The 138,154-nt window shown below is 36.9% G+C and overlaps 3 protein-coding genes and 3 long non-coding RNA genes across 16 annotated transcripts; 4 read left to right on the forward strand and 2 right to left on the reverse strand.

Moving 5' to 3' along the window:
• Positions 1–6,590: 6,590 nt before the first annotated feature.
• LOC118681715 (uncharacterized) lies at positions 6,591–45,275 on the reverse strand. The gene is made up of 5 exons (XR_004977405.2): positions 45,188–45,275; positions 43,775–43,851; positions 43,372–43,703; positions 36,220–43,300; positions 6,591–7,085 (listed from the first exon to the last, which is right to left on the reverse strand). It is a non-coding gene; the product is annotated as an uncharacterized lncRNA (long non-coding RNA).
• On the forward strand, positions 8,105–40,453 carry Actbeta (inhibin subunit beta). 5 transcript variants are annotated; one of them, XM_036367323.2, is made up of 6 exons: positions 8,105–8,564; positions 10,872–14,545; positions 14,727–15,050; positions 15,271–15,678; positions 38,225–38,448; positions 39,306–40,453. In XM_036367323.2, exons 2-6 carry the CDS (start codon positions 11,011–11,013, stop codon positions 40,311–40,313), a joined length of 5,499 nt encoding a protein of 1,832 aa, XP_036223216.2. In that variant the 5' UTR covers positions 8,105–8,564; positions 10,872–11,010; the 3' UTR covers positions 40,314–40,453. The 5 variants fall into 5 exon arrangements, with proteins under 5 accessions (XP_036223216.2, XP_069968862.1, XP_036223218.2 ...); XM_070112761.1 differs by having other exon boundaries at positions 10,900–14,545; XM_036367325.2 differs by having other exon boundaries at positions 10,922–14,545.
• Positions 45,276–52,798: 7,523 nt separating the features above from the next.
• Positions 52,799–55,929, reverse strand: LOC138858028 (uncharacterized). Of its 2 annotated transcripts, none has more exons than XR_011397312.1 (5): positions 55,691–55,929; positions 54,468–54,734; positions 53,318–53,384; positions 53,083–53,223; positions 52,799–53,006 (listed from the first exon to the last, which is right to left on the reverse strand). It is a non-coding gene; the product is annotated as an uncharacterized lncRNA (long non-coding RNA). The 2 variants fall into 2 exon arrangements; XR_011397311.1 differs by having other exon boundaries at positions 53,083–53,241.
• apolpp (retinoid- and fatty-acid binding glycoprotein apolipophorin) lies at positions 54,473–75,872 on the forward strand. 2 transcript variants are annotated; one of them, XM_070112485.1, is made up of 11 exons: positions 54,473–54,593; positions 55,008–55,090; positions 57,695–57,724; positions 57,834–64,978; positions 65,055–65,275; positions 65,337–67,455; positions 67,527–67,647; positions 68,048–70,333; positions 70,405–70,525; positions 75,347–75,575; positions 75,653–75,872. In XM_070112485.1, exons 2-8 carry the CDS (start codon positions 55,018–55,020, stop codon positions 68,368–68,370), a joined length of 10,032 nt encoding a protein of 3,343 aa, XP_069968586.1. In that variant the 5' UTR covers positions 54,473–54,593; positions 55,008–55,017; the 3' UTR covers positions 68,371–70,333; positions 70,405–70,525; positions 75,347–75,575; positions 75,653–75,872. The 2 variants fall into 2 exon arrangements, with proteins under 2 accessions (XP_069968586.1, XP_069968587.1); XM_070112486.1 differs by having other exon boundaries at positions 57,698–57,724.
• Positions 75,873–76,855: 983 nt separating this feature from the next.
• On the forward strand, positions 76,856–93,375 carry LOC118682189 (uncharacterized). Of its 5 annotated transcripts, none has more exons than XR_011397309.1 (10): positions 76,856–77,652; positions 77,724–78,925; positions 83,825–84,053; positions 84,113–84,332; positions 84,393–86,110; positions 86,182–87,225; positions 92,112–92,340; positions 92,400–92,619; positions 92,680–93,188; positions 93,258–93,375. It is a non-coding gene; the product is annotated as an uncharacterized lncRNA (long non-coding RNA). The 5 variants fall into 5 exon arrangements; XR_011397308.1 differs by having other exon boundaries at positions 84,393–84,901; positions 84,971–86,110; positions 92,680–93,375; XR_011397310.1 differs by having other exon boundaries at positions 76,856–77,390; positions 77,476–77,652; positions 92,680–93,375.
• A 15,607-nt stretch (positions 93,376–108,982) lies between these two features.
• LOC138858054 (apolipophorins-like) lies at positions 108,983–111,614 on the forward strand. Its single transcript, XM_070112524.1, has 4 exons — positions 108,983–109,220; positions 109,292–110,422; positions 110,493–110,613; positions 111,189–111,614. The coding sequence occupies exons 1-4, from the start codon at positions 109,173–109,175 to the stop codon at positions 111,242–111,244; spliced, it is 1,356 nt and encodes a 451-aa protein (XP_069968625.1). The 5' UTR covers positions 108,983–109,172; the 3' UTR covers positions 111,245–111,614.
• Positions 111,615–138,154: the final 26,540 nt, after the last annotated feature.

A 138,154-nucleotide genomic window follows, 5' to 3' on the forward strand; every position in this document is an offset into this window, starting at 1 on the left:
GATAATAATTCGCTGAAAATCTTGAGCGTTTTTATGTACGAATATTTGTCCATTAATTTTTGCAACGTCCCCATTGAGTACGTATTTAAATATGTATACGCCATTTTAGAATTAGCAGCATTAAGTCCGGTTGGAGAGTGGGTCCCGTACATAAAATGTCATTTAGGGAATTCCCCGAGTTTGTCGATTTTGAGGCATTGAAAAAAACTCTTACTTTTGTTGTTTTTTTTGTCAGGTTTTACTACTGCATGATGTGGCAGAAAAAATAGTTAGTATTTACCTTTGATGAGGTATTCTTCTAAGACCCTATCATATTCTCGTTTCAGCTCGTCTTTTTAAGTAGGTTTTTTTCCATACTTAAAAACTGCTGCATTGCAGAGGAGCGGGAATGACCTAAGACGAGAATGTGGGGAAATTCTGCCTTTAATGGTAGTCATACGACGTACCGGCCGTTATCTGATCGAATTATTGTGGCCTTACAGTCTTCACAATACTGATCTTCTGGGTTGGAGTTGAATCGGGTTCGAGCTCTTCTGACTCCCAAAATTTCCTTAATTGTGAATTAAGCTAGTTGTTTGAAATCTTCTCAACTTAAGTTGTTAATATGGAAACTGTTTCAGTAACTTGGCCACTTAGTATCCTACCCAAAATAGTATTTTGTACCAGAAGTGTGTGTGAAATTTTCTCAACATCTTCGAGTATTTTCTATGATATGAGATCGCTGCCTAATAGAATATCTATTTGAGTGGGAGTGTTGCAGTTGGGATCTGCTAGCTTTAGGGTTCAAATTTTTTGCCAATGTTTGTTTTTTATATGATAGCTAGGAAGCATATTTGTTAGTTAGGTAGGTAGGACTATAGCTTCTGCTTTGATTCTCTTATCCGCTTGTAGCATATTTTGTGCCTTGGACGCTATAAATGATCTTTGTTCTCTTCGGTGTTCGATGGGGACGACTGCTGTCGGTAGTACATAGTACTCTACTTCGAATTTCGCTGTGTAGCGTTTGAGTTTTTAATGCCTTTGAGCAGCATTGTACTTCTTGGCAATTTTAAGGATTTGCTGTTGCAACTAAACAAGTGGCTATTTTCATATTTGCGCTGTTTGGGGGTGAGCTGGAAAAATGTGTAATATGTAACAGTGAATGATGTCGTTTATGACCATAAACGCGACTGAATTTGCTTTCGTAATTTTCAAACCTATGCGCATATATGTGAAAGCAGTATGTACAAAGACTTTGTTTTTACCAAATTGTTTCGATCGGTATTATTTATTCTTTGAATCTCTCACAAGATTTGAGCTTTTGCCCTCCTGTATATATGTATTTCGCTTGACGTTTGTTTATACTGTTCGGATGTAAACGTTTAATTTTTTAAAAAACTTTTATTTAAGTTGTTGTTGCCCCCAAGCTAGTAGGGGTCTTTTGAAGCTTCTATTGAGGTCGTGGTGAACGTTTTTTGTTCTGACTTTTTTACTGTCTACCCTTTCTGCAATTTCGTATTGATTATTTAGAAAGTATTTCATTTGTTGCCACGTTGGGCAGTTTTTTCTAAACTTTAGGCAAGTTCATTAGTATCGTTACAATATTTTCATATTCTATTAATTTCTTTGAGAGCTTTCCAAGCAAAACTGAAATTATCGTCATTTAGTGCGAACTATTTATTACGCCTGCACCTAAAGGTCGTGCATGTCGTTATGGTCGTTTTATATCTGAGGTAATTTTTGCGCTGTTGATAATTTTGCATGGGTTATGTAAACGACTGTAAACATGTCCCGAAGGACGGCCATTGTTCATAGCCACCATGAAATATTTCTGTGTCACATGCGGTCTCCTTGAGATGAATGACTGAACTTGCTTCTTGACTTTGTATTTGCTTTAATTATAATTGAATGAGAAATAATTGTTTTTGTTTTTTCGTAATTGACTTTCTGTTTTGTAGCATCTTGCTTTGATCGTGTAGCTTCTGCAGGTGTGCATAGACTTTTTTCGTCAGAAATCTTCTTTAATTACAATACACTTATTCCAATGATCCACTAATAATTTTATGCCGTCCCTATAATAACTTTTCAGAAGCTCTGCAAAATACCCGTCTACGGTGTTAATAGCTTCTTCGACTAAAAACGATTTCCACAAAGGAATTGTTTCAGGTTTCTGAAGAGGTAGTAGTCGCTTGGAGCTAAATCTGTTGAATACGGTGGATGGTTAACCAATTCACACTTTAATCCGTTGAATTTTGTCATTGTTAAAACACCTTTGTGAGCAGGTGCACTGTCTTGATGAAAAATTATTTTTTGTGCTGCAAACCAAGTCTTTTCTCACGAATTTTTTCATCTAGCTGATCCAAAACGCTGCAATAATATTCAGAGTTAATTGTTTTACCTTTCTGCAGATAATCAATCAACAAAATTAGTTTCGTATCCCAAAAAACTGATGCCATCACCTTCTTTGCTGATCGTTGTGACTTCACCTGCTTTGGAGCTGAACAACCAGCTTCAGCCAACTGTAAACGTTCTTGTTCCAATTTGGGATCAAGATGGTAGATCTAAGTTTCATCTATAGTTTGGCAAACGCTCTAAATTATGCTGAGAAATTTGTTTTCGATTCAATTTTTGTTGAATTGTTAACTTGTGCGGCACCAACTTTCCAAAAAGTTTTTTCATTCGTAATTCTCCTTGTAAAATATGAAATATTCGTTCGTCTGAGATGCATTAGCAATTTCACGCTTAGTCAAACTTGGATCTTTACTAACAATATTAAGAACTTGATTTATGGTTGGTTGCGGTTTTTGGTCGTCCTTCGCGTGGTACGCCTTCGCTTAATACGACCACGTTTAAATTCATCAGCCCAAATCTCAACGGTGAGTTTTGAAGATGAGGACTCCTATACACTTCTAACAATCTTTTATAAATTTCATAAATTTTGGAGCTAGCAGTGCTATTTCTTTGTGAAAATATAAACTTTGTATGTATTTTTGAACGAATAAAATTAATTTTACTTTGAATAAAATTAATAAGATTTCCGTATATACTAGTATGTATAACCGAAAACTCTTTTAAGTTAATAAAAGTTTTTAAGTGGAATTATATAATGAAAAAAAAAATATATTTTTGTAGCTCCTCAGTCTTTTATTTCATTTTCATACGAAGATCTTACAAATTAATTATTAAAAAATTGTTTTAAAATAATTTATTCAAAAACTTTTTGACTTATAATAATATATTGCATACAATGGCCAGATATACCTATTACTCATTAAGGCATTAATTTTCATTTCAAGACCTAGCATTTCTTTTTTTAATTCTAGTCTTCCACGTTCTTGTTTCAATTTTGGTTGATCCGTTATTTATTTAGGTAGAAAATTTTCCCAATGAAGTTAAACAAATTTTTTTCCGAATTATTCCGTATTTTAATTGATTGAAAAATGTTTTTTAAATTTAAATTTATATCGTTCAATCTTTTAACCGCGCTGTTATGGAATACAATTTGTATTTCGATTTGTCGTTCAAGGTTGGTACGAGTATACTGCTATTTGCGCAGTGTGTATTTCACATTTGAACTTAGCGTAGTTTATTGTCCTGTGTATTTGGTTCGGTAGGTTCTGCATTTAAGATAAAACCTCCCAAGTATACCTGAATTTTTTCAATGGTCGAGCTTTTCTCGTACATCGATTTTTACTCGATTTTTCGAAATTCTACATTCTTCGAGAGTTATTGTTATTAATATCTTTTGCACGCTCTTGTAAAATATTTTTTGTCTTTTAACAGATCAGATCGATTTCGCTTATATGCATTACAATTATGAGTGCAAATGTCCTCTTTAATTTAATATTATTTAAAGAAAATATTGTTTGTAAAAAGTAGAAACAATTTGTTTAAACAAATTCAATTAAAGTAAACTTCTCAATCGCTTTAAACAAATTTTTGGTAAATGTATAGTTTAGGTCACCCAACTAAGGAGGCCTCAAAACTAAATATTTTTTTTAAATCGTCTTATTTTTACGCGTTGATTACCAATCCGTGAGCGGAAAGTGAATTTCTTCAATAATTTATGTATATTTTTTAAAATTAATTTAACACATTTTGCACATATCACATATTTAAGGTTCCCAGTTCCCGAAATATCTTATTTTTATGTCGCATTTTCGCCTTTAAGTAGGTATTATAGTCTGTCCAAACCTTAAAATTAATTAATGTAATCACATATACATATTGTATTATTTATAAATGTTGTTTTTTCATCCCGCAATGTCACGCATTGGTGGCCCAGCGGCATTTAATTGGTAAATTACCTTGTTTTACAAATTGCATCCGATATTGTAAGCAGTCCTTTAAAGAAATCGGGATGCGCTCTCTAAAAATATATATAACTAATAAAAAATATTTAATATACATGCCTATTTAGTAGCATGTGTGTTAGCATTAATTAAAACATGTACTTTTTATTTAAAACTTTTATTTTGTAACGATGCGACTGCTTTTCACTTGTTGCACGAAAATTGCAAATGACTTGCATGTTCGACATCTGCTTTAGCAAAGCAGAGTGTTGCCAATGTGAAAGGGAAAATCTAAATACGAAAATATCAAAAGCCATTGTCGACTGTCGAATTATAAAGGCATCATTGCAAATGCGCACATTTTCTTATTCGTATCGCATTACAGAGTAACCCTCCAAGATGATATACGCATGTCAAAAACTTACAAGAATGTTGATTTAAATCATTGAATTATTTAAACTTCAATTATATTACTAACTTCATCTTTGCGTTGTATCTCACAGTTAATTAATGTAACTAATATTTTATGGTAACTAAAAATTGTAAACAATTCAAATTTGTTTTCAATGTATCTAGTAAAAACTGCATCGATCGTAGGACCATATCTTGTGATTGGTATATTTCTATCTTTTCTCAATTCAATACTTAGAACTTCTCTCAAGAATTCTTTCTTAAAATCTGTATAGAAATCATCAGATCAAATAACTGTCATTTGCGAGTATATTTCTTTAGATTCTTTAACAAACCAACAATGACAGTCTTCAAAATATTATTACTATAATTTTTTTTTTGATTTATGTTGTCGATTCAAATGAAATTGTTTTTATCACTATTTTCCTCGTCGTTCTCAAGTTTTAGGAAATGATTTATATGTACATATGTATATAGATTTATACCATCAGTAAAGTAATATGCATTGCTTTTTCAATTATATTCAGTACATACTACTGCTTAAGTACAACATTTCGTATAGGCAACACAGAATGTATAGCATAAGGTATTGTATTAATGATCAGTACATTTGTGCTTTTTAGTTTCAATTTTCTATATAAGCATTAGCTATACCTACATTTCACAAACTTAGGTGCATTGTTGGAATTAAAGGTAGTCAAAATCAAAAGGCGGAATTAGAGTTTTCACTAAAAGATAAAATAATTTAATATGATATTTGATTTTATCTTGCTCTAGATCTCATACACTGAATACATTAATTTCGCTTCTCTGGTCTGGTCATGTCTTAGTATCTCTTTTTAGATTTAAACTTTCGAATTTTCTGGTCTACTTTATGCTATATATATCGGTCATTATATAAAAAATACCTTTATAAATTTATGGCAGACCGTGTTGCTTGCACAATAATTCATTTATTTTCTTCACTTTTCTTACTAATTTCATTTGTTTTACGTGCGGTAGTATCCAATGCTCAGTTCCGCCCGTACTTAGAGCTGCCTAACTTGTTTCAATCTGTATACTTACGCAATATCTTTTAAAAGAATTTAATAACTTTGTTCGTCTATAAGTAGTTTTTACCAGATTAATATAAATATGAATAAATAATAACTAAAATGAAACAATACACAATCTCAAGATATACTTATGATGGCTCGTCAGCGCAGCTAATATTCGTACCATAAGCTAAAATCTACTTTTTTGGACAAATGTATTTTCATTTCTGGATTACGTTGCCGAACCGCTCATTCGGCATTAAAATTGCCATTAAACTTTCAACGGTTCAAGAATAAACATGTACTACTCCGTTTACATGGGGACTCTTTTGTCGCTCATTATCGGCAAGTTCTCTTTTGGAGTCCAGCAACTCGAATCGAGTTTTTCTGTCATTTCTTTTCATAAAACTTTCGCAAATGTTTGTACGCTTCGGCTACGCGAAACTTAGAGTGTGTTGCATATTTCAGTTGTATGTTGGCATAGTGGTCTCACGTTTTGCTTGCAAGGAATTACCATGAATTGTGGTAGAACAATGTGCATAATACCCGCTTAATAGTTTCAAAGAAATACTTAAGTCGGGAATTTCCTAATGCACCAGAATGTATTGAATACCCGCTACTAATATTTTCAAGACCAAATTTATAACAGCAATTTCCTAATCTTTTGGAAAGTGGTAAAAATCCATAACTTGTTTACTTCATATTTTTTTCTATTTATTATAAAACATCCTAAAATTAATTACAATTCTTGTGTAGTAAAATGATATTCGATCCTTTGCGGTTAAAAGAAATAAATATGAAAACATCTTAATATTTTATGTAAATATAAAAAAAGTAAAACTATTTGTATTAGAATTTATTATGTATACTCGTGTATTATTACATTTAATACCGCTGAATTTAAATTGAATATTTTTGAGTATTACAATTTTCTCCTTATTCACAACTTTTCAAAGTTATTATTCTATGCATACATATTTGCATATATAAAAAAAGGCTGAATTGCGTAGTTACGATACAATATACAGGTTTGGGTTACAAAAAAGTATGTGTATGAACTGGCACTAACATAGCGAAACATTCAGCAATGACCAAAGTTTTGATAGCAAGCAACATCATTATCTGTTACGAATGCATAAAGTCACATAAATGTCGGTTAAAAGCTACTATGAATGATCTGCTTTATGACGTATTACACTTTGGTGCATTCATTTAACTCTCAGGCGATTTCTGGTTAACACTACCAGTAATAACACTATCGTCAGCTGCAATTAAAATTCATGCTTGCCACATATCGTCGCCATGCGAGTTGCATAGCGAAATGATCCATTTGCCGAAGTGTTCTCCAATCAACAGCTAGCTTTTTTTACTGAAAATTAGAGTTTTTTTCGATTTTAAGTGAAATATTTGAAATAAAAATAAAAAAAAAATACAGTGTATTTAGGACACAAGAAGGTATGTTTACACCAAATTTCGTGAAAAAAATAAATTTTTTGCTCCAGATAAAAGTAAAAAACTGGGGTATTTGAAATTGAGGTTATGTGAGAAGGGTATTAATACAAAAGTTGTAGATCTTTTCATTATCTACAAATTTTGAGTATTCAGTTCATGACTAAATTTCATTAAAATAAATGTAAATTAGTACTTTAATTTTTATCAATAAATCTTTGGCATTAGCCATCTATTACACTGGTGGTAAATTTTAAAAATCATCTTCTTTGGACCAAACGAAATGAAGATCAGCGGCTTCAAACATGATCACCGTCCAACGTTAATTTGAATACGAAAATATATGTCATTTGGTCAATGTAGTAAGACTGTAAAGAAATTCGAATTAATATTTAACCTTGTGCAAACAAAAAAAAACATCTTAAACCAATTAAAGCCGGGTAACGCCCAGGTTTTAAAGAAAATTTAAGCTCCAAATTGTTCGGATCCTAATACATAAATTTTATAACTGTATCACGATTAGTATTAGGTCTTAAAAACAATCTTAAGGTGAACAAAATTATTATACTCTGTGGCAACCTGTTGCGAGTGGATAAAAAGTTAGGTGAGAAATGTACACTTTGATATACCTAATCATTATTCTCATCCCGTGGGGATATGAGGTACCTTAATAAAATATGGGTTTTAGTGGAGAAAATCTTAGAAAAATACTGAATTCGTCGTCTTGTTTAGATAACTTTCCTCTTCTTACAATATTTCCCTTACTTGAATCTCTTCCAAGAATTGCCCTCTTTCAGGTCTTAGTAATTACAAGAGAATTTATCGTTTGGTTCATAGACTTCCTTACTTGTTATATACAAAAATATGTGTGTGCTATGGTGTTTGAAGCCAGAAGATTTGTTTGCAGTGTCTGAGAATCTTCTTACCGATTGGTTATATTGTTAGTTTCACACATTTTGTTTCATTTCCAAAACGTTGCGGGATAATTATATGTTTTACAGCATTCCAATTTATGTTGTTCGTTATATTAAATGCTATTGAGCCGCTTATCTTCCACTGATGTCGCTGTGTTCGTAAACTTGGCAGCCTATCTGGCGCTTGTTGTTCCTACCACCATTTTTCGCAAGTTGCTTTGGTTTGACTGCTTAGCAAAACTGGTCAAATCAAATGAAACATAACGGTCACAACACGCCACACGAGCATAACTATAATGCCAACGTTAGCTTTCGTCATACATTTATAGTACTTCGGTTATTTTGCTTATTGTAGATATACGTTGCATTCCAATAAATTTAAAAATACTGCATTTTATTTAATTGAATTTATCCAAATTTAAAATCGTGAAAAAGGAAAAAATACAGACAACTGAATGTTGCGAGTTTCTAAGTGCGAGTACCGGGTAAACTTGATTGAAACTTTCAGTGTGAAATTACGAATCGTATTTTCGCTTTGAACAATATATTGAATTTGTTCAAAATAATTAATAATCCAATGATTTCTTGCATTTTAAGAGTGGTTGTGTAACTAAAACATATTATTATATACTACGAATAATTCACGTTTTGATATAGGGTGGCCTGTTCAACAAAATGTTGTATATCAAAATAAAACGTATTCTAATTTTGAATATTCTAAAATTTATTTCCGAAATAATGTTTGCAATATAGGAAAAACTTACAAATAAATATTTATATATGTATATATATACGACAAAGGAAATAACCAGCACGTGCTTAACAATTTTTATACATGTACATGCATACATAAGTACAAATTAAAAGCACATTATAATAATAATATTGTTTTTAAGATAGAACTTTAAATTTAAACAATGATCTGATTTTTAAATATGGAATAGTTTACTAAAAATCAAATAAAAATAGCAAATCTGCTAGTCAAAACGAGCACAGTCGATACTTACGTAGTCAGTTGTGTAAAATGTTAAAATGTAAATTTATAATTAATTTCGAAGTATTTGCAAATTATGGTGATTTGTTTTGATTATATTTATTTATTGCAAGTAGGTCTTTTTCAATAATCATTGTTAATAAAATGGGGGGTTATGTATGTCAATCATGAGTACAAATGTACTACATTATAATTTGTGATTAACCGTTTGTGTAATATAGTCTGTGTATTTCCAAATTAAAAATTACTTTGAATGTAATTAATCATTTACAATATTACCGACTTTAAGTCGTATTACTGATCCGACTTTTCTTAAAAATTATTTCAAAATAAATTTTTAACCAGCATTTAATTGCTGGGTGCAATTTGAATATAATCCCTATATGGAAATATTTTGATTATAATCTCTATTAGTTTATATCAAAAGAAATAAATAAATATAAGTCGATTTAATTAACAGTTATTTCCATAGAGCTTTTAATTTTCTACATTTTTTGTAGATTTTGAACAAACTTTCATACATGTAGTCTTGCAAAAACATTGAGCTTTAACAACATAGACGACACAGTGTCGCCGTTTGCCAATTGTAGTATGTCTGGTAAACGTTTGCTTTGTTGTTGATATCGTCGTCGTAGTCGGTACTACCATTTGCGAATAGTTTACTTTGTACATTTCCTTCATTTCACTTGTTTCGAGCCCCATGACTCGTAGTATTTCTTTAAAGACAAGAAGGAGGGTAAATCATCCCCAGTCTTGCCACACAAAATAGTCGTACTTAATGTTCTTACTATATGCATAGAATTACGAACACAGCCCTATAAATGTCCGTTTATGTTCGTACGAAAATAATCAGCGAACACATTTCGCATTTTGTATGAATGTCCTAATAATTCAAAAATCTATCCAACGTGTTTAGCAACAAAGGATTCAAAGGTTGGCTTCAGGTTCAGTTGAAAATATTTACATACTAATTATTGTACGTTCGATTCAATATATCGCTATTCTGAACGAATGCCCTTCCCAGCAGGGTACGTCCACACATACTTATAAATATACGTGCTTACCCCAATGCAAATGACATATTGAGTAAATAGATATCCCCATTTACATGAAAGGAATTGTGTTGTGTTTCTTTGTGAATATGAATATCATATGCATTTTATAGGCACATATAAACATTTTTGCAACGTCACCGTTGTAGTCAAACTACTGGCACTAAGGGGATATTTTTTTGTCTCCAATGCAGTCGATTAAAGTCACACTTATTGCTCGGACATTGTATTGAAATCAAGGCAACTGAATGAACAAATATACATACATGCATCCTTACATTGAAACAATGAAGCATAGAAGTTACTAAGATAGTATATTTCGAAGTTTCAAATTTTTTAACGTGCACGGTTGAGCATTTTTATACAAAAGGGAATATTATCCATGATAATTATTTTGCTGAGTGTTACCTCTTATTACCTTGTTTTGGTTGACTGTATAATTAAAAGAATGCAGCTATTAATGATTGATCTTTTAGTAAATTCTCAAATCGATTCCTTTTCCTTCCATGGTCCATGCTAAGTCAACCCACGGTTTTGGAGGGTATGTGGGAAAACCCTTAAGTTTGGTATTTATTTCTTGGGGCATTACTTTCACGTGGGTTTGAATAATTTGATGTGGAGAGTATAAATAATCGACTTTCAGATAATCTTGAAGACAAAATGCTTGTTACGACAGGTTTAAAGTAATCACTTACAAAGTTTATGCAGGGAAACTGCGCTGTCATTATCTCAATTATTATTCTCAGTTGATAAATACCCAAACATGGGAAATAGAATTTGAGTGTATTTGAAAAAGGTTGCGCCATATAGACTTGCGGCGAAAAAAACTTTATAAACGAAGATAATATATAAATGTGTAAAGATGACCAATAAGTTTTGTAATCAATGAACACGGAATCAGTGAGAAAATACAAATCAAATGTGGTTATGCAAGTAATAAAAGTAACTAAATTTTGTATGGTTTGCTGTTTGAAGCCGTTTTATTTCGCTTTTTTTCTTCTGCCACTAATCAGTGCAGAAATCCTAAACAACGGAACCAGTGCCACGAGCGTCTATCGACCATGGAAAACAGTATCATCAAGAGTTCCAATATTAGACATCATGAAAAATATATGCCCCGAATATATCACTCCACCTGTAGAAACAGATACAATTGTTACCCCATTCAATGCGTATTTCTTTCTCTGCGTCCATCAACATCTTCGTCGAAGTTTTTACTACATCCTCAAAAATTTTGAAAATTTCAACAAAATTCATTATACCGCCCATTATATTCAACGCCTGAACAATAGCAGAAATTACAAAGAAAAGGAAGACAACCATGAAGATAATATTGGAAAATGCAATGATTTTAGATGGAGCGTGAAGCAATATTGGAAGCGAAAAGAAATAACATTAAAAAGTGGACAAGATATTCCTGGAGTTAAAAACCAACTTTACCGCGATGATATACTCGAGATAGTATTATGCATGACACTTGCAATTTTTATAGAGGTTATTCCGATTACTATGCGATATGTTTGCAAGAAAACTGCACTTTGTTGGCGAAGGCTGCAACTGTTCTGCTGTTTCTACCATCGAAACTATACGAAAACGCCATATTCACGGCAAGATTTACATCAGCGTAGTGCTGTCATTAACTGTGTGTGTGATGTTTTGAAATTCAGCACAATAAAATTTAAGAGAAGATCGGATCAACAACAAAAACATTTCTGTATACTTCATCAGAAGCATTTAACCGTTTTTGCAGTAATAACCGGGAAAATATTTGCACTTTTTATTCAGGGAGCAACTACTGAGTCACCCGATATAAGCGTTCCAGCTATTGCCGACAGTTTGTATACCACAGGAGAAAAATTAATATTTTTTCCTGGACTGCCAACAATGGTGGCAACCACAGCTATTATTGCACAGAACTGTAAAAAGTCTTGCCAGCATTATTTATTAAAAGCAGGTATAATAAACCCTGTTACATTTTCATCTTATGCGCAAATTGTAGCAGATCATGGACAATATATTATAATGCCTCAAGAAAATCAACTGCTTCCAAAACAAATAACTTGTTTGGTATTGGAAATTGAACAGATAACAGAGCTTGACATTTCTGGCTATTATAGATATTTCGTTTGTGGCGGAAAGATAAAAGAAAATAAATTTTTAATTTCCGCTAACGAGAGCAAGGACTACTATCGCATAAGTAGCGGATCACTTTCACAACACCAGCCACTATATCACAATCTCAGAAGTTTTGCAATACTTCCACTATTGTTTGACTACTTTGATATTGTCAATGCAAGCCATGACAATAATTACGCAAAATCTCAAATCAATTGGTACTTTAATCTCTTTGAAGAGCAGCTATTGAAAATATCTAGAGACGGTGGAATATTATCTACACAGATGCATAATTTTATAATTTGGTTTCCGAAAAATTTTAAGTATGGTCGTGATATTTCCGTCATACGTACAAATTCAATATTTAAAGAACAACAATCAGGTGCAAAGCTTAAATCTAAGCCAAATTCTGGAAAACATATGAAGCCAATAAAACTACCTGAGGCATCACCATATTGGAATGTACCACTTCGCTCGACAGAGGCATTCACATGTCAACGCATACAGGATAATAGTACCAATAGGAATGATTGCCTGCAGGCTATAATTGAATTCGACCTTTGCTGTTGTTGTTGGTGTTTTTATTGCTTTCGTCGCAGCAATAGTACCTCTGAAAGAGTTTCGAACGGTTTTTGTAACAATTGGTATAAGTGCTACTCCTGGCATCGGAGGCAATATGCTTATAAATTTCCGCACTGCATATATTGCTACTATTATTTACATTGTTATTATTTCTTTAATCAATGTTGTTGTTACTGTTGCTACTTAAAATTTCGTACAACATCTGTAATCTATTCATGCAGCTGCTTAAGTAATAAATTCAATCTTCACATCCCAAAGTACCGCCTTAAAACCCAGCGAAATGAAAATAAAACTAAGGCGCAGAGAGTTTCGCAACAATTGAAGTGCTTTCAGAATTTTTTTCGACCATATGATCCGAAAAATATGAACTGCATAAGTAGCACGCTTTCTGCATTGTATTCCTGTCCTACAATTTATCGGTTTCAAAGTACGCAACACTGTTGTTCACACATCACCAAGGCTAACACATTGGTTAACACTCTGAATTTGGTAAAAACTGCTTGTGCCGAGACAATATCAAATAAAAAAACTGATTTTATCAATTTCATCCAATGTACCGCTATATATTTAGGCCAATGTTTGTACTATGAACTAACTAAGTTAGAAGATTACATACGTAGACACATAGTTATAGTACTTCAGACTAAAATATCAATACCCCGATCGACTGCCCTCGTAATTAAGGCAACAAGAGATCAACAACAACAGCAACAACAACAACAAATGGTCAACATTGCACACGATCAGCAATTAAAAATGAATAATTTATGCAAAATTTTTTGCAACAATTGGAAGAGGCACCGACGGAGGAGACGGCGGCGCCGTCGTCGACGTATGAATAAACAAGATCAGCAGCAACATCAATCCGTCCAACTACAGCAGCAACACATAAACAATGAAAAAGAAACATTATTAAGTGACATCAACAATTCTCGTTTGCATATATTGGATTTTAATGCGTGCAAAGCTATCGCCACAAAAGTCCCCGTTCACATGATATTATCAAAAGCACCAACTCTAACAATGTTGGCCGCAATGCGTTTAGCAAATACCAAAACTGCCTTTACCGATAGAAACCGAAAAAATGTAATAAGCCCACCTCAAACACCTGCACTGATTTCTACACCACCATTAACAACTACAGCCAATACAACGAGATTGAACCGAAGCCGCAGCAGGCCGAATCTTGTCTGGCTTTTTATTGGACTGGTCTGGTTTGAAGGTCCAAAATATGTCAACTGTGGTATACATAGTAGTAGCCAATCTTCACAATCTAATCCTCAGTCTCAATCGCAAACCCAAACAGTAACACATACAGCACAAACAACACTTGAACCACTCCGAACGTCGACCCTACTTTCCCAACTACAACAACATAAAATGCAACCACCACGGATAACGTCGAACTTACTTTTATTGACTCCAAACTATAAACAAATATTCAAAGGATCGATGTCATTTATACAAAAGGGGTCAACTGCCGCCATTGCCGACACCGCTAAGTATAAAATTAAGCAAGGGGTAAGGAGTAGTCTTTATGGCAAAGGAATGCATATTGGCAAATGTTTGTCTTCGCGAAGTCGCGCTTCCATAATAACTACAAAAACAAACGGCAAGCATGCCCGGTCCTACGACAACGATCCCATCGTGATAACCAATCGCAAACAATACGACTGGCTCGCACCAGGGGTGAAAGTGAAGGCAGATTTCTTGGATGAAGAAGGTGAGTTAAATGAAGCGGAATTGAAGAACATACTATAACTGATAAAATATTTATTACATTAGAATGAGTACACAAATTTTTTTGCCTTACTACTTATGTGGGAATATGCAAACGTGTGTCACTCAATTTCACTCATGTTATTTTTATATAGTACAAACAATTATTTTTAAATTATTCGCAGCACATAGTGCACATAGCGATCACGCTCGTCTGGAGTCCATTAAGAGGCAGATATTGACAAAACTTGGCTTAAAACAAAAACCCAACGTATCTCATCCTCTGCCCAAGCAATTTATATGGGACACCATATATCGTGCAGACGGTATACGCAGTGTTGTCAGTGATTTCGATTTCAGTGAAAATGGATCGCATCAATGGAAATTAATGTCGGAAGTAGATAACACAAAAGAAGCAGGACGAGCGCATTCAGCAAAGGCAAATGATATTACAAAACTTTTACTTAACATCCCAGACTTTCAAAATGGTGAATTCGCTAATACGCTTGGTAAGAAAAAAAATGTTCAAAAATTTCTAAGTAAAAATAATTATACAATAAGATAGAAATTAAGAAAAATTTGCCGAAAATTAAGTATTTACATTCATATCAAAAGCATATATGTAAGGTCGATAATACTGGTACATAGTATGTATCACAGAACTAAAATTTTCTTTACAATTTCTTCAAGCCAACGACAAAAAAATAAATACAATTTCTCTTAATCCAGGTTCAGATGCTGAAAAAGTTCTCAATGTAAGTTATAACGATTATTTGCATCATGCCCGGTTTGACGAGTCTAAGATATTAAACGATAGCAAAATAGCGAATAATTTCACATATCTTATGCATATTAGTAAGCCAAAGTCAAATAAAGACTTCCTAGGAGTTGATGAACCGGGATATAGTGATATAATTTATTATCATAAAGATGATTTAATCGAAATAGAGACTGATGAATTAAATCACCAAGTGAATCGTGGTATTCATAATGTTGGTGATTCCTATACGCATGCTGAAAACAGAGATGGGTATAGTTTACACCATCGGAAATATGATCTGTCAACAGATCAAACTAAATACGAAGGGGATGATTTTCTAGGCGATACACAGGAGTTCATCACATTTGCAGAGAAAGGTAAGAATGAAAAAAACTAGAACACAAGAACACTTAAATAATTTTAAGTTAGAATTAGGATAAATTCGTTTATTTGTTATAGCATTATTTAATGGGATATAGCAAGAATACATGCAAATCCGTCCGCATATGTCGAGGTGTTATTGTAGAGTTCAAAATAAGTACACTTATTTCTGTATGTAGGTATAATGGTAACTGCCATTGGTAGTCCTATGTATGCATACACATAAATACAGTGTAAATATGTATGTATATAAATGCAGACATGCTCGTGCGTACACATTTCATCATGTGATTATCTTAACTTGTCTAAATTGTAAGTCTTTACTGTACTATATATATTACTACTTATAGAGTATTCCAAAGCTAAAAGCTCTTCAATGCTCTTACATAAGTATAATCATATGTTACAAGTATTTTAACATGTCTGGATATCTACATATGTAATAAATTGTGTACTTGTCCGTCTGATAGCTGTCTGCTGATTTCATACTTGGTTGCATGTTTGCCTACCTGCATTAAGCACGTAGCTAAGCTGTCTGTTTGTCTACACTGTCGTCTAGCCTATTATTCATTTCTCCTTTGTTGAGGTGTAGAAAAGAGCCTCTTAATAACATATAAGAGTATGCACATCAATGGTGTTTTAATTTGGTGTTAATGTGTGCACGCAGCCTAAAGACGAAGTGAAATTTAAGTCTATGTCGAAGATGCCTGACAATTTATTGATGAAAGTTAGATAGCTATCGATCTGAACACGCGATATGTGTCTACTTATGTTATATTCAACCTATTTTTGCAGTTTTTAGCTTAATTCATCCGGTTGTATAAGTCAATGATCTGAAATAATTGGAAAATACAAACGTATATGCATTTAATTGCGCAACATTTCCTACACATTTTATGATTATTTAATATTTAAACTAACTTTATCGTAACTTTTTTAAATAAGATAGCTATTAACTCCATACTTATCAGACCAATGATTATAACAACATTAACAGCACGCATCCATGTTATTAGTTTGTTAAAACTATATTACAGGTTTAGGATGTGCTTATTTCGTAGTTATACATAGTACGCAAAATTATATTGTCTTCAACTGTTTTAGCTCGTCAGCTTAAGAGGAGACTGGCAAGCAAGTGCAAGGGTGATATCCTCATCTCATTTATTGTACATACTCGTACATACATATGTACATATATGTATTTAAAACAAGTTAGGACGGCTAAAATTCGGGTGTATAAATTTAAACTGTTGTAATTGGTAAAGATCAAAGGTAAGAAAATATCTATTTATTAACAAGTAAGGAAGTACATAGTTCGAGTTAAATCTAAGATTTTGTACTCTATAAATTTGTAGGGATTGAATATGGGGAATTATTTTTAGATATTAGCGAAACTTTAGACAAACCACAAGAAAAGAAAGCAATTCCCACAACAGCCTGTTCAGGTCTTAAGACACATAGGGCGTGGACCACGAGTTACGTGGCCCCATGCTGTCAACGCAATACTGCGACATGTGCCTCAATGGCTGTGCAACCTGCACCATTTTCCAGTACTGCGCCGCCATTCCAGTCGAGTTGCCAAGATAGGACCTCCACGGCCCTAAGGAGCTCACACAGACAGCATGACTCCCAGTCTGACCAATGACCGATAACTCTCTTTTTCCCAGTAGTGAAGACACTTGAGGCCTGGTTACTCCCGACGTTCACTCACCACCTTAGTCTAGCAGAACATCAGCATGGCTTCCGGAAAGTGCACAGCACCACCACAGCACTTAGCGTCATAAACGCCTAGATAGTTCATGGCCAAACCAGAAGCCACCCTGCGAGAGAACGATCCTCGTAGCATGACTTGTCGAAAGCCTTCGACACAGTCAACCACACAACGCTACTTGAGGACATCGAACAATCTACGCTCCCTCCAGGGCTGAAGCGGTGGATCATGAACTACCTGAGCGGTCCGCATTCATCCGTACTGTTTCGAGGTCAAAACTCTAAACTGGGAAGAATCAAACAGGGGGTTCCGCAGGTTGGTGTCCTCTCCCTTTTACTGTTTAACTTCTACATCTCGAAACTCCTTCAACCACCAGAGGGAATTCCCGTGACCTCGTACGCTGATGACTGTACAATATTGACGTCGGGCAATGGAATCGATGGCATGTGCTCGAAAGTAAACGGCTATCTCTCTGATCTTTCTCGCTTCTTCTCTGCAAGGAGTCTAACACTCTCCCCCACTAAATCCCCAGCGACCATATTTACGAACTGGGCGAAGGAGTACAGACTGTATCTAAACATTTCAGTCGATGGCACCAAAATTCCGACGGTAAACAACCCTAAAATTTAAGGCGTTACATTAGACAGTCTTTGCTCCTTCACTCCTCACACGACCGCGATACAGAGCCGCAACAAAATCCTCAAATCGCTTGCTGGCAGCTCTTGGGGAAAAGACAAAGAAACGTTACTGGCGACATACAATGCAATCGGCCGGCCGGTCCTAAATTATGCAGCCCCAATATGGTCGCTTGGATGTAGTGCCACGCAGACGAAGAAGCTCCAGACCTGTCAGAACACTGCACTCCGGACTATCACGGGATGCCTCTTGATGTCCCCAATCGAACACCTACACAGTGGGCCCGTATGCTTCCGGTTAAGGAACATAACGAGCTCCTCTCCAAGCAGTTTCTGCTGGGATTTTTTCGTAGAAACCACCCCTGCGGCTGCACCGAAGCTATAATACCATCACAAGGGAATTTTTTATAGCATAAAGGGGTATAAAAAGATATTTATCTAGATTTTGATCGGCCAGTTTGAATGACAGCTATGTGCTATAGTTGTCCAATCTGAACAATTTCTTTTTGTAGCGATGCTTTAAGTAACAATATATGCCAAATTTCGTAAAGATACCTCGAAAAAAAAAAAGTTTTCTATACAAGGATTTGAGTTTGATCGGTCAGTTTGTATAACAAGTTAATAAAATAACACTTCACCATTTTGGTTGAACTCCAAATTGAGTCTGTCTTTATTTTACATATTCATTCTTAGCTTAACCGACGCTGTTAATTGCTGCTGTCGCCGAAGATGCTGCTGCGGATGAGTTCGTGACTTTAATGTAAACAAAATGGAGGTGTTCCAAAGCAGTTGCATTTCTTAACTCCCCCCTTGTTAGATGAATCGTCCCGATTCAAAGAAGAAATGTAATTGATTCTTCCCATCATTTGATCAATGGTCATCGCTGGTTTTTGCATTGGAATTTGTTCCACATTAATTATATTCTTGCAACATGTTGCTATATGATCAGGATGAAGAGGCGAGTTGAAATCCGGGTGACTGTTTGTTCGTCCGTCCGTGCAAGCTGTACTTTGAGTAAAATTGAGATATCTTTATGAAACTCCGTACACATATTTCTTGGTACCGTAAGACGGTTGGTATTGCAGATGTGCGTAATCGGACCACTACCACGCCCACAAAACGCCTTTTATCAAAAGCAAATAAATCGCCATAACAAAGCTCCGCAATAAAATACAATACTGTTGGTATACAGGATCACACAAGAGAGGGGCATCTGCAGTTTAAAATCTTTTTAAAAAGTGGTCCCGCCCCTAATAGATTTAATGTGCACATCTCCTAAACCACGAAAGTTATAGTAACAAAATTCACTAAAAACGAACGTTTTTAGCACTTCTACCGACAGTGTGAAAATAGGTGTAATCGAGTGATAACCCCGCCCACACCCCATATAACGGTACTGTTAAAAACAACTAAAAGCGCGATAAATCAAGCACTAAACTCGCCAGAAACATTAACCATCTCTGAGATGGTATAAGCTGACTTTATAGGAACCGCTTTCAAAATTAGACAGTGGGCGTGGCACCACCCACTTTTAGGTGAAAACCCATATCTTGGGATCTGCTTAACCGATTTCAACCAAATTCGGTGCGTAACGTTCTTTTCATGTTTCTATGTCATAGTGCGGGGACGAAATCGGACTACAACCACGCTTACTTCCCATGTAACACCATTTTCAATTCCATCTGATTCTTTCACTTTCCACTATGCAAATCAGGTAACAATGATTATATCGGGGTAAAACTTTGCGTGAATAATGCAATTAAAGTATGCCACATTGTGACCAAAAATTGTCTAAATCCAACCAAAACTCTTCAAGCCCCTAGGTACTGAATATGTGGACTCCAGTGCCTATAGTTGACTTTTTACTGAAAATATCGGTCAATGTGTAATATATATATATAATTGAAATTCATATAATAAAATAAATAAATGAAACTCGATAATAGTATGTTTTGTGTCAAAAATGGGTTGAATCGGATCAATAATTCCTTTAATATTGTATAATATAAAATTTTGTCAACACCTGAAGTAATTTCCCGGCTTTGATCCTTGCAAGTTGCGACAGTACAAAATGTTCGGTTACACCCGAACTTGGAACTTGTTTTAATATGGGTTTTCTTCCTTTAGCGATATTTGCGAATAATTAGTATTATTATTATTACACTTATAATGGCTAATAAACTATAATTCATTACATTGCCTTTCATATCTGAGTTCTGTAATTTGTTAAATATTTTCAATATTTCTAAAATTTATCTCCTCCATGCTTAGATTTTTCATGATAGTTACATTAATTAATTTTACTGGATTTGGTAACATTTGAATTGTGAGAGGGTTACGGTGTTAATAGGTGGTCTTATCGATTTCAATATTGCAATCTTCATATGGTAAGGTTATTGGGACTACAGTTATGGTAAATAGTTTGATTCCTTGCATTAATTACATAGATATGGTTTGTATTCATTTCAATGACATTTGATTGGTCATTTATCCTATAATTACAAGGCATCTTGTTCTTAAACAAATTTTCAACACATCCGTCTTTATATACTTCCAACTCGTTATTGATGTAGGTCTTCTTAAATGCTATATCGTTTAGCGATACGATTTTATTTTCTTGTATACCTATACATTTCTGTTTCATTAATGTTGGTTATAAGTTGAATATATATTAATTTAAATGTTTCTTTAGTAAAACATGGAATCCTAACTTATGTTACAATGTTTCCGTTTTCAGTGACAATTACCACTTTGATTTTATTTAATTTTTTAAGGTAATATTAAAATTTAAACTATCTTCTTCTTTTATTATATCTCTACTTAAAAGATTATTTTGGATTGTCATTAATACTTCTTTAATTCTAATAATATTAGCGTCAATGTACATTAGATTTTCTAGCAGTTTGTTATTTCACTTTTCTTTTAATAATGTATTCAACTCTGTTTAATATTTTGAAATATAATAATTCTTTATAAAGTTGGTTTAGGTTTGCAGTAATGGTTTGAATTTCGTAATTAAATTTCTCGTTGATATTCTTCTGGGTTTACTTCTTATTTTCCTTTTATTTCTTGACGATCTTCATCGTCCATTATTCCATAAGTAAACTTCAATCCTGTTCCGAAAAAGTTAAACAAACTACTTTTCTGAATTCTATGATGTGGAGTAAGTGTGTCTATCTGGTTGCGAATATGCTTTATTTTAACGATCATAGATAAGGTTCCTTTTCCTTAAGTACTAGTGTTCCTTAGTTGCCAACTTGTTCATACAGTGTTGTGTTAATTAAATAAGTAAGTCTATCGTATCTTTCGACTAGTTTTATTTTATCTAGCTTTAGAAGTGAAAATCATTGTATGATCCTATAAATAACAAAAGAATCAGCTGTTTTCCTTTGAGTGTAACACAGCTGAGATCACCTGAACGAAATCTGCCTTTTCTGACGCAGAGATGTAATGATAACTTTTAAAAACATTTTCGAAACAAAAGTTTATTACATATTTTTTGTTTTTCCTTATCACCTCTGAGGATGCAATGTAGGCACATTACCGATCTTCTATAGGTGTTCGGTTCTACAGGAGGCCTATATTCACCCATATAATATATACAGTTATAAATCAATCTATGCTTCATTACATATGTAATTTAAACAAATAGGGAAGGGCTAAGTTCGGATGTAACCGAACATTTTATACTCTCGCAAAGTCAAGTTTGAGATTTCTTTATATATTTTAATAACTAGAAGTAGGAACTGCCGCCTCAGTTATTTACATTCACAGTGAAATTAATTAAAGCAATTTGTAAACTAAATTTACACAAATCATGAGAAATCGTTGTATAGGCTTATAATTTTTATATAGAATGCATTACAACTGTATTGAGGAGTATGAAAAGAAATCGTTTTTGGACAATGAATAACATTTTTTATTTATTATATCGATATTATTATACATGTTTCGTTTAAAAATAATAAATATTAACAATTTCAAAAATTATATTATTATATTAATTTGTATATAATATTTACAATATCAAACATAAATTTTTATAGAGATTCTTATACATATATCCATAATATATTTCTTTTCTCCTTATACTATTTAATTTCTCTCATATATTTATATATAATATTACAATAATGTCTTATATAATAACAAATTATATATATAACTTAAATTTTCTTAATTGGATTATTTACATATTTTTCTAAAAATTGTCTTAAAAACTACTGTCAAAATTTCTATATCATTCCAATTCGATTATATTTGGAAAAAAAAATTAAGAACTATTCCACTAAGTCTGAAAACTTTAATTCGAAATAGAGACACAAATACTATCATGATAGCTGTGTACTGTTTCAAAAGTAATTGCATTAACATGGGAAGGATCCATGTTTGAAAATGCCCAATCAATTTGTGTACCGGCAGGTGTATTGAATATTCTGCACCAAGCAGGGAGCTAAAAATTTTTTCTTGGAGCAGATTTCTTATTGTAGTCCCTGTAGACATTAAACAAATGTTAAAATCACCAACAATTAGCACATTTTGATTGCATAACTCAGAAGTAAGGACTTCCTGAAGTTCTACAATTAAATGTCTGACAGAGAAAGCTGAATTTCTATACAGAACCAGAATATTAATATTGAAACATTTAAACAAAACCGCTTCTAAAACTTTGCGTCCTGAATAAATTTTCTTTACATCCTTTGATTCTATAGAGCTAGCAATACTATAATTTGCATTATAATGCCCCGTTTATTTCTGTTGCTTGTTTCCGTGCTATTTATCCTCAGTTCGATAATTGGAGTAAATCCTGGTATATAAAAATTTCGCAAGGATAACTCCGAGTTTCTACAAAACATAAAATATCTGAAGATAGCATCAAACAGTCGCTTTTTATATCATTAATGTGAGCGTGAAAACTCTGAACATTATGGAATAAAATTTGATGTCCTGATGTTCGGGAAATCATAAAATTGAAACTTGTTGTTAGAGCTTTATTTGTGTTCAATTCCCTCAGTTCCCTAAATACAGGATCCGATTCAGAAAATTTGTTAGAAAGAATAAAATTTCCTATGATGAATAGACCTTCTGCAGAAGTAGCTCGACAACAAGCGACATATATTGAAGCTCTAGGCATTCTGGGTCGAGTATGAACTACAACTTTATTTTATGTGGCACCCTGACTTTTATGAATAGTTATTCCCTTAGCCGGAACAACTGGAAACTGATTTCTTTCAATTGAAATTTGTTCATTTCTTATATATTGAAAAGATTTTATAACTTTTTCAATTGGCGTCCAAGAACTTTCTAGAGGATGAGGCTTTTTTGATCGTGCTATCAAACCAACAGAAGGTTTCAAAAATTTTATCCACAGAATTTTTGGAAAAGAATAATGGAAATCAATTTGCATAAGTTGTCCAGCTGCCCCATTAACCAAGCCATCACTCGTGTTTATATTCACTGTAATCATATATTTGGCGAAGGTTTTTAGTGTCAATTCATAGGGCAGTCCCTGCGTTTCAGAAGTTTTGAAAAGTTTAACTCATTCCAAAATATTCTCATTTTCACTTATACCAATTCCTTTAACTGAGTCTTTTGCAGTTGAGAGGATAGCTTCTGTTGGGATTCGACTGAGCTTAAGGGCATTGAAATTAGTTGTCTCTTCATAGGACCAAAATAAATGTATGGCATCATCGGGATCTTCTTCGAAATTAACTACTCGAGTTTCAATGAGTGATATGTCCTCATTTTCTAGAACATTTTCAAGTTCTCTTTGCTCAAAAACATCATATTTTCTTTGATTTTCCTCAATTAGAATACGATGTGCTATGCAAGTCTGCTCATTATCGTTTTCAATGAGATCTTGCTCATTCCGCCAAAGATAGTAAAGCATTACCATTTCGCGGAAATACTCAACTCTGGCCAAATCTGGGTTAAACCTTCTATGCCGAATTATACAAGGTTTGGTACGTTTTTCAACAAAACTACTACCGTTTTTAAGAGGCATGACAACCCCGCTTTCTGGTAAATTATCGTCTTCCCTCTCTTCTTCTTCATGATCACTGTCTTGTGCTCTTCTACTAGATTTAAAATATTTAAACCTGGAAGCAAAATCAGCTAAACAAAGAGTTTCTAACTGATCGGATCTTTGAACATACCGGTCTAAAATACCGGCTACGAATATTTCAGTCGAACCTGAAGGAAGGTTCTGAAGTTCTGGTCTAGGTTTTACCATTCGAACACGTTCCTCAGGTCGAGAGGTATTTATAAATATCTCTGCATTACTTTCTTTCGAAAGATGGAGCCCAATGCAGCAATATACTGCTTCTTGTGCAGATATTTCTGTGCCTGATATTAATTTGTGACCCATATGTTTAAGTTTTTGCTTAACAGTATAATTTCCAGCATTTACCTCTGATATAGCTTCATTTAAGAGCCTAGAAATTCTCCTGTTAGACTTGTTAATATAATTAATTATATATGAACAGCAAGCATATGCATCCAGTATATATTGGATATCCATATTTGCTCTATGGAGTTCCAAAATCAGAGGATTACAAGCGTTTATAAAACGATCCTGTAATTTTCTTTTTAGAAAAATTTTGGGTTTTGTTAAACTTGATGTAAGGGCAACAAATAGTCATCAAAAGACATATTTATTCTACTATCAGACAGGAAATGTTCAAAATTGTTTTAATTAGAAATGTCTTCTGTAGTCATATTTGAATTTAAAACGTTTTGAATTTTGAAAAAGTTTTCCTTGTGTCTTTCTGAATTTTGACTTGTTTCTGTAAGAGGTAACAGTATTTGCGTTGAAGGCATTGGTGGATATGGTATACCAAAACGACAAAACTGTTGTCCTCTTATGTCCCTAGTACAAGACCGACAGTGGTTATGCTTTTGAGAATCCAAATAATTTTCTATGTGGCTGACCGAACCATCTGTAGACATATAATTGCCAATTAAACTAATGGCAACAGTGAATGTCTAAGGGTCTTGAAGGTTGATCCTGGGAGCATTATTAAGCCAATACATGCCGTGTACATGCGGGGAACCTCTCTGTTGAAACTCCACTCTCCAGTAGAAATTTGTGACAAAATGCTCTCCAAAAATGCCGGCGTTATCTTTAAAAAGCTTAAGAATTTGTCGATAGCGGTAGTCAAAATATCTAGCACAAGTAACCGCGTCTGACTGAATTAATATCCGATATCTATCTTGGATTGTTAAACTAGTGGCTTCCTCGTCTGAAATATCTTTAGAATCAATAGTTTTAGAGAGGATGACTTAAAGCTTAACCCACTGAGATTCTGCAGCCGATAAAATGAGGATCTAACGCCTTTCAAAACCTTGTAACCATCATCGTGTTGAATCATGTTTTGAACAAAGTTTTCGTTTAATAGATTTTGGGCCATAACTCGGTTGCGACCTGAAAACTTTCTAAGGCAAATGGATGTACTATTCTTAATTTGTAGCAGTTCTAATTTTTTGTAATCATAGAACAACTTTGGAATGGTACACGCTCTTCTGTCAAAACGGCGAATTTCAGAAAGTATTATCTTACTATATGTTTCAGAGCATGTACGTTTCTGCCCAACGTATATTGTTCCAAATGACAACTCTTCTGAATTATTATCTTGATGAATAAGTTTTCTACAGGAATATTGTCCAAAAGAGTTTCTTGACCACCTGAATTTAGCTCTGAAAGTAAAAGACCCGTGGGGATATTATTACCTGAGAGATTATCATGATAAGTTTGTGCCGCATGAAAAGATTGTACCAATCGGGAATCCTCTGCAGATGTAACAAACGGAACTTCTTCTTGGTTATTAAATTCTGAATTCCAGTTCTCATAAATATGTATATTGTGCTCACGATACAGAGGGGTATTCACTAAGAATTGCAAAGCTTCCATAATCTTTGCGGGGCTATGGTATCGATCATCCAATCACGATTTTATTCCAAAGGACCTTGGTAGCGATGTCATAATATTGTTAACAGAAATTGGTATATTAACAACAGCACCTTTGAGCAAACTCTGACCTTGATATCCTAACGGACGGATTGTCATAAAAGGCAATCTATGCATTTCATGGTATTTCAGGAAAGTGTAGACCGTTGGAAAAACATATTTTTGGAACGTGCTTTTTGACAATCGCATTTTTGCAAGTAGCACAAAAATTGTAATTTCCATCTTCCGAAGGAAATTTTTGACTTTTGGGTGACTTTGCGCAATAGTTTAAAAATTTAACTTGCGAACTTGGTGTGAAAACCATAATCCGCCACAGCAAATACATATTTCAGTAGGGCCCTTATTTATATTTTGAAAATAAATGTTTTTGAAATCTGTTAAATTGCCACTTTAATCATTTTATAGAAGATTATTTTCTCTCGTTAATCGGATTCGTTGGGACTGCCTTTGGTTTTCAATTTGCCTATTGAGCGGGTTATCTCTACGAGGCGAACTTGACTTTGTCTAATACGTCTCTCATTCAAAATTTCTTCCCTCATACCTCATACCCTTGCGCTCTAAATTCCTATACTCAGGATTTCTTGCGCGAAGTTCTCTATGACCCCTAGTGTTCCTACTTTGTTCATCATAACGTACCTCAGGATTTTCTCGACGAGATCTCTGACCTCGAGTACTTCTTATTTGCTCTTCAGAGCGAATTTGTGGATCTTGCCGCCTTGTTCTATGTCGAACAGTGTTTGCAACTTGCGCAACAGATCGAACCTCGGGTCTTCACGCCGAGACCTATGACCCCGAGTATCTCTTATTTGCTCTTCAGAGCGAATTTGGGGATCTTGCCGCCTTGTTCTATGTTCAACAGTATTTAAATTTTGTTCAAAAGACCGTACCTCGAGATTTTCCCGCCTGGTTCTATGTTGATTTGTATTTGTTCGGACAGATGTACATCGGAATCTAATCTACGATGAGCGTGACTTACAGTATTTTGTGACTGCTCACTATCCCTATATAAAGAGTTTGCACGAAGAACTCTCATACGTCTTCTATTCTGAAAACGACTTAGTAATATAGATTTTCTACTTAATCTAGGCATAATTAATTAATAATAAATGGATTAATATATAAAATACTTATAGATAATACTTATATAATTCAGTCCGTCCGGGTGTTAAAAGTTTGATCCTAGGTGCTGCCCTCTTTCACTGTAATTCCTTGTAAGTCCTTGCTATGACTCCTTTCCTGTTAAGTGTATAGGTACTATGGTATACTGGTGCACATATGTATATGTGTTTGCTTGCCACTGTATATAATAATACTTTAAACACTATATAACTAATACACTAAAATTAGTTTGAATAAAGCACTTTGCTGGTAAAGACATCTAGTGTAACTAAAACTACAAACACAGTGTACTGATATTTATTATACTTGCAACATGTTGGTACAGCTTACGTACTTTTGTATACCTATATATTACTTAGCTATTCACTAACATAATAATACATAATATTTAGTTATATTTATATTTTAGAAAGTAGTAGTTTATTTCATTGTATTGAAATTAAGTGCTCGGAAAACCCCTCCGTAAATAGTTTTTGTTAAATGCTTTCTAAAACAGGGGGATCCATGGTCCCTATTTTGAAGGGTCTACCCATGAAGGCTAAATTAACAATAACTTACATATAATTAAGTATGGTATACACATATGTAGAGCAGGTATGTAGATTTTCTTCTTTCTGTCTTAATATCTAAACCTTTCATAAGCCTCCAACGGGGCTAGGTAAAAATATAATTTTCTTGAGTTTACAGTTCACCTCATGACCTTCATATTAAATAAACTGAAATAATAGACAGTAGCATGTAAACCGATGGGGTCGAAGTTTATCTATAACCACATAAAAAGGGTCTTTAGCCCTTTTGATACTACATTACTAATATTTATTTCATGCAATTTTTTCTAGAAAGATTTTTTTGCTCTATACAAAGTTCAGCACTCTAAAAAACTTTTTTACATTGTTGTCTGGTATATTTTGTAATAAGTTCAACATGATGGCTGAGAAAATATACCTAACCACTGATTATCACCAAATATTAGAAGAAATATATGTATATAGAAATCTATATCTATCTCGATTAGTTTTAGGTGATGCAAACATCCCTTTGGTAAACAAAACTATACTCTGTTGCAACATGTTGCGAAAGTATAAAAATGTTGCGAAAGAATTCAACATTCATTACTCGATTATTATTTAATATCTTATTAACTTATGTTATTGATCATAGATTTATTTTGTGTCACTATTTTTTTCTCCGAAATGTTAACTTTTATAAAAAGAAGCTATTTAACTCAAACATGGTATATGTGATATAAACTGAACCAAAGGGGTAGATTTAATAATATGGGGTATATGAGGTTGCTGTTGTACCAGAGGAGCGGAAAAAAGTATATTACGGTTATAAGGTTTAAACAAAGGTCTAGACCAATTTCATTCATATGCAGCGATATACATTATATTTAAGAAAAACTGTCCATTTAATTTCATTAAATTATCAAATTGACGAAAAAAATTATACCATAAGTAGTACATGTGAGCTGGGAAAATCAAAGACCAGGAAATTCCTTTAAACCCTTTATTAAAAAATGTTGAGAAAGAATTAAACATCCATTATTAAATGATATCGTGATTAAATTACAATCAAATTTGGTATCTTCTTGACTTATATTAAAGGCCACAAACTTAGTCTCAGTTTTATTGCTTGAAGTGAGATATACATAAGTATGAATGTGATATTAACTCTACCAAAGTGGCTAAATTTTATATTATAAGCTTAGGTGGCAAACGTCAACCAGAGAATCGGAATTCATTATATGAAGGTGTGAGGTTTAGACTTAGTATATACTAATTTCATTCTAATTCAGCGTCAAACCACTTAATTTTTAAGAAATCTTTTCCACTTAACTTCGTTAAAATATCACGTTGATCAACCGGAACGGTGTAAAGTCAGGTTTAAAGACGGAAATCATATATATATTGGGGATAGAGAAATATATTAATTTTGACCATGCTCAGCTATACTCGAGAACATATTGTGAAGCAATTTTATATATACAAAAAATATTAATACTCACTGACCAACATATTCGGCATAAAACTGGTTAGAATAACGAAAAGCATTATAAGTAGTATATGGAAATTGAGGGTAGTATTAACCCGATTTTATTAATTTTTTCCAATATCACATACTACTAACATGCCACAGACTAATAAAATGCTCCCACTGCTTCATTAAGGTACCTCACATACCATCACCAATCAAATGGAGTAAAGTCAGACGAATGTTCGAAAATCCTGATATTAGTTATATGGGGGCTAAGGAAAATTTTCACCGGATTTGATCCATTTTAGGCACAAAGATACCTTGTTATGAGTAAAACACGCTCTCTCATTTTCATTGAGATAACTCACATATGCGGTATAAAGTCACGCGGAAGTTCAAAAATATTTATATTAGATATATGAGGGCTATAAGAACTATTGATCCGATTCAACCCATTTTTGACACAAAGACATACTATTATCGATAGTTTTATTTATTTATTCTATCATATGAATTTCAATTATATATCTTACACAATGGCGGATATTTACGGTAAAAAGTCAACTATAGGTACTGGGGCTTGAACAGTTTTGGTTCGATTTAGAGAATTTTTGGTCACAAGGTGGCATACTTTAAACGCATTATTCACGCAAAGTTTTTAACTGCAGATGCCCCTCCCTAATGTGATCCTTTGTACCAAACAACAGTCTTTTATCTTTTTGAGCAGCTTAGTTATGACAATTTATTGGTTTTTGATTAATGGCGTTTTGTTTGCACGGACGGACGGACGGACGGACAGACAGTCACCGGATTTCAACTCGTCTCTTTATCCTGATCATTTATATATACATAACCCTATATCTAACTCGATTAGTTTAAGGTGATACAAACAACCGTTAGGTGAACAAAACTATTACACTCTGTAGGAACAAGTTGCGAGAGTATAAAAATCGGCTACAATTCATGAACTACAATAATAATAATCCAAACAATGTAATAATTAGTAAATAATATTTAATCTTTAGGAGTTGTAATAATCGAAAAATATTTGAATATGTAATAAAAACATTCTTAAAGTTATAAATTTTAAAACAACATGGCCACACACTGTAGCAGATTTGAGGCATTTGGACGTTTTAGTTGTAGAATATTAGTAGGCAACCCGTACCATGTGTGACTTTAGTAGTAGTAGTGGGATATTTTTGCGTATGTATTAGTGAAAATCTTAGATTGGGTACTTGTAGATTTATACAATGGTAAATATCCATTTCCGTGATTAAGGTCTACAATTTCAGTTTCCGCAGTGATGGTCATGCAACTTATGAAGAGATGTAACTTGGGGAACCTAAAAGATTTCAGGATTTGATGTTATCTTTATGTGTTAACCTGTTCCTATTTTTATACTCTCGCAACCTGTTGCTACAGAGTATAATAGTTTTGTTCACCTAACGGTTGTTTGTATCACCTAAAATTAATCGAGTTAGATATAGGGTTATGTATATATAAATGATCAGGATGAAGAGACGAGTTGAAATCCGGGTGACTGTCTGTCCGTCCGTCCGTCTGTCCGTCCGTGCAAGCTCTAACTTGAGTAAAAATTGAGATATCTTTATGAAACTTGGTAGACATGTTTCATGGTACCGTGAGACGGTTGGTATTGCAGATGGGCGTAATCGGACCACTGCCACGCCCACAAAACGCCATTAATCAAAAACAAATAACTTGCCATAACTAAGCTCCGCAATAAGATACAAGACTGTTATTTGGTACACAGGATCACATTAGGGAGGGGCATCTGCAGTTAAAATTTTTTTTTTTAAAGTGGGCGTGGTCCCGCCTCTAATAGGTTTAATGTGCATATCTCCTAAACCGCTAATGCTATAATAACAAAATTCACTGGAAGCAAATGTTTTTAGCACTTCTATTGACGGTGTGAAAATAGTTGAAATCGGGTGGTAACTCCGCCCACTCCCCATATAACGGTACTGTTAAAAACTACTAAAAGCGCGATAAATCAAGCACTAAACACGCCAGAGACATTAAATTTTATCTCTGAGATGGTATAAGATGACTTTATAGGAACCGCGTTCAAAAGTAGACAGTGGGCGTGGCACAGCCCACTTTTAGGTGAAAACCCATATCTTGAGATCTGCTTAACCGATTTCAACCAAATTCGGTACGTAACGTTCTTTTCATGTTTCTATGTCATAGTGCGAAAATGGGCGAAATCGGATTACAACCACGCCTATTTTCCATATGACACCATTTTAAATACCACTTGATTCTTTCACTTTCCACTATGCAAATCAGGCAACAATGACTGTGTCGGGATAAAACTTTGTGTGAATAATGCGATTAAAGTATGCCACCTTGTGGCCAAAAATTGTCTAAATCGAACCAAAACTGTTTAAGCCCCTAAGTACTAAATATGTGGACCCCAGTGCCTATAGTTGACCTTCTACCGAAAATATCAGTCAATCCACAAAGAAATCTCAAACGAGTATACCATTTGACTTTGCGAGAGTATAAAATGTTCGGTTACATCCGAACTTAGCCCTTCCTTACTTGTTGTTAACTATTTTATTTCCTAAATCTTCTTTGACCACTTGTTTATTATACCTAGGTTTTAGATTACTTTGATACTGGTTCTTGTTCTTCTCAAATATTATTTGGCAAATCATCGTGCTTAACTTTATTATAAAGAACTTCGAAAGGTTTTCGAGTGTGTTGTTTGATTATTGGATTGGACAGCCCTAATTATCACTTCTAAATTGATATTTATATTATTGTAGAGTGTACCCTTTCTATTTGTCCATTAATTGTTGAATATTTAGGGTCGCATAGTTTAATTTGTATTTTCATTCGCTCTGCACAAGATTTGAATTGTGCTGAACTAAATCCCGGTTCATTATCACAAGTTATTCTTTTAACTTCTGTGAATCTTTGTATTGCTTCCAATATTTTATCCTGTAATTAAGTTTTATCGTCGATTTGTTTCATTAAAATAAATTTTGGGTACACATCTATTAGTGTTAAGAATTTAATGTTTAGCGCAAAAAATATATCAATATGAATATGTTCATCCTTTTTGTTAGGACTCGATCCCGCGGCAATTGGAATTATTTTGGGGTGTCTGTCATATTTATTTTTATTACAGATATCGCAATTTCTAACAAATTGCTTAAATTTTTTTTCATTTCAGGCCAGTAATAGTTTTTAAAAATTGGTTAACATTTTTCTTATAATTTCTATGTGCTCTCGTGTGAGTTTGTCTCACAATCTTCTTTTGGTCATCCTCGTTAATTACATCAATTGCCATTATATCTGTATGAAAAATTTTGCTTGCTATACTGTTTCTAAAAATTTGCTCTACTTCAATAAGTCTTCAATGTATTCCTGTTAGCAAGTTCTTATTCAATTGGTCTGTTATAATTACTTTTAAAAACTCCAAGTATTTATATTTTATATGATGAAACGAGTTAAAGCTTGTCGATATAAAATGATAATTTGTTTTATCCCTATTTAATATTATATTATTTGTTGGGGAAAGGAATTTAGGGGCTTATTGATGTTTATAATGTGAAAAATATCTAGGCTTTCTACTGAATGTACTGCATCTGTTAAGTCGTCTTTTCCTTTTTATACTCTCGTAACCTGTTGCTACAGAGTATAATAGTTTTGTTCAATTAACGGTTGTTTGTATCACCTAAAACTAATCGAGTTAGATATAGGGTTTTATAAATATAAATAATCAGGATGAAGAGACGAGTTGAAATCCGGGTGACTGTCTATCCGTCCGTCCGTGCAAGCAAAACGCCATTAATCAAAAACCAATAAATTGTCATAACTAAGCTCCTCAAGAAGATCCAAGACTGTTGTTTGGTACAAAGGATCACATTAGGGAGGGGCATTTGTCATAACTAAGGGACAATTGTCATAACTAAGCTGTGAAATAAGATACAAGACTGTTGTTTGGTACACAGGGTCACATTAGGGAGGGGCATCTGCAGTTACATTTTTTTTTTAAAGTGGGCGTGGTCCCGTGGTTAAATTTTATCTTAGGGATGGTATGAGATGACTTTATAGGAACCGCGTTTAAAATTAGTCAGTGAGCGTGGCACCGCCGTGCAAGCTGTAACTTGAGTAAAAATTGAGATATCTTCATGAAACTTGGTACACATGTTTCTTGGTACCGTAAGACGGTTAGTATTGCCACGCCCACAAAACGCCATTAATCAAAAACAAATAAATTTTCATAACTAAGCTCCGCAATAAGCTACAAGACTGTTATTTGGTACAAAGGATCACATTAGGGAGGGGCATCTGCAGTTAAAGAAATTTTTAAAAAGTGGGCGTGGTCCCACCCCTAATAAGATTAATATGAATATCTCCTAAACCGCAAAAGTTATAATAACCAAATTCACTGGGAGCAAATGTTTTTAGCATCTCTATTGACAATGTGAAAATGGGTGAAATCGGGTGACAAGCCCGCCCACTCTCCATATAACGGAACTGTTAAAAAATTCTAAAAGCGCGATAAACCAAGCACTAAACACGCCAGAGACATTAAATTTTATCTCTGGGATGGTATGAGATGACTTTATAGGAACTGCGTTCAAAATTAGTCAGTGAGCGTGGCACCGCCGTGCAAGCTGTAACTTGAATAAAAATTGAGATATCTTCATGAAACTTGGTACACATGTTTCTTGGTACCGTAAGACGGTTGGTATTGCCACGCCCACAAAACGCCATTAATCAAAAACAAATAAATTTTCATAACTAAGCTCCGCAATAAGCTACAAGACTGTTATTTGGTACAAAGGATCACATTAGGGAGGGGCATCTGCGGTTAAAGAAATTTTTAAAAAGTGGGCGTGGTCCCACCTCTAATAAGATTAATATGAATATCTCCTAAACCGCAAAAGTTATAATAACCAAATTCACTGGGAGCAAATGTTTTTAGCATCTCTATTGACAATGTGAAAATGGGTGAAATCGGGTGACAAGCCCGCCCACTCTCCATATAACGGAACTGTTAAACAATACTAAAAGTGCGATAAGCCAAGCACTAAACACGCCAGAGACATTAAATTTTATCTCTGGGATGGTATGAGATGACTTTATAGGAATCGCGTTCAAAATTAGTCAGTGGGCGTGACACCGCCCACTTTTAGGTGAAAACCTATATCTTGGGATCTGCTTAACCGATTTCAACCAAATTCGATGCATAATGTTCTTTTTATATTTCTATGTTATAGTGCGAAAATGGGTGAAATCGGACTACAACCACGCATCTACAACAATTCCATCTGATTCTTTCACTTTCCACTATGCATATCAAGCAACAATGATTATATCGGAGTAAAACTTTGCGTGAATAATACGTTTAAAGTATGCCACCTTGTGACCAAAAATTCTCTAAATCGAACCAAAACTGTTTAATCTCCTAAGTACTAAATATGTAGACCCCAGTGCCTATAGTTGACCTTCTACCGAAAATATCAGTCAATCCACAAAGAAATCTCAAACGAGTATACCATTTGACTTTGCGAGAGTGTTCGGTTACATCCGAACCTAGCCCTTCCTTACTTGTTTATTTAACATCTTGTAATCGAGAACCATTCTCATTTTGCGAGTACCGTTTTCATTGGTTCCTTTCTTTGGAACCACCAATACAAGGGAATTGTAAGGACTCCCGCTTTAACTTATAATATTTTGTTTTAACTATTTTTCTATTTCGATTAACGAATTTGTTGACTGATAGTGGGTAAGGATATTGCTTACTCCAGATAGGACTGTCCGTAACAGTCCTGATTTCTGCATTTACGTCTGTTCTGAATGGTAATGAGGTATATATTTTCCGATGTTCCTTAAAAATTATACTTTTTATTTCTTTAATTATCTGCTCATTGTTATCCTGCAAATTATTTATCTGACCTAGCTCATTTGCGTTAAAGGTATAGAATTTTTCTCTTTTCCCGTTTATTAGAAGTGTATTATTTTCAAAATTTAGTTGTAGTTTCGATTTACTTAGCAAATTTAGCCCTATTAGAATATCAGTTTCTAAATTTCAATCTCATAAAATCTCGTTAAGTGGTTAAAAATGTATGCATTATAACAATGGGTAATTGCTGTGTAACCATTTTTTGTTCTTACGTGCTTCGCGATTTCTAATAACTCTCTACTGGGTGAAATATTTGGTTTACAGAAGCAATTTGTTGCTCCTGTGTCTATCAATACTTTTAATTTTATGTCTGTGCCTCGGATTTCCTTGAATATGTAAGGTAAGGGGTTGCTTCGCCTAAAAAATCATTATCTTGAATATTATTAATTTTTTATTGTTTAGTCTGGAGTTGATGACTATTGCTTGACCCCAAAGTTCTTTTCTGATTTCGTACAAGTGTATTATAGCTATTTTGGAAGTTAGATATATATGTAAGTAGTCTGCCTCGATTGAGCGTTGGTTTGTTGCCTATATTGGGTTGAAATATCTACCTGCATTGGTCCTAGTTTAGGTTGGGTTCGCCATTCAAAATTTCTATAACTGCTGTTCTGTTGGACGGGACGCTGGTTAAAGCGTAACCTATTCGAGTGTTGATTGTAATTATTTTGTTTAGGAATATTCCTAATACCATTGTAAGCATTTCTATACCTATTAATTTGATTTCTGGTTTGACTGATTTCACTAGAGAATTGGAATCTGATTCGATTAGATTCTATTTCTTAGGCTTTAGTAAATGCATTGGGTAAATCTTTTGGCATCCTAAATCCTAAGCGTATGACTGGTTAAGAGGACATTGGCTTCTTGTATAATTTTATTTCTAAGAATAGTTAGTGCACTGAAATATTTCCTACTTCTTTTAATGTATACTAAAGTAGTATTATGGGCTGCTTCCCTCCAGCTAACATAACTCTTTTCCCTAAATTCCGGTAGAGATTTGATAGTATCTAAACTCTCCCTACATTGAATCGTTTCATTAATGGTTTGCATTTCAAATTCCGTAAATTGCTTTAATTCCACTCTTAAATCTTTCGTTTGCGCTGGAATGAGTTGCATTACCATTTCACTATTTTCTGTCCTTTTGTCACTTATATTTTATTAAAACTTGTCACTTTACAATTTATTTACTTTTTTCTCCTTTGTCCTTTGGAGGTCCTTGATGTCCAGATACCTTGAAAACTTGATTGATGGGTATCGCATTGTTGCTGAATATTCTGCTCAATTAAAGTTGGTTGATTGTGGCAGAGGAATAATGTAAATTTGCACTTATTGCTTATTTCTCCTTATAGATTGCAAGGATACTTTTTAGCCCAATATTCACTTTTAAATTGACTGTGTCCTCGCTCGGGCGCCAATTAATAAAATTACACTTTACCGTTTTGGTTGAACTCCAAATTGAGTCTGCCTTTATTTTACATATTCATTCTTAGCTTAAACTACGCTGTTGATTGCTGCTGTAGCCAAAGATTTTTCTGCAGATGAGTACGTGATTTTAATGTAAACCAAATGCCCTTCCTTTAATGTGTCAGCTATTTTGGTAGAAACCCGTTCCTTAACTTAACAGCTGTATGCTAAAGTTGCCTGATCCGAAAATTTTCTTTATAGAAAATAAGTGGCAACACTTATTATCTGACAACATGGAACCCATTTGTTATTGTTCATATTACGAAAATTGTGTAAAAATTAAATGCTTATTTAAAGCAAATACTTAAATATTTAATATAAAATAAATATGTAGAAACACTGAAGTGAAAAGTTAGTGTATAATAAGTGCATAATATAAAAGAAAATATAACCATAAATCGAGAAATTGTAAAACGAAATTTGTGAAATTTTCAACTTAAAATGCAAATATCTCGAAAACTATAAGTTTTCGGCGGCAATAATTATATATATTCGTGATCTGGAGAATCTCCTCTATCCAACCATATCCCTCTTAACCCTGAAATCGTGGGATGCTAAACTAAAGTTTTCCCAGCATAGCGACGTGTTGGGTGGAACAAATTTGTTTTGTAGGTTTGTGAAATTCAATAATGTATAAATCAGTTCATACTTTTACATAGACTTTCAGTTAAAAACCATTTTTCAGATTACATCAGAAACATCTAATTCAAACATTAATTTATTTATCGATCTAATTAATAAAAAAAACGGTATTTTTATATTATTAAGTTTATGAACATGCAGTTTCAATTTCTTCTTTACTGCAATTTTTATCCACTTCTTCATGTGGGTCCTTTCTGTTTTTTATTTCTTCCGCATGGCAACATCGTCTCGATATGTTCTAAATTCTTTGCTTAAATTGCTTTCTACTGAGCGAGCAGAAATTGCAAATCCGCAAGAGGGCTTTCTATATTTATAACCTTCAGTGTCGATGGTGCCATTGATATCTGGAAGAAACAAGTTCCTTTCATACATTAATTGATTGATTTTAAACCACATGGAGGCGATCAAAACGCAATAAAATTTTCTCATATATTTCAAAATTCCATCAACGTCCCGACAAGTTTCTGTCGTAAGGTTGAGTTTTTTTACTTTTTTCAAAGCGTTTATCAATCCGGGAAAATGTTTCGAAAATGGCTTGACAGCCGCGATTCTGGCAGACCACCTTGAGGCAGTGAAGTTAATTGGGTATTTTTGATTTCAGAATTTTCCAACGTTATGTGCTGTTACTGAAAATATAGAAAAAATTTTGAACGACAGTTATTGCTCGAGGACAGCATACAGCTAATTGACTCCAGCCGTTCAGCGTGTGGGCACCACAGGGCGAAAGAACTGCATACTATTTTTACGTTAGATGTAATTTAGCGTTCCTTCATATTTAGCGCTCATATTACTACCATTATCGTAACCCTTTCCACGGTAATACAAAAGCGAGAAAACATTCCTCTATGAAGTAGATTTTTTCTCAGCATCAAGGCGTATATAAGGTCAAATAAATTTAATTTACTACGGGCCCTTCGAGACCTTCGGGCCTGGGGTCTTCATTGGGTTGATACAGATAATTCAAGAAATGCTTTCTACATTCCCTGCATTAAGAAGCTTAATTACATTAATGCTAAGAATAATCACCATTTTTAAGAACGAAAAAACTTAAGAAAAAACTTAAACATAAGTATGCCTATTCTTACAGGAAAAATGATTAAACAACATCGACTTGTTGAATTCTCGCCACAAACAAATGACATGCCCAATGAAAAATTTTTCGTTAGAAAAGCTGAAATTCACATTCGGATTGATAAATTAGCAACAGGGTGCAACGATAATACGAATAGAAAAAATCGTGGATGTGGTGGAAATAAAACGAAACCAAAACTTTGGATATTTCAAGTTAAGGAAAACAATACAACTAAGAAGGTAAAATAAATGGATGTAAATTAAAGTACATCTGCCTATGTATGTTCTTATGTATAAATTTAGTTAAAAAAGTATACAGTATCTCCACGAAGTTACCAGTTTTCTCACTACTAATATAAAAAAATTACAAAATTTTCGTGTAATGTTTAACATTACAGCAATAAAATTACAAACAATCTTAACTTGCAAAGATAAATTATGATATATAGACGTAATAAAAGCTTAAGGTAAGGGTATAATCTGGGGTAAAATTTGGTTTAATGGAGAAAGTAGATAAAATTTATTGAAGAACTACTCCATATGCTACACATAATGATTTTCGATATTCTGTCGAATATATCGATCAAAATGTGCTAACACCTTCCCAGGCTTTGCGTCTCGTAATTCACCAGGGTATACAATGTTCGGCTCCACCCGAACTTAACGCTTCCTTGATCTGAGTTTAGATGTAAAAACTTTTGTTGTTCATTACCGGTGACTTTCTTTTGGTGTTAACCCTTCGTTCATACAGCCATCTCGTGTTGGGAAAATTTGCTGCTCTTCCTCTTCATATAATTTTCTCAAGATTTTGCACATTCCATTTAAGCGGTACACAAAATATAGTATATTTCATTAGCTAATTTTTATCCTTATTCGCCATTTTCTAAAATATTTCGATTATATTATGCATATTTATATACAAGTTAATATATATAGTGTATAACATAAAAATATATATGATTGGTATGTATGATAAAATTAATATTTCTGGACGTTCTAATGTAAATATTAATTTGTACTTTTTTGCTCTACAGTGTTTATACATATATTAAAATTTTGATTATAACTAAAAATATATTCTTACATTTATTTTAAAGAAATGCGATAAGTCTCCTCAACTCTGTGTTACTTACGATGTGGATATAATGAACTTAGGCTGGCAAAAATTCGATATAACACTAACTGTCCGGGACTGGTATAGACGAGCACCGACGGAAAAATTGCGACTTCTTATTGATTGTACAGGTTGTGGCAAGCATTATATTTTACATTTGTTTAATCATCCGATGGAGAATTCGAAGCAGAAACTTTTATATCCGCAGCGAGAAAAACGATACCGTTCTTTGAACCGTAATGATCTTGTAGTACAGTGGACACAACAGTCCTTGAACCATAATATTATTTCAGAAAAAGAGATTGAGGTTAAAGGACGAGTAGAACAGCGTCCAAAAGCAAAACATTCTTTGTTATGTAATCATATTTTTGACTGCAATACTAAGAAGAACTTCACTTCAAAAGTAGACAACTATAAATTGAATAATGTTCGAACCAAATTACTTCGGCCGTATGCATTATTAGGATATTCGGATCAGTCTAACCGACTGCAACCACAAGTTACTCAGGCCCGAGACAAACCGAACGTTAATTTACAACCGCAAAAGTATATGCGTTTAAAAAGTCAAATCTCATCAGAATTAAGTCCTAATCGACCATTCTTGGTATTACGTACAGAAACGAGACGTCTTCGACGTGTACGACGGCGTGCAATTGATTGTGTTGGTGCAATGCATGGCCAATGTTGCAAGGAATCGTTCTATGTGTCTTTCAAGGCATTGGGTTGGGACGACTGGATCATTGCTCCACGTGGCTACTTTGCTAATTACTGTCGAGGAGATTGTACAGGTCCCTTTCGCACTCCTGATACATTTCAAACTTTTCACGCTCATTTTATAGAAGAATATAGAAAAATGGGGCTCCTGAATGGTATGCAGCCCTGTTGCGCACCAGTAAAATTTTCAAGCATGTCTCTCATATACTATGGTGACGATGGCATTATTAAAAGGGATCTTCCAAAGATGGTAGTAGATGAATGTGGTTGTCCATGAATATATGCATTGTAGCGCACGTGCATTCGAATAAAATACTTATGTATGTACTCGTATAATAGATTGGTTGTGTTGAATCAACTTAATTTAAAAATATGAATATAAATATACACAGCAAGACATATTATTACAAATTTGAATTCGTATGCACTTTTATTCTAAGACAAAGCTGAATCGACGAAAGTATAATCCAAACCCTACAACATTGCATTTCAAGCTTTTTCACGCTTTTCTATAATACAATAAACACACATAACTATGAAAGTATGGATAGGATTAAAAATAAATTTGAAACAAGTCTGTATGAAGCAATTTCTCATGCTGCTTTTGTACTAAACTTATATATATATATGAATGAATGCTTAAGTGCAGAATATAATACACAATAAAAATATAAGGATCTATAAGTAGTTTTGTGTACATACGCAAATAATTTTGTTCGATAGTCAACAATGAGAGCTTTCGTGAAAGTAAATACATTTTCATTAAAAAATCGTTGATTGGTGCCTTCGATTATTAGTTACAAAAACATCTTTAAACATGATCATATTTAACACATATATAATATGTAAATCGTTTTTGCACATAGCCATATGTAAATAATCAGTATTAATAAAAGAAAAAAATTCATGGTGGCTAGTGTAAATATAAGAAAACGCTGTTGGGTCTCAGTTAATACAGCAGCTATTCCTCTGTACTAATTTATTTAATAATGTCTTAATGGCTGATATCGGTAAATATTAAGCCATGGTTGACAGCCACACTCTTTTGACTATGACATACATTTTCAAATTCTCGGGGTAGTGTATATAAATTACAATTTCACACTTCTTCGGATTGTCATTAATTTTTCATAAATATGTGGGGATGCAAATAATATCATAGAACCTATAATGTACGCTTTCCTTTAAAAATGAAATAGAATTATATATACGTTAATTACAATATAATCGAAAATTACTAAGTAGCAAAATAAAGATATATAAAATAGCTCAATTAATACTGTAAAACTTCCGAAATAGAATTATGTACAAGATCAATTTTAACGAAATCTTATTGTAGATGGCACTGTACAACTCATAAAGTTTATGATATTATTTATATTTAAACTTTCTTATCGCTCATAATTCATGTATCGTTGTTTTAAAATACAAAAATACAATGATTATGTATACCTATACAACCATAAGTTGCATAAAACAGTTGCTGTACCGCTCCGAACAAAGCTGAACAAATTGAAATATGTATGAATAAACAGACAACATTAAAAAATATTATATTATTAAACAAGACAAAAAATATTCATGTACACAGTTCATATCAGATATGATTGACTAATGGATAGTTTATATGTATATACATATATGCATCTTCCTAAAATCTCCAATAATATTTCTCAATTTTATAATATTAATTTATTTGTATGTATTCTTTTTTATTGCGCATTCGCAATAACAACAGAATTCAAATGTTAACAATCAGAAATGCATCACCACTATTTATATTTAGATAATGCACCTGGCTCAGGGAGAAAGTAGATTAAAGGCATTTATGTAAATAAAAGCAAAACGTTGTCCTTTGAAAAACTACATACATATACATAGATACGTATTTGCAAAAGTTGAGCACACCTCTAATAAATAAAAACATATGCATTGTACATACATACATATATACCCTGTTATCAAAACTAGAACTGAAAATTAACTGTTCCTGAAAATATCAGACTAGTGTCAGTTATCCTACGGCCCATTAATGGCTTCATTCATTCGCTATTTTTCCCGATCGTGGCAAATGTGAGTTTGTCCAATTAAAATATTCTAACATATATTTAACTAAGATGTTTTTTTTCGAATTTATTTTCTTTTGTATAATTTTTTGGAACCTTAACTAGAGGTTAACTTCTATAATTTATCATAAATGTTTGTCTGTTTTGAACTAGTATCAGGTTGATATATTTCAAGATCTGTCAATTAATATTTCGATAAGACAGTCACCTAGCTGACGAGTTGTAAGTATGCAACAGTAAACTAGTCTGCAGGGTTCATATGTACATATGTGCACACATGCATATTTTAAAATACAAGTACGTTTTGTAAAATAATTAAAATTACTGCTACGTACACTATTTGTAAATAAAATTAATTTAGGCTTTTCACAAAGTAGTTAGTAATGAAAAGACATGATTCAATTGTACTTAAATTACACAATACATCTAAATATTTAAAATATTATATAATCTATGTTAAAATAGTTGTTTTTTTAATCCTTTATATATGCGAGTATATTATTTCGAGGACGCTTGCAATACATCTTCGTTTTGACTTCATTATTTCAGAAATATTACAATGAAGTGCCATTACAACAATATTACAAATGAAATTTTTTGATTCTCAATTTAATTTTTACCGTCAAAAAACTTAGAGGGTTGTTGAAAATAACTTAATATATTGTTGAGGACAGTATTGAAAAGCAAAAGTACCTGAAGGGTAAATCATTAGACACCCTCAATATTTGTGAGGCAATCATTTTTTGTTTTCGTTCGAGGGTGGGAACGTAATTATTGGATCGTTCACTAAGTAATTTCGTTTTTTTTTAGTGCAACTTAAACACGATTTTTTATTGTGTAAAATATTTTATGAAAATATATATTTCGTTGAAACTACGTATTTCTCTACGATTTGCATCGACCAACTACTTTATTTCAAAGTTGTCCATCCTTAAGATCAAAATCGTCGAAACGAAATGTTGCAAATCAATTTTGGCATTGGCGTTCGGTCAACACATCTTCTTTACTCATTACAGATTTTCCGCTTTGCTTCAACTGTACTTTTCCCTTTTGATAGTAGATAGTTTTCGATCTTATATCTTCGATAGGGTCGCAAACAAAAACTATTCCAAAAAATTTTAGAAAATTTTATACAAACAAGCCTTTCTATATCAGCTGTTCAAATATATAACGGTAAAGTGGTTAAGTCTGAAGTTGGCTGCGAAAAAATTCAATAAGATAAGCTGTTGTCATCAAACGATATTACTTAATAAATGACCCAATACATACATGCACTTTGTATTAGTTTTCCAAGGGGCCAAATTTTTAACTTATCATCGCGATGTTCATCATAGTGGGTTTGAAAAACTATGTAATACTACCATAGATCAATAGGCGATAACATTAGGTACATTCATTCTTTGCATTCTTAACACGTATAATTGTTTTAACATAACGAAGCAGTTTTTAATTCATTTTAACAATATCTTTATGTTACCATTTCCCCAGATCAGAGATATTAACTTCTCAGTATATATGGTGAAAAGATATTCCTTAGTTTCTTGAGACGATTCGAATTCCGATCAACTCATGCATATACCATCACAAGTACATTTTAGCCCCTAAATCGTTATAAGAAACCATCAGGACAATTTATAAATTCGCACTATAGGCATTAAAAGTGGCAACTTACCGCAGAAGATTGTTCTTGAATGAAACTTCTTTATACAAATATCTGCTTGCAAATACGTCGACGTCGGCGTCGGCAGGCTACGCAAGACAATTCTATTAGTTTATAATTATCATAACATTTTATATACATTATAACAATAGAATTAGTTCACGAATACCATAATCGTCTTTGAAAGCATCACCCAATAGGGATGTAATATTTAATAAAAAGCCGAAAACTATAATATATTTCTGTTCGATATCCTCATACAATACAACAACACTTATTCAATTAATATTATTATCGTACACCTTCCGGAATTAACTAGCTAATTCAACTGAAACAAATTTTCTACATAAAATAATTTCATGCAATGTTTTGAAATCATTGATGTTTATATGCACATAGTCTCATATTGTAGATTTATTTAATAAAAAAATAACAATACTACGTAGAGTTATGTTAACGGTGTATGGGTAATATTTTGAGTCTTTCAATCCGTAGAACTGACTTTAATATCATTTTTGTGCAATTGCAGACGTGCAGCTAGGCAAGAGCTACAATTGCGGTATTTACATAGAGCGAATAGCCAGTGCGGAATAAAAAGCATACTTAGTCACTTAGCTTTACACTTTTTGCTAGATAATAACACTAACATCTGTATATATAGAAGACATACAAAATACCTACATACATGAATAAATATACCATAACAATATTTTATAATTAATAACTACACTACTACAATTTCTATAAATATAACTTAACTGGAACTAATTAAATTAATGTAACTATTCTGTTCAATAATAAGTATTTATGAATATATATACACCTGATCAAGTATCTTACACGCAATTGCACATTCTGTAAACTTCATTGCCTAAATCCTAATCATATTAATAAGTACTCTGCTAAGCTCCAATTAAATAATGTAATAAACAACAATATTAACATAAGCATATAAAAGTACAGCTTTTTTCAAAGGCAAAGACCATACCTCACAGAAAAATCCAGAATGATTAAATTCAGTACTTTAGCAATTAACAAAACTAGTGTAAGTATAAAAGTAAGTGCTTAAGATAAGCTAGAATATATGTAAGGTTAGTTTTTCCATGCAACTTCGTCCTTAAACAAAACTTAAACAGACCTGAAACCAATTAGCAGATTTACAATTTGGTAGCCATTTTTTGTAAAGCTCGAGTTAAGCTATTAATTTGATTTTTCATAATATAAATTCCTCCCTTTTTCCTTAAGCTTTGAATAACTTATGTCCAGTTATAGTAAAATTGTAAGCAAGCTTCAGTTGACAACAACATAATATTTTAAATGGAGATAAGGGGAGAGGTGACACTGAAAAATAATCCTTACTATGTATTAATGAGAGAGATTTTGACATACTAATAAAACTATTATACCCTTATTTTAGTTACTTACAACGTTGCTTTGAAAGAAAAAAAAGAAATATATTCATAATTAAAAGTTAAAAACTGAAAGTCAAACCATTTTGTTTAATACCCAGAGCCCTGTGTGAGATAGTAAATAGATCGAATTGAAAATATGAAATCATTTTTTCGATACGCATCAACGAAATAAATCATTTAATGTTATTAAATTTTTGTAAAAGAATTGATGAAAATACTCGAAAACAATCATTAGAAATTACTGTTATATAAAATTAAATACGTAAATATCACAATATGATAACAAGGTCTTGCACTTGCAATATAACACGATTGCACGAAAAGCAAAAATCCTTTAACAAAATATGCAAGAGTACGAGCACACCTAATTGCAGAAACAGAAATATCAGCAAAATGTATGCGTATATTTATTATGACAGCTAGCACAGGGTTGCAATTATTTTGCTACGCCTCATTTCACGAAAATTAACAAGGGTTTCGGTATAGCAAATATTGCAGCCATTCCATATTTAGTTCTGCATGTATTTTGTTGTTTTGCCATATTGTGCACGGATTGGTAAACTTTGCAATCCGTGCAAGGGTTTTGCAAGAGCAAGATAATCCCCCTAAATGTTTTTGTACCTGGAATATAAATTTTCCTTGGTCAAAATATACATTCATACAAACTAAATTATATACATATACATATATAAACTTACTATATTAGGCAATATAAACTTATATATAGTATATGTATATATTGTAGATTTGTTCTTTCAAAAGTTTATCCCACTCCGCGGTATGGAGCGAATTTTGAATATGCAAGTACTCTTGGATTCAGAACCTGCTTGTACCTTCTGCTCAAATATAAACGAGACTGGCTCAAACAACAAAAACGGTTAATTATTCTTCAATATTTATTTTATCCCCTTCAAAATAGTCACCATTAGAGGCGATACACATATGCCACCTTTTTTTCCAATCTTCCTAACACTTCTGGTAGGCCGCTTTAGGTATGGCTTTCAGTTCCTTCTTCGAATTCTCTTTTATGACTTCAATCGACTGAAAATGCTTTCCACGAAGCGGCAATTTGAGTTTAGGGAAAAGAAAAAAGTCACACGGTGCCATGTCGGGTGAATACGGTGCTTGCGGAACAATATTTACGTTGTTTTTGGTCAAATAATCGCGTACAAGACGAGACGTATGAGCTGGATTTTGGAACAAGTCGAGCAGACACACGTCTCATGCCCAAAACATCGTGAATAACGCTATGAGCGGATCCATTTGATATGTTGAGCTCACTAGCTATCTCTCTTTCAGTCACACGACGATTTTCCAACACAATGTTCTTTACTTTTTCGACGTTTTCTATGTTTATTGACGTTGCTGGACGACGATCATGGGGCAAGTTCTCCAGCGATGTACGGCCGTCCTTGAACGACTTATACCAATCAAAAATACGTGCACGTGATAGGCAAGAGTCCCCATATGCCTTCTGCAACATTTTAATTGCGTCCGTCGCACTTATTCCATTGGAATAACAAAATTTTCAAACAAACACTTTTTGCTCAACGTTAATTTCCATAGTAAAATTCGAAAAACATACTCGAGGTTGACTTGTTTATAGTGCCTTAAAAAAAAACTATGTGACAGATCGCGCTCAAATTTGACATGTAAACATATAACAGTCCTGCCAACCTAAGCAAAAAAAGTATGACCATATGTCATGTCCTTGTCGAGTTATGGATAAAGTCTCGTTTTGCGTTGAGCAGAAGGTATATAAACATACGATGAAAATTTCATGTACCGAAAATCCACAGGATCCTGTCCTATACTTGCTTTTAATAGTGGTCTACATCCTTCGGCAGCCTCGCTAAATCAATTTTGTTAATTACTTGCCTATGCATTCACTCACAATTCGTTTCCAAAATTGATTATTGTTTCATATCAAATTTCTATAAATACGACTTTAGGCCATGATCCGATTTTGACTGCCTTCTGTCGGATTTATAGCTCAAACAGTCACCGATATTTCTCCCTTCCGTACTTACCGACTGTATCAAACCAAATTAGTCAAAAGTTATGCCCGTAGTTGCAACGTAGAAATCAGTTGTTCTCGTTTGTTTTCAATTCACTGTGATTTTGAGTTATTTCTAGAATATTTTAAATATATTCAAGTTCATTTTTTAATTACTACAAAATATCGATTTTGGCAACCCTGCGTTGCAAGACAATTGCTCTCTCACTCTCAGCTCACTCGTTTCTACGGAAAAAATCCAATATTCGCGGATATCCTACCTTACGATCTGTGGAGGCGGACGGTAGAAGCGGTGGTGACTGTTCATTTACATTGCGCTCTCATAAGATAGATCGTATCAGCTGATTCGGTCCCCGGTTTTGCGTCGGTGACTGTTTGTGCCATTACGATAGGACAAAGTAACAGTGAAATCAGTCTGCAATCAGCATTTGACTGAATAGGTTGGTGCGAACCGAGGTGCACATTTTATGTATGAAATTTTTCTAATTCTTACTTGATAAAATATCATATAGTACCTTTTATTAAATACCAAATAGTCCAACTATAATGTAATTGCCACTCAACCTGAAATAATAATAATAGACCCGCTCATTTGACTGACTGGCAAACAGATTGATTATTTTTGATCGCTGATTATTTTTGTCACACAGTAAACGCAACAAATGTCTAATAATTTTAATAGGGTCGTTCTATGACACAATAACTTAAAGAACAGCAGCTTCGATTTTTTTTACTTATCAGCAGCTTCGATTTTTTTACTTATAGCGTATTTATGCAATTTTGGATAGTAAACGAAAACCGGTGCCAAAAACTAAGAAGAACAGTTAACATTATACGTGACTCAAAACGTCACTTCGCTAATCAATTCATCAACACAAAGTCAATCATATAGTAGTCGAAATGTCCTCAGTGAGCTCATGAGAGCGCATGAACTCAAACAAATAAATAACACAAAACAAAGGAATCTCTGCATTGCATAGATACGACGAAAAATTTTAAAGCAAAGTTTCTGTAACAATAAGGTTCGTGTTTGGTCGGACCAGAAAGGGGGCCTGCACTATGAAAACAGTATTAGTTCAACGCATTAAAATGGGTTTACAAGATTTGGATATTTTCGGATACAATTAACAATTTTTGATTACTCCTTTGCTCCTTTCGATGCAGAACGCTTATAAAATTTTACGCTTCTTCACATTTAGCGGCCCATAATCGAGAGATTGGTATAGTGGGAATTTCATTCGATTAAATTTATTTTACAGTAAAAGGGGAAATAACTGGTCCATTCTTTTATTGCTCTACAATTGTGGGCGTACATATAATATTTCTGAAGAATATATAAATGGTAATAACATAATAATATTCACAAAAATATAGTGTTATTATTATCTTCATATATCCTACATAAAAAAGACATAACTTTATGAAAATGTGCATTGTAAAATGAAAATGAAATTATTACATATGTATTAAAGCTTGATAAGCAAAGATATGTTTAAATATAGAAAGCCAATAATGTTGTATGATATATTAAATAGGAAAATAAAATCATTAATTAGAAAATGGAAGCAAATAGAAAATTTTATGAACTCAATAAATCATTTAAAATGAGAAGTGAGATACAAATGCATCACATACGCTTGGATGAACGCAACCAATAACCATATGCAAAATTTCACTAATAAATCAATAACTCTTTAAAAACAAAAGTGCCTAAAATAATTCAGCAAATTCGCAATTTTTTATGATACTTAAAACTTTTATGAATATTTGTCAGTTTTTAGAATAATAGATAGAATAAAATAAACCGCAATGGAAATCCACAATACCATGTGTAAAATTCGACCATGTTTAGTCTGAAGTCTAATATAGTATTGAAAAAGTATGGAAAGTTTTTATAACCTTAACGATTACTTAAGGGTATAGAAAACTTGGCACAAGGTAATATGTATCAAGTGCATATGTATGTATACATAAATAAATATTTGTATGCAGGCGATGTATATATATAAATATAAATATATATATATATTTGCATGTATTTAATTAGACTGTCTTCAACAGCAAATATTTTTTAAAATTGAAATGAAACATTAACACATAAGTCAATATCTAAAAAGGTTTATGGAATTTACGGACATATACACATATAAATACCTAAATTCTTATGGGCGTAATAATAACATATAATATATTGTGCTAGTGAAATAATATTTATGGTATTATGGTCTATTACATAGGACTTGTTTTCTCTGAAAGTAATTTTTAAATACTCAGTAATATAATATGAATTAAATAATAATATTTTACAGGTTTACAAATCAAACTTATATGGTTACAAAAAATGCTTATGTACTAGCAAGTGCATAAGACAATAAAATATTTACTTATTATAAAATATATTAAAATATTAAGCAAACTTGTTTAAGAAATAGCAGTGAATTTATTTTTGGATATACATACTTTCAATTCAATATATTTATTTGCAAAAGATAAGTTATACTTTTGTTTGGCCACCAAAATTGTTTTGAGCACTTCAGATTGCAAGGCACATAAATTTGTATTTTTATTTTTTAAGATTTAGATATTTTTTAAATTAAGACGATGTTATAAAAAGGTTATTATATGTCCATAAATACTTATTACTTACTTGAATATTGTGGAAATGTTGAATAAATTAGTTTTGTGAAGATTTTATATTAAATGTACTATAATAAGATTTCTTAATGACTAGTAATCGAATTATTCAATAATGACTTCAAAATTCACTAATATGGAGTATGGAATTCATATGTTTTGCTAATCAAGCATTTTTCAAACTATGCTCTGGAATTCAATTAGTAATAATATCATATAAAAGTTTTTTTTTTATTGTACTAATAAACAATTTAAAGTTAAATAAAAGCGTTTCAGCGAATTTAACAAATAGTTATGTTTAGTTTTCAATGCGAAAGCATTGCCTCGGGATTAAAGAGCTTTGGTAAGTAGATATAGCCGCCCAAGTGGATTAAATATATATAAATAACTACACATTTCAGTTATCTCAGCTAAATTAAATAGCAAATTTGCGCATTTCCAGATAACACTATGGCGAGGAAGTGGCTAACAGCCCCCCTGTAATGTTTTGAATCTACTAATAACGCAGTAATGATAAATATAGAAACACGGTTGATATATGCACAGTAATACTATAATACGAAAAAGATATAATGAAAACAAGAAAAAACTTTAACTTTGGTTGCGCCAAACCAGAATACCCTTCGCAAATAAAAAAGTTTTCATACAAGAAATTGATTTTGGTGAGTCTGTTATACTAAAGTGATCCAATCTAAAAAGATTTTCCGGAGATTGTACCGTTGCCTGGAATAATATTCTATATAATAAGATTTTTATCATTCAGTTTGTATGGCAGCTATATGCTATTGTGGCCTGATATCGGCGGTTCCGACAAATGAGCAGCTTCTTGGAGAGAAAGGAATGTGTGCAAAATTTCATATCAATATCTCAAAAACTGATGAACTAGTGGGCGTATATACAGACTGACAGACGGACATAGCGAAATTGATTCGGCTTGTCACGCTGATGATTTATATACACATTTTATAGGGTCCCCGATGTTTCCTTCTGGGTGTTACAAACTTCGCTACACTGTTCAGGGCATAAATAGTCACTCCTATTTATATTATCCATTACAACCTGAATATATATTTCTTCAAAAAAGTTTGCAAACTAATCCATATTTTGATAATATCGAAACTTAATTTTTTTCTGTTTGAAAATGGAAACAAGTAAGGGAGCATCAACAAACACATTTTATTTAATGACAAGTGTGCAAGTGTGCACTATAAAATCGGATAACCAAGTAAATAATTCCTTAAATGCGGCAAACTTTGCAGTTGATATTTCATAAAGTGAGTGAGATACATTTGTATGTACATTGTTCATTAAATACATGTATATAATATATTTGAATCTAAGCAATTTCATCACCAAATTTAGTCAACAATTAATAACATTCTTTTAAGTTTCTATAAGTATCCGTCTGATTATTCAATAAATTTTGCACGGCCTACTGATTTTAAAATACTTTAAATTGTTTCTATAGAGATAATATCACATCTCGAAGCAATCAAGCATTTCTTTTGAAAAAAAATTTAAGGAAATTCATGAACATAAAGCAAATGTATAGCTAACAATCCAAATACTTCATTAATAAATCTTAATTATTTTATTGTACAAAACAATTAAGTCAAACACTGTAAGTGAAAGTTTGGATATACATTTTCTGTACGATATTTTTTAAACACGAAAACTTCAACACTTTTTTTTCTTATCAAAGAGAGCTCCGTCCTAAGTTGACCCATCCCTTTTAATTGAGCATAAAAGTTAATAAATCTGAAGGAAAGTCTTCTTTCCTCCTAAATAAATATTACAATACAAAGTAAACTTCTGTTATTTTTGCAACCGACAACGTATCGGTTATGTGATATTGCTTCGGGGATTAGAATCGATTATTACGAGTAAATAAGCGACCGAGAAACCTATGAACTGTAATTTTTTCTGTTGATAAAAGAGAATTCTGATCTTGTTGCTCAGATGAAAGGGCGGCATTCCGGTATCGTAACATCATTTGTCTTGCTTATCTACATGTGAGCACATATTATATATGTATGTACATATACTTGTTTTGTTATTCGAAATGTAGCCTTATCAATGAACTGCCTCCTTAATTGAAATCGGCAACCAAGCAAATTAATTTAAAATTAATCTGTTACTTAATTCCCTCTTTCTTAACTTATATTTCCTTCTTGTAAGTAGTAACATATGTACATAAATGCAAACACTACCTGATTTTTGTTTATAAGTAATTTCTAGATTAGTGTCCAGTAGTCCCGAAAATTGTTTCTGTTAACTATTGTTAACTTATATAGAAACAGCATGTAGTTAACTAATAAATATTTGTATATGAAAGTTTAACGCTTTAAGCAGGCTGTTTTGGACCATAATTGCTTAGTTAACAAAGCATGTACTGATGCCAAATTCTGTTTCTGGACCATATCAAAAAAGCCTTTTCTAATAGCTCTTGGCAGGCAATGGTAAACCTCCTAAATTTTCTTCAGTGGTGTAAGAGCGAATTGCAAACGTATCAATGGCACGTATGGTTAAAGTTCCTCAGTGGCGGATCCAAAATTTCTTTCTGGGGGTTTTTCCTTCCAACATATTTCAGATATTGATGTTACTTTGTAAATTCTTCTGAATTTGAATTAAAATCTCCGATTTAGGAGGACACCCAAAACCCCCCGTTGATCCGCCACAGAAGTTCCTACATGTAATACATAGTTCTTATGATAAATGCATCCTAAAGCTATGTAAGGAAATTCTTAGAATATGGTCGTGTTAAATTTCAATAAAATACCATGAACTGTATTAACATGAAAATAACTTGACAATAAAAAAATTGTTATTTATTATATATCGACAAGTTTTTTAATATATGTTGTAAATTCAAGCTGGTGTCATAAATAAATAAACACTCTTATTTAAGCTAGAGTGCAAACATTGATTAGAAATGGTTTCAAAAAAGCAAATACATTGGCATTTTAAACTACATTTTTAAAAATTTGATTTCCATAGCTCTGTGAGCCTATGTATTTAAATGCATTTGTGATTTGAAATATTATATTTGTTTTAACTTATTTCAAAGGATCAATGACCATGAATTGCGGTTGTAAAATGAGACGTTTCTGAGAATTAAAGGAATTATAAGGTATAGCTATATGTATAATCCATGACAACGAAAAAACGTATCTTCGGGACTCTGAAATTAGTAGTTTTTATGTTAACAACGTAAGTATAAAAATATAAAACAATGTATAAATATAAAATAAAAATACCTTTTCCCTTATACAAGTCCTTGATTGATGGTCTCAATATAGTGTCTATGTAATACCAACAGGAGACATGTACACATGTATATAACACATTTTCAAGCAAATATTGATCTCATGGAGTACCAACTCGTGTAAAAAATTACCCTGCCGAAAAATGCATTGCTAGAAAATCAGTTTAATTCTTAAATAATAAATATTTTGCCCAATTCTTTAATTGTAAGAAAATGTAAACCTTTACCTCGTTGCAAATTTTTAACAATAGTGCTATCCGATCTCTCGATTCCATTCGATTATCTGCAAAGAGGCTTGATAAAGAACAAGATAAAGTAATAAGTGTAAAGAAACTCCTAAGTTCCAATTAACTGAATTTCCTTAGAAGGTTGCGATGTTCGCATATATATTATATAATATTATACATGTGTGCTATATATTCTTACATGTGATTATAAAAAAACCTCCGATCATACATAGGCCTAATTTTTAGTGCTCAACTTTTTCAAGACTTTACAGTGAGAGTTTGAAATTTTAGTAAGTGACCAAAGGCATACATTTGATACAAATTATAAATGTAGTTGCGTCTGTGTGTATGTAGAATATTGTCGCAAAATTTTTTTTTCCCTCATAAAGTCATGGCTGCTTGAACATACTTTTATATGCACATATTTACATACCCAGCAGTTTATCAGAAAATAAGCAAGTTTCTAATTAAAAATCCACAAAAGTTTCAAGATTATATTAAATATAGAACCATTGTCGAACTGTTATCAGACTTGTCAGATGATCGAAATCTAACAATTGTATATAAAGGAGGCAATCGGCTGACTAGTTGGGCTTGTGATTCATACTAGTAACAAAGTATTCTATATCTATTCAATTTTACTGCAGGGTATTTACATATACATTTATATATGTGATATGATGATAGAATAATACTTGTGCCTGTATAGTAAAGCACTAACTTTAATTTGGTATAAGTGGAAGCAATAACGTATGTGTGTATATGCAATGCAGTGTTGTTATGTGCATTCTACACATTTACTCACATATTATCATATGTCATATCGAATCGAGAGGCACCCACTAGTCATAGCACAGCCCTAAGATTTGACCCCTAGTAAGGGAAATATATAAAAAATTATGCTTGTGTGTGTAATACACACAAACACATTCATAAATGTCAACATAAAAATATAAATGTTTGTATTAATCATAGTGGCCTCAGATTGAGACGCTCACACAATCACGGGCTCATAAGGCAAACGCCGGCTCTAATTCTTTAACTTCAAAATTATATTTACTGAGGTATTTTTTTATATTTATTATTAAAATGTTTTCTGCGATGCAGAAAGTCTATATAAGGGATACAAAATGACAAAGTTATGACTTACTTTCAAGTTGTCGTTGCATCCGGTGCCGGTAGGAGTATTCGCACTAAAATTTGCTTAAAACCGAGAATAATCTGAATGAAAAAAATCTGAAAACAGTCTAAAATTAAAATTAAATTAATTTCGAAGGTACATACAAATATTTATGAATCTGAATGGTTTGTCGTGATCGTTTGTCGTGTTGGCAAAATAATAACATTTTTGAATTCTTGAAATCTTTTCATAATTATTCTTTTTTGTGTTCTTTAATGATCAGCAACGAAGATTAAGCTGAAATTTTCAATATGAAAAAAACAATGTGAAAGAGCTATTCATCAAAATATGTCAAATTAAAGTTTAAAAAATTAATTAAATTATAAATATAAATAATAAATAAATAAAAATTAATTAATTGTGTTATTTAAAAATCGTTAAGTGTTCAAAACAAAAGTTATATAATATATATTCAGTGAATGCAACAAAGAAAGTAATATTTTAAAATATTTATTTAAAATTTGTATCTACAAAAGCGCCAATACTTATTTAAATTTATTTCAAATATAGGACTTGGACAATGCGAGCGGTTATTCCTGGCCTTCTTAAGGCAGTCTCATTTTGTATTTTAGTCATTAATGCTGCAAAAGCAGGTAAGTTAAATCCACATAAAGCAACACATAAGATGCACAATTTCAAACATATGTGTTTTTGAAATTCAAACATATCTTAATACGAATTAATTAAAAGAAAATGTAAATAACAAATTTTGGGTTAGGCAAGATTTATATGAATAGTTCAATACTAACCACCGTTAATTCAGTCTATTGTAAACTGTACTCTTGAACTAGTTGTAATTCCTATGGTCGTATATGTATATCATATATAATATTACAGGGCTTTGAGTATGTTTATTCAGAGCTTTAAGCGAATTTTTTTTATTGCATTCGACTGCATATTCAACATACGTTCTATAATACATATAATAAAAAACAACCGAATAAATTTGGGATAATACAAATTTTAAAGGAAACAACAAATCCTGCATTACAAGTACATTCAAATTTCATAAGATGTGTATGCTATCTTTTGTGGAACGGATTTAACATTACCCCATATCTGAAATAAACTTAATATCAACCTTTCGTATAAAGAGCTGCGTAATAATTGGAAAAACCTTGGCGTAAAAGATAAAATAAGACTGGGTGTGCAGCACAGTATAGTTAACAGTTACATTATGGATGCATACTCACAATTGGATTGGATCATATAAGATGAGAGAATTCCAGATCCGCTTAAGTTTTTTAAAATTGCTTTTGATTTACATAACATAATAGGCACCTGCACCCATGTCCCAAACGTTATAAATATCCTCTTATTCTTATAAATGCGCACGCATTTCCCAGCTTCTCTGCTTTCACATGTGCACAACACAGAGTTCGTCTGTCATTGATCACATACCATGCGAGCACCAATCACAAATCAGTATACATACAGACGCTACAGTATGTTTAACAATGAATGGAAAATCGATTTTTTAAACTATATTTTAAATAAAAACAAGTAAGGAAGGGCTAAGTTCGGATGTAACCGAACATTTTATACTCTCGCAAAGTCAAATGGTATACTCGTTTGAGTTTTCTTTGTGGATTGACTGATATTTTCGGTAGAAGGTCAACTATAGGCAATGGGGTCCATATATTTAGTACTTAGGGGTTTGAACAGTTTTGGTTCGATTTAGACAATTTTTGGTCTGGTGGCATACTTTAATTGCATTATTCACGCAAAGTTTTACCCCGATATAATCATTGTTACCTGATTTGCATAGTGGAAAGTGAAAGAATCAGATGGAATTGAAAATGGTGTTACATGGGAAGTAAGCGTGGTTGTAGTCCGATTTCGCCCATTTTCGCACTATGACATAGAAACATGAAAAGAACGTGCACCGAATTTGGTTGAAATCGGTTGAGCAGATCTCAAGATATGGGTTTTCACCTAAAAGTGGGCTGTGCCACGCCCACTGACTAATTTTGAACGCGGTTCCTATAAAGCCAATTTATACCATCTCAGAGATAAAATTTAATGTCTCTGGCGTGTTTAGTGCTTGATTTATCGCGCTTTTAGTAGTTTTTAATAGTACCGTTATATGGGGAGTGGGCGGAGTTGCCACCCGATTTCAACTATTTTCACACCGTCAATAGAAGTGCTAAAAACATTTGCTTCTAGTGAATTTTGTTATTATAGCATTAGCGGTTTAGGAGATATGCACATTAAACCTATTAGAGACGGGACCACGCCCACTTTTTTTAAAAAAGGGTTAACTGCAGATGCCCCTCCCTAATGTGATCCTGTGTACTAAATAACAGTCTTGTATCTTATTGCGGAGTTTAGTTATGGCAAGTTATTTGTTTTTGATTAATGGCGTTTTGTGGGCGTGGCAGTGGTCCGATTACGCCCATCTGCAATACCAACCGTCTCACGTACCAAGAAACATGTCTACTAAGTTTCATAAAGATATCTCAATTTTTACTCAAGTTAGAGCTTGCACGGACGGACGGACGGACGGACAGACAGTCACCCGGATTTCAATTCGTCTCTTCATCCTGATCATTTATATATATATAACCCTATATCTAACTCGATTAGTTTTAGGTGATACAAACAACCGTTAGGTGAACAAAACTATTATACTCTGTAGCAACAGGTTGCGAGAGTATAAAAAAATTCATAAATTTTATATTTACATTTTACTATTACTATTTCCGAGTTCGAAGTGTATACATATATAAATGAACTAAATCTTTACTCATAAAAATTAAAAAGTAATGAATGCTACTGAACTGAAATCATATATGAAATATGCTGGCGTAATAAACGTTACAATCAGAATCCTGTGCTCAACCCCTGTGTAAAATAGCAGATTGCATCCCTCCCGGCTTAAATCTTAAGCTTGTTAAAAATCTACATTTTCTTCCGTCTTTCACCAAAATTAAAAACTACAACTTTCAACTTGATACAAATAGCATTTGAGCATTGTCTAGCCCATAAAACACTCATCAATCAATTAAGCTATATAATAACCTGTGTGTTTTTAAAAGTGGATAATATAATGACTTTATAAGAAAACTGGTAATAAAAATTATGATGTGGAAAGTAAGCTTAGAAGAATTATCCATAAATTTTTCCTAATATTTAATGAATTTGACATCAAATACTATCTCCAGAATTTAATATGTTTTTTCTTTCTTTTCCTACAGTAGATATTTGCAAAAGAGGATGCCCTCAATGTAAGTACTCACATACCTACAATAGCTAAACTAATAGTACTTTTGAAATTTCGAGATAAGGGTATGTTGGCTAATTATAATGTATATATATTTACCGTTTCTCGTTTAGCTGATGGTGAAACCCTAAAATTTCAATCAGGCCATCTTTATGAATACAATTTCGATTCAATATTGGAAGTTGCCCTTGGCACGGACTCAACTACAGCTGCAGATGATACAAGCTTAAAGTTGATCGGAACAGCTAAGGTTTTCGCTGAGGGCAATTGCGGATATACGTTGCAACTTAGTGCAGTCAAAGTTTCAGCTACCAAAGAAGCCACCGAAAAGAAGATAGTACAGAACATTCAGAAGCCTATACATTTTACTCTGGTGAATGGAAAAGTGGAGCCACAATTGTGTTCCGATCCCAATGATAACCAATATGCTATAAATATCAAACGAGCCATTATTTCTTTGTTACAATCTAATACAGAGGATGGTACAGAAGTCGACGTTTTTGGCCAGTGTACCACTCACACATCGGTATCGAATGTTGCAGGGTCACAGGTTGTAACCAAAGTACGTGATCTAAATCATTGCAGCTACCGAGAGAATACTCGCAGTAGCTTAATACATGGGGTTGTCAACCAGGCTGCCGGAGTCAAATCTGCCCAACTTTTTAAGGCTAGCTATGTTAAAGAATCAATAATATTGGATGGTGTTGTTGAAAGTGTTCATTTGGTTGAAGATTATAACTTTGGTGTTGCCGAAAATGATGTGAACAGCATACGAGGAAAAGTTATTACAAATTTGAAAATAAAAAATGTAGCGGGATTAATTTCTGTCGCCCCACAAACGGGAAACCATGGTGTTTCGATAATTTTTCAAAAACCTGAAGTATACGCTACCAAAAATTTAGCAGCTTTAAAAACGGCTTTAACACAATTAGTCATTTCACTCGATTCATATGTAAAGAAGGATAGTGCCAAAGGCTTTATTGAACTTATACATTTGATGCGCAATGCTGACACAGATACTTTGCTTGAATTGGCTGTTGTTCCCCACCCGAATACCGTTTTGACCCGCAAAGTCTATCTAGATGCTTTATTCCATACTGCCACTTCTGAATCGGCCAAGGCTATATTCAAGCAATTTAACAAAATGAATGAGCAAGAAAAGCTTATTGCCATCATTTCATTAAACCTTATTCAAACGGTGGACAAAGATACTTTAAATCAAGCAATTACCTTGCTGACACCAACTGCATCAAAACACGTATATTTATCAATTGGTTCATTGGTTTCGAAATACTGTCAATCTAAAGCATGCGTGCAAGGAGACTTAGACGTTATTACAAAAAAATTTGTTGATAATTTAAAACACTGCAAAGCTAACACAAGGAAAGATGAAGATCGTATTGTAAATGTATTGAAAGGAATCGCTAATATGAAACTTACAGCTAGCAATTCTGTTCCTGCCTTAGCTGAGTGTGCTTCACCTGGGCGCTCAAATAGAATACGTGTAGCAGCTCTACAGGCTTTCTCCTCAGCCAACTGCGATTCAGTACTGACACAAAAAGCTTTAGCTTTACTCCGCGATCGAAACGAAGATTCTGAGCTAAGAATTGAATCATATTTAGCAGCTATTGAGTGCCCAAACGCAAATGTGGCCATCGAAATCGCAGATATTGTCAATTCAGAAGAAGTTCATCAAGTTGGTGGTTTCATTGCATCAAGTCTTAGAGCGATACGCGATTCAACAGACGATCACCGTGCCCATCAGCGTTATCATTTAGGTAACATTCGTATTACTAAGCATTTCGCAAAGGATCTAAGGCGATACAGTTACAATGATGAAATATCTTATAAAGTTGATGCCCTTGGCATTAGTGCAAGTTCAGACTACAAACTAATATACTCTCAACATGGATTCCTACCCCGTTCAGCTACATTAAATGTTACTGCAGAAATTTTCGGAACTAATTTCAATGTTTTCGAAGTTAGCGCAAGACAAGAAAATTTAGAGAATATTCTGGAATATTATATTGGACCTAAAGGCTTGCTTAATAAAGATTTTGAGGAAATAATGAAAATGGTCGAAGAGGTGGGCACTTCTGGTGATAGGACTCGTCGCTCAATTGCTGATGACACATCAAAATTCTCAAGGAAATACAAAACATACGGCAGCAAGAACATTCAGGATGTCAACCTTGACTTATCGCTAAAATTCTTCGGCTCTGAAATGTTTTTCCTTAGTTTAGGTGATCAAATACCTAGTTCATTAGATGATATTATCAAATGTGTTTCTTCAACATTTGATAATTTGAAAAAGGAATTATTATCGTTTAGCAAAGAGTACACTTTATATGATCTGTTTCTTGATATAAATGCTATATATCCCACTGGTCTCGGTATTCCTCTCGAGCTGAATACACAAGGTTTCACAGCCAATAAATTAGAATTCGGAATCAGTTTAGATATTGACAGTGTCATTGAACAGAACTATCTAGCCACTAAATATCAAGTTAAGCTTGTGCCAAGCGTTGATGTTAGTTTGAAATTACAACTTGGCTTTAACGCATATGCCTTAGCAACAGGCCTTCAAGTTGAATTGAATCTTCATTCAGCCTCCGGTGCTGACGTGAAATTCGACCTCACAAATGAGGGAAATGCCTTTAATGTAGACATACAGTTGCCACGAAATGAGTTGGAATTAATAAATGTAAATGTTAACCCCGGATTTTATATCACGGAACTTGATAAGCCAACAAAGGTGATTGCTTCAAAAAATAATAACAAACAGAATCCTGATAACTATCAAATGTGCTTTAACCAATTAGACATTATTGGAATTAATTTATGTATCGATGCGGCTGGTATTGCAATTGGCAAAGAAGATTCATCGAATTCTGCTGATATTTACAGTTTAATACATCCAGTTAGGTTAAGCGTCTACACAGAAGTAGAGAAGAATTACAATCTGCGTGGTTCATATATAGCACATACGAATAGTGGAAGTCAAGAATGGAAATTAGAGTTGAATACTCCAGGATCACGAGAACCCCATACAGCTACCACTACCTTTGAGGTTGGAACAAATCCTCGTATTTATACCAGATTAGCATTTGATACTCCTATATATCACTTTGCTCTTGAGTCAGGATTTAATAATGATAATCAGGAATTAGTATTTTTTGCTCAATATGAAGACAATGACAAAGTTAACCGAAACCGAATTGGTTTCCTCCGTAACGGCAATGAATATCGTCCCGTTGTTGAGATACAGGATAAAAATGGTGTTTCTAATGAAATTTTCGGTTATCGTCTGGATGGAAAAGTTTTTTTGCAGAAAACTGGTGACAGGCAAGCCAAATACATTTTCGAAAATTTACAAGTATCAAATAAACAAAATGATCGTGTTGTTCTAAATGGATGGAGTGAATTGGGACCATCCTGGTTAAACAACGAGTTACGAGTAGGTATTGGAAAGGATTTATACCTCGTCAAAAGCAACTTTAAAGTAGATAAGGGTGTCTATGATATTGGATTTTTCACAAACGATGAACGATCACCTCACAACGTCTATGGAGCCTCTGCTCATGTTGAATTAGCCGAACAAGTTTTCGTTGTACAATTGGTTGGTGCAGCTGCGTCTTGGAAAGTAGATATCAATAATGAAGTACAGTACACTATTTCTGAAGGTTCCAAGGATCTTACATCCAGCAGCTTTAAACATGATATAGCTCTTAAAAATAAAAATAATATTGTTGGTCAATTTAAATTGAATGGGCAGACCTCTGGTGGAAACAAATTGGATCTTGAAACAGAATTAATACGAGACAAAAGAGTTGCTGCCATTTCCGTAAAATATGATGGAAGACGACATACAAAAGGTGACTATAATCTTGAGGTTCACGGAAAATATAACAAACATTTTGCTGATATTATTGCCAAGTGCGACTTAAACGGCAATCGTTTTGTTATCGATAACTCTTTGGCAACCAGCTGGGGTACATCTGTTACCTTAAAAGGTGAAATAGGACAACGTTACTCTGCTCAGGATATATATATTGATGTTCACGGAGTAGCTCAATTCAACAAGAAGGACAAGCAGCTTCAATGGATTCTCAAAGTCATCGGTGCACCTGAAAAGACTAATAGTGAGTTAAAAATGTCACGGGATAATGTAGACATTTTGAAATACAGTGGAGAAGTGCAGCATCCACAGGATAAAATATCAGGTGCTAAAATCAATATATCTGCCAAAAATTTAGGGACTTTAAGAGGCGACTATAAAATAGCCAAAAATGGCAAAGGCGAAGCTAATGTAGCAATTGAAACATTGAAATCTGAACAAAAACACAAAGTTAATATAAACTCGAAATTTCAAGTTCAAGCACCCAAATATGAATTAGAAACCACCATTATTTTCGACGGTGAAAAGAAAATCTTCCTTAAGACGGAAAATTATTTAGATAAAGTGAAATTCGTAACCAAGAATTTGGCAGAGATTTCAAACAAAAAGGCTTCTTTCGATGCTAATGTCGGTGTTAAAGGAGATTGGCGCTCCATTGGAGAATTACAAGGAAACTTCGTTTTTACTATCCCCACCGGTAGTGTCGTAGACGGTAATGTTAAACGTAAAATTTCTACAAACAGTAAAACAGGCTACATACATGGGGATCTAGATGTACAAGTAAGCGAGACTCACGGCGGTAACAAACGTACTTTGGCTTACTCATCGCGTGTCGACAAATTCAATTTAAAAACAAAAGAAATCTCACAAAAGTCTCAGCTGACCTACACCGATATTGATAGCAAAAAATTGGAATTGACTGCTGATATTAAACATTTACCAAAAGATCAAAGCAAATTTATAGATATTAAATCCAACCTACGAGGTGATATACTCAGTATTCCTGTCGATGCCAACTTCGTAGTTGATGAATATGACAAAAAACACGCCGTATTCCGAATTGACATAAAGTCTGGAGGTGCATTTAATTATAATGTTAATGGTAAATATAATTTGGGTGGTATCGACAGTCCTGCAACTTTCGAAGTTCAGTGTAATATCCAATTGCCAAAAAGTACCATCCAATCAATTCAATTCAGTTCAAATGGTAAACTGGTCCAGCCTTCTTATAACAGCGGCACCTATATAATTGAACTGCATGTAGACGAACGTTTCGGCGATAATCAATTCTTACGCTTGAACACCATTTCGAAAGGTTCTCAAAAACAAGGAGCATATACTTTTGATTTGGAAACTAAGGAAATGCATGGACCATTAAAATTAGAGGGTACTTATCAACATGAGCATCAGGGAGATCTCAAAGATGATACTGCTAGCGGAAAAGAGCGGTATTCATTTAACTTTAACTATAATAATAACTTCGTTAAAACTGCCGCTGATCTTACTTATGTGGGGGTTGATACAGCTGTAGCGCATTATACATTGGACAGTAGTTTCGAATCAGCCAAAAATATTGATGTGGACTTACGTCTTCAAAAACTTGAAGTTGATGCATATGAGCTTAAGTGTCAGGCAAAGAGTGGTAATAATTTATATGCATCAGTTTCTAAAATTTATCAGTCACATTATAAAAAAGGACTTGATATACAAGTATCACTTCCAAATGGTAGTCCAATAGTTATTGTTGGTATCTTTGAAATCCTGGGTGAACACAAAATTAAAATTACAGTAGACGTTCAAAACGTCATTGGTTTAGATTTTACATCTAACGTCGAGTCATCACATCAAGCTATAGAGAATTTCTTTGTTAAAGCCAATTGGAACTCTGCAAAATTAAACCTTGAGAGCTATAATCTAGATTTGCGGTCACAAGATAAGTCCCTAATTTTCAATTTGAAAAATGCCAAAGGAGTAATTTTTGATGGCAGCGCTACATACACTCAAAAGAAGGAGAAGAACAAAACCTTTATCGAAGGCCAAGGACAAATGCAATACCATGGGAAAACACAAAAGGCAAATTTCCGTCTCATACATCACATCTTTGACATCAACGTAGACAAAGAAGTTGGCTTTTCGTACGCTCTAGATGGCAACTTTGGGCCCAAGAAAGGATTGTCCACCTTAAAGATAACGAATAAAGGAGTTGATGCCGAATTATCAATATGCGAAGATAAGAAACAATGCACAAATGTGCAGTTGCAATCGATTGTATCACAAAATAGTCAAGAAATCGATTCATCACAAAATTCATTACTAATTGTTATTGATTTGCGTGAACTTGGTTATCCATACGAATTTGAATTCCAATCAAAGGCTATTCGTCAAGGACTCAAGTTGCACTATAGCTTAGAATCGCAGATTGTTTCAAATAATAACTTGAAATATATGTTAGTTGCTGATATCCAGCCAACAAATTCTAACGTTCAATTAAAATTACCTCATAGAGAACTCTTACTAGAGGTGAAGCAGCAATTCCCAGAACAGGGGAAATTTTTTGGACATTATGAAAATTCTCTAGCCTTCTTCTTTGACAAAACGAATAAACCAAATGACGTCACACGTATTAAAGCTGTTGCAGATATAACTGGTAACGAACTCACGGCTATAAATTTTATTAGTGAAATCAAATTTGAACATCCAACAATTCGCCCATTGGCAATTTCGAGCAAAGTTGACGCTAACCGCCAGCAACAAAGTGTAAACAGTGAAATCGTTTTCGATATATTCCGCTTACCCGAGCAAAAGATCATAGGTTCCTTTCGAACGAAAAACACGCACCAAGGAAACAGCTTTAATATTACAACTTTCGAATCGCTATACTCCAAAGGCCTAGGATTTAATTACGAATTCAGCGGCCATACCGCACTTAATGTAGACTTGCAAATATTCAACTCAGCGGCAACTTTACATAGTGGTGCCTCAGATTTGAAGGTCTCAGCGAATGTCTACGCCACAAAAGATCACTGTGATTTGGCCGTTTATATTCTAAATGAGCCCATATTACAGGTCGCTGCCGACTACAATCACCAGAAATACGCTTTTAATACTAACAGTAAATTGCAACTTTTCAGCCAAGCTCCGATCGAGCTCATAACCGATTTTCAACCAACGGAAATGAAATTTATTGCTAAACGTAAAGGTCTTATTGATCTCAACGCCGATGTTAAACTTGGCAAAGAAATTAACCTTAATTTACAAGGCACCGACAAACAATTGTTCAGGGGCCGTATTGCGCTAGATGCACCGCACTTCTTGCAGACCTCTTATTCCAGTAACAACGAAGAGATAAAAACATTTTTGGTAAATAGACATATCTACATAGACAATATTTCTTAAACGCAATTTTTTTAATTTAATACACAATTTGTTTTCCTAGAATGTTGTCGAATCTGAGACCAAAAAGGATACAGAAGCAACAGTTCAGATAATAAAAAACAAATTCAAATATATACGCGAAACTGTCGACCAACAAGCGAAATTATTAAAAGATAGTACACCCGATCTTTCGCAACTGAAGAGCAACTATGAAGCGAACATCAACGAAATCGCTCATGCATTAGAGAACGATCCAGCTTTAAAACAGATCAGCGAAAGCTAGTAAGCTTTTTTTTAAACCTTCTTCAAATTTGTTCTATATCTCAAATTTATATTTTTTCAGTAAAAAAATGTACGCTAAATTGACAAAAATTGCTGGAGATTTGTCGAAGAGTGTTGCCGAATCCTATGAGAACTTATATAAATCCGTTGCAGAATTTTATATAAAATTAGAATCTACACTAAGAGAAACAGTGTTGCCAGCATGGGAAGACCTGTTGGTCACCACTTCTAACCTTCTTGGCGACTTGCGCGTACAATTAGTGAATTTAATCACTGAATTAGTCCAAGAAATTTGGATTGCTTTAGAACAATATGGACCAGCACTGAAAAATTATGGGAAAGCCATTAATGACTCATTGAAACCTTTAATTGAATCTTTCGAAGAACTTGTCAAAGCAGTAGCCGATGCAGTTGAAGACGTATTTGAGGAACTCAGAGAATATTTAACGAAACTACCAACCCTTGATGAACTGCATAGTGAACTGAAAGAGCAAGTGAAAAAGTTGAGACTTGTAGAGAACGCTTTACAATTATTGAACGATCTCTTTGACCAGCTGCATATTTTACCATTGACGCCAGAATCAATCGAATTCATAGAAAAATTGCGGGAATACACAGAAGCTAAGCTAACTAACAATCCAGTAAGTGATGAGCAAGTATTACAAGAACTAACAAAACTCTTGGTGAGAGCTCTACGTTCCATTTGGATTAACTTGAACGTCAACTCGCCTGTGGGATCAACTGAAATTTCAGACAATATAATTACTTCTCTATTAGGTATCACATTAGAATCATTTGACGTTATTGATAAACTACCAAGTATATTATCATTCCGCTTCAGTGTCTTGAATTTCTTATTAAATGAAAACTGGGAAAAGATTGTTAGCGAAAAATACCTTAAGTCATGGATTTTCTTCAATGATTTTTATCTACACGGCCACATTGCGGATGGTCATCAAATCTTCACATTTGATGGTCAGCATTACTCCTTCCCAGGAAGCTGCAAGTACATATTGGCTCAAGACAGTGTTGACAATAATTTTACTGTCGTCGCACACCTTAACAATGGCAAGCTTAAATTTATTACATTAACCGATCGTGACGGTGATTTCGCTGAAATTTCAGACTCAGGTGCTTTAAAAATCAATGGTAAAGAAACTGAGTTTCCTCAACATTTTAACGGTATTCATGCTTGGCGATTATTCTACACCATCTGGTTAAATTCGGAATATGGTGTTGAAATTATGTGCACTCAGGATTTGAAGATTTGCAATGTTAAAGTAGATGGTTTCTACACAAGCAAAACGCGTGGTCTCCTAGGCAATGGAAATGCAGAGCCATACGACGACTTAATTCAAGTAGATGGTACTATTGCTCAAGACTATGCTACGCTCGGTAACGACTACGGAATCGGAAAATGCGCACCGATAACTGCAAAACCGGCACATGCAATCGCTCGTTCAGAAATTTGCTCGGAGATATTTAGTTTAGAGTCTCCCTTAACGACAGGCTATATCTTTGAAAATCCCGCACCATATCGCGCGAGGTGTGATGCCGCTGTCACTGAGGCTTCCGAAAAGGAAAAAGAATCCGCTGCATGTCTAATAGCTACTGCTTATGGCTCAGCCTTGAAATTTAAAGAGATTCCAACTCAGTTACCATCTCGTTGCTTGAAATGCGCTGGTGCTACTGGACAACGTGAATTAGGCCAGGAGTTCACTGTTAAAATACCAAACAGTAAGGCCGATATTGTTTTCGTTGTCGACCTTGACATTAATTTGACTGTGCTTCGCAACTTGGTTGCGCCTGCAATATTGGAGGTACGTGACTCACTAAAAACACGTGGTTTCACTGATGTGCAAATAGGAGTAATTGCTTATAATGAGTCTCAACTTTATCCAGCTGTGTTAACTAGTGACGGTGGAAAAATTAATTATCAAGGCAATTTAGACAATGTTCGACTTAATGGCCCAAAGAACATTTGCTTACACTGCGTCTCACAGGAGGTGGCGGATCCGAAGGTTGTCGAAATATTCAAGGGCATTGAATCACTCTTCAGAAGTATCGTACCACAATCAGACGAAAAGGCGTTCAGATTAGCACTCAATTATCCATTCCGTGCCGGATCTGCAAAGAGTATTGTTGGGGTCCGTAGCAGTACTTTGGACTTCGTCAATTTGGTAAGAATTTTTATAATAAATTAAAGAAAAAAAATACGACAATAAATAAATTTTTTCGTCTCAATTTTAAGTTCAAATTGGTACGAGCTCACTTATCCGATGCAGCCACAAATTTCAATGGGGCTTTGTTACACCTGATCGGTCCAGTTAATGACCTATCTTTGGAAAACATTCCTAAAGAGAAACTAGTCGGTAAGAAAAATAAACAATTAGTTAACAAAAATTTTGTGACTTTACGAAACCACGATGAAAGTAAAACATTTTACAAATTGTATTCATACCACGTCTTTCATCTAAACCTATAAACTAATAATGGAAATGATAATAGTAGACAAGATACACCAATAAAATAAGAGGAAAAAGTATATTCTGTCCATATCTTAAATTTTCTAATTCAAATATTATATATAAATTTATATTTGTTAAATTAGTAGTTTTATCCGAAACTGATTTAACAAATGGTGTTTTTTGATTTTGTCAGTATTGTGGAAGTATTTTACGAATGATTTCGATTCAAAAAAAGTTTCCCTTAAAAATCTATCTACGAATTAATATAAAGATATGACTAAGAATAATAAAATCTCATTTTTAGGGTTTAACTCTCGTTTGATTGCTACATTAGACGGAAAAGATGCCAAAAAACGTCAAAAACTGCAATTCGGAAATGATATTGGCATCGATTTTGTTCTCAACAATGGTGGTTGGATCTTCACAACAGAAAACTTCGATCAACTGAAACCTAATGAACAGAAAAAGGCTCTTAACCAAGTGGTAAACACGTTAGCGGATACACTTTTCAGGACAGAAATAATTAGCCAGTGTGAATGTGAAGTGGCACACGGTTTGCATGCCCAGCATCGGTGTGTAATTAAATCGTCCAATTTCTTGCCGACCAAAAAGGTCAAGGCGAACTAGATTGATGATATACTATTTAAACTCAAATCAATATCTACAAATGAAAACAATACAACTAAAAATACTGATTTCAATAAAAATAGAAGAACCAAAAGCAAAAAATTTTAATTATTTAACTCCACGAATTTTACAGCAATTAACCTCTACGAAGTCAACCGGAAAATCGAAAACCATTATATTTAGTTTATAGTGACCGAGACTGATTACAGTCACTTTTGACAGAAATTGTAATTAATAATAATGATTGTAATAACCCTACTTTAGAAATTCAAAAATCGAGGAAAGTTCTATTTTATAATAAGAACATGTAGGGAAGGGCCAAGTTCAGATGTAACTGAACATTTTATACTCTCGCAAAGTCAAATGTTATACTCGTTTGAGACTTCTTTATATATTTTGCTGCATTTGCATAGTGGAAATGGAAAGAATCAGATCGAATTAAAAATGGTGTTATATGGGAAATAGGCGTGATTGTAATCCGATTTCGCCCATTTTCGTACTATAACAAAGGAATACGAGAAGAATGTTATGTACCGAATTTGGTTGAAATCGGTTAAGCAGATCCCAAGATATGGGTTATCACCCTACCACGCCTATTGTCTAATTTTGAACGTGGCTCCTATAAAGTCATCTTATACCATCTCAGAGATAAAATTTAATGTCTCTGGCGTGTTTAGTGCTTGCTTGCCAGCAACAAAGTGTAAACAGTGAAACTAGTTTTCGATATATTCCGCTTACCCGAGCAAAAGGTCATAGGTTCCTTTCGCACGAAAAACACGCATCAAGGAAACAGCTTTAATATTACAACTTTCGAATCGCTATACTTCAAAGGCCTAGGATTTAGTTACGAATTCAGCGGCCATACCGAACTTAATGTAGACTTGCAAATATAAAATTCAGCAGCTTTACATAGTGGTGCCTCAGATTTGAAGGTCTCCTTCCCAGAAAGCTGCAAGTATATATAGGTATATATAATTTTACTGTCGTCGCACACCTTAACAATGGCAAGCTAAAATTTATTACATTAACCGATCGTGCCGGTGATTTCACTGAAATTTCAGATTCAGGTGCTTTAAAAATCAATGGTAAAGAAACTGAGTTCCCTCAACATTTTCACGGTATTCATGCTTGGCGATTATTCTACACCATCTGGTTAAATTCGGAATATGGCATTGAAATAATGTGCACTCAGGATTTGAAGATTTGCAATGTTAAAGTAGATGGTTTCTACATAAGCGAAACGCGTGGTCACCTAGGCAATGGAAATGCAGAGCCATACGACGACTTAATTCAAGTAGATGGTACACCGATAACTGCAAAACCGGCACATGCAATCGCTCGTTCAGAAATTTGCTCGGAGATATTTAGTTTAGAGTCTCCCTTAACGACAGGTTTTTTTTTTGATTTGACCTTGAAATTAAAAGAGATTCCAACTCAGTTACCATCTCGTTGCTTGAAATGCGCTGGTGCTGCTGAACAACTTGAATTAGGCCAGGAGTTCACTGTTAAAATACCAAACCGTAAGGCCGATATTGTTTTCGTTGTCGATCTTGACATTAATTTGACTGTGCTTCGCAACTTGGTTGCGATTGCAATATTGGAGGTACGTGACTCGCTAAAAACACGTGGTTTCACTGATGTGCAAATAGGAGTAATTGCTTATAATGAGTCTCAACTTTATCCAGCTGTGTTAACTAGTGACGGTGGAAAAATTAATTATCAAGGCAATTTAGACAATGTTCGACTTAATGGCCCAAAGAACATTTGCTTACACTGCGTCTCACAGGAGGTGGCGGATCCGAAGGTTGTCGAAATATTCAAGCGCATTGAATCAGACTTCAGAAGTATCGTACCACAATTAGACGAAAAGGCGTTCAGATTAGCACTCAATTATCCATTCCGTGCTGGATCTGCATAGAGTATTGTTGGGGTCCGTAGCAGTACTTTGGACTTTGTCAATTTGGTAAGAATTTATATAAAAATTTACAGATAAAAAATACGACAATAAATAAATTGTTTCGTTTCAATTTTTAGTTCAAATTGGTACGAGCTCACTTAACCGATGCAGCCACAAATTTTAATGGGGCTTTGTTACACCTGATCGGTCCAGTTAATGACCAATCTGTGGAACACATTCCAAAAGAGAAACTAGTCGGTAAGAAAAATAAACAATTAGTTAACAAAAGTTTTGTGACTTTACGAAACCACGATGAAAGTAAAACATTTTACAAATTGTATTGATACCACGTCTTGAATCTTAACCTATAAACTAGTAGTAGACAAGATACACCAATAAAATAAGAGGAAAAAGTATATTCTGTCCATATCTTAAATTTTTAAATTCAAACTTAGGAAATCAAGGAATGTAGGTGGGTAGGTAGGTAGAGTGGCTGTCTAACGATGCACCTAGGACTATAGGAGGCCCATTGTGATACCACCGGGACTAATGTTCCCTCACTCTATCGTCTCCTCTCTGAAACAACCTGTGCTCCTGATGAAGTTCATCAGTACAAATAACTTTACATTAGAAACTTCTGATACGTCGTCAAGGAATCCACGACCGATAGTTGCGATTTTTTTCCTGTATAGAGCTTTACATTCGCATAGAAGATGCTTTACAGTCCCCTCTTCTTTTACTTCTTGACAGCTTCTACAATAGTCGTTGTATGGTACACCTAGCCTGCTGGCATGTCTACAATTTAGACAGTGACCTGTTAGTACTCCTATCAGAGTTCTTATATCATTGCTTTTAAATTTTAGTAGAAGGTTTGTGCGACTCATGCTCCATTCCTGAAACGTTAGTCTGCTGGTTGAGCAGGTTACTGATTGTATCCAAATGATTGTCTTATTGATTGTCTGGTAAACGGAAGGCGATGTTGGTGTCTAATGTTACGCAAAAGACACCACTTCCCACTCGATTATCCAGTTTGGATCCATCCCTGTAGATGCTAATTCCTGTATTCCTGTCCGCCTCGTCCCTTCTCCACTCCTCTCTTGTGGGGAAGGCAATATTGTGGACCGAATTTAGTTTCAGTTCTATTGGATTGCGGAAATCCGTGGATTGGGGTAGGAACGGGAATATACTGAGTATCCTAGAATGTATCTTGTTGCATGCGACTAGTTGGGAGGATTCCCCCAGTCTAAAAGCTGACTTTGCTGCCACTTGCTTACAGAACAGGTCTGTTGGTAGTAAATGTAGAATGACATTTAGAGCCTGGCTTGGCGTTGTTCTAAGATCTCCACTAATGCATATACTGTATCTGTGTATACTTTCCTTACGCTTTACCGCGTATTTCTTTTCCATTATTGGCCACCATACCAATATACCGTATGTCATGATTGGTCTGACAACTGCTGTATAGAGCCAATAAGTTACCCGAGGCGTTAGCCGCCATTTGGGGCCAAGGTGTAGAGTGCTGTGGCTGCTAGCATCCAAGTTTTGTTTCCATGAAAGCTTCCTGTCTAAGATTAGTCCCAGGTAGCTTGCCTTATCTCCAATTGTTAGTCTGCAACCATTTATTAATGGCGCCGTAACTTCTGGAGCATTATGTTTTCTGGTGAACAATGCTAGCTCTGTCTTACCAGCATTTTAGTTTAATCCGCACGCTACTGGTTTGCGAGAGTATTCGGGAATTTGCCTCTGACCGATACTGCCACATCGTCAGCGTAGCGCACAACACGTACCCCCTTCTTTTCTAGATTCAACATCAACTTATTCATTGTCACGATCCAGAGAAGTGGGGATAACACGCCTCCTTGAGGTGTACCTCTTTGGACAGATCTGCACATCGTTGACGCTCCCAGCGTTGAAATTATTTACCTGCTCGTGAGCATCTGTTCAATTAATTTTCTGAGAGGTTCAGAGATGTCCAGATCCTTAAGCGCACTCAGTATGGCCCTAGCCTGGATATTATTGAAGGCTCCTTCTATATCTAAGAAGGCAAATAGAATGTATTCTTTAACTTCCAGAGATTTTTCAATCTCCGCCACCACAGAGCTTAGTGCTGTTTCTGTGGATTTTCCTTTAGAATACGCATGCTGCGAACTAGCCAACTTTTCTGGTTTCAGTTTGTTTCTTATATGTAATTCTATTAGTCTTTCCAGCGTTTTTAGAAGGAATGAGGAGAGGCTAATTGGCCTGAAGTCCTTTGGCTTGTATGCAAGCTTTTGCCTGCCTTTGGTATGTATATTACCTTGACTTCCCTCCAAAGCGAAGGTATATAGTTTAATTGCAGCGCCCCCTTAAGAATAGCAATTAGCCAATTCATTATGTAATTCTGTGACTGCTGCAATTGAGCCGGAAATAGACCGTCTGATCCCGGCGACTTAAAGGGCTTAAAACTATTTATTGCCCAGCGTACGTTGCTTTCTGACACTATGTTTATAAGAGTGGAGTCCATTTCTGCTCCACTGTCTTGAGTATATTCAGCAGTATAGCTTTTAGAGCTGCCTGAGAAGTAGGTATCCATTAGTAGCCCCAGGGACTCTTCACTGGATACCGTCCAACTTCGCTCTGGCTTCTGAAGATAACTGATACTGTGCACCGATTGTGCCATTATTCTCCTAAGTCGAGACGCTTCCGCCGTGTTCTCGATATCATTACAAAAAGATTTCCATGAATTTCTTTTTGGTCTCCTAACTTTCTTTTTGTATGACCTAAGGAGGTTGTAATAATATAACCAGTCTGACTCGCCTTGGGATTGCTTAGCTAAATTGAACTGCTTTCCGCATTCTTTCTGTATCTTTTTAAGTTCTAGAGACCACCAAGGAGCCTTATTCTACCCCTACTTCGTGTTATTGGACAAGCCACTTCTAATGCTGCCGGCACGATTCCGTGAGTCGATTAACGAGGATATCTAGATCCTCCTTGCTATTGGGCTGAAACGGTAGAATCATAGGGATACGTTTTTCCAGCTCTTGCATGTGCACCTGCCAGTTCGTTTTCCTATGATTCCTAAAGTTAATGCCTCTATCGGCCCTTTCCTCTATTGTACATTCAATATATCGATGATCCGAAAAGCAATGTTCTTCGAGAACCCTCCATTGGGTTACCCTGTCAATTAGTTCTTCCGACACAAGTGTGATATCCAGCACTTCTTGTCGGTTTCTTGTAATAAATGTTGGCATGCTTCCCTTATTACACACCAGTAACTAGCAGGTAATTAAAGAGACACTCACCTCTGTCATTGATATCTGTGCTGCCCCAGATTGTGTGATGCGGGTTACGTCACCGCAACGTTCCAAAACCAAAATAAGCAATGATGACAAACTACAAGTTTGTTGGAGCCAACGACCCAATTGCACCAATAATTTCGATTTCGTCAGAATGACTACAAATGCATTTTTAGCAACGTAAACACAAAGTGTCAGCAACCCTTATTTCCTAATTGTATTCTCAACTTTCAAATTCATTCGCATTACCAAATCGCATATTTAGCTAAGTAAGCATTATTGTAGAATATAAGCGAATAATTGTAATATCACACGGGGAGAATGTAAAATAAAGTATAACCATTCACAACAATCAAATAATTGTTTTTTTTTTGGTTCCCGCTGGTACATTCGACCTAATTTGCGCGCTTGAGTCGCATCCAAGTATCGTCATGCACTTGGATGCCTCACTATCCCGTACCACCTCTTTTACCATCAGAGGTGGCACCAGGTCTTGCTCGTATGGCATATACCACGACACCAGCCGGTAACTGCTTGTGCCCGTTTCACAGCTTACTGCTGCTGTGTCGTTGTTACAGCAAGCTCAGACCCGGAAGAAGAACAGATCCATACCCTTGCCCTTGGTCTGGATGGTATGTCCTTTTTTTCCACTGCTACCAATTTTGCCCCGGGTTATACCTCTCCCACCTTGGCTATAGCAGTTTTGTATAGAGTGACCGATCTCTCGTCGTCGCAAGCAATCATTTTGATCTGGCCCTGGTACCAGCCGGCATCTGTGCATGACGGTGGCGAACCCGGATTGCTTATTAGCACTTCTAGTACAACATTTGTCAGCGCAGCCTGCACCCATTTCCATTGGGCTCTGGGGCTTATTCCTTCGGGATCTCCCTCATTCAGAACGCCAATGACAATTCGGTCCCGGGCCACTTCTGCAAATGATTTTGCGGGCGTTACACCCTTGGTCTTCGGCCTCTTGGCTGACGGCTTTGCCTCTTCAGCTGACCTCTGTCACTTGGCTGCCTTTACCGGCGGCTCCAACTTGAAGTTGGGTATGACTACTCTCGCGCAGTCAATCGATGCTTGGAGCTCCTTCGTTAGTTCCTCTCTCGTTGGCGGCTTTAGCTCTACCAACCTTAGTAAGTATGCGGCGCGTCGTCTCTCCGCATACTTTGCCTTTGACGGGTCCTGCATGCTAAACGCAGGCCACTCCCTGGCAGATGCACTTCCAGCAGCAGCCCCTTTGGCATCTCCTCCCTCCCCCTACTTCTCAGCCGTATTTTGGCTACAGGGTTTGGGTGTGGCTGCCTCCGGCGCTACCACTTTCTGTGGGCCAGCTTTAGCTTCTGCCCCTTTACTAGTGCTTGCCTTATATTCTGGACCAAGCTTCGCTCCTGTCCTCTTAATGCTTGTTGCCGAGCTCACTCCAAACGCTGCTCTTATTTGGGAGCAACTAGCCCCCTCCGGCTTTTTTCTGGAGATCCGGGCTCTTTCCGATTTTTGTTTGTCAAACGGAAAATCGAAAACCACTATATTTAGTTTATAGTGGCTAAGGAAAAACCGGGACTGATTACAGTCACTTTTGAAAGAAACTGAAATTAATACCGAACTTAATGTAGACTTGCAAATATTCAATTCAGCTTTACATAGTGGTGCCTGAGATGAAGGTCTCAGCGAATGTCTACGCCACAAAAGATCACTGTGATTTGGCCGTTTATATTCTAAATGAGCCCATATTACAGATCGCTGCCGATTACAATCACCAGAAATATGCTTTTAATACTAACAGTAAATTGCTACTTTTCAGCCAGTCTCCGATCGAGCTCATAACCGATTTTCAACCAATGCAAATGAAATTTATTGCTAAACGTAAAGGTCTTATTGATCTCAACGCCGATGTACAACTTGGCAAAGAAATTAACCTTAATTTACAAGGCACCGACAAACAATTGTTCAGGGGCCGTATTGCGCTTGATGCACCGTACTTCTTGCAGACCTCTTATTACAGTAACAACGAAGAGATAAAAACATTTTTGGTAAATAGACATATCTACATAGATAATATTTCTTAAACGCAATTTTTTTTAATTTAATACACAATTTGTTTTCCTAGAATGTTGTCGAATCCGAGACCAAAAAGGATACAGAAGCAACAGTTCGATAATAAAAAACAAATTCAAATATATAGGCGAAACTGCCGACCAACAAGCGAAATTATTAAAAGATAGTACACCCGATCTTTCGCAACTGAAGAGCAACTATGAAGCGAACATCAACGAAATCGCTCATGCATTAGAGAACGATCCAGCTTTAAAACAGATCAGCGAAAGCTAGTAAGCTTTTTTTAAACCTTCTTCAAATTTGTTCTATATATCAAATTTATATATTTTCAGTAAAAAAATGTACGCTAAATTGACAAAAATTGCCGGAAATTTTTTGAAGAGTGTTGCTGGATCCTATGAGAACTTATATATAATAAATCCGTTGCAGAATTTTATATAAAATTAGAATCTACACTAAGAGAAACAGTGTTGCCAGCATGGGAAGACCTGTTGGTCACCACTTCTAACCTTCTTGGCGACTTGCGCGTACAATTAGTAAATTTAATCACTGAATTAGTCCAAGAAATTTGGATTGCTTTAGAACAATATGGACCAGCACTGAAAAATTGTGGGAAAGCCATTAATGACTCATTGAAACCTTTAATTGAATCTTTCGAAAAACTTGTCAAAGCAGCAGCCGATGCAGTTAAAGACGTATTTGAGGAACTCAGTTAATATTTAACGAAACTATCATCCCTTGATGAACTGCATAGTGAACTGAAAGAGCAAGTGAAAAAGTTAAGACTTGTAGAGAACGCTTTACAATTATTGAACGATCTCTTTGACCAACTGCATATTCTTGGTGAGAGCTCCACGTTTCATTTAGTGGGATCAACTGACATTTCAGACAATATAATTACTTCTCTATTAGGTATCACATCAGAATAATTTGATGTTATTGATAAGCTACCAAGTATATTCCGCTTCAGTGTCTTGAATTTCTTATTAAATGAAAACTGGGAAAAGATTGTTAGCGAAAAATACCTTAAGTAATGGATTTTATTCAATGATTTTTATCTACACGGCCACATTGCGGATGGTCATCAAATCTTCACATTTGATGGTCAGCATTACTCCTTCCCAGCTTCCTGGCAAGTACATATTGGCTCAAGACAGTGTTGACAATAATTTCACTGTCGTCGCACACCTTAACAATGGCAAGCTAAAATTTATTACATTAACCGATCGTGACGATGATTTCACTGAAATTTCAGATTGAGGTGCTTTAAAAATCAATGGTAAAGAAACTGAGTTCCCTCAACATTTTAACGGTATTCATGCTTGGTGTTTATTCTACACCATCTGGTTAAATTCGGAATATGGCATCAGGATTTGAAAATTTGCAATGTTAAAGTAGATGCATAAGCAAAACGCGTGGTCTCCTAGGGAATGGAAATGCAGAGCCATACGACGACTTAATTGAAGTAGATGGTACACCGATAACAGCAAAACCGGCACATGCAATCGCTCGTTCAGAAATTTGCTCGGAGATATTTAGTTTAGAGTCTCCCTTACCGACAGGCTATATCTTTGAAAATCCCGCACCATATCGCGCGAGGTGTGATGCCGCTGTCACTGAGGCTTCCGAAAAGGGAAAAGAATCCGCAGCATGTCTAATAGCTACTGCTTATGGCTCAGCCTTGAAACTAAAAGAGATTTCAAGTCAGTTACCATCCCGTTGCTTGAAATGCGCTGGTGCTACTTGACAACGTGAATTAGGCCAGGAGTTCACTGTTAAAATACCAAACAGTAAGGCCGATATTATTTTTGTTGTCGACCTTGACATTAATTTTTTAATGGACCAAAGAACATTTGCTTACACTGCGTCTCACAGGAGGTGGCGAATCCGAAGGTTGTCGAAATATTCAAGGGCATTGAATCACTCTTCAGAAGTAACGTACCACAATCAGACGAAAAGGCGTTCAGATTAGCACTCAATTATCCATTCCGTGCCGGATCTGCAATGAGTATTGTTGGGGTCCGTAGCAGTACTTTGGACTTCGTCAATTTGGTAAGAACTTATATAAAAATTTAAAGATAAAAAATACGACAATAAATAAATTGTTTCGTTTTAATTTTTAGTTCAAATTGGTACGAGCTCACTTAACCGATGCAGCCACAAATTTCAATAGGGCTTTGTTACACCTGATCGGTCCAGTTACGGCCACATTGCGGATGGTCATAAAATCTTCACATTTGATGGTCAGCATTACTCATTTACAGGAAGCTGCAAGTACATATTGGCTCAAGACAGTGTTGACAATAATTTTACTGTCGTCGCACACCTTAACAATGGCAAGCTTAAATTTATTACATAAACCGATCGTGACGGTGATTACGCTGAAATTTCAGACGCAGGTGCTTTAAAAGTCAATGGTAAAGAAACTGAGTTCCCTCAACATTTTAACGGTATTCATACTTGGTGTTTATTCATGTTAAAGTATAAGAATTCTACCTAAGCAAAACGCGTGGAATCGGAAAGTGCGTACCGATAACTGCAAAAACCGGCACATGCAATCGCTCGTTCAGAAATTTGCTCGGGTATTTTTAGTTTAGAGTCTCCCTTAACGACAGGCTATTTTTTTTATTTGACCTTGAAATTAAAAGAGATTCCAACTCAGTTACCATCTCGTTGCTTGAAATGCGCTGGTGCTGCTGAACAACTTGAATTAGGCCAGGAGTTCACTGTTAAAATACCAAACAGTAAGGCCGATCTTGTTTTTGTTGTCGATCTTGACATTAATTTGACTGTGCTTCGCAACTTGGTTGCGCCTGCAATATTGGAGGTACGTGACTCGCTAAAACACGTGGTTTCACTAATGTGCAAATAGGAGTAATTGCTTATAATGAGTCTCAACTTTATCCAGCTGTGTTAACTAGTGACGGTGGAAAAATTAATTATCAAGGCAATTTAGACAATGTTCGACTTAATTGCCCAAAGAACATTTGCTTACACTGCGTCTCACAGGAGGTGGCGGATCCGAAGGTTGTCGAAATATTCAAGCGCATTGAATCAGACTTCAGAAGTATCGTACCACAATCAGACGAAAAGGCGTTCAGATTAGCACTCAATTATCCATTTCGTGCTGGATCTGCAAAGAGTATTGTTGGGGTCCGTAGCAGTACTTTGGACTTCGTCAATTTTTTTCGTCTTAATTTTTAGTTCAAATTGGTACGAGTTCACTTAACAGATGCAGCCACAAATTTAAATAGGGCTTTGTTACACCTGATCGGTCCAGTTAATGACCAATCTGTGGAACACATTCCAAAAGAGAAACTAGTCGGTAAGAAAAATAAACAATTAGTTAACAAAAATTTTGTGACTTTACGAAACCACGATGAAAGTAAAACATTTTACAAATTGTATTGATACCACGACTTGAATCTTAACCTATAAACTAATAGTAAGATACACCAATAAAATAAGAGGAAAAAGTATATTCTGTCCATATCTTAAATTTTCTAATTCAAACTTAGGAAATCAAGGAATGTAGGTGGGTAGGTAGGTTGAGTGGCTGTCTAACGACGCACCTACGACTATAGGAGGCCCATTGTGATACCACCGGGACTAATGTTCCCTCACTCTATCGTCTCCTCTCTGAACCAACCTGTGCTCCTGATGAAGTTCATCAGTACAAATAACTTTACATTAGCAACTTCTGATACGTCGTCAAGGAATCCACGACCGATAGTTGCGATTTTTTTCCTGTATAGAGCTTTACATTCGCATAGAAGATGCTTTACAGTCCCCTCTTCTTTTACTTCTTGACAGCTTCTACAATAGTCGTTGTATGGTACACCTAGCCTACTGGCATGTCTACCATTTAGACAGTGACCTGTTAGTACTCCTATCAGAGTTCTTATATCATTGCTTTTAAATTTTAGTAGAAGGTTTGTGCGACTCATGCTCCATTCCTGAAACGTTAGTCTGCTGGTTGAGCAGGTTATTGATTGTATCCAAAGAGACTCTGCTATATTTATAGCATGTTCGCTGATTAAGTGTTTGCAAGTTGCCAGAGGCATAAAAATACCCTCTTTTTCAGGGGTCATTTGCTTCGCAGTTACCAGGGATATCACTATGTCCTGGAGCCCATTGAAGGTTTATTTTGAAGTAGGATTTCAGATCCTCTAATAGGTCAAGACATTCTTTCACTAGCTTGGATGAGACCATTGGAGACTTGAGTGATTTCAAGGCCGCTTGGCTATCCGTATTTTTATAAATGCTCATTGTTGTGAGCACACTTTTTGTCAATACAACAAGGCTTTCTTTAATTGCTGTGATCTCCACCTGGAAGACACTGCAGTGGTCTGGTAAACGGAAGGCGATGTTGGTGTCTAATGTTACGCAAAAGACACCACTTCCCACTCGATTATCCAGTTTGGATCCATCCCTGTAGATGCTAATTCCTGTATTCCTGTCCGCCTCGTCCCTTCTCCACTCCTCTCTTGTGGGGAAGGCAATATTGTGGACCGAATTTAGTTTCAGTTCTATTGGATTGCGGAAATCCGTGGATTGGGGTAGGAACGGGAATATACTGAGTATCCTAGAATGTATCTTGTTGCATGCGACTAGTTGGGAGGATTCCCTCAGTCTAAGAGCTGACTTTGCTGCCACTTGCTTACAGAACAGGTCTGTTGGTAGTAAATGTAGAATGACATTTAGAGCCTGGCTTGGCGTTGTTCTAAGATCTCCACTAATGCATATACTGTATCTTTGTATACTTTCCTTACGCTTTACCGCGTATTTCTTTTCCATTATTGGCCACCATACCAATATACCGTATGTCATGATTGGTCTGACAACTGCTGTATAGAGCCAATAAGTTACCCGAGGCGTTAGCCGCCATTTGGGGCCAAGGTGTAGAGTGCTGTGGCTGCTAGCATCCAAGTTTTGTTTCCATGAAAGCTTCCTGTCTAAGATTAGTCCCAGGTTAATAGCTTGCCTTATCTCCAATTGTTAGTCTGCAACCATTTATTAATGGCGCCGTAACTTCTGGAGCATTATGTTTTCTGGTGAAAAATGCTAGCTCGTTCTTACCAGCATTTTAGTTTAATCCGCACGCTACTGCCCAACGATTTATATCGTCCAAGATCGTTTGCATAAGGTTTGCGAGAGTATTCGGGAATTTGCCTCTGACCGATACTGCCACATCGTCAGCGTAGCGCACAACACGTACCCCCTTCTTTTCTATCTCTCTATCAGAGCTTAGTGCTGTTTCTGTGGATTTTCCTTTAGAATACGCATGCTGCGAACTAGCCAACTTTTCTGGTTTCAGTTTGTTTCTTATATGTAATTCTATTAGTCTTTCCAGCGTTTTTAGAAGGAATGAGGAGAGGCGAATTGGCCTGAAGTCCTTTGGCTTGTATGCAAGCTTTTGCCTGCCTTTGGTATGTATATTACCTTGACTTCCCTCCAAAGCGAAGGTATATAGTTTAATTGCAGCGCCCCCTTAAGAATGGCAATTAGCCAATTCATTATGTAATTCTGTGACTGCTGCAATTGAGCCGGAAATAGACCGTCTGATCCCGGCGACTTAAAGGGCTTAAAACTATTTATTGCCCAGCGTACGTTGCTTTCTGACACTATGTTTATAAGAGTGGAGTCCATTTCTGCTCCACTGTCTTGAGTATATTCAGCAGTATAGCTTTTAGAGCTGCCTGAGAAGTAGGTATCCATTAGTAGCCCCAGGGACTCTTCACTGGATACCGTCCAACTTCGCTCTGGCTTCTGAAGATAACTGATACTGTGCACCGATTGTGCCATTATTCTCCTAAGTCGAGACGCTTCCGCCGTGTTCTCGATATCATTACAAAAAGATTTCCATGAATTTCTTTTTGGTCTCCTAACTTCCTTTTTGTATGACCTAAGGAGGTTGTAATAATATAACCAGTCTGACTCGCCTTGGGATTGCTTAGCTAAATTGAACTGCTTTCCGCATTCTTTCTGTATCTTTTTAAGTTCTAGAGACCACCAAGGAGCCTTATTCTACCCCTACTTCGTGTTATTGGACAAGCCACTTCTAATGCTGCCGGCACGATTCCGTGAGTCGATTAACGAGGATATCTAGATCCTCCTTGCTATTGGGCTGAAACGGTAGAATCATAGGGATACGTTTTTCCAGCTCTTGCATGTGCACCTGCCAGTTCGTTTTCCTATGATTCCTAAAGTTAATGCCTCTATCGGCCCTTTCCTCTATTGTACATTCAATATATAGATGATCCGAAAAGCAATGTTCTTCGAGAACCCTCCATTGGGTTACCCTGTCAATTAGTTCTTCCGACACAAGTGTGATATCCAGCACTTCTTGTCGGTTTCTTGTAATAAATGTTGGCATGCTTCCCTTATTACACACCAGTAACTAGCAGGTAATTAAAGAGACACTCACCTCTGTCATTGATATCTGTGCTGCCCCAGATTGTGTGATGTGGGTTACGTCACCGCAACGTTCCAAAACCAAAATAAGCAATGATGACAAACTACAAGTTTGTTGGAGCCAACGACCCAATTGCACCAATAATTCCGATTTCGTCAGAATGACTACAAATGCATTTTTAGCAACGTAAACACAAAGTGTCAGCAACCCTTATTTCCTAATTGTATTCTCAACTTTCAAATTCATTCGCATTACCAAATCGCATATTTAGCTAAGTAAGCATTATTGTAGAATATAAGCGAATAATTGTAATATCACACGGGGAGAATGTAAAATAAAGTATAACCATTCACAACAATCAAATAATTGTTTTTTTTTGGTTCCCGCTGGTACATTCGACCTAATTTGCGCGCTTGAGTCGCATCCAAGTATCGTCATGCACTTGGATGCCTCACTATCCCGTACCACCTCTTTTACCATCAGAGGTGGCACCAGGTCTTGCTCGTATGGCATATACCACGACACCAGCCGGTAACTGCTTGTGCCCGTTTCCCAGCTTACTGCTGCTGTGTCGTTGTTACAGCAAGCTCAGACCCGGAAGAAGAACAGATCCATACCCTTGCCCTTGGTCTGGATGGTATGTCCTTTTTTTCCACTGCTACCAATTTTGCCCCGGGTTATACCTCTCCCACCTTGGCTATAGCAGTTTTGTATAGAGTGACCGATCTCTCGTCGTCGCAAGCAATCATTTTGATCTGGCCCTGGTACCAGCCGGCATCTGTGCATGACGGTGGCGAACCCGGATTGCTTATTAGCACTTCTAGTACAACATTTGTCAGCGCAGCCTGCACCCATTTCCATTGGGCTCTGGGGCTTATTCCTTCGGGATCTCCCTCATTCAGAACGCCAATGACAATTCGGTCCGGGGCCACTTCTGCAAATGATTTTGCGGGCGTTACACCCTTGGTCTTCGGCCTCTTGGCTGACGGCTTTGCCTCTTCAGCTGACCTCTGTCGCTTGGCTGCCTTTACCGGCGGCTCCAACTTGAAGTTGGGTATGACTACTCTCGCGCAGTCAATCGATGCTTGGAGCTCCTTCGTTAGTTCCTCTCTCGTTGGCGGCTTTAGCTCTACCAACCTTAGTAAGTATGCGGCGCGTCGTCTCTCCGCATACTTTGCCTTTGACGGGTCCTGCATGCTAAACGCAGGCCACTCCCTGGCAGATGCACTTCCAGCAGCAGCCCCTTTGGCATCTCCTCCCTCCCCCTGCTTCTCAGCCGTATTTTGGCTACAGGGTTTGGGTCTGGCTGCCTCCGGCGTTACCACTTTCTGTGGGCCAGCTTTAGCTTCTGCCCCTTTACTAGTGCTTGCCTTATATTCTGGACCAAGCTTCGCTCCTGTCCTCTTAATGCTTGTTGCCGAGCTCACTCCAAACGCTGCTCTTATTTGGGAGCAACTAGCCCCCTCCGGCTTTTTTCTGGAGATCCGGGCTCTCTCCGATTTTTGTTTGTCAAACGGAAAATCGAAAACCACTATATTTAGTTTATAGTGGCTAAGGAAAAACCGGGACTGATTACAGTCACTTTTGAAAGAAACTGAAATTAATACCGAACTTAATGTAGACTTGCAAATATTCAATTCAGCTTTACATAGTGGTGCCTGAGATGAAGGTCTCAGCGAATGTCTACGCCACAAAAGATCACTGTGATTTGGCCGTTTATATTCTAAATGAGCCCATATTACAGATCGCTGCCGATTACAATCACCAGAAATATGCTTTTAATACTAACAGTAAATTGCTACTTTTCAGCCAGTCTCCGATCGAGCTCATAACCGATTTTCAACCAATGCAAATGAAATTTATTGCTAAACGTAAAGGTCTTATTGATCTCAACGCCGATGTACAACTTGGCAAAGAAATTAACCTTAATTTACAAGGCACCGACAAACAATTGTTCAGGGGCCGTATTGCGCTTGATGCACCGTACTTCTTGCAGACCTCTTATTACAGTAACAACGAAGAGATAAAACCATTTTTGGTATTATAATATTTCTTAAACGCAATTTTTTTAATTTAATACACAATTTGTTTTCCTAGAATGTTGTCGAATCCGAGACCAAAAAGGATACAGAAGCAACAGTTCGATAATAAAAAACAAATTCAAATATATAGGCGAAACTGCCGACCAACAAGCGAAATTATTAAAAGATAGTACAGCCGATCTTTCGCAACTGAAGAGCAACTATGAAGCGAACATCAACGAAATCGCTCATGCATTAGAGAACCATCCAGCTTTAAAACAGATCAGCGAAAGCTAGTAAGCTTTTTTTAAACCTTCTTCAAATTTGTTCTATATATCAAATTTATATATTTTCAGTAAAAAAATGTACGCTAAATTGAAAAATTGCCGGAAATTTGTCGAAGAGTGTTGCTGGATCCTATGAGAACTTATATATAATAAATCCGTTGCAGAATTTTATATAAAATTAGAATCTACACTAAGAGAAACAGTGTTGCCAGCATGGGAAGACCTGTTGGTCACCACTTCTAACCTTCTTGGCGACTTGCGCGTACAATTAGTAAATTTAATCACTGAATTAGTCCAAGAAATTTGGATTGCTTTAGAACAATATGGACCAGCACTGAAAAATTGTGGGAAAGCCATTAATGACTCATTGAAACCTTTAATTGAATCTTTCGAAGAACTTGTCAAAGCAGCAGCCGATGCAGTTAAAGACGTATTTGAGGAACTCAGTTAATATTTAACGAAACTATCATCCCTTGATGAACTGCATAGTGAACTGAAAGAGCAAGTGAAAAAGTTAAGACTTGTAGAGAACGCTTTACAATTATTGAACGATCTCTTTGACCAACTGCATATTCTTGGTGAGAGCTCTACGTTTCATTTAGTGGGATCAACTGACATTTCAGACAATATAATTACTTCTCTATTAGGTATCACATCAGAATAATTTGATGTTATTGATAAGCTACCAAGTATATTCCGCTTCAGTGTCTTGAATTTCTTATTAAATGAAAACTGGGAAAAGATTGTTAGCGAAAAATACCTTAAGTAATGGATTTTATTCAATGATTTTTATCTACACGGCCACATTGCGGATGGTCATCAAATCTTCACATTTGATGGTCAGCATTACTCCTTCCCAGCTTCCTGGCAAGTACATATTGGCTCAAGACAGTGTTGACAATAATTTCACTGTCGTCGCACACCTTAACAATGGCAAGCTAAAATTTATTACATTAACCGATCGTGACGATGATTTCACTGAAATTTCAGATTGAGGTGCTTTAAAAATCAATGGTAAAGAAACTGAGTTCCCTCAACATTTTAACGGTATTCATGCTTGGTGTTTATTCTACACCATCTGGTTAAATTCGGAATATGGCATCAGGATTTGAAAATTTGCAATGTTAAAGTAGATGCATAAGCAAAACGCGTGGTCTCCTAGGGAATGGAAATGCAGAGCCATACGACGACTTAATTGAAGTAGATGGTACACCGATAACAGCAAAACCGGCACATGCAATCGCTCGTTCAGAAATTTGCTCGGAGATATTTAGTTTAGAGTCTCCCTTACCGACAGGCTATATCTTTGAAAATCCCGCACCATATCGCGCGAGGTGTGATGCCGCTGTCACTGAGGCTTCCGAAAAGGGAAAAGAATCCGCAGCATGTCTAATAGCTACTGCTTATGGCTCAGCCTTGAAACTAAAAGAGATTTCAAGTCAGTTACCATCTCGTTGCTTGAAATGCGCTGGTGCTACTTGACAACGTGAATTAGGCCAGGAGTTCACTGTTAAAATACCAAACAGTAAGGCCGATATTATTTTTGTTGTCGACCTTGACATTAATTTTTTAATGGACCAAAGAACATTTGCTTACACTGCGTCTCACAGGAGGTGGCGGATCCGAAGGTTGTCGAAATATTCAAGGGCATTGAATCACTCTTCAGAAGTAACGTACCACAATCAGACGAAAAGGCGTTCAGATTAGCACTCAATTATCCATTCCGTGCCGGATCTGCAATGAGTATTGTTGGGGTCCGTAGCAGTACTTTGGACTTCGTCAATTTGGTAAGAACTTATATAAAAATTTAAACATAAAAAATACGACAATAAATAAATTGTTTCGTTTTAATTTTTAGTTCAAATTGGTACGAGCTCACTTAACCGATGCAGCCACAAATTTCAATAGGGCTTTGTTACACCTGATCGGTCCAGTTACGGCCACATTGCGGATGGTCATAAAATCTTCACATTTGATGGTCAGCATTACTCATTTACAGGAAGCTGCAAGTACATATTGGCTCAAGACAGTGTTGACAATAATTTTACTGTCGTCGCACACCTTAAATATGGCAAGCTTAAACGCGTGGAATCGGAAAGTGCGTACCGATAACTGCAAAAACCGGCACATGCAATCGCTCGTTCAGAAATTTGCTCGGGTATTTTTAGTTTAGAGTCTCCCTTAACGACAGGCTATTTTTTTTATTTGACCTTGAAATTAAAAGAGATTCCAACTCAGTTACCATCTCGTTGCTTGAAATGCGCTGGTGCTGCTGAACAACTTGAATTAGGCCAGGAGTTCACTGTTAAAATACCAAACAGTAAGGCCGATCTTGTTTTTGTTGTCGATCTTGACATTAATTTGACTGTGCTTCGCAACTTGGTTGCGCCTGCAATATTGGAGGTACGTGACTCGCTAAAAACACGTGGTTTCACTAATGTGCAAATAGGAGTAATTGCTTATAATGAGTCTCAACTTTATCCAGCTGTGTTAACTAGTGACGGTGGAAAAATTAATTATCAAGGCAATTTAGACAATGTTCGACTTAATTGCCCAAAGAACATTTGCTTACACTGCGTCTCACAGGAGGTGGCGGATCCGAAGGTTGTCGAAATATTCAAGCGCATTGAATCAGACTTCAGAAGTATCGTACCACAATCAGACGAAAAGGCGTTCAGATTAGCACTCAATTATCCATTTCGTGCTGGATCTGCAAAGAGTATTGTTGGGGTCCGTAGCAGTACTTTGGACTTCGTCAATTTTTTTCGTCTTAATTTTTAGTTCAAATTGGTACGAGTTCACTTAACAGATGCAGCCACAAATTTAAATAGGGCTTTGTTACACCTGATCGGTCCAGTTAATGACCAATCTGTGGAACACATTCCAAAAGAGAAACTAGTCGGTAAGAAAAATAAACAATTAGTTAACAAAAATTTTGTGACTTTACGAAACCACGATGAAAGTAAAACATTTTACAAATTGTATTGATACCACGACTTGAATCTTAACCTATAAACTAATAGTAAGATACACCAATAAAATAAGAGGAAAAAGTATATTCTGTCCATATCTTAAATTTTCTAATTCAAACTTAGGAAATCAAGGAATGTAGGTGGGTAGGTAGGTTGAGTGGCTGTCTAACGACGCACCTACGACTATAGGAGGCCCATTGTGATACCACCGGGACTAATGTTCCCTCACTCTATCGTCTCCTCTCTGAACCAACCTGTGCTCCTGATGAAGTTCATCAGTACAAATAACTTTACATTAGCAACTTCTGATACGTCGTCAAGGAATCCACGACCGATAGTTGCGATTTTTTTCCTGTATAGAGCTTTACATTCGCATAGAAGATGCTTTACAGTCCCCTCTTCTTTTACTTCTTGACAGCTTCTACAATAGTCGTTGTATGGTACACCTAGCCTACTGGCATGTCTACCATTTAGACAGTGACCTGTTAGTACTCCTATCAGAGTTCTTATATCATTGCTTTTAAATTTTAGTAGAAGGTTTGTGCGACTCATGCTCCATTCCTGAAACGTTAGTCTGCTGGTTGAGCAGGTTATTGATTGTATCCAAAGAGACTCTGCTATATTTATAGCATGTTCGCTGATTAAGTGTTTGCAAGTTGCCAGAGGCATAAAAATACCCTCTTTTTCAGGGGTCATTTCCTTCGCAGTTACCAGGGATATCACTATGTCCTGGAGCCCATTGAAGGTTTATTTTGAAGTAGGATTTCAGATCCTCTAATAGGTCAAGACATTCTTTCACTAGCTTGGATGAGACCATTGGAGACTTGAGTGATTTCAAGGCCGCTTGGCTATCCGTATTTTTATAAATGCTCCTTGTTGTGAGCACACTTTTTGTCAATACAACAAGGCTTTCTTTAATTGCTGTGATCTCCACCTGGAAGACACTGCAGTGGTCTGGTAAACGGAAGGCGATGTTGGTGTCTAATGTTACGCAAAAGACACCACTTCCCACTCGATTATCCAGTTTGGATCCATCCCTGTAGATGCTAATTCCTGTATTCCTGTCCGCCTCGTCCCTTCTCCACTCCTCTCTTGTGGGGAAGGCAATATTGTGGACCGAATTTAGTTTCAGTTCTATTGGATTGCGGAAATCCGTGGATTGGGGTAGGAACGGGAATATACTGAGTATCCTAGAATGTATCTTGTTGCATGCGACTAGTTGGGAGGATTCCCTCAGTCTAAGAGCTGACTTTGCTGCCACTTGCTTACAGAACAGGTCTGTTGGTAGTAAATGTAGAATGACATTTAGAGCCTGGCTTGGCGTTGTTCTAAGATCTCCACTAATGCATATACTGTATCTTTGTATACTTTCCTTACGCTTTACCGCGTATTTCTTTTCCATTATTGGCCACCATACCAATATACCGTATGTCATGATTGGTCTGACAACTGCTGTATAGAGCCAATAAGTTACCCGAGGCGTTAGCCGCCATTTGGGGCCAAGGTGTAGAGTGCTGTGGCTGCTAGCATCCAAGTTTTGTTTCCATGAAAGCTTCCTGTCTAAGATTAGTCCCAGGTTAATAGCTTGCCTTATCTCCAATTGTTAGTCTGCAACCATTTATTAATGGCGCCGTAACTTCTGGAGCATTATGTTTTCTGGTGAAAAATGCTAGCTCGTTCTTACCAGCATTTTAGTTTAATCCGCACGCTACTGCCCAACGATTTATATCGTCCAAGATCGTTTGCATAAGGTTTGCGAGAGTATTCGGGAATTTGCCTCTGACCGATACTGCCACATCGTCAGCGTAGCGCACAACACGTACCCCCTTCTTTTCTATCTCTCTATCAGAGCTTAGTGCTGTTTCTGTGGATTTTCCTTTAGAATACGCATGCTGCGAACTAGCCAACTTTTCTGGTTTCAGTTTGTTTCTTATATGTAATTCTATTAGTCTTTCCAGCGTTTTTAGAAGGAATGAGGAGAGGCGAATTGGCCTGAAGTCCTTTGGCTTGTATGCAAGCTTTTGCCTGCCTTTGGTATGTATATTACCTTGACTTCCCTCCAAAGCGAAGGTATATAGTTTAATTGCAGCGCCCCCTTAAGAATGGCAATTAGCCAATTCATTATGTAATTCTGTGACTGCTGCAATTGAGCCGGAAATAGACCGTCTGATCCCGGCGACTTAAAGGGCTTAAAACTATTTATTGCCCAGCGTACGTTGCTTTCTGACACTATGTTTATAAGAGTGGAGTCCATTTCTGCTCCACTGTCTTGAGTATATTCAGCAGTATAGCTTTTAGAGCTGCCTGAGAAGTAGGTATCCATTAGTAGCCCCAGGGACTCTTCACTGGATACCGTCCAACTTCGCTCTGGCTTCTGAAGATAACTGATACTGTGCACCGATTGTGCCATTATTCTCCTAAGTCGAGACGCTTCCGCAGTGTTCTCGATATCATTACAAAAAGATTTCCATGAATTTCTTTTTGGTCTCCTAACTTCCTTTTTGTATGACCTAAGGAGGTTGTAATAATATAACCAGTCTGACTCGCCTTGGGATTGCTTAGCTAAATTGAACTGCTTTCCGCATTCTTTCTGTATCTTTTTAAGTTCTAGAGACCACCAAGGAGCCTTATTCTACCCCTACTTCGTGTTATTGGACAAGCCACTTCTAATGCTGCCGGCACGATTCCGTGAGTCGATTAACGAGGATATCTAGATCCTCCTTGCTATTGGGCTGAAACGGTAGAATCATAGGGATACGTTTTTCCAGCTCTTGCATGTGCACCTGCCAGTTCGTTTTCCTATGATTCCTAAAGTTAATGCCTCTATCGGCCCTTTCCTCTATTGTACATTCAATATATCGATGATCCGAAAAGCAATGTTCTTCGAGAACCCTCCATTGGGTTACCCTGTCAATTAGTTCTTCCGACACAAGTGTGATATCCAGCACTTCTTGTCGGTTTCTTGTAATAAATGTTGGCATGCTTCCCTTATTACACACCAGTAACTAGCAGGTAATTAAAGAGACACTCACCTCTGTCATTGATATCTGTGCTGCCCCAGATTGTGTGATGCGGGTTACGTCACCGCAACGTTCCAAAACCAAAATAAGCAATGATGACAAACTACAAGTTTGTTGGAGCCAACGACCCAATTGCACCAATAATTCCGATTTCGTCAGAATGACTACAAATGCATTTTTAGCAACGTAAACACAAAGTGTCAGCAACCCTTATTTCCTAATTGTATTCTCAACTTTCAAATTCATTCGCATTACCAAATCGCATATTTAGCTAAGTAAGCATTATTGTAGAATATAAGCGAATAATTGTAATATCACACGGGGAGAATGTAAAATAAAGTATAACCATTCACAACAATCAAATAATTGTTTTTTTTGGTTCCCGCTGGTACATTCGACCTAATTTGCGCGCTTGAGTCGCATCCAAGTATCGTCATGCACTTGGATGCCTCACTATCCCGTACCACCTCTTTTACCATCAGAGGTGGCACCAGGTCTTGCTCGTATGGCATATACCACGACACCAGCCGGTAACTGCTTGTGCCCGTTTCCCAGCTTACTGCTGCTGTGTCGTTGTTACAGCAAGCTCAGACCCGGAAGAAGAACAGATCCATACCCTTGCCCTTGGTCTGGATGGTATGTCCTTTTTTTCCACTGCTACCAATTTTGCCCCGGGTTATACCTCTCCCACCTTGGCTATAGCAGTTTTGTATAGAGTGACCGATCTCTCGTCGTCGCAAGCAATCATTTTGATCTGGCCCTGGTACCAGCCGGCATCTGTGCATGACGGTGGCGAACCCGGATTGCTTATTAGCACTTCTAGTACAACATTTGTCAGCGCAGCCTGCACCCATTTCCATTGGGCTCTGGGGCTTATTCCTTCGGGATCTCCCTCATTCAGAACGCCAATGACAATTCGGTCCCGGGCCACTTCTGCAAATGATTTTGCGGGCGTTACACCCTTGGTCTTCGGCCTCTTGGCTGACGGCTTTGCCTCTTCAGCTGACCTCTGTCGCTTGGCTGCCTTTACCGGCGGCTCCAACTTGAAGTTGGGTATGACTACTCTCGCGCAGTCAATCGATGCTTGGAGCTCCTTCGTTAGTTCCTCTCTCGTTGGCGGCTTTAGCTCTACCAACCTTAGTAAGTATGCGGCGCGTCGTCTCTCCTTTGACGGGTCCTGCATGCTAAACGCAGGCCACTCCCTGGCAGATGCACTTCCAGCAGCAGCCCCTTTGGCATCTCCTCCCTCCTCCTGCTTCTCAGCCGTATTTTGGCTACAGGGTTTGGGTCTGGCTGCCTCCGGCGCTACCACTTTCTGTGGGCCAGCTTTAGCTTCTGCCCCTTTACTAGTGCTTGCCTTATATTCTGGACCAAGCTTCGCTCCTGTCCTCTTAATGCTTGTTGCCGAGCTCACTCCAAACGCTGCTCTTATTTGGGAGCAACTAGCCCCCTCCGGCTTTTTTCTGGAGATCCGGGCTCTCTCCGATTTTTGTTTGTCAAACGGAAAATCGAAAACCACTATATTTAGTTTATAGTGGCTAAGGAAAAACCGGGACTGATTACAGTCACTTTTGAAAGAAACTGAAATTAATACCGAACTTAATGTAGACTTGCAAATATTCAATTCAGCTTTACATAGTGGTGCCTGAGATGAAGGTCTCAGCGAATGTCTACGCCACAAAAGATCACTGTGATTTGGCCGTTTATATTCTAAATGAGCCCATATTACAGATCGCTGCCGATTACAATCACCAGAAATATGCTTTTAATACTAACAGTAAATTGCTACTTTTCAGCCAGTCTCCGATCGAGCTCATAACCGATTTTCAACCAATGCAAATGAAATTTATTGCTAAACGTAAAGGTCTTATTGATCTCAACGCCGATGTACAACTTGGCAAAGAAATTAACCTTAATTTACAAGGCACCGACAAACAATTGTTCAGGGGCCGTATTGCGCTTGATGCACCGTACTTCTTGCAGACCTCTTATTCCAGTAACAACGAAGAGATAAAACCATTTTTGGTATTATAATATTTCTTAAACGCAATTTTTTTAATTTAATACACAATTTGTTTTCCTAGAATGTTGTCGAATCCGAGACCAAAAAGGATACAGAAGCAACAGTTCGATAATAAAAAACAAATTCAAATATATAGGCGAAACTGCCGACCAACAAGCGAAATTATTAAAAGATAGTACAGCCGATCTTTCGCAACTGAAGAGCAACTATGAAGCGAACATCAACGAAATCGCTCATGCATTAGAGAACCATCCAGCTTTAAAACAGATCAGCGAAAGCTAGTAAGCTTTTTTTAAACCTTCTTCAAATTTGTTCTATATATCAAATTTATATATTTTCAGTAAAAAAATGTACGCTAAATTGAAAAATTGCCGGAAATTTGTCGAAGAGTGTTGCTGGATCCTATGAGAACTTATATATAATAAATCCGTTGCAGAATTTTATATAAAATTAGAATCTACACTAAGAGAAACAGTGTTGCCAGCATGGGAAGACCTGTTGGTCACCACTTCTAACCTTCTTGGCGACTTGCGCGTACAATTAGTGAATTTAATCACTGAATTAGTCCAAGAAATTTGGATTGCTTTAGAACAATATGGACCAGCACTGAAAAATTGTGGGAAAGCCATTAATGACTCATTGAAACCTTTAATTGAATCTTTCGAAGAACTTGTCAAAGCAGCAGCCGATGCAGTTAAAGACGTATTTGAGGAACTCAGTTAATATTTAACGAAACTATCATCCCTTGATGAACTGCATAGTGAACTGAAAGAGCAAGTGAAAAAGTTAAGACTTGTAGAGAACGCTTTACAATTATTGAACGATCTCTTTGACCAACTGCATATTCTTGGTGAGAGCTCTACGTTTCATTTAGTGGGATCAACTGACATTTCAGACAATATAATTACTTCTCTATTAGGTATCACATCAGAATAATTTGATGTTATTGATAAGCTACCAAGTATATTCCGCTTCAGTGTCTTGAATTTCTTATTAAATAAAAACTGGGAAAAGATTGTTAGCGAAAAATACCTTAAGTCATGGATTTTCTTCAATGATTTTTATCTACACGGCCACATTGCGGGTGGTCATCAAATCTTCACATTTGATGGTCAGCATTACTCCTTCCCAGCTTCCTGGCAAGTACATATTGGCTCAAGACAGTGTTGACAATAATTTCACTGTCGTCGCACACCTTAACAATGGCAAGCTAAAATTTATTACATTAACCGATCGTGACGGTGATTTCACTGAAATTTCAGACTCAGGTGCTTTAAAAATCAATGGTAAAGAAACTGAGTTCCCTCAACATTTTAACGGTATTCATGCTTGGTGTTTATTCTACACCATCTGGTTAAATTCGGAATATGGCATCAGGATTTGAAAATTTGCAATGTTAAAGTAGATGCATAAGCAAAACGCGTGGTCTCCTAGGGAATGGAAATGCAGAGCCATACGACGACTTAATTGAAGTAGATGGTACACCGATAACAGCAAAACCGGCACATGCAATCGCTCGTTCAGAAATTTGCTCGGAGATATTTAGTTTAGAGTCTCCCTTACCGACAGGCTATATCTTTGAAAATCCCGCACCATATCGCGCGAGGTGTGATGCCGCTGTCACTGAGGCTTCCGAAAAGGGAAAAGAATCCGCAGCATGTCTAATAGCTACTGCTTATGGCTCAGCCTTGAAACTAAAAGAGATTTCAAGTCAGTTACCATCTCGTTGCTTGAAATGCGCTGGTGCTACTTGACAACGTGAATTAGGCCAGGAGTTCACTGTTAAAATACCAAACAGTAAGGCCGATATTATTTTTGTTGTCGACCTTGACATTAATTTTTTAATGGACCAAAGAACATTTGCTTACACTGCGTCTCACAGGAGGTGGCGGATCCGAAGGTTGTCGAAATATTCAAGGGCATTGAATCACTCTTCAGAAGTAACGTACCACAATCAGACGAAAAGGCGTTCAGATTAGCACTCAATTATCCATTTCGTGCTGGATCTGCAAAGAGTATTGTTGGGGTCCGTAGCAGTACTTTGGACTTCGTCAATTTTTTTCGTTTTAATTTTTAGTTCAAATTGGTACGAGCTCACTTAACCGATGCAGCCACAAATTTCAATAGGGCTTTGTTACACCTGATCGGTCCAGTTACGGCCACATTGCGGATGGTCATAAAATCTTCACATTTGATGGTCAGCATTACTCATTCCCAGGAAGCTGCAAGTACATATTGGCTCAAGACAGTGTTGACAATAATTTTACTGTCGTCGCACACCTTAACAATGGCAAGCTTAAATTTATTACATAAACCGATCGTGACGGTGATTACGCTGAAATTTCAGACGCAGGTGCTTTAAAAGTCAATGGTAAAGAAACTGAGTTCCCTCAACATTTTAACGGTATTCATACTTGGTGTTTATTCATGTTAAAGTATAAGAATTCTACCTAAGCAAAACGCGTGGAATCGGAAAGTGCGTACCGATAACTGCAAAAACCGGCACATGCAATCGCTCGTTCAGAAATTTGCTCGGGTATTTTTAGTTTAGAGTCTCCCTTAACGACAGGCTATTTTTTTTATTTGACCTTGAAATTAAAAGAGATTCCAACTCAGTTACCATCTCGTTGCTTGAAATGCGCTGGTGCTGCTGAACAACTTGAATTAGGCCAGGAGTTCACTGTTAAAATACCAAACAGTAAGGCCGATCTTGTTTTTGTTGTCGATCTTGACATTAATTTGACTGTGCTTCGCAACTTGGTTGCGCCTGCAATATTGGAGGTACGTGACTCGCTAAAAACACGTGGTTTCACTAATGTGCAAATAGGAGTAATTGCTTATAATGAGTCTCAACTTTATCCAGCTGTGTTAACTAGTGACGGTGGAAAAATTAATTATCAAGGCAATTTAGACAATGTTCGACTTAATTGCCCAAAGAACATTTGCTTACACTGCGTCTCACAGGAGGTGGCGGATCCGAAGGTTGTCGAAATATTCAAGCGCATTGAATCAGACTTCAGAAGTATCGTACCACAATCAGACGAAAAGGCGTTCAGATTAGCACTCAATTATCCATTTCGTGCTGGATCTGCAAAGAGTATTGTTGGGGTCCGTAGCAGTACTTTGGACTTCGTCAATTTTTTTCGTCTTAATTTTTAGTTCAAATTGGTACGAGTTCACTTAACAGATGCAGCCACAAATTTAAACACATTCCAAAAGAGAAACTAGTCGGTAAGAATGTAAATGAAAGTAAAACATTTTACAAATTGTATTGATACCACGACTTGAATCTTAACCTATAAACTAATAGTAAGATACACCAATAAAATAAGAGGAAAAAGTATATTCTGTCCATATATTAAATTTTCTAATTCAAACTTAGGAAATCAAGGAATGTAGGTGGGTAGGTAGGTAGAGTGGCTGTGTAACGACGCACCTACGACTATAGGAGGCCCATTGTGATACCACCGGGACTAATGTTCCCTCACTCTATCGTCTCCTCTCTGAACCAACCTGTGCTCCTGATGAAGTTCATCAGTACAAATAACTTTACATTAGCAACTTCTGATACGTCGTCAAGGAATCCACGACCGATAGTTGCGATTTTTTTCCTGTATAGAGCTTTACATTCGCATAGAAGATGCTTTACAGTCCCCTCTTCTTTTACTTCTTGACAGCTTCTACAATAGTCGTTGTATGGTACACCTAGCCTACTGGCATGTCTACCATTTAGACAGTGACCTGTTAGTACTCCTATCAGAGTTCTTATATCATTGCTTTTAAATTTTAGTAGAAGGTTTGTGCGACTCATGCTCCATTCCTGAAACGTTAGTCTGCTGGTTGAGCAGGTTATTGATTGTATCCAAAGAGACTCTGCTAAATTTATAGCATGTTCGCTGATTAAGTGTTTGCAAGTTGCCAGAGGCATAAAAATACCCTCTTTTTCAGGGGTCATTTGCTTTGCAGTTACCAGGGATATCACTATGTCCTGGAGCCCATTGAAGGTTTATTTTGAAGTAGGATTTCAGATCCTCTAATAGGTCAAGACATTCTTTCACTAGCTTGGATGAGACCATTGGAGACTTGAGTGATTTCAAGGCCGCTTGGCTATCCGTATTTATATAAATGCTCCTTGTTGTGAGCACACTTTTTGTCAATACAACAAGGCTTTCTTTAATTGCTGTGATCTCCACCTGGAAGACACTGCAGTGGTCTGGTAAACGGAAGGCGATGTTGGTGTCTAATGTTACGCAAAAGACACCACTTCCCACTCGAGTATCCAGTTTGGATCCATCCCTGTAGATGCTAATTCCTGTATTCCTGTCCGCCTCGTCCCTTCTCCACTCCTCTCTTGTGGGGAAGGCAATATTGTGGACCGAATTTAGTTTCAGTTCTATTGGATTGCGGAAATCCGTGGATTGGGGTAGGAACGGGAATATACTGAGTATCCTAGAATGTATCTTGTTGCATGCGACTAGTTGGGAGGATTCCCTCAGTCTAAGAGCTGACTTTGCTGCCACTTGCTTACAGAACAGGTCTGTTGGTAGTAAATGTAGAATGACATTTAGAGCCTGGCTTGGCGTTGTTCTAAGATCTCCACTAATGCATATACTGTATCTTTGTATACTTTCCTTACGCTTTACCGCGTATTTCTTTTCCATTATTGGCCACCATACCAATATACCGTATGTCATGATTGGTCTGACAACTGCTGTATAGAGCCAATAAGTTACCCGAGGCGTTAGCCGCCATTTGGGGCCAAGGTGTAGAGTGCTGTGGCTGCTAGCATCCAAGTTTTGTTTCCATGAAAGCTTCCTGTCTAAGATTAGTCCCAGGTAGCTTGCCTTATCTCCAATTGTTAGTCTGCAACCATTTATTAATGGCGCCGTAACTTCTGGAGCATTATGTTTTCTGGTGAAAAATGCTAGCTCGTTCTTACCAGCATTTTAGTTTAATCCGCACGCTACTGCCACACGATTTATATCGTCCAAGATCGTTTGCATAAGGTTTGCGAGAGTATTCGGGAATTTGCCTCTGACCGATACTGCCACATCGTCAGCGTAGCGCACAACACGTACCCCCTTCTTTTCTATCTCTCTATCAGAGCTTACTGCTGTTTCTGTGGATTTTCCTTTAGAATACGCATGCTGCGAACTAGCCAACTTTTCTGGTTTCAGTTTGTTTCTTATATGTAATTCTATTAGTCTTTCCAGCGTTTTTAGAAGGAATGAGGAGAGGCTAATTGGCCTGAAGTCCTTTGGCTTGTATGCAAGCTTTTGCCTGCCTTTGGTATGTATATTACCTTGACTTCCCTCCAAAGCGAAGGTATATAGTTTAATTGCAGCGCCCCCTTAAGAATGGCAATTAGCCAATTCATTATGTAATTCTGTGACTGCTGCAATTGAGCCGGAAATAGACCGTCTGATCCCGGCGACTTAAAGGGCTTAAAACTATTTATTGCCCAGCGTACGTTGCTTTCTGACACTATGTTTATAAGAGTGGAGTCCATTTCTGCTCCACTGTCTTGAGTATATTCAGCAGTATAGCTTTTAGAGCTGCCTGAGAAGTAGGTATCCATTAGTAGTCCCAGGGACTCTTCACTGGATACCGTCCAACTTCGCTCTGGCTTCTGAAGATAACTGATACTGTGCACCGATTGTGCCATTATTCTCCTAAGTCGAGACGCTTCCGCCGTGTTCTCGATATCATTACAAAAAGATTTCCATGAATTTCTTTTTGGTCTCCTAACTTCCTTTTTGTATGACCTAAGGAGGTTGTAATAATATAACCAGTCTGACTCGCCTTGGGATTGCTTAGCTAAATTGAACTGCTTTCCGCATTCTTTCTGTATCTTTTTAAGTTCTAGAGACCACCAAGGAACCTTATTCTACCCCTACTTCGTGTTATTGGACAAGCCACTTCTAATGCTGCCGGCACGATTCCGTGAGTCGATTAACGAGGATATCTAGATCCTCCTCGCTATTGGGCTGAAACGGTAGAATCATAGGGATACGTTTTTCCAGCTCTTGCATGTGCACCTGCCAGTTCGTTTTCCTATGATTCCTAAAGTTAATGCCTCTATCGGCCCTTTCCTCTATTGTACATTCAATATATCGATGATCCGAAAAGCAATGTTCTTCGAGAACCCTCCATTGGGTTACCCTGTCAATTAGTTCTTCCGACACAAGTGTGATATCCAGCACTTCTTGTCGGTTTCTTGTAATAAATGTTGGCATGTTTCCCTTATTACACACCAGTAACTAGCAGGTAATTAAAGAGACACTCACCTCTGTCATTGATATCTGTGCTGCCCCAGATTGTGTGATGCGGGTTACGTCACCGCAACGTTCCAAAACCAAAATAAGCAATGATGACAAACTACAAGTTTGTTGGAGCCAATGACCCAATTGCACCAATAATTCCGATTTCGTCAGAATGACTACAAATGCATTTTTAGCAACGTAAACACAAAGTGTCAGCAACCCTTATTTCCTAATTGTATTCTCAACTTTCAAATTCATTCGCATTACCAAATCGCATATTTAGCTAAGTAAGCATTATTGTAGAATATAAGCGAATAATTGTAATATGACACGGGGAGAATGTAAAATAAAGTATAACCATTCACAACAATCAAATAATTGTTTTTTTTTTGGTTCCCGCCGGTACATTCGACCTAATTGGCGCAGTCGGTTAAAAAAAAATAAATAATGTGTCTAAAGATACATAAGAAAGGACACTAACCGAAGTTATGTCCAGTGCGGAAAATATATCCTAAGATATACAAGTACAAAAGGACTACAATCAAAATTTAGTCCGAGTTAAAAAACATAAGAAAGGACACTAACCGAAGTTTTGTCCAGTGCGAAAAATATATCCTAAGATATACAAGTACAAAAGGACTACAATCAAAATTTAGTCCGAGTTAAAAAACATAAGAAAGGACACTAACCGAAGTTATGTCCAGTGCGAAAAATATATCCTAAGATATACAAGTACAAAAGGACTACAATCAAAATTTAGTCCGAGTTAAAAAACATAAGAAAGGACACTAACCGAAGTTTTGTCCAGTGCGAAAAATATATCCTAAGATATACAAGTACAAAAGGACTACAATCAAAATTTAGTCCGAGTTAAAAAACATAAGAAAGGACACTAACCGAAGTTATGTCCAGTCCGAAAAATATATCCTAAGATATACAAGTACAAAAGGACTGCAATCAAAATTTAGTCCGAGTGGAAAAAACATAGCGAAAGGACAATAATCAAAATTATATCCTAGTGAAAAACAAAATAAAAAGAAATAATATATATAGAAAAAAAATTTATATAAGTAAAATATATAAAAAACCAAATAAGTGAAATATATAACTAAAAATGGCCAACCAAGTCCCGGCAACAGAGCTTATAAAGGAAGCCGCAAGGATTAAACCCTACTATGGCATAAACAAAGAATACGATCTCTCATCCTTCTTGAGAGAAGTCGAAATTATTCTTCCTCTGTTCGATGACAACCCAGCGCTTAAGCAGTTCATATTCGAGAGACACATCTGGACCAAAATTCAGGGAGCAGCGCTTCAAGTCATCAGGACACTGGGTCCATCTGCAACATGGAACGAAATTAAAGCGGAATTAATAAAAAACTTCGGAGTCAAGGAAACCTATCATGGGCTTTTCAACCAAGCCATTCGCACCAAATATACCAACGTACTCTGGACACTAATGCTTTTCACACTAATAACACCACCACAGACAATTAAGGCTACACTTATCGTGGAAAAAATCGAAAGCAACGAAGGCTACACAGAAATCTTTTTAGAAAACATAAATTTAATTCATAATTACAATACAATATTACACATCATAGACCTATCCGAAATAAAAAATATTATAAACACCTTAGAATCAAACATTGAAATTTTAACACACAACGAAAACTACGACTACCTGCATAATGAACTGAACACACTTATTTACAAAATGCAAACACTCGTAACACATAGAAACAAAAGAGGACTTGTCAATATAGTAGGAACAGGAATGAAATGGTTATATGGCACAATGGATGACCAGGACAGAACGGAAATAGAGGAACATCTTAAACTAATAGACGAGAACAATCATAGAGCCATTTCTAATTTAAATAGAAATATAGAAATAAATAACTTTTTCAATAAAACATTTACAGACATTAAAAGACAAATAAATAACTTTTTCAATAAAACATTTACAGACATTAAAAAGACAATGATAGAAAAAAAATTGAAGCTAGTATAAACGGACTAGGCATAGAAAATAGACGCTTGGAGAAACAACTCATTTATTTCGATTTATTCTTAAAAGTAAGAATCTTAAAAGACAAAATTGATCAATTACAAAATAATATTGCCGCTTCTAGGCTCAATATAATGAATGAAAATATTTTAACAAAAGAAGAAATCATAAAATACGATATAGACATGTTTAAATTACAAAATATAAAGTTATACACAGCACAGTATAAAAATAGTAAAATAATTTTTGTTATTCAAATACCTAATGAAATTATAAATGTTAGAAAATCAATGTTTTCACCACTTCCTAATAATATATCACAAGAGTTAATGTTCAGTACAGAAGAAGTTGTAAAAATAAATAATACATATTATTCATTTCAAGAAAATATAAATGTAAAGAAACTAAAAGAATCAAACCTATGTATCCTAAGAAACAATTGTGAAAGTATAAGAAATAATAAAACAGAGTTAATTGCAATAAAAGACGGATTATTGTTAATTAAAAATTATGGAAAAACATTCATTAATAGTACATGTGATCAAAGAACTCTGCATATATCGGGCCATAATTTAGTAATATTTAACAATTGCAATGTAAAAATTAATGAAAATATTTTTGAAAATACGAGAATTCAATTGGAAGAACATTTTATAATACCTAATAATTTCAAAGTTAATAACGTTAAAACCAAACTGACATTCGAAGAATTAATGGTGCAACAAATCGCAAATATAAATAAAATAAAAGAATTGGAATATCACAGAAATACACATAAGCCAATAATTTGGACAACATTCGCTACTACTGTCATTATCGTTGCAATAATTTTTGCCGTAATAGTTTACTTCTACATTTTTTAAAATCGTATAGTTTCAGACATTAATATACTTATGGAAACTCAGGGGAGTCTCCAATCAAGAGGGGGAGGGGTTACGTCACCGCAACGTTCCAAAACCAAAATAAGCAATGATGACAAACTACAAGTTTGTTGGAGCCAATGACCCAATTCCACCAATAATTCCGATTTCGTCAGAATGACTACAAATGCATTTTTAGCAACGTAAACACAAAGTGTCAGCAACCCGTATTTCCTAATTGTATTCTCAACTTTCAGATTCATTCGCATTACCAAATCGCATATTTAGCTAAGTAAGCATTATTGTAGAATATAAGCGAATAATTGTAATATCACACGGGGAGAATGTAAAATAAAGTATAACCATTCACAACAATCAAATAATTGTTTTTTTTTTTGGTTCCCGCTGGTACATTCGACCTAATTTGCGCGCTTGAGTCGCATCCAAGTATCGTCATGCACTTGGATGCCTCACTATCCCGTACCACCTCTTTTACCATCAGAGGTGGCACCAGGTCTTGCTCGTATGGCATATACCACGACACCAGCCGGTAACTGCTTGTGCCCGTTTCCCAGCTTACTGCTGCTGTGTCGTTGTTACAGCAAGCTCAGACCCGGAAGAAGAACACTTACCTTGCTCCATACTTTCCGCGTAGCTAGAGGACTCCATAGGATCTTCTTCTACTTCGCATATCTCTTTCTTTGATGCCAGATGGTCTGCAGCATCGGCCTCCGACTTGTAACAGCAGAATCTCCATCGTGGCCCTTTTGGTCTCCACGCCAGATTCTGCTACGCTGTCCTCAAATGTCTTAACATACTTCCCTTCCGTGGGTAGGCTCGGGTTGCAGGCTCTTATGAGCTGCATAATCTGGTCCGGCTGTGATGGTGTAGCCGAGATCCATACCCTTGCCCTTGGTCTGGATGGTATGTCCTTTTTTTCCGCTGCTACCAATTTTGCCCCGGGTTATACCTCTCCCACCTTGGCTATAGCAGCTTTGTATAGAGTGACCGATCTCTCGTCGTCGCAAGCAATCATTTTGATCTGGCCCTGGTACCAGCCGGCATCTGTGCATGACGGTGGCGGACCCGGATTGCTTATTAGCACTTCTAGTACAACATTTGTCAGCGCAGCCTGCACCCATTTCCATTGGGCTCTGGGGCTTATTCCTTCGGGATCTCCCTCATTCAGAACGCCAATGACAATTCGGTCCCGGGCCACTTCTGCAAATGATTTTGCGGGCGTTACACCCTTGGTCTTCGGCCTCTTGGCTGACGGCTTTGCCTCTTCAGCTGACCTCTGTCGCTTGGCTGCCTTTACCGGCGGCTCCAACTTGAAGTTGGGTATGACTGCTCTCGCGCAGTCAATCGATGCTTGGAGCTCCTTCGTTAGCTCCTCTCTCGTTGGCGGCTTTAGCTCTACCAACCTTAGTAAGTATGCGGCGCGTCGTCTCTCCGCATACTTTGCCTTTGACGGGTCCTGCATGCTAAACGCAGGCCACTCCCTGGCAGATGCACTTTCAGCAGCAGCCCCTTTGGCATCTCCTCCCTCCCCCTGCTTCTCAGCCGTATTTTGGCTGCAGGGTTTGGGTCTGGCTGCCTCCGGCGCTACCACTTTCTGTGGGCCAGCTTTAGCTTCTGCCCCTTTACTAGTGCTTGCCTTATATTCTGGACCAAGCTTCGCTTCTGTCCTCTTAATGCTTGTTGCCGAGCTCGCTCCAAACGCTGCTCTTATTTGGGAGCAACTAGCCCCCTCCGGTTTTTTTTCTGGAGATCCGGGCTCTCTCCGATTTTTGTTTGTCAACCGGAAAATCGAAAACCACTATATTTAGTTTATAGTGGCTAAGGAAAAACCGGGACTGATTACAGTCACTTTTGACAGAAACTGAAATTAATACCGAACTTCATGTAGACTTGCAAATATTCAATTCAGCGGCAACTTTACATAGTGGTGCCTCAGATTTGAAGGTCTCAGCGAATGTCTACGCCACAAAAGATCACTGTGATTTGGCCGTTTATGTTCTAAGTGAGCCCATATTACAGATCGCTGCCGATTACAATCACCAGAAATACGCTTTTAATACTAACAGTAAATTGCTACTTTTCAGCCAGTCTCCGATTGAGCTCATAACCGATTTTCAACCAACGCAAATCAAATTTATTGCTAAACGTAAAGGTCTTATTGATCTCAACGCCGATGTACAACTTGGCAAAGAAATTAACCTTAACCTTCTAATTTAAATAGAAATATAGAAATAAATAACTTTTTCAATAAAACATTTACAGACATTAAAAGACAAATAAATAACTTTTTCAATAAAACATTTACAGACATTAAAAAGACAATGATAGAAAAAAAATTGAAGCTAGTATAAACGGACTAGGCATAGAAAATAGACGCTTGGAGAAACAACTCATTTAAGTAAGAATCTTAAAAGACAAAATTGATCAATTACAAAATAATATTGCCGCTTCTAGGCTCAATATAATGAATGAAAATATTTTAACAAAAGAAGAAATCATAAAATACGATATAGACATGTTTAAATTACAAAATATAAAGTTATACACAGCACAGTATAAAAATAGTAAAATAATTTTTGTTATTCAAATACCTAATGAAATTATAAATGTTAGAAAATCAATGTTTTCACCACTTCCTAATAATATATCACAAGAGTTAATGTTCAGTACAGAAGAAGTTGTAAAAATAAATAATACATATTATTCATTTCAAGAAAATATAAATGTAAAGAAACTAAAAGAATCAAACCTATGTATCCTAAGAAATAATTGTGAAAGTATAAGAAATAATAAAACAGAGTTAATTGCAATAAAAGACGGATTATTGTTAATTAAAAATTATGGAAAAACATTCATTAATAGTACATGTGATCAAAGAACTCTGCATATATCGGGCCATAATTTAGTAATATTTAACAATTGCAATGTAAAAATTAATGAAAATATTTTTGAAAATACGAGAATTCAATTGGAAGAACATTTTATAATACCTAATAATTTCAAAGTTAATAACGTTAAAACCAAACTGACATTCGAAGAATTAATGGTGCAACAAATCGAAAATATAAATAAAATAAAAGAATTGGAATATCACAGAAATACACAAAAGCCAATAATTTGGACAACATTCGCTACTACTGTCATTATCGTTGCAATAATTTTTGCCGTAATAGTTTACTTCTACATTTTTTAAAATCGTATAGTTTCAGACATTAATATACTTATGGAAACTCAGGGGAGTCTCCAATCAAGAGGGGGAGGGGTTACGTCACCGCAACATTCCAAAACCAAAATAAGCAATGATGACAAACTACAAGTTTGTTGGAGCCAATGACCCAATTCCACCAATAATTCCGATTTCGTCAGAATGACTACAAATGCATTTTTAGCAACGTAAACACAAAGTGTCAGCAACCCGTATTTCCTAATTGTATTCTCAACTTTCAGATTCATTCGCATTACCAAATCGCATATTTAGCTAAGTAAGCATTATTGTAGAATATAAGCGAATAATTGTAATATCACACGGGGAGAATGTAAAATAAAGTATAACCATTCACAACAATCAAATAATTGTTTTTTTTTTTGGTTCCCGCTGGTACATTCGACCTAATTTGCGCGCTTGAGTCGCATCCAAGTATCGTCATGCACTTGGATGCCTCACTATCCCCTACCACCTCTTTTACCATCAGAGGTGGCACCAGGTCTTGCTCGTATGGCATATACCACGACACCAGCCGGTAACTGCTTGTGCCCGTTTCCCAGCTTACTGCTGCTGTGTCGTTGTTACAGCAAGCTCAGACCCGGAAGAAGAACACTCACCTTGCTCCATACTTTCCGCGTAGCTAGAGGACTCCATAGGATCTTCTTCTACTTCGCATATCTCTTTCTTTGATGCCAGATGGTCTGCAGCATCGGCCTCCGACTTGTAACAGCAGAATCTGCATCGTGGCCCTTTTGGTCTCCACGCCAGATTCTGCTACGCTGTCCTCAAATGTCTTAACATACTTCCCTTCCGTGGGTAGGCTCGGGTTGCAGGCTCTTATGAGCTGCATAATCTGGTCCGGCTGTGATGGTGTAGCCGAGATCCATACCCTTGCCCTTGGTCTGGATGGTATGTCCTTTTTTTCCGCTGCTACCAATTTTGCCCCGGGTTATACCTCTCCCACCTTGGCTATAGCAGCTTTGTATAGAGTGACCGATCTCTCGTCGTCGCAAGCAATCATTTTGATCTGGCCCTGGTACCAGCCGGCATCTGTGCATGACGGTGGCGGACCCGGATTGCTTATTAGCACTTCTAGTACAACATTTGTCAGCGCAGCCTGCACCCATTTCCATTGGGCTCTGGGGCTTATTCCTTCGGGATCTCCCTCATTCAGAACGCCAATGACAATTCGGTCCCGGGCCACTTCTGCAAATGATTTTGCGGGCGTTACACCCTTGGTCTTCGGCCTCTTGGCTGACGGCTTTGCCTCTTCAGCTGACCTCTGTCGCTTGGCTGCCTTTACCGGCGGCTCCAACTTGAAGTTGGGTATGACTGCTCTCGCGCAGTCAATCGATGCTTGGAGCTCCTTCGTTAGCTCCTCTCTCGTTGGCGGCTTTAGCTCTACCAACCTTAGTAAGTATGCGGCGCGTCGTCTCTCCGCATACTTTGCCTTTGACGGGTCCTGCATGCTAAACGCAGGCCACTCCCTGGCAGATGCACTTTCAGCAGCAGCCCCTTTGGCATCTCCTCCCTCCCCCTGCTTCTCAGCCGTATTTTGGCTGCAGGGTTTGGGTCTGGCTGCCTCCGGCGCTACCACTTTCTGTGGGCCAGCTTTTGCTTCTGCCCCTTTACTAGTGCTTGCCTTATATTCTGGACCAAGCTTCGCTTCTGTCCTCTTAATGCTTGTTGCCGAGCTCGCTCCAAACGCTGCTCTTATTTGGGAGCAACTAGCCCCCTCCGGTTTTTTTTCTGGAGATCCGGGCTCTCTCCGATTTTTGTTTGTCAACCGGAAAATCGAAAACCACTATATTTAGTTTATAGTGGCTAAGGAAAAACCGGGACTGATTACAGTCACTTTTGACAGAAACTGAAATTAATACCGAACTTAATGTAGACTTGCAAATATTCAATTCAGCGGCAACTTTACATAGTGGTGCCTCAGATTTGAAGGTCTCAGCGAATGTCTACGCCACAAAAGATCACTGTGATTTGGCCGTTTATGTTCTAAGTGAGCCCATATTACAGATCGCTGCCGATTACAATCACCAGAAATACGCTTTTAATACTAACAGTAAATTGCTACTTTTCAGCCAGTCTCCGATTGAGCTCATAACCGATTTTCAACCAACGCAAATCAAATTTATTGCTAAACGTAAAGGTCTTATTGATCTCAACGCCGATGTACAACTTGGCAAAGAAATTAACCTTAATTTACAAGGCACCGACAAACAATTGTTCAGGGGCCGTATTGCGCTTGATGCACCGTACTTCTTGCAGACCTCTTATTCCAGTAACAACGAAGAGATAAAAACATTTTTGGTAAATAGACATATCTACATAGATAATATTTCTTAAACGCAATTTTTTTAATTTAATACACAATTTGTTTTCCTAGAATGTTGTCGAATCTGAGACCAAAAAGGATACAGAAGCAAAAGTTCAGATAATAAAAAACAAATTCAAATATATACGTGAAACTGCCGACCAACAAGCGAAATTATTAAAAGATAGTACACCTGATCTTTCGCAACTGAAGAGCAACTATGAAGCGAACATCAACGAAATCGCTCATGCATTAGAGAACCATCCAGCTTTAAAACAGATCAGCGAAAGCTAGTAAGCTTTTTTTAAACCTTCTTCAAATTTGTTCTATATATCAAATTTATATTTTTTCAGTAAAAAAATGTACGCTTAATTGACAAAAATTGCCGGGAATTTGTCGAAGAGTGTTGCTGGATCCTATGAGAACTTATATATAATAAATCCGTTGCAGAATTTTATATAAAATTAGAATCTACACTAAGAGAAACAGTGTTGCCAGCATGGGAAGACCTGTTGGTCACCACTTCTAACCTTCTTGGCGACTTGCGCGTACAATTAGTGAATTTAATCACTGAATTAGTCCAAGAAATTTGGATTGCTTTAGAACAATATGGACCAGCACTGAAAAATTGTGGGAAAGCCATTAATGACTCATTGAAACCTTTAATTGAATCTTTCGAAGAACTTGTCAAAGCAGCAGCCGATGCAGTTAAAGAGGAACGTTCGAGGAACTCAGTTAATATTTAACGAAACTACCATCCCTTGATGAACTGCATAGTGAACTGAAAGAGCAAGTGAAAAAGTTGAGACTTGTAGCGAACGCTTTACAATTATTGAACGATCTCTTTGACCAACTGCATATTTTACCATTGACGCCAGAATCAATCGAATTCATAGAAAAATTGCGTGAATACACAGAAGCTAAGCTAACTAACAATCCAGTAAGTGATGAGCAAGTATTACAAGAACTTACAAAACTCTTGGTGAGAGCTCTACGTTCCATTTAGATTAACTTGAACGTCAACTCGCCTGTGATATTTCAGACAATATACAAGTAATTACTTCTCTACTGGGTATCACATCAGAATCGTTTGATGTTATTGATAAGCTACCAAGTATATTCCGCTTCAGTGTCTTGAATTTCTTATTAAATGAAAACTGGGAAAAGATTGTTAGCGAAAAATACCTTAAGTCATGGATTTTCTTCAATGATTTTTATCTACACGGCCACATTTCGGTCAGCATTACTCCTTCCCAGGAAGCTGCAAGTACATATTGGCTCAAGAGAGTGTTGACAATAATTTCACTGTCGTCGCACACCTTAACAATGGCAAGCTAACATTTATTACATTAACCGATCGTGACGGTGATTTCACTGAAATTTCAGATTCAGGTGCTTTAAAAATCAATGGTAAAGAAACTGAGTTCCCTCAACATTTTAATGGTATTCATGCTTGGTGTTTAGTCTACACCATCTGGTTAAATTCGGAATATGGCATTGAAATTATGTGCATTCAGGATTTGAAAATTTGCAATGTTAAAGTAGATGCATAAGCAAAACGCGTGGTCTCCTAGGCAATGGAAATGCAGAGCCATACGACGATTTAATTGAAGTAGATGGTACACCGATAACAGCAAAACCGGCACATGCAATCGCTCGTTCAGAAATTTGCTCGGAGATATTTAGTTTAGAGTCTCCCTTACCGACAGGCTATATCTTTGAAAATCTTGCACCATATCGCGCGAGGTGTGATGCCGCTATCACTGAGGCTTCCGAAAAGGGAAAAGAATCCGCAGCATGTCTAATAGCTACTGCTTATGGCTCAGCCTTGAAATTAAAAGAGATTTCAAGTCAGTTACCATCTCGTTGCTTGAAATGCGCTGGTGCTACTTGACAACGTGAATTAGGCCAGGAGTTCGCTGTTAAAATACCAAACAGTAAGGCTGATATTATTTTTGTTGTCGATCTTGACATTAATTTTTTAATGGCCCAAAGAACATTTGCTTACACTGCGTCTCACAGGAGGTGGCGGATCCGAAGGTTGTCGAAATATTCAAGGGCATTGAATCACTCTTCAGAAGTAACGTACCACAATCAGACGAAAAGGCGTTCAGATTAGCACTCAATTATCCATTCCGTGCCGGATCTGCAATGAGTATTGTTGGGGTCCGTAGCAGTACTTTGGACTTCGTCAATTTGGTAAGAACTTATATAAAAATTTAAAGATAAAAAATACGACAATAAATAAATTGTTTCGTTTTAATTTTTAGTTCAAATTGGTACGAGCTCACTTAACCGATGCAGCCACAAATTTCAATAGGGCTTTGTTACACCTGATCGGTCCAGTTACGGCCACATTCCGGATGGTCATAAAATCTTCACATTTGATGGTCAGCATTACTCACTCCCAGGAAGCTGCAAGTACAAGTTTGGCTCAAGACAGTGTTGACAATAATTTTACTGTCGTCGCACACCTTAACAATGGCAAGCTTAAATTTATTACATTAACCGATCGTGACGGTGATTTCACTGAAATTTCAGATTCAGGTGCTTTAAAAATCAATGGTAAAGAAACTGAGTTCCCTCAACATTTTAACGGTATTCATGGTTGGTGTTTATTCTACACCATCTGGTTAAATTCGGAATATGTCATTGAAATTATGTGCACTCAGGCTTTGAAGATTTGCAATGTTAAAGTATATGGTTTCTACCTAAGCAAAACGGGTGGAATCAGAAAGTGCGTACCGATAACTGCAAAAACCGGCACATGCAATCGCTCTTCAGAAATTTGCTCGGGTATATTTAGTTTAGAGTCTCCCTTAACGACAGGCTATTTTTTTGATTTGACCTTGAAATTAAAAGAGATTCCAACTCAGTTACCATCTCGTTGCTTGAAATGCGCTGGTGCTGCTGAACAACTTGAATTAGGCCAGGAGTTCACTGTTAAAATACCAAACAGTAAGGCCGATATTGTTTTCGTTGTCGATCTTGACATTAATTTGACTGTGCTTCGCAACTTGGTTGCGCCTGCAATATTGGAGGTACGTGACTCGCTAAAAACACGTGGTTTCACTAATGTGCAAATAGGAGTAATTGCTTATAATGAGTCTCAACTTTATCCAGCTGTGTTAACTAGTGACGGTGGAAAAATTAATTATCAAGGCAATTTAGACAATGTTCGACTTAATTGCCCAAAGAACATTTGCTTACACTGCGTCTCACAGGAGGTGGCGGATCCGAAGGTTGTCGAAGTATTCAAGCGCATTGAATCAGTCTTCAGAAGTATCGTACCACAATCAGACGAAAAGGCGTTCAGATTAGCACTCAATTATCCATTCCGTGCCGGATCTGCAATGAGTATTGTTGGGGTCCGTAGCAGTACTTTGGACTTCGTCAATTTGGTAAGAACTTATATAAAAATTTAAAGATAAAAATACGACAATAAATAAATTGTTTCGTTTTAATTTTTAGTTCAAATTGGTACGAGCTCACTTAACCGATGCAGCCACAAATTTAAATAGGGCTTTGTTACACCTGATCGGTCCAGTTAATGACCAATCTGTGGACCACATTCCTAAAGAGAAACTAGTCGGTAAGAAAAATAAACAATTAGTTAACAAAAATTTTGTGACTTAACGAAACCACGATGAAAGTAAAACATTTTACAAATTGTTTTGATACCACGTCTTGAATCTTAACCTAGAAACTAATAATGGAAATGATAATAGTAGACAAGATACACCAATAAAATAAGAGGAAAAAGTATATTCTGTCCATATCTTAAATTTTCTAATTCAAACTTAGGAAACCAAGGAATGTACTTTTTAGCTTAACACTCAATCTCTTGCGAAATATTAGAACCGTCCAATATACAGAAAAAAGTCGCCTATGCCGAATAGTGTTATCATTGGTTTTTCATATAGCTACTCCTACATATTCAGAACTAAAATATTTCTATAGACCCACCCAATAAAAATGAAAAAAAGAATCACTTTATAGTTCAATTAGTTGTTTTATCCAAAACTAATTTAACAAATGGTGTTTTTTGATTTTGTCGGTATTGTAGAAGTATTTAACGAAAGATTTCGATTCAAAAAAAGTTTCCCTTTAAAAAGCTATCTACGAATTATAAATATATGACTAGGAATAATAAAATCTCATTTTTAGGGTTTAACTCTCGTTTGATTGCTACATTAGACGGAAAAGATGCCAAAAAACGTTAAAAACTGCAATTCGGAAATGATATTGGCATCGATTTTGTTCTCAACAATGGTGGTTGGGTCTTCACAACAGAAAACTTCGATCAACTGAAACAGAAAATGGCTCTTAACCAAGTGGTAAACACGTTAGCTGATACACTTTTTAGGACAGAAATAATTAGCCAGTGTGAATGTGAAGTGGCACACGGTTTGCATGCCCAGCATCGGTGTGTATTTGTGTGTGATTAAATCGTCCAATTTTTTGCCGACCAAAAAGGTCAAGGCGAACTAGATTGATGATGTACTATTTAAACTCAATTCAATATCTACAAATGAAAACAATACAACTAAAAATACTGATTTTAATAAAAATAGAAGAACCAAAAGCCAAAAATTTTAATTAATTAATTCCACGAATTTTACAGCAATTAACCTCTACGAAGTCAACCGGAAAATCGAAAACCATTATATTTATTGTAGTTTATAGTGACTAAGGAAAAACCGAGACTGATTACAGTCACTTTTGACAGAAATTGTAATTAATAATACTGATTTTAATAACCCTCGTTTAGAAATTCAAAAATCGAGGAAAGTTCTATTTTATAATAAAAACATGTAGGGAAGGGCCAAGTTCAGATGTCACTGAACATTTTATACTCTCGCAAAGTCAAATGGTATACTCGTTTGAGACTTCTTTATATATTTTACTTCATTTGCATAGTGGAAATGGAAAGAATCAGATCGAATTTAAAATGGTGTTATATGGGAAATAGGCGTGGTTGTAATCCGATTTCGCCCATTTTCGTACTATAACAAAGGAATACGAGAAGAATATTATGTACCGAATTTGGTTGAAATCGGTTAAGCAGATCCCAAGAAATGGGTTATCACCTAAAAGTGGGCGGTGCCAAGCCCACTATCTAATTTTGAACGTGGTTCCTTTAAAGTCATCTTATACCATCACAAAGATACAATTTAATGCCTCTGGGGTGTGTAGTGCTTGAGTTATCGCACTTTTAGTAGTTTTTAACAGTACCGTTATACGGGGAGTGGGCGGGGTTATCACCCGATTTCACCCATTTTCACACTGTCGATAGAAGTACTAAACATGTTCGTTCGATATGTAGATTAAACTTATTAGGGGGCGGGACCACGCCACTTTAAAAAAAATTGTATCTGCAGAAGCGCCTCACTAATGTGATCCTGTATACCAAATAACAGTCTTGTATCTTAATGCGGAGCTTAGTTATGGCGATTTATTTGTTTTTGATTAATGGCGATTTGGGGCGTGGAAGTGGTCCGATTACGCCCATTAGCAATACCAACTGTCTTACGGTACCAAGAAATATGTGTACCAAGTTTCATAGAGATATCTTAATTTTTACTTAAGTTACAGCTTGCACAGACGGACGGACGGACAGAGAGTCACGCGGATTCAACTCGTCTCTTCATATATTACATATATACCAGTAATACAAGTATGACTCTATATCTAACTCATTTAGTTTTAGGTGATACAAACAACCGTTAAGTGTATACCAAATAACAGTCTTGTATCTTAATGCGGAGCTTAGTTATGGCGATTTATTTGTTTTTGATTAATGGCGATTTGGGGCGTGGAAGTGGTCCGATTACGCCCATCAGCAATACCAACTCTCTTACGGTACCAAGAAATATGTGTATCAAGTTTCATAGAATATCTCAATTTTTACTTAAGTTACAGCTTGCACAGACGGACGGACGGACAGAGAGTCACGCGGATTCAACTCGTCTCTTCATATATTACATATATACCAGTAATACAAGTATGACCCTATATCTAACTCATTTAGTTTTAGGTGATACAAACAACCGTTAAGTGAACAAAACTATTATACTCTGTAGTATGTTGTATAAAATCTTCGGTTACTCCTGAACTTAAAACTTCCTTACTTGTTATTATTATTTCTTTTTATCCCGTATATCTCTGTATATATAGGAATTAGTCCCTCAGTGAGGGATGTAGTGCAGGTTCGCCTCCGCGCGGTGCATCCTGGGTAACGCTAAATGACCTGCGGCCTTTACGGCCTTTTTTTTGAACTCCTGATCTGACCTTTGCTCGACATGGACATAGCCTGGACTATTAGATGGATTCGGTTGAACCCTTGGCTGGTGGTCGTGGTATTCTGTCACCTGAGTATGCAGGGGTGATACCCTGCAGAAATGGCTGATGGGCTAATGCCAAGGTCGCCTCCGTCCCGTTAAAACCATGGCCGTCCTCGGAGTACGTTCCCCTCCCATCATCATTAAGTTGGTGTGGTAGGTGTTTGTTGAGATGACTCCTTCTTTGCGCTGGTCGGCTCTGAACGTATTGTCTCATAAGGGCGTGCGTCAACCCTCGCCTTGGCCTCGTAATTGAGACAACCTTGGGACCATAAAAGGCGACTACCTTTTCCGGGAGGCGGATAGCGGCTCTGAGTGGGGACCCAATCAAAATGAATACGAACAAGTAAGGAAGGGCTAAGTTCGGATGTAACCGAACATTTTATACTCTCGCAAAGTCAAATGGTATACTCGTTTGAGATTTCTTTGTGGATTGACTGATATTTTCGGTAGAAGGTCAACTATAGGCACTGGGGTCCACATATTTAGTACTTAGGGGTTTGAACAGTTTTGGTTCGATTTAGACAATTTTTGGCCGCAAGGTGGCATACTTTAATTGCATTATTTATGCAAAGTTTTACCCCGATATAATCATTGTTACCTGATTTGCATAGTGGAAAGTGAAAGAATCAGATGGAATTGAAAATGGTGTTACATGGGAAGTAAGCGTGGTTGTAGTCCGATTTCGCCCATTTTCGTACTATGACATAGAAACATAAAAAGAACGTTATGCACCGAATTTGGTTGAAATCGGTTGAGCAGATCTCAAGATATGGGTTTTCACCTAAAAGTGGGCTGTGCCACGCCCACTGACTAATTTTGAACGCGGTTCCTATTAAGCCAATTTATACCATCTCAGAGATAAAATTTAATGTCTCTGGCGTGTTTAGTGCTTGATTTATCGCGCTTTTAGTGGTTTTTAACAGCACAGTTATATGGGGAGTGGGCGGAGTTGCCACCCGATTTCAACTATTTTCACACCGTCAATAGAAGTGCTAAAAACATTTGCCTCAAGTGAATTTTGTTGTTATAGCATTAGCGGTTTAGGAGATATGCACATTAAACCTATTAGAGGCGGGACCACGCCCACTTTTAAAAAAAAGTTCTAACTGCAGATGCCCCTCCCTAATGTGATCCTGTGTACCAAATAGCAGTCTTGTATCTTATTGCGGAGCTTAGTTATGGCAAGTTATTTGTTTTTGATTAATGGCGTTTTGTGGGCGTGGCAGTGGTCCGATTACGCCCATCTGCAATACCAACCGTCTCACGGTACCAAGAAACATGTCTACCAAGTTTCATAAAGATATCTCAATTTTTACTCAAGTTAGAGCTTGCACGGACGGACGGACAGACGGACGGACGGACAGACGGACAGACGGACGGACGGACAGACAGTCACCCGGATTTCAACTCGTCTCTTCATCCTGATCATTTATATATATATAACCCTATATCTAACTCGATTAGTTTTAGGTGATACAAACAACCGTTAGGTGAACAAAACTATTATACTCTGTAGCAACAGGTTGCGAGAGTATAAAAATACTAAAGACGAGTGGGGAAGCAGGTCGAAACCGACCTCTGCTATAGTGGACGGTTCCCTGGTTAGGACACTTTTACCGAGGGGGACGAAATCGTTCCCGGTTAAGTGTGAGAAGGGCACTCCATGGAGTGCCTGGCTTACCGTCACTGGGGGCGGATCGGCAGGAGTCTACCGACGGTAACCTTGGGTAGGGCGGAAGTGCGAGGCGGAATCGCCAGGACTAGCAGAGGAACCTCTGCTAAGTTCATGGGGGTCACAGAAGCGCGTGACTGCAGTTAAAAAGCTGAAGTCTGATCGTCGATTGGCTGCCAAGATTTTGGAGCGCTACGGTGACAAGCTGGCTGATCAGAAATCTGACAAGCATGCTAGCACACTTGAGTGGGCCAAATGGGTGCTGAGCGACGTGGGCGACGGGTAAGTCGGATAAAAACCTCGGGTCGGACCCGCATCGATGTTTAGCGCATTAGCTAAACTCGCAATCTCAGTGGAGCTTGGTGTGTACGACCGAAGCAGGGGAGATGGAGCCATCTCCCATGACGAGTTGAAGCGGGTAGTGGCTACTATATCAGCTGTTTTCAAGAAGGTGGTCAGGGGAAGCCCTGGACCACCCCCTAGATGTGAAAGTGCCGGGTGGAACCTCGGCATTCACAAACTAATTAGGTGTGCCGACGAACGGTCGGACGGAAATGATGCCAAAAAACGTTAAAAACTGCAATTCGGAAATGATATTGGCATCGATTTTGTTCTCAACAATGGTCGTTGGGTCTTCACAACAGAAAACTTCGATCAACTGAAACCTAATGAACAGAAAATGGCTCTTAACCATGTGGTAAACACGTTAGCTGATACACTTTTCAGGACAGAAATAATTAGCCAGTGTGAATGTGAAGTGGCACACGGTTTGCATGCCCAGCATCGGTGTGTAATTAAATCGTCCAATTTTTTGCCGACCAAAAAGGTCAAGGCGAACTAGATTGATGATTTACTATTTAAACTCAATTGAATATCTACAAATGAAAACAATACAACTAAAAATAATGATTATAATAAAAATAGAAGAACCAAAAGCCAAAAATTTTAATTAATTAACTCCACGAATTTTACAGCAATTAACCTCTACGAAGTCAACCGGAAAATCGAAAACCATTATATTTAGTTTATAGTGACTAAGGAAAAACCGATACTGATTACAGTCACTTTTGACAGAAATTGTAATTAATAATACTTATTTTAATAACCCTAGTTTAGAAATTCAAAAATCGAGGAAAGTTCTATTTTATAATAAAAACATGTAGGGAAGGGCCAAGTTCAGATGTCACTGAACATTTTATACTCTCGCAAAGTCAAATGGTATACTCTTTTGAGACTTCTTTATATATTTTACTTCATTTCCATAGTGGAAATGGAAAGAATCAGATCGAATTTAAAATGGTGTTATATGGGAAATAGGCGCGGTTGTAATCCGATTTCGCCCATTTTCGTACTATAACAAAGAAATACGAGAAGAATGTTATGTACCGAATTTGGTTGAAATCGGTTAAGCAGATCCCAAGAAATGGGTTATCACCTAAAAGTGGGCGGTGCCAAGCCCACTGTCTAATTTTGAACGTGGTTCCTTTAAAGTCATCTTATACCATCACAAAGATACAATTTAATGCCTCTGGGGTGTGTAGTGCTTGAGTTATCGCACTTTTAGTAGTTTTTAACAGTACCGTTATACGGGGAGTGGGCGGGGTTATCACCCGATTTCACCCATTTTCACACTGTCGATAGAAGTACTAAAAATGTTCGTTTGATATGTAGATTAAACTTATTAGGGGGCGGGACCACGCCACTTTTAAAAAAAAATTGTATCTGCAGAAGCGCCTCACTAATGTGATCCTGTATACCAAATAACAGTCTTGTATCTTAATGCGGAGCTTAGTTATGGCGATTTATTTGTTTTTGATTAATGGCGATTTGGGGCGTGGAAGTGGTCCGATTACGCCCATCAGCAATACCAACTGTCTTACGGTACCAAGAAATATGTGTACCAAGTTTCATAGAGATATCTCAATTTTTACTTAAGTTACAGCTTGCACAGACGGACGGACGGACAGAGAGTCACGCGGATTCAACTCGTCTCTTCATATATTACATATATACCAGTAATACAAGTATATCCCTATATCTAACTCATTTAGTTTTAGGTGATACAAACAACCGTTAAGTGAACGGTGAGTTAGTCCCTCAGTGAGGGATGTAGTGCAGGTTCGCCTCCGCGCGGTGCATCCTGGGTAACGCCAAATGACCTGCGGCCTTTACGGCCTTTTTTTTGAACTCCTGATCTGACCTTTGCTCGACATGGACATAGCCTGGACTATTAGATGGATTCGGTTGAACCCTTGGCTGGTGGTCGTGGTATTCTGTCACCTGAGTATGCAGGGGTGATACCCTGCAGAAATGGCTGATGGGCTAATGCCAAGGTCGCCTCCTTCCCGTTAAAACCATGGCCGTCCTCGGAGTACGTTCCCCTCCCATCATCATTAAGTTGGTGTGGTAGGTGTTTGTTGAGATGACTCCTTCTTTGCGCTGGTCGGCTCTGAACGTATTGTCTCATAAGGCGGTGCGTCAACCCTCGCCTTGGCCTCGTAATTGAGACAACCTTGGGACCATAAAAGGCGACTTCCTTTTCCGGGAGGCGGATAGCGGCTCTGAGTGGGGACCCAATCAAAATGAATACGAAAAATACTAAAGACGAGTGGGGAAGCAGGTCGAAACCGACCTCTGCTATAGTGGACAGTTCCCTGGTTAAGACACTTTTACCGAGGGGGACGAAATCGTTCCCGGTTAAGTGTGAGAAGGGCACTCCAGGGAGTGCCTGGCTTACCGTCACTGGGGGCGGATCGGCAGGAGTCTACCGACGGTAACCTTGGGTAGGGCGGAAGTGCGAGGCGGAATCGCCAGCACTAGCAGAGGAACCTCTGCTAAGTTCATGGGGGTCACGGGGTACTCGGCATCTCATGTCGGTGCAAAAGATCTCAGACCCATCAGCCTATCCTCGTTTCTGTTGAACCCGCTGGAGAGACTTACTGATCTGTACATTAGGTGCAGAATACCGAGGGGTAAACTGTTACGGGCGCAGCATGCCTATATCAAGGGCAGCTCGGTCGATGCTTTGCTTTGCATGATGTAGTGTCTTGGCTGAAGATAACGCTGTTGCACAAGAAATTTGCAGTGGGCACCTTTCTTAACATCAATAACGTGCGGCCAGAGGCAGTGGTTAAAGCCCTCGAAAAGTTTGAGGTGGAATCGAACCTCAAACACCTCATTTTCAGTCTTCTTTGCGACAGAACTGTCGTAGCGGAGTGGGGTAGTGCCAAGTCAACCAGAAAGGTTATTAGGGGAACTCCGCAGGGAGGAGCACTCTCCCCACTGCTCTGGATCTTGGTGGTAAACGACCTACTCAAAGAACTCGAGGAGCAAGGCTGTCGGGTGATAGCCTATGCTGATGATGTGGTTCTTATGGTTAAAGGTAAATTCCTGAATGCCGTCTATGAGCTCACCAAAGGGTAGCTAAACGTGGTATCCAACTGGGCAAATAGAAGCGGCCTAGCCGTCAACCCAAGTAAAACCGAACTGGTTTTATTTACTAGGAGGTATAAGATCCCAAATATGCCTCTCCCTCTTTTGGGGGTTCACGTCTCCAATCTGTTGATAAGGTGAAATACCTAGGGTTCATCCTTGATAGAAAGCTTTCTTGGAGGGCGAACATCGAGGAGAGAGTCAAGAAGGCATCGGTCGCCTTATATTGCTGCAGGGGAGCTATAGGGAAAAGGTGGGGACTCTTACCAATGGTGGTGTTCTGGCTCTACGAAACCGTAGTCAAGCCAATATTGTTCTATGGTGTGTTCATCTGGTGGAGGGCGCTCGAAAAGACTACCTTGGCTAAAAAGCTTGAGCGGGTATAAAGAGCGACGCTCATCGAAATCTTCGGTGCACTGCGAACCACACCAACGATAGCTTTCAACGCTATATTAAATATAGCACCAGTGGACATTGCCGGTAGGTGCATTGCTGCGAGGTGTGCTATTAGGCTCATGGAAGCTGGGCTCTCGAAGAGGTCCGAACAAGGACACGCCACAATTCTCTCCTCCTTCAGCTGCATTCCTGAAAATTTGGAGCTCTGCGTCACAGCGGCCACTCGAGGCGGCTTTTTATCTGCTCATATCCCGACGAGGGAGATGTGGATGGGAAGAAGACGGTGGAGAAGAGGCGCGGTGAGCTTTTTCACGGATGGGTCGAAGCTAGGAGGGAAAGTTGGAGGGGGGGTTTTCTGTAAAGAGCTCTCCGTCAATCTTTGCTTCAGGCTACCGGACCAGTGTAGCGTTTTTCAGGCGGAAGTGTCCGCGATTAAGGTGGCGGTAGAAGTACTGTTACGAAGTGCAGCTTCGTTTAGAGAGGTGAGCATTCCCTCCGACAGCAGAGCGGCAATGCAAGCCATGAGTGCGCGAACCGTGCATTCAAAGCCAGTCAAGGAGTGTCTGTCCTCGCTAGAATTAGCATCAGGCTACTTCAATATCAGGCTCGTTTGGGTGCCTGGTCACAGCGGAATCGCTGGGAATCGCAAGACCGATGAGCTGGCCAGGGGGGGCACCCTTGCCCCTCTCACATCGGAATGGAATCGAGTTGGTTCTCCAGTAACATCTTGCATTCTGGCTCTGGACCAATGGACCTCGCATGCGCTCAGCAGACGCTGGTCGACGACCTGCGCGACTGCGCGATCCTTCTGGCCGAGAGTGGATCTCAGGAGGTCGGGGGATCTTCTCGCCTCGAACAAAGTTCACCTCGCCGCCATGGTAGGAGTTCTCACTGGGTACTCTCCAATTGGAACTCATGCGGGTGCGGCTTAGAATACTACCCGATGGTAGCTGTCACAGCTGTATGGAGGAGGGTGAAGTGGAAACATCCCGGCACTTTCTCCTCTACTGTCCGGCTTTTGCTAGGTTGAGATTGAAACATCTCGGCAATCACACTTTTGGCGGACCAGAAGATTTGGCCGCAACAGATATTGGCCGTCTCAACAAGTTTGTCATAGGCACAAAGCGCTTTGTCGACATGTAAGGGTCTATTGATCCGGCTCATAGGTGTTTTTGGTGCCACAACGGACCAGCGCTTAAGCTGTCCAAGTGTGATCCTTCTTAGGAGCGACTCTCTAACCTAACCTAGTCCCTTAGGTTTTAAGCTATCGATCTGAAATTTTGCACCTGCCCTTTTCTCACTAAGAAGTTGCACATTTGTCGGAACGGACCACTATAGCATATATCTGCCAAACAAACTGAACAATCGGAACCACGTGCTTGTATGGAAAACTCTTTCTTTCCAAATTTGGCATGGATTATTATTTAAAGCAATTATGCAATTTCCAAAGAAATTGTTTACATCGGATCGCTATAGCATATAGTTGTCATATTAACCATGGTATAAGAGAGTAGCGAAAGTCCCATCCACAGCAGTTTCGCCACCTCTGAGGCGTACGTTCACAACAAAACCAACATGGTGGCCATGGTGAATTAGGGTGGCGATTGGTTAAAACGGGTTGCGCTTATCAGAAAACGCCTAAATAATTATTTATAAATATTTGAAATTTTGGATATTAATTGATGTTTAATGATAACAATATATGATATTATATTATACCATGTTGCTATAGGTAAATATGCAGCATATATTTTTAAGCACTTTAAATAACTTATTAATGGACAAACTGAAAATTCAATTTAACTATGAGTGGACGGGAAGAAATAACTATTGTAACAGAATTTGATATTATAAAAAATAAGAATTTATATAATCAAAAAAGCAAAACTTATCATTCTCATACAAGTCATAATAATTCATTTAAACAATAAAGCAAAATTTATCATTGTACTTATATTAAGAAATAGTTACTGTGCCGATGTTTTCTCTAATTTAAGTATAGATTTATTTAATCACAAATTTTATTTACGTTTTATATATCAGCAATTAACGGTGGATATATGTACAATAGTTTATTACAACTTTTGACACACAAATTTACCATATTATTATATAGTTCTTAGTTTAGTTTTTAAATATATAGACTTCTAAAATAAATTATTTTTTGAAGTTGCAATATCTTTATAGTATAAAATACGGTAGGCATATCAGGTAGCTGTCTCTGTATTTCAGCATGTAGCGATTATAATATGTACAATATTTTACCTATAACTCTTTACATAAATAAATTACCATATTGTTATATGTTCTAAGTTTAGTTTTTAAATATATAGACTCCTAAAATAAATTATTTGTTGAAGTTGCAATATTTTTATAGTATAAAACATGGTATAAGGGTATAAAATACCGTAGATATATTTCTTTTTTAAAAAGTAATTTAAAATTAGCTTGCGCAACACTGTTACGCATTGCTCAATAGCAATACTGGCATTTGAATTTATTAACAACTTTTAGTCAAACGGACGGACAAGTTTTTTTGAAGGGTAAATTGTCTTTTTTTAAATGTTTTTAATATAATTATTTTATGGTTTTTTTTTCATAGAAACAAACAAGTTATTTCTGATCAACAGGTTAGTATTATTTTCTATAATTCAAATTAAAAGAAAATACTAATGGGAACTTTTTTACAGAAGCAATATGCCACGCAAGTGCATCAGAAGCTGCAAAGGCTCGTTACGTCTTTATAAATTTCCGGGAGTGCGGGAAATGCCCAGGTGAGTAAAGTATTTAATTTTATATGTTTATTTAATATATACTAGTTTTTACCGGTTACGTAGTCTCGGTGTGATAGCGTAACAAACATACTTACATTCACATTTATAATATTGTAATATTAATATGGAACTATGGATATGGATATGTATATTTCGATCCCCGTATTCCGGGTTTATAATGTAAAAGTGTTTAAGTGGAAAATAGGAAATTTTCGATTTGAATTAAAAAGTTATTGCTCATGTCTCAGAATTTACGATAATTTATTTCCTTTGCTAATTTTAATGAAATGCTTCTATTTTGTGATTCAATAATTAATTTTTAACCATATTTCTTCATTTAATACATTTTTCAAAGTTTTTGTCATTAATTTCTATTTGCATTTTAAGTTCAAATATTACATACAAATATAACATACATATATGTATATATATTATATGAAATTTTTGGTATGATCAAATTTCAAAATTGCACACTAGGTGTGCGCTTAATAATAAAAATTTAAATTCGAAAAAAATAAATTTAAAATACACAATATGAGCGATAAATATAATATAAAATTGCAGTAATGGCCAAATATTAAATAATATATTGTAACTGTGTATATTTGTTTTCATAACTTTTCTCCAGAAATGTACCGACATACAGTGGGATCGTCTCTTAATTGCCTGCTCTGTGGATTTACTTGTACAATCAGTACCAGTGTGTATATATTTTTATTTATAAATATAGGTGGAAAAATGCTGGATACGATAATAATGTGTTTGCGGTATTTAATTTTTTTTCGAACAGTTGGAATCGCTTGGTATTTGAGCGGTGATTTATTTTATTTTTTTTTTCTTTTACAAATAATTTTTTACTTTTAATATCTTAAATTTTTATGTAAACAATTACCATATTAATTTTTCTATTTATTTAAATAATTTTTTTATGTAATAACATATTTGTTATATATTTTTACTTTTTAGGCGGATGAAATCGATGCACCTACTTGGTGTATCCGATTTCGAAAGCCCTGATTTGTATGCCTGCGATAGGCATTTCTCGTACCGCTACAAAAATAGCTTAAGGTTATTATCAAAAGGGGCAGTCCCCGATAAAAATTTGTTAGTGCCAACAGTGAAGGTAGTTTCGGACGGAGGTAGTTTAGATAAAGGCAGTTTTTGCGAACCTGACAAACTGGACAGTCTAAATACGTTAAACACTTTCGGTGACGAGATAGGAGCATGTACTTCTAGCTCATATGAAGTACATGAGGAGGTGTCGCTTCATTACAATGTATTTGAGGAACACTAATATTCCTCACCTTTAGGAAATTTGAACAATGGGGCGAAAAATAGCAACACACAAACAGATGCGTACCTAAGTGAAGGGACACCTAGGAATGATATTGTTAGCCTTAAACAAGTAAGGAAGGGCTAAGTTCGGATGTAACCGAACATTTTATACTCTCGCAAAGTTAAATGGTATATTCGTTTGAGACTTCTTTATATATTTTAATAATTAGAAGTAGGAACTGTTGCCTTAGTTATTTACTTTTTACTCACAATGAAAATAATTAGAGCAATTTGTAAACTAAATTTACTCAAATTATGAGAAATCGTTCTTGTGCTTTTTGTATACGCTTATAACTGATTTTATATAGAATGCATTACAACTGTATTGAGAAGTATGAAAAGAAATCGTTTTTGAACAATGAATAACATTTTTTATTTATTATATCGATATTATTATACATGTTTAGCTTAAAAATAATAAATATTAACAACTTTAAAAATGATATAATATTATTATATTAATTTGTATATAATATTTACAATATTAAACATAAATTTTTGTAGAGATTCTTATACATATATCCAAATTATATTTCTTTTTTCCTTATAATATTTAATTTCTATCATATATTTATACAATAATGTCATATATAATAACAAATTATATATATAACTTAAATTTTCTTAATTAGATTATTTACATATTTTTCTTAAATTTGTCTTAAAAACTACTGTCAAAATTCCTATACCATTCCAATTCGATTATATTTGGAAAAAAAAATGAAGAACTATTGCAATAAGTCTGAAAACTTTAGTTGGAAATAGAGACACAAATACTGTCATGATAGCTGTGTACTGTCTCAAAAGTAATTGCATTGCACGGGAAGGATCCATGTTTGAAAATGCCCAATCAATTTGTGTACCGGCAGGTGTAGTTGAATATTCTGCACCAAGCAGGGAACTAAAATTTTTTTCTTGGAGCAGATTTCTTATTGCAGTCCCTGTTGACATTAAACAAATGTTAAAATCTCCAAAAATTAGCACATTTTGATTGCCTAACTCAGAAGTAAGGACTTCCTGAAGTTCTACAATTAATTGTCTGACAGAGAAAGCTGAATTTCTATATAGAACCAGAATATTAATATTGAAACATTTAAACAAAACCGCTTCTAAAACTTTGCGGCCTGAATAAATTTTCTTTACAGCCTTTGATTCTATAGAGCAAGCGATACTATGCTTGGCATATATTATAATGCCCCGTTTATTTCTGTTGGTTGTTTCCGTGCTATCTATCCTCAGCTCGTTAATTAGAGTAAATCCTGGTATATCAAAACTTTCGGAAGGATAACTCTAAGTTTCTACAAAACATAAAATATCTGAAGATAGCATCAAACAGTCGCTTTTTATATCATTAATGTGAGCGTGAAGACTCTGAACATTATGAAATAAAATTTGATGTCCTGATGTTCGGGAAATCATAAAATTGAAACTTGTTGTCAAAGTTTTATTTGTGTTCAATTCCCTCAGTTCCCTAAATACGGGATCCGATTCAGAAAATTTGTTAGGAGGAATAAAATTTCCTATGATGAATAGACCTTCTGCAGAAGTAGCTCGACTACAAGCGACATATATTGAAGCTCTAGGCATTCTGGGTCGAGTGTGAACTACAACTTTATTATATGTGGCACCCTGACTTTTATGAATAGTTATTCCCTTAGCCGGAACAACTGGAAACTGATTTCTTTCAATTAAAATTTGTTCATTTCTTATATATTGAAAAGATTTTATAACTTTTTCAATTGGCGTCCAAGAACTTTCTAGAGGATGAGGCTTTTTCGATCGTGCTATCAAACCAACAGAAGGTTCCAAAAATTTAATCCACAGAATTGTTGGAAAAGAATAATGGAAATCAATTTGCATAAGTTGTCCAGCTGCCCCATTAACCAAGCCATCACTCGTGTTTACATTCACTGTAATCATATATTTGGCGAAGGTTTTTAGTGTCAATTCATAGGGCAGTCCCTGCGTTTCAGAAGTTTTGAAAAGTTTAACTCTTTCCAAAATATTCTCATTTTCACTTACACCAATTCCTTTAACTGAGTCTTTTGCAGTTGAGAGGATAGCTTCAGTTGGGATTCGACTGAGCTTAAGGGCATTAAAATTAGTTGTCTCTTCATTGGACCAAAATAAATGTATGGCATCAGGGGGCTGGCTGTTTTGAAAATTTGTTTTAATCTCACATCAACAGAGCTAAACATACGAGCACCTACCATCGATATTTCATCAATTATGATTAATTTTAAATCTGGAATACAATGAATTCACTGTGTCATTGCTAAGTGGGCTTAACTCTCTATTCAACTGATTAACAGGTAAAGAGAATATTGAATGAAGGGTCATTCCACCTATTCCGAATGCTGCTTTACCCGTAGGTGCGCAAAGAAGAACTTTTAAGGAACTTGGATTGAATCCAGGTGTAGAATTGTAACGATGGTTAAAAGCTTGATATATTGCAGATATCAAACGACTCTTTCCTACACCTGCACCGCCGCCAATGAACTCATAAAATGGGAGATTTGTTTTTAGGTGTGCATCAAATGTGTCAAATAGGTTCTTTGCTTAGTATTTAGACTTTGAACTAAATAAAATAATTCCTCAACTGGAATTAAAGGGGGTATATTAATAAGTCTAACATTGCAATCAGATTCAGTGCCATTATCTGTTGAATCTTCGCAATGCAAGTCCAGCAAAATTATATTTTGGTTTATTTCTGGAAGTGCCAACACTCTGAACTCATTTTCCACGATAGGTAGTTCATTTTGAGCACCTTCGTCCAATTCTATTTCATTATAAAGACTTTCTAGAACATTTTCAAGTTCTCTTTGCTCAAAAACATCATATTTTCTTTGATTTTCCTCAATTAGAATACGATGTGCTATGCAAGTCTGCTCATTATCGTTTTCAATGAGATCTTGCTCATTCCGCCAAAGATAGTAAAGCATTACCATTTCGCGGAAATACTCAACTCTGGCCAAATCTGGGTTAAACCTTCTATGCCGAATTATACAAGGTTTGGTACGTTTTTTAACAAAACTACTACCGTCTTTAAGAGGCATGACAACCCCGCTTTCTGGTAAATTATCGTCTTCCCTCTCTTCTTCTTCATGATCACTATCTTGTGCTCTTCTACTAGATTTAAAATATTTATACCTAGATGCAAAATCCGCTAAACAAAGAGTTTCTAACTGATCGGATCTTTGAACATACCGGTCTAAAATACCGGCTACGAATATTTCAGTCGAACCTGAAGGAAGGTTCTGAAGTTCCGCTCTAGGTTTTACTCTTCGAACACGTTCCTCAGGTCGAGAGGTATTTATAAATATTTCTGCATTACCTGCTTCCGAAAGATGGAGCCCAATGCAGAAATATACTGCTTCTTGTGCAGATATTTCTGTGCCTGATATAAATTTGTGACCTATATGTTTAAGTTTTTGCTTAATAGTATAATTTCTAGCATTTACCTCTGATATAGCTTCATTTAAGAGCCTAGAAGTTCCCCTGTTAGACTTGTTAATATAATAAATTATATATGAACAGCAAGCATATGCATCCAGTATATATTGGATATCCATATTTGCTCTATGGAGTTCCAAAATCAGAGAATTATAAGCGTTTATAAAACGATCCTGTAATTTTCTTTTTAGAAAAATTTTGGGTTTTGTTAAACTTGATCCAAGGGCTAACAAATAGTCCTCAAAAGACATATTTATTCTACTATCAGACAGGAAATGTTCAAAATTGTTTAAATTAGAAATGTCTTCTGTAGTCATATTTGAATTTAAAACGTTTAGAATTTTGAAAAAGTTTTCCTTGTGTCTTTCTGAATTTTGACTTGTTTCTGTAAGAGGTAGCAGTATTTGCGTTGAAGGCATTGGTGGATATGGTATACCAAAACGACAAAACTGTTGTCCTCTTATTTCCCTAGTACAAGACCGACTGTGGTTATGCTTTTGATAACCCAAATAATTTTCTATGTGGCTGATCGAACCATCGGTAGAAATATAATTGTCAATAAAACTAAGGACATCAGGGAATATCTGTGGATCTTGAAGGTTGATCCTGGGAGCATTATTAAGCCAATACATGCCATGTACATACGGGGAACCTCTCTGTTGAAACTCCACTCTCCAGTAGAAATTTGTAACAAAATGCCGGCGTTATCTTTAAAAAGCTTAAGAATTTGTCGATAGCGGTAGTCAAAATATCTAGCATAAGTAACCGCGTCTGCCCGAATTAAGCGATATCTATCTTGGGTTGTTAAACTGTTAGCTTCCTCTTCCGAAATATCTTTAGAATCAACAGTTTTAGAGAGGATGACCAAAAGCTCAACCCACTGAGATTCTGCAGCCGATAAAGTGATAAAGAAGGTTGGAAGTCAAAATTGGCGAATCATAGCGATTGCCTTCACAAGCTCTTCTGTCAAAACGGCGAATTTCAGAACGTATTATCTTGCTATACGTTTCAGAGCATGTACGCTTCTGCCCAACGTATATTGTTCCAAATGACAACTCTGAATTATTATCTTGAATTATGTCAATTGGTCTTTGTCCTTCACCTGGCGCTATAACTAAACGGTTATAGTCTAAGTTTTCTACAGGAATATTGTCCAAAAGAGTTTCTTGACCGCCTGGATTTAGCTCTGAAGGTAAAAGACCCGTGGGAATATTATTACCTGAGGGATTATCATGAGAAGTTTGTGCCGCATGAAAAGATTGAACCAATCGGGAATCCTCTGCAGATGCAACAAACGGAACTTCTTCTTGGTTATTAAATTCTGAAATCCAGTTTTCATTAATATGTATATTGTGCTCACGATACAGAGGGGTATTCACTAAAAACTGCAAAGCTTCTATAATCAAAGCTTCTATCGATCATGTAATTATGATTATATTCCAAACGCCTTCTTAAGTGAATTTGTATAACATGAGCCTCATAAAAGGACCTTGGTAAAGATGTCACAATATTGTTAACAGATATTGGTATATAATATTAACAACAGCACCTTTGAGCAAACTCTGACCTTGATATCCTAACGGACGGATTATAATAAAAGGCAATCTAGGCATTATGAGACGTTCTTCAATTGGGGTTAACCCTTTCAAACAATCCGGTATTTCAGGAAAGTCTAGACCGTTAGCTAAACATATTTTTGGAACGTTCTTTTTAACAATCGCATTTTTGCAAGTAGCACAAAAATTGTAATTTCCATCTTCTGAAGGAAATTTTTGCATTAAAAAGAAGGCGGATGCAGCATTTGGGTGACCTTGCGCAACAGTTTCGAAATTTAATTTGCGAACTTGGTGTGAAAACCATAAGCCGCCGCAGCAAATACATATTTCAGTGGGGCCCTTATTTATATTTTGGAAATAAATGCTTTTGAAATCTGTTAAATTGCCACTATTATCAGTTTCTATAACATTATTTTCTCTCGTTAATCGGATTCGTTGGGACTGCCTTTGGTTTTCAATTTGTCTATTGAGTGGGTTATCTCTACGAAGGCGAAATTGACCTTGTCTAAGACGTCTCTGATTCAAAATTTCTTCCCTTATACCCCTCCTACTAAGCTGTCGACTCAGGATTTCTTGCTCGAAGTTCTCTATGATCCCTAGTGTTCCTACTTTGTTCATCATAACGTACCTCAGGATTTTCTCAACGAGATCTATGACCTCGAGTATTTCTTATTTGCTCTTCAGAGCGAATTTGTGGATCTTGCCGCCTTGTTCTATGTCGAACAGTATTTGCAACTTGCTCAACAGATCGAACCTCGGGGTCTTCACGCCGAGACCTATGACCTCGAGTATCTCTTATTTGCTCTTCAGAGCGGATTTGCGGATCTTGCCGCCTTGTTTTATGTTGAACAGTATTTGCAACTTGCTCAACAGATCGAACCTCGGGGTCTTCCCGCCGAGATCTATGACCTCGAGTATTTCTTATTTGCTCTTCGGAGCGAATTTGGGGATCTTGCCGCCTTGTTCTATGTTGAACAGCATTTGCAACTTGCTCAACAGATCGAACCCCGGGGTCTTCCCGCCGAGATCTATGACCTCGAGTATTTCTTATTTGCTCTTCAGAGCGAATTTGGGGATCTTGCCGCCTTGTTCTATGTTGAACAGTATTTGCAACTTGCTCAACAGATCGAACCTCGGGGTCTTCACGCCGAGACCTATGACCTCGAGTATATCTTATTTGCTCTTCAGAGCGAATTTGCGGATTTTCCCGCCTGGTTCTATGTTGATTTGTATTGATAATTTGTTCGGACAGGCGTACATCGGAATCTAATCTACGATTAGCGTGACTTACAGTATTTTGTGACTGCTCACTATCTCTATATAAAGAGTTTGCACGAAGAACTCTCATACGTCTTCTATTTTGAAGACGACTTAGTAATATAGATTTTCTACTTAATCTAGGCATAATTAATTAATAATAAATGGATTAATATATAAAATACTTATAGATAATACTTATATAATTCAGTCCGTCCGGGTGTTAAAAGTTGGATCCTAGGTGCTGCTCTCTTTCACTGTAAATCCTTGTAAGTCCTTGCTATGCTATTGCTCGTCACTATACACTGTACTGTGTAATACACTAAAATTAGTTTGAATAAAGCACATTGCTTGTAAAGACATCTAGTGAAACTGAAACTACAAACACAGTGTATTGATATTTATTATACTCTTTCAACATGTTGGTACAGCTTACGTAATTTTGTATACCTATATATTACTTAGCTATTCACTAACATAATAATACATAATATTTAGTTATATTTATATACATTACATTGAAATTAAGTTCTCGGAAAATCCGTCCGTAAATTACTTTTGTTAAACGCTTTCTAAAACAGGGGGATCTATGGTCCCTATTTTGAAGGGTCTACCCATGAAGGCTAAATTAACAATAACTTACATATAATTAAGTATAGTATACACATATGTAGGGCAGGTATGTAGATTTTCTTCTTTCTGTCTTAATATCTAAACCTTTCATAAGCTGCCAACGGCGCTAGGTAAAAGTGTAATTTTCTTGAGTTTACAGTTCACCTCATGAACTTCATGTTAAAATGTGTCGCAAAACTGAAATAATAGACAGTAGCATGTAAACCGATGGTCGCAGTTTATCTATAACCACATAAAAAGGGTCTTTAGCCCTTTTATTACTAGGTTAGGTTAGGTTAGGTTAGCGGGTCGATCCTAAGAAGGATCACACTTGGACAGCTTAAACGCCGGTCCGTTGTGGTACCCAAAACTCCTATGAGCCGGATCAATAGACCCTTACATGTCGACAAAGCGCTTTGTGCCTATGACAAACTTGTTGAGACGGCCAATATCTGTTTCGGCCAGATCTTCTGGACCGCCAAAAGTATGATTGCCGAGATGTTTCAATCTCAACCTAGCAAAAGCCGGACAATGGAGGAGAAAGTGCCGGGATGTTTCCACTTCACCTCTTCACCTTCCTCCATACAGCTTTGACAACTGCCATCGGGTAGTATTCTAAGCCGCACCGCATGAGTTCCCATTGGACAGTGCCCAGTGAGAACTCCTACCATGGCGGCGAGGTGAACTTTGTTCAAGGCGAGAAGATCCCCCGACCTCCTGCGATCCACTCTCGGCCAGAAGGATCGCGCAGTCGCGCAGGAGCTGGTCGCCGACCAGCGTCTGCTGAGCGCCTGCGAGGTCCATTGGTCCAGAGCGAGAATGCAAGACGTTAGTGGAGAACCAACTCGATCCCATTCCGATGTGAACGGGGCAAGGGTACCCCCCCTGGCCAGATCATCGGCCTTGCAATTCCCAGCGATTCCGCTTCGACCAGGCACCCAAACGAGCCTGATATTGAAGTAGCCTGATGCTAATTCTAGCGAGGACGGACACTCCTTGACTAGCTTTGAATGCACGGTTCGCGAACTCAGGGCTTGTATTGCCGCTCTGCTGTCGGAGTGAATGCTCACCTCTCTAAACGAAGCTAGACTACGTAACAGTACTTCTACCGCCACCTTGATCGCGGACACTTCCGCCTGAAAAACGCTACAGTGGTCCGATAGCCTGAAGCAAAGATTGACGGAGAGCTCTTTACAGAAAACCCCCCTCCAACTTTTCCTCCTAGCTTCGACCCATCCGTGAAAAAACTCACCGCGCCTCTTCTCCACAGTCTTCTTTCCATCCACATCTCCCTCGTCGGGATATGAGCAGATAAAAAGCCGCCTCGAGTGGCCGCTGTGACGCAGAGCTCCAAATTTTCAGGAATGCAGCTGAAGGAGGAGAGAATTGTGGCGTGTCCTTGTTCGGACCTCTTCAAGAGCCCAGCTTCCCTGAGCCTAATAGCACACCTCGCAGAAATGCACCTACCGGCAATGTCCACTGGTGCTATATTTAATATAGTGTTGAGAGCTATCGTTGGTGTGGTTCGCAGTGCACCGGAAATTCCGATGAGCGCCGCTCTTTGGACTCGCTCAAGCTTTTTAGCCAAGGTAGTCTTTTTGAGCGCCTTCCACCAGACGAACACACCATAGAAGAGTATTGGCTTGACTACGGTTTCGTAGAGCCAGAACACCACCTTTGGTGAGAGTCCCCACCTTTTCCCTATAGCTCCCCTGCAGCAGTATAAGGCGGCCGATGCCTTCTTGACTCTCTCCTCGATGTTCGGCCTCCAAGAAAGCTTTCTATCCAGGATGAGCCCTAGGTATTTCACCTTATCAACAGATTGAAGACGTGAACCCCCGAAGGAGGGAAGAGGCACATTTGGGATCTTATACCTCTTAGTGAATAAAACCATTTCGGTTTTACTTGGGTTGACGGCTAGGCCGCTTCTGTTTGCCCAGTTGGATACCACGTTTAGGTACCCTTCGGTGAGCTCATAGACGGTTTCAGGAATTTACCTTTAACCATAAGAACCACATCATCAGCATAGGCTATCACTCGACAGCCTTGCTCCTCGAGTTCTATAAGTAGGTCGTTTACCACCAAGATCCAGAGCAGAGGGGAGAGTACTCCTCCTTACGGAGTTCCCCTATTTACCTTTCTGGTTGACTTGGCACTACCCCACTCCGCTACGACAGTTCTGTCGCAAAGAAGACTGAAAATGAGGTGTTTGAGGTTCGATTCCACCTCAAACTTTTCGAGGGCTTTAACCACTGCCTCTGGCCGAACGTTATTGAAGGCCCTCTCGATGTCGAGAAAGGTGCCCACTGTAAATTCCTTTTGCAATAGCGCTGTCTCCAGCCATGACACTACATCATGCAAAGCAGTGTCGACCGACCTGCCCTTGATATAGGCATGCTGCGCTCGTAGCAGTTTACCCCTCGGTATTCTGCACCTAATGTACAGATCCATAAGTCTCTCCAGCGTTTTCAACAAAAACGAGGATAGGCTGATGGGTCTGAAATCTTTTGCACCGACATGAGAGCTTTTACCGGCCTTCGTAATGAACGCAACCTTAACCTGTCTCCAGGCCTTCGGGACATGGCCCAATCTAACACAGTTCGCGTAGATAGGGGCCAGCCAGCTACATGACACCTTAACCGTTCGCTGTAGTTGCGCCGGTATGATGCCATCAGGACCCGGGGACTTGAAGGGCTTAAAAGATTTCAGCGCCCAGGTAAGATGACGCTCATCCAGAAGGTCCAAGAAGGCTGTACAGCCTTCCTGAAGCTCCCCCAGTGGCACTTCTTCAGCAAAGCGATTCAGTGGAAAATGAGCATCTAGGAGTAACCGCAGCGACTCCACGCTACTCGTAGTCCACCCGCTATCTGCATTTCTTAGATACCCCACCGGAGTAGGATTTTTCGCAAAAATGCGTCTAAACCTTGAGGACTCGTGACAACCCTCTACGCTGTCACAGAAGGCTTTCCACGAAGCCCTCTTGGCTTTCTTCAAGTCGGACTTGTAAATGGCCAATCCGGCCTTGTACAACGCCCAGTTTTCGCTAGAGCCACTTTTACGGGCTTTATTGAAGAGTCGTCTACTCGAAGATCTGATCTCCGTTAGCTCCGAAGTCCACCAAGGGGGTTTCCCTCTACTTTTCTGAGTTTTCAGAGGACAGGAGCTTTCAAGAGCAGATCTGCTAACAGAGCTGAAAACCTCGACGAGCTCCTCAATCGCGTCCGCAGATAGGATCAAATCCCTGTCAGGCGCGGTTGGGAGAGCTGATCGAAGCTTCCTGCAATACCAGACCCAATTGGTATTCCTGAAGTTTCTGTAGGTTCTATGCTTCGGGCGCGAGGCGTCCAAGCTGAACCCAATATATTTATGATCAGAAAAGGAGTGGTCGTCTAGAACTCTCCATTTCGAGATCAAGGGAGCAATTTTCCTAGAGGCTAGCGTGACATCAAGGACTTCCGCCCTGCTAGCTGTCACAAAACTAGGGCAGTTTTCCCTATTACAGATAAAAAGGTCTACATCACAAATAAAATCAAAAAATGACTCACCTCTTGCGTTTGTGTCCGAGCTCCCCCAGACGGTGTGCCTTGAGTTGGCATCCGAGCCAATAATAACCGCGGCTCCTTTGCGTCTGGCCTCTGCCAGAGCCATCCTCAGCAAGTTCCGAGGTGGTTCCACCTCGTCGTCGTGCGGCATGTAGGCTGAGACAAGCCAGATTTCCCTAGCACTGTCCTCCAGCCTAGCGGTGACGACGTCCTCGTTGCTGAAATCAGGTAAAAGAAAAACGTTTAGTTCATTTCTGACCAACAGGCAGGCTCTGGTTCTACCTGTGCTGCTTGCCGCCAGGAGCTTACGGCTTTTTGTCCTTAGTCCAGATATCCCATAGCTACTCAACACGGTTCCTGGATAAGGACAACGTCGGTTTCATCCCTTCCTAGACGAAGCACTAGATCAATCGCCGCCTTTTAGTGCTGGAGGTTAATTTGGAGGATCTTTATCCTCCAAACTCCTCTCCAGCAGTGCGAGTTCCGCACCATCGTCCATATCCTCGAACAGATGCTCGAGACTGAAGACGGATCCGCCATCACTTGACGATCCGCCCCCCGTGCTCACCGCGTCCGAGAGGAAAGGTTCGACGTCCATTTTCGAGTGGGGAACTTTCCCACTCTCTTCCACCCCCGCAGGAGGCAGCGGGCCATCCGCCCTGGCTTCTGTTGGGAGCGTCTTGAGAACGACTCCCTCGAAGCCATAGCTTATGGCCCCCTTTGTGACACTGAGAGGAGCGAGGGACTCCTTGTTCAGGAGTATCAGCGCTTGCCGATATGGTGCCTCGGTCCTTTCCAGCCTGATCACCCTCCAGTCTTGGGTGGGGAGAGATGGGTTGCAGTACCGCAACATCTCTTCAATTTCGGCCGGGGTGGAAGGTTCGGCCGGAAGCCAGACCCGAGCCCGAGGCCGCATCGGGAGATCCGATTTGGCCACCGCCTCGAGCCTTGCTCCTTTCCACACCTCCCCTACCCTGGCTACCGCCTCCTTGTAAAGGAGAGCTGACCGCTCGTCGGCACACCTAATCAGTTTGTGAATGCCGAGGTTCCACCCAGCGCTTTCACATCTAGGGGGTGGTCCAGGGCTTCCCCTGACCACCTTCATGAAAACAGCGGAGATAGCAGCCGCTGCCCGCTTCCACTCGTCATTAGAGATGGCTCCATCTCCTCTGCTTCGGTCGTACACCCCAAGCTTCACTGAGCTTGCGAGTTTAGCGATTTCGCTAAACATAGGTGCGGGTCCGACCCGAGGCTTTTTGCCGAGGGAGGATTCCCCCTCCTGCGATCTCTGCCGCTTTATTGAGGTTTGGGGCCCGCTCGGCCCCACTTTACCGTCGCTTAGCACCTTTTTGGCCCACTCCAGTGTGCTAGCATGCTGGTCAGATTTCTGATCAGCCTGCTTGTCACCGTAGCGCTCCAAAATCTTGGCAGCCAGTCGACGATCAGACTTCAGCTTTTTAGCTGCAGTCACTCGCTTCCCCACCGGGCCCTTAGCGCTCGCCGAGGACCCCGTGACCCCCATGAACTTAGCAGAGGAACCGTCCACTACAGCGGAGGTCGGTTTCGACCCGCTTCCTCCCTCGTCCTTAGTGTTTATGTTTGTCTGCATTTTGTTTTGTTGGGTCCCCACTCAGAGCCGCTATCCGCCTCCCGGAAAGGTAGTCGCCTTTTGGTCCCAAGGTTGTCTCAATTACGAGGCCAAGGCGAGGGTTGACGCACGCCCTTATGAGACAATACGTTCAGAGCCGACCAGCGCAAAGAAGGAGTCATCTCAACAAACACCTACCACACCAACTTAATGATGATGGGAGGGGAACGTACTCCGAGGACGGCCATGGTTTTAACGGGACGGAGGCGACCTTGGCATTAGCCCATTAGCCATTTCTGCAGGGTATCACCCCTGCATACTCAGGTGACAGAATACCAAGACCACCAGCCCAGGGTTCAACCGAATCCATCTAATTGTCAAAGCTATGTCCAGGTCGAGCAAAGGTCAGATCAGGAGTTTCCAGGCCGTAAAGGCCGCAGGTCATTTGGCGTTACCCAGGATGCACCACGCGGAGGCGAACCTGCTCTACATCCCCTTTTTGATACTACATTACTAATATTTATTTCATGCAATTTTTTCTAGAAAGATTTTTTTGCTCTATACAAAGTTCAGCACTCTAAAAAACTTTTTTACATTGTTGTCTGGTATATTTTGTAATAAGTTCAACATGATGGCTGAGAAAATATACCTAACCACTGATTATCACCAAATATTAGAAGAAATATATGTATATAGAAATCTATATCTATCTCGATTAGTTTTAGGTGATGCAAACATCCCTTTGGTAAACAAAACTATACTCTGTTGCAACATGTTGCGAAAGTATAAAAATGTTGCGAAAGAATTCAACATTCATTACTCGATTATTATTTGGTATCTTATTAACTTATGTTATTGATCATAGATTTATTTTGTGTCACTATTTTTTTCTCCGAAATGTTAACTTTTATAAAAAGAAGCTATTTAACTCAAACATGGTATATGTGATATAAACTGAACCAAAGGGGTTAGATTTAATAATATGGAGTATATGAGGTTGCTGTTGTACCAGAGGAGCGGACTAAAGGGGAATTTTGGGGTTATAAGGTTTAAACAAAGGTCTAGACCAATTTCATTCATATGCAGCGATATACATTATATTTAAGAAAAACTGTCCATTTAATTTCATTAAATTATCAAATTGACGAAAAAAATTATACCATAAGTAGTACATGTGAGCTGGGAAAATCAAAGACCAGAAAATTCCTCCAAACTGTATATTAAAAAATTTTGAGATAAACATCCATTATTAAATGATATCGTGAGTAAATTACAATCAAATTTGGTATCTTCTTGACTTATATTAAAGGCCATAAACTTAGTCTCAGTTTTATTGCTTGAAGTGAGATATACATAAGTCTGAATGTGATATTAACTCCACCAAAGTGGCTAAATTTTATTTTATAAGCTTAGGTGGTAAACTTCAACCAGAGAATCGGAATTCATTATATGAAGGTGTGAGGTTTAGACTTAGTATATACTAATTTCATTCTAATTCAGCGTCAAACCACATAATTTTTAAGAAATCTTTTCCACTTAATTTCGTTAAAATATCACGGTGTAAAGTCAGGTGGAAAGACGGAAATCATATATTATATATATTGGAGATAGAGAAATATATTAATTTTGACATTGCTCAGCTATACTCGAGAACATATTTTGAAGCAATTTTATATATAAAAAAAAAAATTAAAACTCACTGACCGACATATTCGGCATAAAACTGGTTAGAATAACGAAAAGCATTATAAGTAGTATATGGAATTTGAGGGTAGTATTAACCCGATTTTATTAATTTTTTCCAATACCACATACTACTAAACTGCCACAAACTAATAAAATGCTCCCACTGTTTCATTAAGGAACCTCACATACCATCACCAATCAAATGGTGTAAAGTCAGACGAATGTTCGAAAATCCTGATATTAGTTACATGGGGGCTAAGGAAAATTTTCACCCGATTTGATCTTGTTATGAGTAAAACACGCTCTCTCTATTTCATGGAGATAACTCACATATGCGGTATAAAGTCACGCGGAAGTTCAAAAATATTTATATTAGATATATGAGGGCTACAAGAACTATTGATCCGATTCAACCCATTTTTGAAACAAAGACATACTATTATCGATAGTTTCATTTATTTATTCTATTATATGAATTTCAATTATATATCTTACACAATGGCCAATATTTACGGTAAAAAGTCAACTATAGGTACTGGGGCTTGAACAGTTTTGGTTCGATTTAGAGAATTTTTGGTCCCAAGGTGGCATACTTTAAACTTATTATTCACGCAAAGTTTTACGCCGATATAATCATTGTTGCTTGATTTGCATAGTGGAAAGTGAAAGAATCAAGTGGAATTTAAAATGGTGTCATATGAAAAATAGGCGTGGTTGAAATCCGATTTCGCCCATTTTCGCACCATAACATAGAAATATAAAAGGAATGTTATGCACCGAATTTAGTTGAAATCGGTTAAAAAGATCCCAAGATATGGGTTTTCACCTAAAAGTGGGCGGTGTCACGCCCACTATCTAACTTTGAACGCGGTTCCTATAAAGTCATCTTATACCATCCCAGAGATAAAATTTAATGTCTCTGGCGTGTTTAGTGCTTGATTTATCGCGCTTTTAGTAGTTTTTAACAGTACCGTTACATGGGGGTGGGCGGGGTTGTCACCCGATTTCACCCATTTTCTCACCGTAGGTAGAGGTGCTAAAAACTTTTGCTCCCAGTGAATTTTGTTATTATAGCTTTAGTAGTTTAGGAGATATGCCATTAAACCTATTAGGAGCGGGACCACGCCCACTTAAAAAAAAATTTTAATTGCAGATGCCCCTCCCTAATGTGATCTCGTGTACCAAATAAAAGTGTTGTATCTTATTGCGGAGCTTAGTTATGACAATTTATTTGTTTTTGATTAATGGCGTTTTGTGGGCGTGGCAGTGGTCCGATTACGCCCATCTGCAATACCAACCGTCTTACTGTACCAAGAAACATGTGTACAAAGTTTCATAAAGATATCTCAATTTTTACTCAAGTTACAGCTTGCACGGACGGACAGACAGTCACCCGGATTTCAACTCGTCTCTTCATCCTGATCATTTATATATACATAACCCTATATCTAAGTCGATTATTTTTATGTGATACAAACAACCGTTA

This window comes from Bactrocera oleae, chromosome X (assembly GCF_042242935.1).
Source record: "Bactrocera oleae isolate idBacOlea1 chromosome X, idBacOlea1, whole genome shotgun sequence".
NCBI classification, from domain to species: domain Eukaryota; kingdom Metazoa; phylum Arthropoda; class Insecta; order Diptera; family Tephritidae; genus Bactrocera; species Bactrocera oleae.

Bases quoted from the DNA above. Each gene is read 5' to 3' on its own strand.
- Actbeta (XM_036367323.2), top strand. From the start codon at position 11,011: ATGAACACGGAATCAGTGAGAAAATACAAATCAAATGTGGTTATGCAA. The intron at 14,546-14,726 runs GTGAGTTAAATG...AATTATTCGCAG, and splicing joins AGATTTCTTGGATGAAGAAG to CACATAGTGCACATAGCGAT. The intron at 38,449-39,305 runs GTAAAATAAATG...TTTATTTTAAAG, and splicing joins AAAACAATACAACTAAGAAG to AAATGCGATAAGTCTCCTCA.
- apolpp (XM_070112485.1), top strand. From the start codon at position 55,018: ATGCGAGCGGTTATTCCTGGCCTTCTTAAGGCAGTCTCATTTTGTATT. The intron at 57,725-57,833 runs GTAAGTACTCAC...TTTCTCGTTTAG, and splicing joins CAAAAGAGGATGCCCTCAAT to CTGATGGTGAAACCCTAAAA. The intron at 65,276-65,336 runs GTAAGCTTTTTT...ATATTTTTTCAG, and splicing joins AAACAGATCAGCGAAAGCTA to TAAAAAAATGTACGCTAAAT.
- LOC138858054 (XM_070112524.1), top strand. From the start codon at position 109,173: ATGAGTATTGTTGGGGTCCGTAGCAGTACTTTGGACTTCGTCAATTTG. The intron at 109,221-109,291 runs GTAAGAACTTAT...TTTAATTTTTAG, and splicing joins CTTTGGACTTCGTCAATTTG to TTCAAATTGGTACGAGCTCA. The intron at 110,614-111,188 runs GTAAGAAAAATA...TCTCATTTTTAG, and splicing joins TCCTAAAGAGAAACTAGTCG to GGTTTAACTCTCGTTTGATT.